Source organism: Drosophila sechellia, unplaced genomic scaffold (assembly GCF_004382195.2).
Source record: "Drosophila sechellia strain sech25 unplaced genomic scaffold, ASM438219v1 Y_42, whole genome shotgun sequence".
Lineage (NCBI taxonomy): Eukaryota > Metazoa > Arthropoda > Insecta > Diptera > Drosophilidae > Drosophila > Drosophila sechellia.
Window position 1 is genome coordinate 21249 of NW_022611420.1, and position 144179 is coordinate 165427.

The 144179-nt window shown below is 40.2% G+C and overlaps 3 protein-coding genes across 4 annotated transcripts; 1 reads left to right on the forward strand and 2 right to left on the reverse strand.

The window, feature by feature from the left end:
• Positions 1 to 5716: 5716 nt before the first annotated feature.
• Positions 5717 to 65462, forward strand: LOC116803488 (cold shock protein 1-like). 2 transcript variants are annotated; one of them, XM_032727182.1, is made up of 2 exons: positions 5717 to 6089; positions 65157 to 65462. In XM_032727182.1, the coding sequence occupies exons 1-2, from the start codon at positions 5724 to 5726 to the stop codon at positions 65166 to 65168; spliced, it is 378 nt and encodes a 125-aa protein (XP_032583073.1). In that variant the 5' UTR covers positions 5717 to 5723; the 3' UTR covers positions 65169 to 65462. The 2 variants fall into 2 exon arrangements, with proteins under 2 accessions (XP_032583073.1, XP_032583074.1); XM_032727183.1 differs by lacking the exon at positions 65157 to 65462 and adding an exon at positions 6149 to 6454.
• Positions 65463 to 117208: 51746 nt separating this feature from the next.
• Positions 117209 to 119070, reverse strand: LOC116803491. Its single transcript, XM_032727185.1, has 2 exons — positions 118446 to 119070; positions 117209 to 117279 (listed from the first exon to the last, which is right to left on the reverse strand). Exons 1-2 carry the CDS (start codon positions 119002 to 119004, stop codon positions 117215 to 117217), a joined length of 624 nt encoding a protein of 207 aa, XP_032583076.1. The 5' UTR covers positions 119005 to 119070; the 3' UTR covers positions 117209 to 117214.
• Positions 119071 to 123447: 4377 nt separating this feature from the next.
• Positions 123448 to 125232, reverse strand: LOC116803492. The gene is made up of 2 exons (XM_032727187.1): positions 124685 to 125232; positions 123448 to 123518 (listed from the first exon to the last, which is right to left on the reverse strand). Exons 1-2 carry the CDS (start codon positions 125175 to 125177, stop codon positions 123454 to 123456), a joined length of 558 nt encoding a protein of 185 aa, XP_032583078.1. The 5' UTR covers positions 125178 to 125232; the 3' UTR covers positions 123448 to 123453.
• Positions 125233 to 144179: the final 18947 nt, after the last annotated feature.

The following is a 144179-nucleotide window of genomic DNA, read 5'->3' on the forward strand; positions in this document are numbered from 1 at the left end:
GTTTTTGGTTTGTTGTGGAATGAATGCTTTGATTGAATTCTTTTGCGGCTCTAATAATTATTTCAGAATAGTCAGTGAGATTAAATTCTTCCTTTATACAGCGAGCTAATTCTGTTAATGTTGAATGTGCCCTTTCTACTTGTCCGTTCGAGTACTGTGTCTGGGGTCGGCGAAATGTAGAGTTAAACCACATCTTTGTGCAAAAGATTTAAATTGAGCAGAGGTGAAGCTCGGTTCATTATCAGTCATAATTACTTTGGCGTGGGGAAACTGTTGGAGTAATTCCATTACTTTATTCTCGATGTTTAGTTTATTTTGAATTTCTTTTACAACCAGGAATTTTGAATATGCGTCAATACAGGTTAAGAAAATAAGACTTGCGCGTAATAAATGTCGATGTGTAAATTCTCTCCTTCTTTAGTTGGAATAGGAGCTTCCCCAATAGGGATTTTAATAGGATGCCGGTTGTATTTATTTTCGTTGCAAATTGTACAATTTTTATATATTCCTTTAATTTGATATATAAATTTGGCCAATAAAATAATCTATTGATTTGTTTATAATTTTCGTCTAGTCCTCTGTGAGCACGACTATGTGTTTCTTCTATTATGATAGCCTTATCTTCATTATTTTCCACATCTTGTAGAAATATTTTAGTATAAAGAAATTTATTGGTAAAGTTATTTTTTAATGGTAATTGGATATGATAAAGATCTTCTAAAGTGCAATGAATTCCTACCGTTATGTTTGGTTTTAGATATTCCCTTAATATTTCTATTAAGTTTTCTGGCGTATCATATTCAATTATATGTCTTGTCTTATCAAAAACATTCAATGACTCATGTATTGTATACCTCCCCTTTGTTAATAACAGTTGTTGTTGAAACTGATTTAACGGTTTTCGGGTCTCTTGTATTACATTTTCAAAACTACTTTCGGCAGAATGCTGTGTATTTTGATCTGAGTTTGATTGTTCTAAGTCGCTGTTAGTAATATTATTTATTTTTATTCGAGATAATGCGTCGGCTACGACATTAGTTGTTCCGGGTTTATATATTATTTTCGGGGTGAAACTTTCTATAAAGGAGTACCATCTTTTCATTTCTACGTTCGGGTTTTTATCTGAGATTGTGAAAGATAAAGATTGATGGTCTGTTTGTATTTCTATACCAATTACACCATATAAGTAATTCCTGAGATTTTTAAGAGCCCAAACTATTGCCAACAATTCTTTTTTATTTGTGGCATAAAGTTGTTCGGTTTTATTTAAAGTTTTGGATATGAAAGTAATTGGTTTATTATCCTGTGATAAAACTGCTCCGATAGCTACATCTGATGCGTCTGTCGTTAAAGTGAATTTTTTGGTATAATCTGGTTGAACTAATTCCACTTGTGCTATTAAATTATCTTTAAGTTCTTTAAAAGCTTTAACAGCTGGGTCGTCTAACTGTATTGTAATTTTTGTGGACATTCTCCTAGAAATTTTTCCATTATCTCCTCCTAGGTATTTGGTTAAAGGTTTGGCAATTTTTGCATAATTTCGGACAAATTTACGGTAATAGCCGGTGAGGCCTAGAAAACTTCGAAGTTCTCTAATGTTTTGTGGAATCGGATACTTCATAATTGTGGAGATTTTCTCAGGATCTGTTTTAATTACATTGTGAGATACTATATAACCTAGAAATGCTGTTTCTAATTTAAAGAATTTAGATTTTTCTAGAGAAATTTTCATATTTGCTTGTTGTAAAATATTTATTATTTGAATTAAATCTGTGTAATGTTGTTCAATTGTATTAGAAAAGATTATTATATCATCCATATAAACATGACAAGTTTTTCCGACTTGTTCTCTCAATATGTCATCCATTGCTCTTTGAAATATTCTAGGGGCGTTTGTTAACCCAAATGGCATACGTAAGAACTCAAATTTTCCGTTATTTATAGAGAAAGCTGTTTTTTCAATATCTGAATTTTTCATTAAAATTTGGTGGAATCCTGATTCCAGATCAATTGTTGAGAAATATTTTGACTTCCCTAAGTTAGATAATATTACAGACGGATCTTGCATCGGGTATCTGTCAGGTATTGTACTTTCATTTAATTTTTTATAGTCAATAACTAATCGATGTTTTGGAGATCCATCTTCGTTTTGACCTTTTTTGGGCACTACTAAGACTGGTGAATTGTAGGGGCTCCTACTTGGTCTTATAATTTGTTCTTTTAGCATTCTATCGATTTCATTATTAACGAAATCTGAGACCGACATGGCATAAGGATATTGTTTGCTATATATTGCTCTGTCATTGACTGTATTTATTTCTCCTCGAATATCGGTACGAAAAGGAATTTGCGTATTTATTTTAGAATGCTCCTTTTCAATTTTATTCATAACTTTATTTTCAAATTCTTTTATTTGATTTGAAATTATATTCAGGTTATGAATTTTTTCTTTGTCGGAAAACTCAACGACTGCGTGCTCGGTATTTGTGGATTCCAAGCTATTTGATTTAAGACTGACGGAATTAACATCGTCGGCTTGTTCAGGATTTTTCAATCCCAAACTGATATATTGTTTATTAGCGGATAAATCTACGCTGGCGTGCTCAGGATTCATTGATCCCAAGCTATATAAACTGCCTTCAGCATTTACCGTTTCGGTTTTATAAATCTTTTGCTCATCTAAATATTTTTTAATTATATATTCTTTTAATGGAAGAATATTTTTTCCTCAATTAAACACAAATCGTTTTTATCCTCGTCAAAATATTGGAGTTTCTCTTTATTTCCCTTATACTCCATGATTCCTTTCTCGATATCTAATTTAGCTCCAATCTTTCTTAACAAATTGAATCCAATTAATAGATCAGATTCTAAACCCTCAATTTCATAGAATAAATGTTGTTCCCCAAATATATTTATCAAATGATAATATTTTATGATTGAATATCCATGAACTGTAGATAATCTTTTGTGTATTGATAATTCCCTTTTATTCTCATAAATACCCTTTTTTATATAGCACGCGGTGGCTCCTGTGTCTATTAATATTTTGAATTGTCTTTTAGTTTTTCTGTCTACCCTTGTTATATGGGGCATTCCTCTGTAAGGTGCTGATCTAAAAAATGGCTCTCGTTGATATTATTTATTCTCATTGTTTTTTGAGCTGGCTGGTTGACTGTTCCCGTTGATTCCCGTTTTATCGGGGGGTGTGTTTCGGACTGATTTACATGTCCTGCGCTTGTGTTATGTTTTTGCGCTGGGTATTGATTATAATTATTTCTTTGGAATTTATTATTAAAATTGTGTCGGTTATTATTATAATTCCACTGGTTGGTATTATTCCTTGGATGATTATAATTTTTAAACGGACGATTTTGAACCCTTATGGAGCCGTCTACTTCCATAGGTTCTGGTGGTGGTTGAACTTTGGAATTATTATTAAAATTCCAATTGTTATTCGCTCCGAAGTACCCGTTTTGCGACCAATTATTATTTGCCCTATTTGGTGTATTATTAATCTTTCTAGAAGCAAATCTAAGGTTGTTTCCTTGATTTTTGTTTTCACTCCTAAATCCATTATACCTATTTGCAAATTGAGCTCTAAAGTTGTTAGACTCTAATTCCTGACACTTTGCCAAAGCGTTTGGCAAGTCTGGTGGGTTAAGAAAGAAGAGTGTTTCTGAGATTGAACCGTTTAATCCAGAAATAAAAATTCTTAGAGCGTTGCTCCTAATTGTTTTATTTGTTTCCTTGGTTATAAGGCTGTCCTTTCCATAAGTCATTATAGTTTTATTTATAAGTAACGTCATTTTCTTATTTACTTCGTTGTAGAATTCGGTAATGGTCATGCGTCCCTGTCTTAAGATGCTTAATTCTGATTCGAGTATATGGATTGGTCTTTTATCGTTATAGATAAAATCCAATCTAGAAAGAATTGCTTGAAAGTTTAAAACGGTACCATGGTTGGTTAGAGCATCGTGTGCTGCTCCCATGATTTTATTACGTAAAATTGTTAAAGCGATAAAATATTGTTCACTTTCAATTTTATATAGACTCATTGCGGTTTCCGCCGCTTCTCTCCAGCCTACATATTGGGTTATTTCACCTGTGAACTTTGGTAAGGATTTAATTACCTCTAATGTAGTTTCGCATTTTATGGTTCGGTCAATTGTTTGGATCTTATAGTCTTCTACCTCATTTTTGTTAGCGGTTAACTGCTCTTCTAACCCTTCAAGTTTTCTGGTTACTTCACTCAACTGTACATTTATTAATCTGTTTATTAATTCCACTGTCAGATTGCTGGCGCTGGATATCCCGCCCGCAGAAAGAGTTGATACTGAACCTCCGGTTGCCATTGTTAAATTTAAATTATCAAAACTATTTATCAAATCTTCCAGATTGTTTCAATTAAATTGATACTGTAATATTTAATTTTAATGTAGTATTCTCTGTGTCTTAATCTTAATTTTTTTGAATTTTATTTAAAGACTTAGTGTTGTTTCTATCCGCTCACGATACTTTCCGTGGGAGTTCTTCCTTCAGCGTAGTTGGTGGAGGGTAGGGGTCTTCCTTCAATTGGTTGGTCTTAATAATTTTTTGTTGGAGTCTTCCTTCGATTGGGTCGTCTTGATTATAATTTATTGGGGTCTTCCTTCAATTTTTTATATAGCCTTTTTTTTAAATTTGTTAGAATTTCTTTGGGTTCGTGTTGAGTTCTGAATTTTTATTATTATGTTATGTTTATGTTATGTTTATTATTATTATGATCTTGTAATTTGTATTAAGTATTCAGTCCACCTTTTAATGTTAAATTCTTAATTGGATTATTGCATTTATTGATTTCCAATTAAGTTTTTTCACGATCACTTTCACATTAGTTAGGTGTCGTTGTATTGTTGTGCGCGAGTTCCGTTTTATTTTTAACTTATAATCGTTAATATTTATTTAGAACTTTTGAATACGCCGCCCCACGTTGTGCGCCAATTAAAATTGTTACTTTTTATTTATTTAAAAAAATAAATTTTATTTTTTATTATTTAACATTTATTTGGTGATAAACTTTTTCACTTATACTATTACGAGACACTTTATTGGTAGCTTATATTTAGCTTCGAGCTGTTGACGATCTCGTCCCGATTCAGACTCCCGACTCTTTCAGACTGATCTTCAAATTCTAAGTCCTGATCCAATCAACCTCGGCCAGAAGCTTTTCTTTCGGAAAATTACCGAACTTTCGATAAAAGCTTTATGCTGGAAATTTTCCACTGCATTGTGAAATTCAATTATGCTGATCGATGCAGTTTTTGATTGATACGCAATAAGTCGGCCGTGATTTGGTCTCCAAGCGGAAGCTGTGTTTACGTTAAGTTTGGGTTGCTTATGTTAGCGGGTAGCTGAGTGCTGGCAAGGGCAATGACAAAAACAAAGACAAAGGAAATGCCGACGAGATTTGAGAATTGAAATTTGTTTATAAACTGTGGAAGGGAGCTATGTTCATGGGTTGGATAACTTGCATGCACATGCTGCTAATTGCCAAACTAAAAGGAAACGCACAGCGCTGGCTGCACGCAAGTGCCAAACGCATCCTAGAATCGACCGACCAGCTGTGCGAACAGTTAATCTTTACATTCGAGGTCAAGATGTCAAAAGGGGAACTGAGGAACGCATTTCAAAAACGCGAATGGCATCCGGATGAGAAATTTGCTGTTTACGAGGACAAGGTGATGCTGGCCAACGACATCAACATCGATCTAGAGGAGCTCCTGGAAAACATCATTGAAGGAATCCCAGCGCCAGCGTTGCGCGACCAGGCGCGCATACAGTGTTTCTCCGAGCCGATGCAAATTCTGCGGGCTTTCTCGGAAGTCCGTCTGCCGAAGCACAAAACAGGGAGCAGTTCATCAAAGCGCCTTACTGGAGGAGGTGCAGCCAATAAGGACTTACGTTGTGCCAATTGCAACTCCAAAGGGCACTTCGCCAGGGAGTGTCTCAAGCCAAAGAGGGAGCCCGGATCCTGCTATGCCTGTGGGGCATTTGGACACTTCGTCGGACAATGCCCGGAGCGCAAGAGCGCCAATATCAACAATTATGTAATTATGACTTGTCAAGATTTTTTTTTACAATAGCTATAAAATCCCATTAACTACAGAATGCCTCATAGACACAGGAAGTCCAATATCATTTACAAAGTTAAGCAATGTATCCAAGGAAATTAATTTAGAATCCGCTTCAGAAACCTATTTCGGGCTGAATAAAAGCCAACTGACAATACATGGAAAAATCTTATGTTACATTATAAAAGAAAAAGTTAAATGTTATTTTTATTTGTACGTGGTCCCAGACGAGTCTATGAGTCATAATGTAGTTCTTGGACGAAATTTCATGGAAGCGTGCCAGTTGAAACTGGATCCAGACGCCTTGGGAAGGATAACGGTCAACCCAGTCGATAGTAAAAGATATAGAAAAGCAAATAGTAAAACAGTCAGTTATATTGTTAGTGAAACAGTTAGTGAAACAGTTAGTGAGACAGTTAGCGAAACAGTTAGTGAAACAGTTAGTGAAACAGTTAGTGAGACAGTTAGCAAAACAGTTAGTGAGACAGTTAACGAAGAGGTTGATGAAACAGTTAGTCAAATGGATAATGAAACAGTTAATAAGACAGTTAGTAAAACAGCCAACGAAGCGAGTAGTATAGTTAGTCAAACTGTTAACGAAGCAGGTAGCAAAACGGTCATCGAAACAGTTATGCCTTTAGCCAACTTCACGACGGATTCCGGACTTTATGCTGCGGTTGTGCCCAGTTATGAAGAAGCTGTTAGAGAGATTTGTAGCATTTATCACTTAGAGGATGAGCAAATGAACTTCATATGCGGCGAAAACAATAACCAAGCCTTAAACAGTCTGTTAAAGGAGATTATTAAACGCAACTACTTAAGCGTTAATAAGCCTACCGAGCCTTTAGTGAAATGCGAAATAAAACTTTGTTTAGAAACGTCAAAACCATTTAGCTGCGCCCCAAGAAGACTTGCCTACTCAGAAAAAGAAAAATTACAAAAACTATTAGATGACTATTTAAAAGAGGGAATTATTCAACCTAGTGAATCAGAATATGCTTCACCAATTGTTTTAGTCAAAAAGAAAACAGGAGACATACGGCTATGTATAGACTTTAGAAAACTGAACAAAGTTTTAATTAAAGACAATTATCCGATACCGCTTATCGATGAGTTTTTAGACAAGCTAGTCAATAAAAAGTTTTTTCGAAGCTTGATTTAAAAAACGGTTATTTTCATTTATTCGTTAATAAGGAATGAGTTAAATACACCTCATTTGTTACACCGTTAGGGCAATTCGAATTTCTCAGAATGCCAATGGGCCTAAAAACTGCATCGGGAGTGTTCCAAAGGTTTGTAAACAAAATTTTCGAGGATCTTATAAGGGATAACAAAGTAATTGTATACATGGACGACATCATGATTGCTAGCAAGAACTCGGAGGAGCATTTAGAAACCTTAAAGGAAGTATTTATCAGATTAGCTCAAAATAAATTGGAATTACGAATGGATAAATGTGAGTTCCTCCAGACAAGTATTAAATATTTAGGATTAATTATAAATGGTGAAGGCATTAGGGCTGATGACAAAGGAATAGATGCCATACAGCATTTTCCAGTTCCAGACAAAATACAAGCCGTTCAAAGTTTTCTGGGCTTATGTTCATACTTCCGTAGAGATATAAAAGATTTTTCAACATTAGCGAAACCTTTATATGACCTTTTGAGAAAAGATGAAAAATTTAAATTTGGAGAAAAGGAAATGAGCTGTTTCTGAACTCTTAAGGAAAAGCTGGTGCAGGCACCGGTCTTAGCAATTTATAATTTCAAAGACGAAATAGAACTGCACTGTGATGCAAGTGCTCTTGGTTTCGGTGCGGTGTTATGTCAAAAAAAGAGGATGGAAAATTACACCCAATATTTTATTTTTCAATGCGAACAACAGTCGCTGAGGCAAAATATCACAGTTTCGAATTGGAAACAATGGCAATTATTCACGCACTGCGAAGATTTAGAATATATTTGTATGGAAAACGCTTTAAAATTATAACTGATTGTAATTCTCTTACTTTGACGCTTAACAAGATTGAACTTAATCCGCGAATAGCTAGATGGCGTTAGAGCTCAAGAACTACGATTATGAGCTCATACATAGAGAGGGTAAAAGGATGCAGCATGTTGATGCTCTTAGTAGATGCACGAATATTTTGATAGTGGAATCAAATACGTTTGAAGACAATTTAGTAATCTGCCAAGGCAAGGATCAAAAAGTTCAAGAAATCAAGAAACTGCTGGAAAAAAATGAACATAAGTTGTTAGAAATGAGAAACGGAATAATTTATAGAAAATGTAACGACGGCAGACTTTTATTTTATGTTCCCACAGACATGGAAGATCATATTCTATATAAATATCACAATGAGATCGGACACATAGGTAGAGACAAAATGTTAGATGTTATTTCTAAATCTTATTGGTTTCCCAAAGGCAAAGTCAAATGTTTGAGCCATATAGAAAATTGTTTAAAATGTGTTGCGTTCTCCCCTAAGACAGGCAAGGAAGGATTTCTGCACTGCATTCCGAAGGGCAGCAAACCGTTTGAACTAGTACATATCGATCATTACGGCCCAGTCGACTCAGGCAGATCCAAAAAACATATTTTTGTTGTCATCGATGGTTTTACGAAGTTCGTACGTTTATACGCCACAAAGACCAGTAATACAAAGGAAGTCATTACAGCTCTGAAGGACTATTTTAGAGCATACAGCAAGCCTAAACGCATAATTTCAGATAGGGTTGTTGTTTTTTTACATCCAAGGAATTTGATGACTTTATGTTAGAGTTCGATGTTAAGCACATGAAGATTGCGACTGGTTCACCCCAAGCAAACGGACATGTTGAAAGAGTCAATAGAAGCCTAGGTCCAATGATAGCGAAACTGGTACAACCAGAGAAAGGCATATATTGGGACACAGTAATAGATAAAGTTGAGCACGTCTTAAATAATACACAGCACCGCAGCATCAAACAAACTCCAAGCAGAGTTCTTTTGGTTTCGAGCAAAGAGGAAAAATAGTAGACGAATTAAAAGAAAAACCAGAGGAATTAGAAAATACTGAAGAAGATAGGGATTTGGTAAAAATTAGAAATGAAGTTGAAAATAATCAAAAAAAGGCTCAAGCGTATAATAAAACACATTATCACAAGACCGCCAGACAGCCATCAGAATACAAAAAAGGAGATTATGTGATGGTTAAAAATTTCGACAGTACAGCAGGCATCTCTAGAAAATTGATTCCAAAGTGTAAAGGTCCATATGTGATATCTAAAGTATTAAGAAACGACAGATTCTTGTTAAAAGACGTAGAAGGTTTTCACATATCTCGTAACCCATACCAAGGTGTCTGGAGCATCCAAAATATTAAGCATTGGATAGGCAACCAGAAAAATAAACGAAGACACAATTAAACAATAATAATGTAATAACAGATTAATATAGTATGTACATATGTATAAATATATGCAATCAATGTAAACCATGATCAGGGGATCAGCTAGTCAGGACGGCCGAGTTGTGGTAGGATGAACACTCATAAGGCCCACTGTACCATGTAGTAGCATAGTCTTAGGTATGAAGCCCATAGTGGCAAAGAGAAACATACGATCATATCCCCGTTAGGAATAAGAATATTATTGTTATCTCGCTCTTATAAGCTAGCATTAAGAGATAAGAATGTATACCTAGCTCACTCACAAACGCATACACACTTCAGAGAGCATAAGTAAAGAGGAATATACGCGAGACGCGGCATTTGGTGGCGTGTGCTTAAAGGGAAAAGTTGAATAAAGGCATTGCGAAATTATTTAAAGGATGGAGTACATATATTCATTTTTCGGCGTCCACACTAAGTACTTCCATGTGTTCCTTAATTCCTTTGCTAGCTATATATATAATAACTTTATCCTGCCTTATCATATCCTCGAAAATTCTATTAATAAATCTCTGAAAGACCGCCGGTGCATTTTTCAGCCTCATTGGCATCCTTAAAAATTCAAACTGTCCTAAAGGCGTCATAAAAGATGTATATTTCATCGATTCTTTATTAACAAAAACATGAAAGTAGCCATGTTTAAGATCTAACTTCGAGAATATCGTTTTATTTACTAATCTATCCAACAAATCATCAATTAATGGTAAAGGATAATTATCTTTGACCATTGTTTTGTTAAGTTTTCTGTAATCAACACATAATCTTAGGTCTCCTGTTTTCTTTTTCACTAACACTATCGGAGATGCATACTCTGAATCACTCGGTTTAATAATTCCGTTTTTTAGATACTCATCTAAGATAATCTGCAGCTTTTCTTTTTCAGTATATGCTAATCTTCTAGGAGAACAACTAAACGGTTTCGGGTCATTTAATCTTAATTGTATTTCACACCGAATCTCCGGTTCATTCGGTCTTTCTTTATTAACATAACAGTTTTCTACCAACTCAATAAATTGGCATTTCATACTACCTTGTAGTACCTTTTACTACTACTAGGTACTACTAGTACCTTTTACTACTACCTTGACTAACACTATCGCTAACTGTTTTACTATTGTTGTACATATTTGTTTCTTCTGGTACTGGTAATTCAATAACATCTTTAGGTACTTTACTAATTTTTATTTCCCAGTCTTCAGTTGCTCTTTAATGACTTTCGTTATCTCGCTTGGTCGAAATTCTACAGGATCTTGTGGTGCTAAGTCAAATGCTGTTAAAGGCGGGAGAATAAATGAGTTACTAGCTGGATTTGTTTGAAATACTATTTTAAGATGATTAGCGAAGACTCTTGCTCTGCCCGTGTCACTGCGAGACTAGTTTCCGGTAGAGTTACGGAGAGGTACCTTAGTTGTGCATCCGCTTCTTCTTTCTTAAGGGATTTGGTAAGTCTGCGAGAAGTTGCTTTTAATTTACTCTTTGCGCCAGGTGATCTGTGCTCCTGCAACTCCCTTCGATGTCGTTGTTTTTCAAGCACAAGCGGTTTAATATCTCTACTTGTCTTGTTAAACTTTATACTGTATACATGGTTGCGTTTTGTGGAGTTGACGCTTTTGCTGCTGCGACAAGTATTGATTCTATATCACCAGCAAACTGATCAATGTCGTGCTAGAAAAGCCGGTATGGGAACAAACATATTTCCTATGGTCCTATTGCTTGTAAGCCTACACGGTCGCTCGATGTGTTGTAGTTGGTGCAAAAGATGAAAGAGCACCGGACAGTGATCAGATGAGAGTTCTGGAAGTGCCTCAGCTGTAATCATTGATTGGAATATCCTTTTTGTGATGGGAAAGTCAATCAAATCTGGAAGCTTCATGGGATCTGCTGGCCAGTATGTAGGCGCTCCCGGGGAAACATAGTTAAGTTTGTGTTGCGGTTTGATGAGCGTTGATTGTGAGTGCACCATTATGGCATTGGAGGTTTATAGAGGTACATTGTAAGCAGTCTTCTTGCCAATTACCAAGGAAGTGGTGCAATCGTATTAGTATGCCTGTGCATCAATGGGCCTTGCCATCCGGGAGATTCGTAAAGTAAAATTTATATCCTGGTCTTCTGCTCCTGCACTTCGCAGTCATCCAATAGTGCAAACCTATTTGAACTTGACTCATTGAAGGCGTTGGCGCGATTTATTTTCCGCTGATTACCAGCCTACTTGTGTTGTGGGCTTAGCTTTCGCTTTATTTGGATGTAGCGATCCAGCCCTGTTTGACCAAGTTTTTTGTTTTGTTTTGGTTCTTTTCCGCTTTCGCTTCAAGAGACAGTGTGAGTGCTCTTGCTTTCGTTGTTGTTGGTACAGCGAAATTGTACACCGCTCTCGGTATTGAGCATAGAATTATTGTTGATGTTGTTGCAGTTGTTGTTGCTATAGGTGCAGTTGCAGTTGCAGAACTTGAGACCGTTTGGAATGGGGAGAGCGTAAGAGAGACGCCCTCAGTTCGTTCGGGTTCACTTCGTTCAGTCACAAGCATTGGTGAGCAAGACCGCTATCGTTTGCATTCTGCAGGTGCTAGGTCATTGACCGGGTGGATGAATTGGCACACGCGTGCGTCAGACACGACGGTGAAGTGTGTATGCTTCCGCTGCAAAGAGAGTCGGCGCTCGTCTTGCTATTTTTGATAATTTAGAACAATCGATTTGATCGGTGTCTATTTTTTTTATTATTCCACACACAGAAAATTTTGTAGAATAGCAATTTAACATTGCCAATAGCGTCTCTTTCGCTTTCGAAATATTTATTTATTTTATGTTATTAACTATTTACTTCACTAAGTCAAGGTATTTTATACGGAGCTCGATGAAAACACCCATGTCTGTCAAAATTCGATCGATAATATTGTGAACATGAAAAATAAATGGGCGTTGCAGTTTTGTGCGGATTGTAGGCGTTAGAGTGGGCACGCTACAACAACAAACAACAACAACAAACTTGCGTCTTTGTCTCTAGAATCTGTGGTTTCTCCTGCTGTCGCTCTTCCTGCTGTTCTTGTATGGTGCTTCTCCTGTTGTCGCTATTCCTGCTACTCTGCTTTCATTCTGTTAGTCTACTTTTACTGCTTTCACGTTCTTGCTCTCGGACCCTGGTTCTCTTCCGTGATTGCAATGCTCTCTAACATATATATTTTGGGGTCTGGCGGCTGTGATATCCTCAATTCATTTGTTTATTGTTGCCAACTTTGGAGACCCAAATACGGTACGGTCTACGTCACCTCATCTGTGCGAGCATCATTCGTTATCTAAGTTCCCCCCTCTTGTGATTTCTATAGTTTATTCTCGCGCTTCCACCTTTGGCGCAGCGTTCTGATCGCTTTGCTATTAAGCCCCTCACTCGCTTTCGTAACCTATTTAGGCGTGGATCAATGACAAACTTCGCTAAAAGAAATAAAACATTACCGTTACATATAAATCGTATTTTCATTTCTCGAAATATCTAACTAAACTAGCTAAACATATAAACATGTATATATCGACATATCTCGACTTTTCAAAAGGTGATCTCCGCCAGTTGTTGCCACGCTCACTAATTAAAGCTGTCATGCTACTCCTACTCCTGTACCCGTTACTCGTACAGTAAAAGAGTATACCATATTCATTGGTTTTCCGGACGTATAAAATATGTATATTATTATCTGTATTTGATCTGTATTTGTATTTGATTTTGCCATTTTGCCTGTGTGTCCTTATGAACGCCTCGATTTCAGAAACTATTAAAGCTAGAGGGTTGAGATTAGATAACAGATTCCAGAGTAATAGACGCAGCGCTAGTTTGTTTCTAAACGTTGCCACACCCAATAACCGATCAAAACTGCCACGCCCACATTTTTGAAAAAATGTTTTGAAATTTGTTCCTTTTTTTATTAGTCTTTTAAATTTGTATCAGTTTCCAAAAAACTGTTTTCATATTTTTTCCCCAATAACTATATGCCAGAAATTGTGCACTTCCACTAGATAAGTAATGGTTATCTAATAACCGAGAAACTCAACTATAGCATTCTTTTTCTTTTTTGTTTTATTACTCCTTCTTGCTAACGGCTTCTTTTCATAGCTGTGTCATTGCACTATCCTATTAAGGTGATCACTAAATTAATAGGCAATTCCAATTAAACAAACGACAGAATGCGATCGAGAAGCGAAGCGATAATATTGGGCGAGAACGAGCGATAAAGCGAGTTGCGAGCTCAAACGATAAAGTAAGAGCAAAGAGTGAGAACAGTTTGCAACCTTCTTTATAGCTTCAACTTGCTCAGAGCATACGGTTGTCTTGTTGTATTCTGTTCTTTAATTTAATTTTTGACAAGGCATTACGGTGTTTAAAAAATTTGTCCAATTTCTCGTCAAACGACTACTAATATTATTCAAAATATAATCAAAAGTCGCGCATACTTAAAGAACTTTTCTGGGTGGCTTCGTAAGTCATTATATAATTATTGAATTCGAACAGGTTCTGTAGATCTCTAAATTTTCCGGGTAGCAGCAATATAAACTTTTATAATGCACATAACTATCTTGTGTGTTCATTATTTATTTGTTCTTTTTTTTTAGTAATGAAGTGGAACGACATCGGTCGAAAATTTTAGAAATAAACTTCTTTGTAGAAATGATGACCGATGCTATGACATCCTTACCACACGATGTAAGGGATGAGCTGATAGCCGAAGATTATGTATAGATATAAGATAGATATATAGATATAATTTGTTTATGCGGAACGATCTGTTTTATGTTTGCATTTGGATGGATTGCAATAATAAATTGACTTAAATGCTTTATTTCCTTCTTTCTTATTTTTGCCATATACTTCAATAAGATATTTTAACTCATATTCTGTTTTGCATCCACTATTTATTTACCTTAGTATAAATTATGACATATATATAGGTACAAGTTAACTTTACGGGTGTTTTTTTACTTTTCTGGTGGAAGTAACATGACGGAGGTGAGTATATGAGTTGGACAAGTTATTTAGTGTGGTAAGAATTTAAAGTTATGTATTTGCAGATATTTTTACAGTGGCGAGGTCTGGTAACATTATTGTATGGCAAGGTTTGTTTACATTTAGAAATTGCATAAAATGTATAATAAACATTTAAATTCAGACTTTGATTTTTTATTAAATTTTAAGGTGCCCCCGCCAGAAGGACGGAAGCACCGGTTGACTGGAGACCATTACAGGAGTTTGTAGTTTTTGCCGTTTTGAAATTTACGACTGATTCCATTGGAGTTGCATTGGCATTGATGGTCGTCAGAAAGTGGAAGTGGAGGCTTTTTTTGGACTATTGACGTGCTTTGTCATGTATATGGTGCTTCCGAAGGAGCTGAGGGTCATTGTTGGTGCGTATTAAAACTGCCAGATTTCTATGCATATAGCCCTGCTGGGCCTGCCTGTCTTATTTTATATAGCTTTCTTAGCTATATAAGAAAGCTATTGTGGCCAGATTGTGGCATCGGAAGTCGCCGTGCCACGATGCCGCCATTCATAGATGCGCAGAAGATGGCTGTATATATATGCGTTACTGCGGGAGAAAATAGAGAGATGGAGACGGCATCTAGACATAGTTGATTCATTGTCTTTCAAATCGCAAAATTGTCGATTTTATATTGCGCTTTGTATTGACGCTAAGATGGATCGTTTTTCACTTTGCTGGTTAAAGTAGGGAGACTGAATGAGTTCTGTTCCGCACAATTTATTTTGCCTTTGATTACATTGAGTGAAATAAGTAGGTATAAATATAGGTGCTCTATCTATCGTTTACTACCGCTCTTCCACATTTGGTTAAGCGTTTTGTTCGATTGGCAATTATGTTTTCACTTTCGCAACCTATTTATCGATGACAAACTCCGCTAAAAAAAATAAAACATATCGTTAGAAATCACTACATATAGTCTTCTCATTTCTCGAAATATTTAATAAAAAGCATGTTAGCTAAACGGCAAAAATATTGTGCGAAAAATTCCCAGAGGACGCATTGCGTATTTTCATCTCGGGACTTAAGCGCAACCTCACTGACGTGCTTTTCGTGGCAAAGCCGAAAGACATGCCGTCAGCTCTGGCTTTAGCGCAAGTGGAATCTAACCACGAAAGTAGTTTTGCAAAAAGTCAGTAAGACGAAATTCGCCAACCTACTGCAAAAGCGCAGGGTCGTCAACTTGACAAGTACGACCACCATGACCCACAACCTAATAATACCAAAAATCCGTATTTCAATAGGCAGCAAAATGTCAAAAATTACAAAAACAACCGCACACCAGAGCCTATGGAGGTCGATCCCTCATCTTATAAATTTCTGCAGCCGCCCCAGGAGAATGGGTACCAGAATAGAAGACCAGCCACCTCTGAGCGCACAGGCGCCGTGAGGAAACAGCAAAGAATTAACTTCATTTCGCAGAATGCGGAAGAAAAGACAAAAGCATATGTCTCCGCCGCCTCCAAAGCGGAATCGAAAATAGACGACGATGACGAGTAATGATTCTGACTACGTCAATTTTTTAGGGGAAAATCCCTGTTACCCGTCATCAGACGAAGAGTGAATTTCCTTCTAGACACCGGCGCGTGAAAAAATTTCATCCGACCTCGCAAATAGCTAAAGGGTAACCGCCCGGAGGACAATCCTTTCGAAGTTCACTCAATTCATCGCGCCACCACTGTATAAAAAAGGACTTTTACCCGTCATCAGACGAAGAGTAGCAGGGGTACCAATGAATTTCCTTCTAGACACCGGCGCGTCAAAAAATTTCTTCCGACCTCGCAAGAGCTAAAGGTATCCTCCCGGTGTACTTTCCTTTCGAAGTTCACTCAATTCATGGCGCCACCACTGCAACAAAAAATGCTTCGTCTCGATTTTTAATTTAAAAGCGACTTTTTTCATTCTACAAGATTTTACAGTATTTGACGGGATAATCGGGGCCGACCTGTTAACACAGGCCGGCGCATCACTTTGCCTCGCTTCCGCCCAACTCAAGTGGGGTAACGAGGTTGAGAAGATTTCATTCCATTAATGCATTGACGTCAACTTCACTAACGTGCACTGCGCAGATGAACCACCTTTGGCGAAGAAGGCATTTCTGAGAATGATCAAAAGCCGAAAAAACGCCTTCGCAGATCCCAACGAGGCCCTGCCATATAACACATCGGTAGTGGCCACGATAAGGACGACTAGCGAAGAGCCCATTTACGCAAAATTATACCCATACCCCATGGGGACAGCAGATTTCGTCAACAACGAGATACAAGACCTGCTTAAAAATGGTATTATTCAGAAGTCGGTGTCTCCTTATAACAACCCAATATGGGTGGTTGATAAAAAAAGGAACCGACGAGGCCGGCAATCAAAATAGACGATTAGTCATAGACTTTCGTAAGCTAAACGAAAGGACTATCCCGGACAAATACCCGATGCCAGATATCTCTATGATACTGGGCAACTTGGGCAAGGCCAAATTCTTTACGACACTGGACCTCAAGTCCGGGTATTGTAGAGGCGACTGAAGCAGTGGGTGAGAAAAATCTCGATGAATAATCGATAGGGCGGTCAGCTGTGACACACTAAAGTGAGGTCTTACTAGATGTAGCAAGAAGTAGCTAGAATATACCAGTCTGGATGCAACCCTTATTAGTTGCACCCGATAAGTTTGGTATAATTCGGTTATCGGAGAAAAAGAGTTGTTCAGCTGATCGTGGTTTCCGCCGAGCATCCAATACGTTCGCTTCACTGACCGGGTCCCACGATTTTACGAAGCCGCCACCGGCGGGCAGAAGGAGAGACGGCATCTGCGCCAGGCCGAGGAGTGGATCGCCTTTCCAGCAAGCCGGAGCGAAGGACCAGCCGCAGCAGCAGGACAGCGACCGCCCTAAGCCGGGGCCACCAGGAGGGATATTTAAACTAATAAAAATGCAGCCTAAGTAGACATTAAAGTGAGGTTAGAGTGAATGGAAAATTTTCTTTTTGCTTGATTGGCAGTCCAGAATGCCCGAAATTACATTAATTCAAAGTTAAATCGAGCAAAATTTCTAAATTTACAAAAAAATGCTGAAAGCCAGACCTAACCTTACTAGAGAGTATTAATTCAGCCTGATCGCCATCTTGAACATAAAGTGGCAGAAATTAAGATTTTTCCTATGTAGTTTAAGATTAACGTTAAGCTATAAGAATATGTACTCGAGTAGGAAACTCGGTCATACTGTTTAATAATTTTGTAGGATTTAAATTGAATTCTTATTAGCGATTAAAATTTCTATATAGTAAGTGATCTAACCTAAGCTAATTAAATTTTTTTTTTAGAAGACTTCCTTTTCGAGATGTGCTCCTGTAAAAATTTTCGAGTAGTGTTTTATAAAAGTGTAATCGCAGTCGTGTAATCCAAATTATGCCTCCTTATAGTGTTTGTGGAAAAAGCCACCTTTTCGTTTCAGCTCATCTGCGCCGGGAGATCGATCTTTCGCCGAGGAGTGAAAAGTTGAGTGAGTCTCATTGATAAAACTTTATTCTTATTGGAAATATTCGGTAGTAAACCGAATAAATTTTGCTAGAGGTCATCTTATATTGTATACACACTGCAAATAAAAAAAAGTAATAATAATGGAGTGGCGAGAGCAGCCATTTGAAATATAAAGAGAAAAAGAAAGAGAAAAATCTAACCGAATTTATTTGTGGCTCTCTCTCAAACAGAATTAAATTTTTTTTGTTAAAGATTCGTTATAAAGAAAACTAAAAAAAAAAATAAATAAAATTAATAATTCCCAGAATAAGATTAAAGACAGAACAAAAATTATTGAAAATTTAAATGAAATCTTTGTTCCTTTCTGAAAATATATTTAGCCACTAGTATTGTTAACTTTTAATTGTAATGATCGCGAACATCGAATTGAACTAACTTTTCTGATCTCGCAACTGAGAGAAAAACCTTGCTTTAGATTCCTATGAGTTACACTAGTCTTTCGAAGTTCACTCAATTCATGGCGCCACCACTGCAACAAAAAATGCTTCGTCTCGATTTTTAATTTAAAAGCGACTTTTTTCATTCTACAAGATTTTACAGTATTTGACGGGATAATCGGGGCCGACCTGTTAACACAGGCCGGCGCATCACTTTGCCTCGCTTCCGCCCAACTCAAGTGGGGTAACGAGGTTGAGAAGATTTCATTCCATTAATGCATTGACGTCAACTTCACTAACGTGCACTGCGCAGATGAACCACCTTTGGCGAAGAAGGCATTTCTGAGAATGATCAAAAGCCGAAAAAACGCCTTCGCAGATCCCAACGAGGCCCTGCCATATAACACATCGGTAGTGGCCACGATAAGGACGACTAGCGAAGAGCCCATTTACGCAAAATTATACCCATACCCCATGGGGACAGCAGATTTCGTCAACAACGAGATACAAGACCTGCTTAAAAATGGTATTATTCAGAAGTCGGTGTCTCCTTATAACAACCCAATATGGGTGGTTGATAAAAAAAGGAACCGACGAGGCCGGCAATCAAAATAGACGATTAGTCATAGACTTTCGTAAGCTAAACGAAAGGACTATCCCGGACAAATACCCGATGCCAGATATCTCTATGATACTGGGCAACTTGGGCAAGGCCAAATTCTTTACGACACTGGACCTCAAGTCCGGGTATTGTAGAGGCGACTGAAGCAGTGGGTGAGAAAAATCTCGATGAATAATCGATAGGGCGGTCAGCTGTGACACACTAAAGTGAGGTCTTACTAGATGTAGCAAGAAGTAGCTAGAATATACCAGTCTGCATGCAACCCTTATTAGTTGCACCCGATAAGTTTGGTATAATTCGGTTATCGGAGAAAAAGAGTTGTTCAGCTGATCGTGGTTTCCGCCGATGGCCTACGCCTCGACTAATGTTTCCGGTTTGCCTTCTTTTCAATCTGGACAGTCAACGCGTCAAGTTGCGAAAGTGCGTCGGAAAAATTTTAACTTGCGTTTATACGGAATCTTTTGTCGCGCGAAATATTGAAAATACGGCGTTCCTTCGCCTATAGTGGTGCGCGAAATAATCCCGGCGTGTGTTTCCCGGCGATATTCAGCCGAAGAGATCGGCGTTCGTCACGGCCATCCCACGGCCGCCTTGCCGCCAAATCCTAGCTTCGACTGGGACAAATTGCAGGTTAGTGAACTTTGGAATATTGGTGGACGGTAGTTTGATACAGGAATATAATCGCAGCCGAAATTGAAGCCCGGAGGGTTTTTGCTGGGCATCCAATACGTTCGCTTCACTGACCGGGTCCCACGATTTTACGAAGCCGCCACCGGCGGGCAGAAGGAGAGACGGCATCTGCGCCAGGCCGAGGAGTGGATCGCCTTTCCAGCAAGCCGGAGCGAAGGACCAGCCGCAGCAGCAGGACAGCGACCGCCCTAAGCCGGGCCACCAGGAGGGATATTTAAACTAATAAAAATGCAGCCTAAGTAGACATTAAAGTGAGGTTAGAGTGAATGGAAAATTTTCTTTTTGCTTGATTGGCAGTCCAGAATGCCCGAAATTACATTAATTCAAAGTTAAATCGAGCAAAATTTCTAAATTTACAAAAAAATGCTGAAAGCCAGACCTAACCTTACTAGAGAGTATTAATTCAGCCTGATCGCCATCTTGAACATAAAGTGGCAGAAATTAAGATTTTTCCTATGTAGTTTAAGATTAACGTTAAGCTATAAGAATATGTACTCGAGTAGGAAACTCGGTCATACTGTTTAATAATTTTCTAGGATTTAAATTGAATTCTTATTAGCGATTAAAATTTCTATATAGTAAGTGATCTAACCTAAGCTAATTAAATTTTTTTTTTAGAAGACTTCCTTTTCGAGATGTGCTCCTGTAAAAATTTTCGAGTAGTTTTTTATAAAAGTGTAATCGCAGTCGTGTAATCCAAATTATGCCTCCTTATAGTGTTTGTGGAAAAAGACACCTTTTCGTTTCAGCTCATCTGCGCCGGGAGATCGATCTTTCGCCGAGGAGTGAAAAGTTGAGTGAGTCTCATTGATAAAACTTTATTCTTATTGGAAATATTCGGTAGTAAACCGAATAAATTTTGCTAGAGGTCATCTTATATTGTATACACACTGCAAATAAAAAAAAGTAATAATAATGGAGTGGCGAGAGCAGCCATTTGAAATATAAAGAGAAAAAGAAAGAGAAAAATCTAACCGAATTTATTTGTGGCTCTCTCTCAAACAGAATTAAATTTTTTTTGTTAAAGATTCGTTATAAAGAAAACTAAAAAAAAAAATAAATAAAATTAATAATTCCCAGAATAAGATTAAAGACAGAACAAAAATTATTGAAAATTTAAATGAAATCTTTGTTCCTTTCTGAAAATATATTTAGCCACTAGTATTGTTAACTTTTAATTGTAATGATCGCGAACATCGAATTGAACTAACTTTTCTGATCTCGCAACTGAGAGAAAAACCTTGCTTTAGATTCCTATGAGTTACACTAGTCTTTCGAAGTTCACTCAATTCATGGCGCCACCACTGCAACAAAAAATGCTTCGTCTCGATTTTTAATTTAAAAGCGACTTTTTTCATTCTACAAGATTTTACAGTATTTGACGGGATAATCGGGGCCGACCTGTTAACACAGGCCGGCGCATCACTTTGCCTCGCTTCCGCCCAACTCAAGTGGGGTAACGAGGTTGAGAAGATTTCATTCCATTAATGCATTGACGTCAACTTCACTAACGTGCACTGCGCAGATGAACCACCTTTGGCGAAGAAGGCATTTCTGAGAATGATCAAAAGCCGAAAAAACGCCTTCGCAGATCCCAACGAGGCCCTGCCATATAACACATCGGTAGTGGCCACGATAAGGACGACTAGCGAAGAGCCCATTTACGCAAAATTATACCCATACCCCATGGGGACAGCAGATTTCGTCAACAACGAGATACAAGACCTGCTTAAAAATGGTATTATTCAGAAGTCGGTGTCTCCTTATAACAACCCAATATGGGTGGTTGATAAAAAAAGGAACCGACGAGGCCGGCAATCAAAATAGACGATTAGTCATAGACTTTCGTAAGCTAAACGAAAGGACTATCCCGGACAAATACCCGATGCCAGATATCTCTATGATACTGGGCAACTTGGGCAAGGCCAAATTCTTTACGACACTGGACCTCAAGTCCGGGTATTGTAGAGGCGACTGAAGCAGTGGGTGAGAAAAATCTCGATGAATAATCGATAGGGCGGTCAGCTGTGACACACTAAAGTGAGGTCTTACTAGATGTAGCAAGAAGTAGCTAGAATATACCAGTCTGCATGCAACCCTTATTAGTTGCACCCGATAAGTTTGGTATAATTCGGTTATCGGAGAAAAAGAGTTGTTCAGCTGATCGTGGTTTCCGCCGATGGCCTACGCCTCGACTAATGTTTCCGGTTTGCCTTCTTTTCAATCTGGACAGTCAACGCGTCAAGTTGCGAAAGTGCGTCGGAAAAATTTTAACTTGCGTTTATACGGAATCTTTTGTCGCGCGAAATATTGAAAATACGGCGTTCCTTCGCCTATAGTGGTGCGCGAAATAATCCCGGCGTGTGTTTCCCGGCGATATTCAGCCGAAGAGATCGGCGTCGGGCAATCACACAAACCATAAATTTGGTGGGACGAACGCACAAACTCTCTGAGCTAGCCGCTGCAATCAGTAGCGAGCGAAATAAAGAAAATCAGTTCGTTACATCAGAACACCCAACGTTACGCTCACCGATAGTGATGGTGAGGAAGAAGACAGGGCAATGGAGACTGTGCGTAGATTTCCGGCAGATAAACGCAAGGTCCGTGAAGGATGCGTATCCGATGCCGATGATAAATTACATCCTGGACCAGCTAAAAGAGGCGAAGTACATAAGCAGTCTAGACCTAAAGGATGGATACTGACAAATTCCGTTGGAAAAAGGGAGCCGGCAATATACGGCGTTTACGGTGCCGGGAAAGGGGCTGTTCCAATGGAAAGTGATGCCATTCGGACTGCACTCAGCGTCGGCAACGTTTCAACGGGCATTGGACCAAGTAATAGGGCCCGAGATGATGCCGCACGCGTTCGCATATCAGGACGACATCATAGTCATCGGACGGACGCTTTTTTTTTTTTGGAGTAACTAATTCTATTTATTAAGATTTCAAAAGGAATCGTTCAGTAATTCCTCTGAACTTAACCTAATGTGTGATAAAGATAAATGAGACCAAGTGGTATCTTAATTATAAAGTACAAAAGAAAATGTAATATGTTATGTTATCCTCCGTGTAAGGAGATCGCTGGGGTGTACCCTCTTCAGTCTTCGGAGAGAGATGGGATCAGCTAGGATAGTTGCTAGTCGGTTCGGGTGGGCCATAAGCCTGTCGGCATAACGGACGGACGCTGCAGGAACACATGCGCAACTTGAAGGAGGTGTTCAAGAGGCTACGAGCGGCGAAACTGAAAGTGAATGCGGATAAGTGCAAATTCTTTAGAAAGGAACTACAATACTTGGGTCACCGCGTGACGAATCAAGGTATTGGAACGGATCCTGAGAAGGTAGCGGCAATAGCGCAACTGAGGCCGCCAGGAAACGTGAAGGAGTTGAGGCAGTACTTGGGAGTCGCATCGTGGTACAGACGCTTCGTGCCCGATTTTGCGACGCTGGTGCAGCCATTGAATGCGCTCCTAAAGAAGCAGGCAAAATGGAAATGGGAAGACGCCCACCAAGCCGCATTCGAGGCCGTCAAGGCCAGACTGGTTGCCGATCCGATTCTGGCGTGCCCCGACTTCACGAAAACGTTTGTGTTGCAGACGGATGCCAGCGACTATGGGCTGGGTGCGATCCTTACACAGCATTCCGAGAGAGGCGAGCGAGGCGACTCCAGTAGAACGCTAAACACAGCGGAGAGGAACTACTCGGCAACGGAAAAGGAATGTTTAGCAATAGTATGGGCGGTCAGGAAGTTGAGACCGTACCTGGAGGGTTATCGCTTCAAGGTCATCACGGACCATATGGCTCTGAAATGGCTGAATAACATCGAGAGTCCGTCCGGCAGGATTGCGAGGTGGGCGTTAGAGCTGCAACAGTACGATTTCGAAATCGCGTACAGGAAGGGCCAGCTGAACATCGTCGCCGATGCGCTTTCGAGACAACCACTGCAGGAGACGAGCCGAAGAGTGAGCGTGGAGGACGACGAACAACCGAGAGAACAGCAGGGATGTAAATGGCTGGAGGAGATGCGGAGAAAAGTGGAGCAGCAGCCAGAAAAGTTTCCGGACTATCTGGAGGAAGATGGAAAGCTATACCGGCACATACCGCATCGGGCGGGCAACGAGGAGGTGGCGTCATGGAAGATGTGTGTACCGATCGGGCAGAGGCAGCGTGTCATGACCGAGAACCACGACATGCCAACTGCAGGACACTTGGGAAGCCGCAAGACGATTGCCAGGATTGCAGCCCGGTATCATTGGCCAGGAATGCATCGGGACATAAGGAAGTATGTACGAAACTGTGAGAGCTGCATGAAGTACAAGTCCAGCCAGCTACAGGCGGCCGGGAAGATGTTAACACAGGTGCCGGAAGAACCATGGGCAACCGTGTGCGCAGACTTCGTGGGCCCCCTGCCGCGATCGAAGCATGGGAATTCAATGCTGCTGGTCCTGGTGGATAGATTTTCAAAGTGGACCGAGATCGTCCCTATGAGAAGGGCAACAGCTGAGACGCTGCGAAAGGCCGTTCGAGATTGGATAGTGGCCAGATTCGGAGTGCCCAAAGTGATGATCACCGACAACGGCGTACAGTTCACGAGTAGGGCGTTCAGGAGGTTTCTGGAGGAGCTGGGGGTTCGACACCAGCTCACGGCTCCATATACCCCGCAAGAGAACCCTACGGAAAGAGCCAACAGGAACGTCAAAACAATGATCGCGCAATTCACAGGTGCCGATCAGAGGACATGGGACGAGTACTGGCCGGAGCTGCAACTGGCGGTCAACACAAGTGTGGCGGAGAGCACAGGGTACTCGCCGGCGTTCATAACGCAGGGAAGGGAGCCGAGGCTGCCCAACGCGTTGTTTGACGAGAAAACGACCGGGACCGGAAAGTGTATCCAGACACCGGGGGAAAATGCGGAAAAATTAAAGGAAATATTCGAACTGGTGCGGAGGAATATAGAGAAGGCGGCACAGGATCAGGCACGGCACTACAACCTCAGAAGACGGCCGTGGAAACCCAAGGTGCGGGAAACAGTATGGGCCAAAGAGCACCACCTGTCAAAGGCAGCCGAAGGTTTCGCGGCAAAATTAGCCCCAAGATTTGACGGGCCGTACACGATAAAGAAATTCACGTCACCAGTTATATGCGTCCTAGAACACAAGACGACTAAGAAAGAAAAGACCGCGCACATCAGCGATCTGAAGCCGGGAAGCGCGGACGCCGACGGGCCAGGAGATTTCGAGGAATAGTAAAAAAAAAAATTTTAATTTAAAAAAAAATAAAACAACAACAACAAAAAAAAGGGGAATAAAAAAAAAAAATTAATTTAAAAAAAAAATAAAACAACAACTAAAAAAAAGAGGAAAAAAAATTTAATTAAGAAAAAAAAAAACAAAAAAAAAGGAAGAGAAAAAAAAATTAATTAAAAAAAAAATATATATAAAACAACAAATAATAAAAAAAATAATAAGTGGAAATATATATAAGTAAAAATAAATAGAAAGTCAAATCGTGGGGAGGAAGGGGGGAAGACGATACAAGGTATCGAGTCGAAGTAGAAGTCAGCAACACACACGCACACGCCCGTCAGAGCGCGAGAGCGGGACAGGGAGTGTACGCGGCCAAGCTCCGTTGTCAGTACAGGAATAACGGAACGGAGTAACGGAATAAGGAGCAGACGCAGAGGGTACGCAGCCAAGCTCCGTTATCAGTACAGGAATAACGGAACGGAGTAACGGAATAAGGAGAAGACGCAGAGGGTACGCAGCCAAGCTCCGTTATCAGTACAGGAATAACGGAACGGCTCAGAAACCTCCAGAACGCCCGGCTTATCAGTACAGGAATAACGGAACGGAGTAACGGAAGCGCGGCTCGAGCTGGTCTATTCAATTTTAGATCATCATGGCAGCGCACGTAATTAACGCACGGGAAGGTGGAGAGGCCGGCGCCGGGGAACAGCCCGGAGCGATATGGAGTAGGGATTCCGATTCCTACCTCCAGCTCCTGGCGTCACCCCTGGTGTCGCGATCTCCATCCCCGGGGAGTGTGGAGGACCCGGAGGAAATCCCGGATATAGACCTCGAGGACGACCAGCCAGTGGCGGAGGAGGAGGTCGCGGCCGAGGTCGTCACCCTCTCCTCAGAGAGCGAAGACGACGGAGGCGAGACGGTCACGCCGGAAGTGTCCTCGGACGAGGACGAGACCACGCGGAAGGCCAGGGCGCGGATGGCTTACCGGAGTATCCGGCGGGCTACGCTGGGCCAGGGTCGGATACGCCTCGGAGTCACGCCGCCGACCGAGGACCCGGTGGAGATGAGGCGGTTCATGGAGGCACGAGCCGCCACCCTGCGGCGTCTCCAGCAAATGGTGGACGCACGGAGGGTCGCCGCCGCCGAGACCGCATGGCAGGAGCGTTTGGCTCGGCTGCAAGAGGAGGAGGAGGCGTTGTGGGCACCAACCACGGAGCAGCCGGAGCCCACGCGGCCGCCGTTGCCGTTGACGCCGCCGCCACGGCAGCCCGGGAGACGCAAACCCGGAAAAGGAGGAGTGGAGCTGGCCTGCGCCAGGTGAGGCGCCACCACCACCAAAGCTGCCGAGGCAGATGTCGTGCCCAGAGGCGCGGCAGCCGCCGCCCCGCCCATGCCCTTGCAGGCAGGCGTCGCTGGACGGGCAGAAGTGGAGAGAGGTGCCGACGGAGGACTGGCCGCCCCAGGTGGCCGAGGAGGCGGCTCGACAAGGAACCCGGAAGCGACGAGGGCACTGGGCCAAGTTGTTCGAGCTGGGCGGGCAGCGCTACCGCCTTAAGGTGCGGAGGGGCGGGGAAGTTAGAGTGACGGTCGCCGAATAAAGACGCCAGACGGCAGTGAAAACCGTATGTCGGGGTTTTTTTACAACACCGGCATGGTAACAAAAAAAAAAAAAACACAAAAGGAATTGTGGGGCGGGAGGGGAAGGCAGGAGAATTTGAATGTCAAACAGATGGAGCGGAATCGTCAGTGGCACCGGACGAAGGAACAGGAAAGCGGCCGATACAAAGGGACACCGGGGCGGAGGACCGCCGGGACCAACAGTTTTAAAATTCACCGAAGGAAGGGGGAGATGTGAGGAGTTGTAAAACTCCCCACAAATCTCCTGTAGGGGAGCGGCCTAGCAACAGTCGTGACGAAGGGCGAAGCGGAAAGACCGAGAGTTAACGGTACCGCAGTGGACCTTGGACTCCGCTGGCCAAGGGCGAAGAGGTCGAACGGTAACGGTGCGGGCACAAAGAGGACGCACCGTGAACTAACGGTACCGCTGTGGACCTTGGACTCCAGCGAGTCAAGGGCAGGCCGGTTAAACGGTAACGGGGCGGGCACAAAGAGGACGCACCGTGAATCAACGGTACAATACGTGGACCTTGTACCCAAGCGGGCCGTGCGCAAAAAGGGAAATAGCGGGATCCCTGCGGCCTATAAAGGGTAGGCGCGAGCACGAATGCGGGACAGTGAAGGAGACAGTGAGATCGCGTGCGGAAGGTGGCCGAGTGTCGGAGTATCAGTCGAAGGTATCGGAAGTGTGAACACGCGGGCGAACGCGAAGAAAAGGAGCAGTGCGAACATCGGGCGGCAAGAAGCCCGAAGGACTCAGAAGGACGAATCGCCACAAGCGAGTGGAGATTCTGGAAGCGAAGGACAAGGAGCCGACGTGCCATAAGGATCGTTGGAGTCAGTGGTTAGCACAGGTGGTTCCAGGACGAGCGTTGCCTCACCCGGGACGATACACCCGCGCCCCATAACATCCTAGATCCGTTCCGGCCGGCGGAAGGACCTTCGGAAGCTAAGGCAAAGAACCCGACGGGTCCGCAAGGGTCAGTGGAGTCAGTGGTCGGTACAGGTGGTTCCAGGACGAGCGTTGCCTCACCCGGGACGATACACCCTAACCCCATAACATCCTAAACCCAGACCGACCGGCGGGGGTTCTGCCAGAGGAGGCGACTGCGACGTAGCGGGTTCAAGGCGGACAGTGGAGTCAGTGGTCGGTACAGGTGGTTCCAGGACGAGCGTTGCCTCACCCGGGACGACACACCCGTGCCCCATAACATCCTAGTCCCGACCGGACCGACTCGTCGTCCACGTCAAGGAGCCAGCGGTACCAAGGAGGCGAGGCGGTACACCAGGAGCGCCGCAGGAAGTAGCGAGGTATCCACAACTCTCTAGAAGAATTATTCCCTGTATTAGAAATAGCACAATAAACGACTATACCCAGAACCTATTGCTTTTCCTGGGTCGGGCAATCACACAAATCATAAATTTGGTGGGACGAACGCACAAACTCTCTGAGCTAGCCGCTGCAATCAGTAGCGAGCGAAATAAAGAAAATCAGTTCGTTACAATAAATATTGTTATTAATTATTAAGCATTGATTGATTTTGAAAATATGAATTGCTAAAAAAAAACCTAAATACTGACTCGGCTGATGTCTCTCCTGACGTAGGGCACTAAAGGGGCCACTAGAGCCATGCTCTTAAGGAAAGTGGTCTAAGGTAGGGTAGGGCAATGCGCGAACACGATTCCACCAGTGCTTCGCAGGCGAAAAATTCTCAAACTTTCCTCCCTTTCTAGAACTGTCCGCTTCCGAAGGTATTAATTTGCTTCCTCCGATTATGTATTCTAGCTCCTTCATTTAGTTGTTGTTGCAAGCACGCTCAATTTCTTAATCTTATTAATTGTTGTCTGTAACGAAAGAGCTCTGTACAAGCAAGACCACCACACCCATTTCCATGAGCTAGAGCCGGCCTCTAAGGCGTGCGCCCGCAAGTACAGGTTCTCCAGTCTTTCACCATTTTTATTCGTTACACGTTACAGTTTAGTTAATATAATAATAAATAAGATAAAGTGGCGCCCAACGTGTGGGGCCTTAGTGAGTTTTTTTTAAATTCATTAAGACTCGCGAATTAATATCTTCAATCCTTTCTTTACATTTTCCGTCTCACTTCCAAAAATTTTTGTGTTTAGAATTGGTTGTGGAGTACACGTCAAGTCAATACTAATATTGCTGACTGGCCATAACTAAGACTGATCCCAAAAATTTTCCTAAGTGTAGTAAAAGGAAATGTGGATTTTTCTGAGGAAAACAGAGTAACAGTAACTTCGGTTAGGTTTCTGTCCCGGTTTTATATACTTCCTTGAGCTAACTAAACGCTATTCTAAAAAAAAAAAAAAAGATCATTAACGTAACATGACGGAAAATCTTTGCGTTACTCAAGAGAAATGCAAGATCCTCATATAGTTGACGATTTTCCTTTTTTTTACTATTCGTCTCAAATAAGATAGAGTTTCCTCTAGGCTGGACTATTCGTGCCAAGGAAGAGGCACGATCCAAGACTTCACTGATACACCTACTGGTGGTGTTGAAATTTAGTCTAACAAATGGGATATCTTATTTTAACGAAACTCTTTCTACGCCTTCGTGAGAATTTTGAGCCAAAATAATAGACAGCCCTACGAAAGGAGAACATCAAGCCAAGAGTTCAGTTTTATTATCTTTTCGCACCTTATCGTTGATATTTTTACGTATAAGTTTATTCTATTTTTGCTCGTCATTTTTGAACCTGTAATTTTTCGCAAGTATGAGGGGTTAGACCGATCACCAACTAGGAAATCTCCTAGTGTCTCAAACCCTGTTTGTAAATTATGTGCAGCCGAGATCAGCACACAAGATTTGTATGTGACAACCTGTCACCATGAATTTCACAGGGAGTGCATTGGCAATCATTTTAAAAAAAGTGAGATCTGTCCGAGGTGCAAACTAACCTGTAGGCCTCCAGCCGAAGCGTCCGAAAGGGTAGGGAGAGAAACTCGCAGTAAGACTAAAAATCTTCCAGCCGCACCAGTAGACGGGGGTCCTTCGACATCAGCCAGCGGTGCTAACGCAAATGAAGCTAGTTCAAGCGCTGTAAGTGCTAATGCAGCTTTGTTAGCCATGGAGCGTAGGCTTCTAGCAACGTTGTCCGAGAAGATGGCTGATTTAGTACAAAACGCTATCACCTCAAGCATGCAGCGAATAATGCCCACTCCGAGTCCGGCTGTAGTCGTTACAGCTAGTGAAATGTCCGCTGATCACCCAAATGCCTATGAGAGGCAGTATTTAGCATCGCCAAATCCAGTTCCTTCGCCACGAAGCGCTTCTTCCGATTTGTTTGATCGGCCAGATAAAGTCGTCCACATATTAAATGGTTGGAAAATAAAATATTCTGGTGTAGGAGTGTCAGTAGACAACTTTATATACAGAGTCGAAGCGCTTACAAGGCAGACGTTGAATGGAAATTTCAACTTGTTATGTAGGAACATAAGTGTATTGTTTGAAGGCAAGGCTAACGACTTCTTTTGGCGCTATCATAAAGCCAAAGGCGAAATTCTGTGGGAGAGGTTTTGCACAGCCCTACGACTGCAATTTCGACAGAGTCGCGACGATGGGGACTTAGAAGAACTGATCAGGAATACCAAACAAAAACCAAATGAAACTTTTGATAGTTTCTACGACACGGTATCCGAGTTAGTCGACCAGCTAGAACAGCCTTGGACAGCCAACAAACTTGTCCGCGTGCTAAGAAATAACCTTCGTCCTGAGATCCGCCACGAAATTCTAAACTTAGAGGTCCAAACGGTGTCAGAGTTGAGAGAGATTTGTAAGCGAAGGGAGGCATTCCTGGCTGACGTCAGAAGAGGCAGTAGCTACGCGAAAGATACTCCGTTTAAACGCGAGATCTCCGAGGTCTGTCACGAGAGTGAAGATGAGGTGAGGTCAACATACGAAGCTGAGAACGACATCGAAGCTTTTTCCCTAGTGTGTTGGAATTGCCGAGTCGAAGGACACCGATACCAAGAATGTATAGCCGAAAGACGAGTGTTTTGTTACGGGTGTGGTGCAGCAAACACCTACAAACCAAATTGTAGAAAATGTTCAAAAAACTTCAAGGTCGGCATGTCGAAGTTGCCAGTCAAACCGAAGACTTCGAATGCCGCAAGGAATCAGTCGACAATGACCGATCAGTAGAGAACACCGATAAAAGTGTGTCTCTACCCCTCCCTGACGTACCAATTAAACCGGCTATTAGACTGCTTCACAGCAAAATTTCGGAATTACGAAACGTCTGCATTTCGGATTCCAGAAAAACTCCTGCAATTCTTAAACGGAAATCTCGTAGTGCTCGACGCTTGAAATTGTTCTGGAAGAACGTAAAAAAATGTAGAGCCAGTTTGGATTACATCAGTTCTATTCCAACAGGATCTCGAGACCCTCGACCGTTCTTACCGATTCGCTTATTGAATCGCCTGGTCTACGGATTGTTGGATTCAGGCGCATCGATTAGTTGTATTGGAGGAGGGTTAGTGCAAGCTGCGATGGAAAACGAAAAGTTTAAGTCGTTAATAGGAGAAGCTGCGACAGCAGACGGGAATTCTCAACGTATAGTAGGACTGCTAAAAATAGAAGTGGAATACGGTGACATCAGAAAGCTTTTGAAGTTGTATGTCGTGCCATCGTTAAAACAGGATCTCTATTTGGGAATTGACTTTTGGAAACTATATGACCTCCTTCCTGCTAATTTGAAAATAGCTGAGATATTGTCGCCTGAGCCCAACCAGCAAACGGTGGTGGATCAGCACGAATTATGTGAAGGTGACCAAGCCAAGTTGGCCAATGTAATCAACTGTTTTCCTTCCTTTAGCCAGGAAGGGTTAGGTAAGACGAATTTGGTCTCTCATTCGATCGATGTGGGCACCGCTAGGCCTGTGAAGCAACGGCATTTCCCTGTCTCCCCCGCCGTCGAAAAAGCAATGTATGCGAAAATCGACCGGATGTTACGCTTAGGAGTGATAGAGGAATCTGAGAGTGCGTGGTCTTCGCCGATCGTGATGGTGACTAAACCAGGCAAAGTCAGAATTTGTCTTGACTGTCGCAAGGTTAATAGTTTTACGGAGAAGGATGCATATCCGTTACCCCAAATAAACGGGATACTGAGTCGTCTGCCGAGAGCCGAGTACATATCGAGCCTAGATCTGAAGGATGCATATTGGCAGGTCCCTTTGGATCCTAAGTCTCGGGACAAAACAGCTTTTACCGTCCCGGGTAGACCGTTATATCAGTTTAAAGTCATGCCGTTCGGGTTGTGTAACGCCACGAGCACCATGTCACGGTTGATGTACAAAGTAGTGCCGGCTCATTTGAGAAACGAGGTTTTTATCTATTTAGACGACCTACTGGTAGTATCTTCTTGCTTTGAGAGCCATTTGAATGTACTGAGGGAGTTAGCCCTGCAGATAAAGCGCGCGGGCTTAACGCTAAACGTTGCCAAAAGTCACTTTGTATGCGACGAGTACGCTATTTGGGCCACATTATCGGAGACGGTGGAATTCGCACAGACCCTGAAAAGGTGGCCGCGATTACCGATTTTCCATTGCCTAAAAGTTTGAAAGGCTTGCGCAGTTTCATGGGATTGTGCGGATGGTACAGGAAATTCGTCGCAAACTTCGCGACACTTTCTGCACCATTGACTGACTTGATGACCACGAAGCGGAAGTTTGCACTAACGAAGGAGGCTATTGAAGCATTCAGCAAGCTCAAGGAGTGTCTTAGCAAAGCTCCAGTCCTGTGTAGTCCGGATTTTGCAAAGCCGTTTGCCATACATTGCGACGCTAGCAAGTCTGGCGTGGGCGCCGTGCTGGTACAAGTGTCTGAAGAAGGTGACGAGCGTCCTATCGCTTTCGTTTCGAAGAAGCTGAACAAAGCACAACGAAATTATACCGTCACAGAGCAGGAGTGTTTGGCCGCAATAGTAGCTCTCAAAAACTTCAGAGCATATGTGGAAGGACTCCCTTTTAAAATAATAACCGACCATGCTTCGCTCAAGTGGCTAATGTCCAATCACGATTTAAATTCACGACTGGCGCGATGGGCATTAGCTTTGCAGAGATTCAAGTTCGAGATTGAACACCGTAAGGGTTCTTTAAATGTCGTCCCGGATACATTGTCTCGTGTAAACGAAGAGATTGTAGCCGCGGTGGACTTGCAAGAGGACTTAATTGTTGATTTCGATTCTGAATTTTTCCAGTCCGGTGACTACGTAAAGTTGGTAGAGACCGTAAAGGAAAATACCTCGAATTTTCCGGATCTCAAGGTGGAGAGCGGGTTTTTATATAGAAAAGCCGAGCACCTGACTGGAGAACGAATGCATGACGAATACGCCTGGAAACTTTGGGTCCCCAAAGAGTTAGTATCGAAGATTCTGGCTCGCGCGCACGATAGTTAGCTGCGCATGGTGGCATACACAAAACCTTGGAAAGAATACGGCGATATTACTTCTGGCCTGGTCTCGTTTCGGACGCGAGGGCGTGTGAGGTTTGTAAGAGTACAAAATCTCCAAATTTCACTCTCAGACCACCATTGGGAAAAGCGCCTGAGTCTCAGCGGTTCTTCCAGCGTTTGTTCATTGATTTTCTCGGACCGTATCCTAGGTCAAGGAGCGGCAACATAGGAATCTTTATTGTCCTGGATCATTTTTCGAAATACGTGTTCTTGAAACCCGTAAAGAAGATTGATTCCAGCGTCGTCATAAAGTACCTGGAAGACGAGTTGTTCATGACGTTCGGAGTGCCCGAAGTGATACTGTCTGACAATGGTTCCCAATTTCGAGCTAGGACGTTCCAGAAACTTATGGAGCAGTACGGCGTTAAGCACACGCTGACCGCTGTTCACTCGCCTCAGGCAAATGCTTCGGAGCGCGTGAACAGATCAGTAATTGCTGCAATCAGGGCCTATCTGCGTCTCGACCAGAAGGACTGGGACGAGTTTCTCAGCCGAATATGTTGTGCGTTGAGGTCGGCGGTGCATTCTAGCATTGGTACCAGTCCCTATTATATGGTATTTGGGCAGCACATGATTACGTCAGGGTCGACGTATTCGTTGATCAGACGCCTAAATAAATCTTCTGGACGATCGTTCCCTAAAGTTCGACCGGCACGAGTCTTTCGAGATAATGCGGAAGCAAGCTGTTGATCAGATGAGAAACAAGCATAACGAGAACGAGAAGCGGTATAATATCCGTTCTCGTGTGGTATCGTTTGTCGAAGGGCAAGAAGTTTATCGGCGGAATTTCAAGCCAAGCTGCTTCCAAACCGGTTACAACGCCAAGTTTGGACCGACGTTCGTAAAGTCTCGAGTTCGGAAGAAGATCGGCAACGCGTATTACGAGCTGGAGGATCTCCAAGGACGAGCTGTGGGTACCTATCATGCCAAGGACATTCGGCAGTAAGGTGCTTCCAGTCGGCCTCAGCCTAGTGTGTCTATGCGTACCCTAGTCTGAGTGTAGCGGGGGGGTTTTGTAGAGGCGACTGAAGCAGTGGGTGAGAAAAATCTCGATGAATAATCGATAGTGAGGTCTTACTAGATGTAGCAAGAAGTAGCTAGAATATACCAGACTGGATGCAACCCTTATTAGCTGCACCCGATAAGTTTGGTATAATTCGGTTATCGGAGAAAAAGAGTTGTTCAGCTGATCGTGGTTTCCGCCGATGGCCTACGCCTCGACTAATGTTTCTAATGCCTTCTTTTCGATCTGGACAGTCAACGCGTCAAGTTGCGAAAGTCCGTCGGAAAAATTTTAACTTGCGGTTATACGGAATTTTTTTTTTGTCGCGCGAAATATTGAAAATACGGCGTTTCTTCGCCTATAGTGGTGCGCGAAATAATCCCGGCGTGTGTTTCCCGGCGATATTCAGCCGAAGAGATCGGCGTTCGTCACGGCCATCCCACGGCCGCCTTGCCGCCAAATCCTAGCTTCGACTGGGACAAATTGCAGGTTAGTGAATTTCGGAATATTGGTGGACGGTAGTTTGATACAGGAATATAATCGCAGCCGAAATTGAAGCCCGGAGGGTTTTCGCTGGGCATCCAATACGTTCGCTTCACTGACCGGGTCCCACGATTTTACGAAGCCGCCACCGGCGGGCAGAAGGAGAGACGGCATCTGCGCCAGGCCGAGGAGTGGATCGCCTTTCCAGCAAGCCGGAGCGAAGGACCAGCCGCAGCAGCAGGACAGCGACCGCCCTAAGCCGGGGCCACCAGGAGGAATATTTAAACTAATAAAAATGCAGCCTAAGTAGACATTAAAGTGAGGTTAGAGTGAATGGAAAATTTTCTTTTTGCTTGATTGGCAGTCCAGAATGCCCGAAATTACATTAATTCAAAGTTAAATCGAGCAAAATTTCTAAATTTACAAAAAAATGCTGAAAGCCAGACCTAACCTTACTAGAGAGTATTAATTCAGCCTGATCGCCATCTTGAACATAAAGTGGCAGAAATTAAGATTTTTCCTATGTAGTTTAAGATTAACGTTAAGCTATAAGAATATGTACTCGAGTAGGAAACTCGGTCATACTGTTTAATAATTTTCTAGGATTTAAATTGAATTCTTATTAGCGATTAAAATTTCTATATACAAAGTGATCTAACCTAAGCTAATTAAATTTTTTTTTTAGAAGACTTCCTTTTCGAGAAGTGCTCCTTTAAAAATTTTCGAGTAGTGTTTTATAAAAGTGTAATCGCAGTCGTGTAATCCAAATTATGCCTCCTTATAGTGTTTGTGGAAAAAGCCATCTTTTCGTTTCAGCTCATCTGCGCCGGGAGATCGATCTTTCGCCGAGGAGTGAAAAGTTGAGTGAGTCTCATTGATAAAACTTTATTCTTATTGGAAATATTCGGTAGTAAACCGAATAAATTTTGCTAGAGGTCATCTTATATTGTATACACACTGCAAATAAAAAAAAAGTAATAATAATGGAGTGGCGAGAGCAGCCATTTGAAATATAAAGAGAAAAAGAAAGAGAAAAATCTAACCGAATTTATTTGTGGCTCTCTCTCAAACAGAATTAAATTTTTTTTGTTAAAGATTCGTTATAAAGAAAACTAAAAAAAAAAAATAAATAAAATTAATAATTCCCAGAATAAGATTAAAGAGAGAACAAAAATTATTGAAAATTTAAATGAAATCTTTGTTCCTTTCTGAAAATATATTTAGCCACTAGTATTGTTAACTTTTAATTGTAATGATCTCGAACATCGAATTGAACTAACTTTTCTGATCTCGCAACTGAGAGAAAAACCTTGCTTTAGATTCCTATGAGTTACACTAGTCTGTGTTTTTTTATTTACTTGGTTCCTTTAGTATGTACTTATTTTTAGATATAAATATTGTTATTAATTATTAAGCATTGATTGATTTTGAAAATATGAATTGCTAAAAAAAAACCTAAATACTGACTCGGCTGATGTCTCTCCTGACGTAGGGCACTAAAGGGGCCACTAGAGCCATGCTCTTAAGGAAAGTGGTCTAAGGTAGGGTAGGGCAATGCGCGAACACGATTCCACCAGTGCTTCGCAGGCGAAAAATTCTCAAACTTTCCTCCCTTTCTAGAACTGTCCGCTTCCGAAGGTATTAATTTGCTTCCTCCGATTATGTATTCTAGCTCCTTCATTTAGTTGTTGTTGCAAGCACGCTCAATTTCTTAATCTTATTAATTGTTGTCTGTAACGAAAGAGCTCTGTATAAGCAAGACCACCACACCCATTGCCATGAGCTAGAGCCGGCCTCTGAAGCGTGCGCCCGCAAGTACAGGTTCTCTAGTCTTTCACCATTTTTATTCGTTACACGTTACAGTATCGCCAAATCGTCTTAGCGGAAAATGACCGCGAAAAATTTCCTTCTCCGTAAACGGAGGGAAGTACGAATTCAAGGGGCTTCCCTTTCCCTTGAGAAATGCTTCCAGAATCTTCCAGAGAGCCATTGATGACATTCTCAGAGAGGAAATCGGCAAGACTTCCTATGTCTACGTCGATGATGTAATAATCTTCTCAGAAAATGACAATGCTCATATCAAGGACGTGGATTGGGTTTTAAAAACCATAGGCGATGCAAATATTAGAGTCCGAGTAAAAAAGTAAGTTTTTTTTTTAAAAAAAGGTGATGGCACCACTACCGACCCAGACAAGGTCAGAGCCAAAAAAGAGTTCCCCGAACCAAAAACTGTATTTGAGGTTAGATCATTCCTAGGTCTCGCGAGCTATTACATATGCTTTATTAAGGACCTTGCAGCCATAGCAAAGCCTATTTCGGACATCTTAAAGGACGAAAAACTGCGCAACCGAACCGAACCGTCCTATTACAATGACCTTGAGGACATAAAGGAAATGAACTACGCCACAAACGAAAGAGAATTATAAACCATCGTTTGGGCGTTGTCCAAACTGCGACACTATTTATATGCGGTGAAAGATATAACTATCTTCACTGACCATCAAACATTGGCATTCTCGGTATCCGATTCAAACCGTTACGCGAAAATTAAATGGTGGAAGGGTCGCATCTAGGAAACGGGTGCGAAGGGGGTATTTAAATCGGGAAAAGAAAATTTGGTTGCTTATGCCTTGTCTAGGCAGCAAATTAACGCCATAGAAGAACAGGACGCAAAATCATGTGCATGCAAAAACCGTGTTACAGACATTTTTGGGGTCGAGGAAAGGAGGGAAGTCATATTAGCAGAACACAATAGGGCCCAAGAAAATGTGAAACAGGTTCTCACAGAGTACTAATTCCCAAAAATGGCCAAACTGGCCAATGAAATTGTCCAAAACTGCAAGACATGCGCGAAAGCTAAATGTGATAGGCATCCGAAAAAACAAGAGATTGGCGAGTCACCGATTCCTTCTCATGTTGGAGAAATACTACACATAGACATTTTCTCAACGGACAAAAAATATTTTCTCACTTGCATTGACAAATTTTCGAAATTCGCCGTCGTACAGCATGTGCCGTCAAGATCAATTGAGGATTTGAAACCGGCCATGTTACAGGTCATGAATTTCTTCCCAAAGGCCAAGAAAATTTACTGCGACAACGAGCCATCGTTAAAATCGCACACGATCACGGCCATGCTAACCAAACATTTTGGCGTCAGCATCGCGAATGCGCCACCCCTTCACAGTGTCTTAAACGGGCAAGTGGAACGCTAGCCAGGTGCCTGAAAATTGACAAGGGCATAAATTATACTGCGGAGATAAGCTTGTTAGATACTGCCAGGTATAACAAATCAATCCATTCGGTCATCGATAAGAGGCCGGTCGACGCAATACAAGAATCCATAGACGACACACAAGAACGGATTGCTGAAACAATTAAGAGTGCCCAAGTCGCGCTAAGGTCTATAGAGAATGCATCTCGACAAAACAGAGAGAAGAAACAAGCAGCGTAAACGAGCTGTTTCCACAGTCTCACATGAGGAAGTTGCTAGAAGTGGATACCTCGCACCTTCGGGACACGCTGGATTCGTTAAGAGTCCACCACAGAATCGCAAGGAGTTTAGATTTTCTAGGCTCAATGGTAAAGGTGGTAGCGGGGACGCCGGACGCGGCGATCTAGAAAGAGATCTGCAATCCAATTAAATGAGATGATCGCCGAATTAAAACCAGCCGAGGACGTAATCCTGAAGGTGGAGTAGTTAACACAAGCCAACGGACTAGAACAGTTGTCTCAGTAGTGTATGAAACATAATATCAAAGTGCTGACCCAGCATTGGGCCGGAAGCCAGCCCGTGCGCAGCCGGCAAACACAGCATATTTGCGTGGCCGTTGCGAGTCTTTGTTAGCTTTAATAATCATTTTAAGTTCAGTTTGAATTTGCATTTACCAGAATAAAGAGCGGCAGCTCGTCAACTCCGAATAAGCGTCGTAAAACATATTTTTATTAATTACTCTGCCACAAGGCTGGCAGTTAAAAGAAGAAAGTTCCTCTCAACGTAAATAATAATCTCCTGCTCCACGGAGTAGCCAGCGAAGCCCTTCACCTCTGGAGGATTCCAGACGACAACAGCATCGCAAGACGGTGCGATCAATCTTTAAATAATTTATATTATTTAAGAACAGACTATCTTGCAGTGTCGACTTTTCAATCTCCGCCAGTTGTTGCCACGCTGTCATGCTACTCCTTGTACCCGTTTCTCGTACAGTAAAAGAGTATACCAGATTCATTGTATGTATATAACAGGTATAAAAAAGGTTTTCCGAACGTAAAAATATAAAAAACAAATTTTATTGATCTGGATCAGTATTCGATTCGATCATTTCGTCTGTCTGTCCTTATGAACGCCTTGATATCAGGAACTATTAAAATTATGAGAGTTGAGATTAGACATACAGATTCCAGAGTAGTGGACGCAGCGCTAGTTTGTTTCTAAACGTTGCCACACCACAAACCGCCCAAAACTGCCATGCCCACATTTTTGAAAAAATGTTTAGAAATTTGTTCCTTTTTTTTGTTCGTCTTGTAAATTTTTTTTTTGTTTTATTATTTAGAATTTGTGTTTATCTACTATTCTTGCAATGACAAGCTAGTTGCGAGCTCAAACGATAAAGCAAGAACAAAGCGAGAGAGGCAGTTTGAAACCAGCTTTATCGCTTCAACTCGCTCAGAGCGTATGATTGTTTTGTTGTATTCTGTGCTTTAATTAAATTTTTTCAAAGCAGTATGGGGTGTTTAAAATGTTTGTCAAATTCTTCGTCAAACGATTACTAATTTTATTTCAAATATATCAAAAAGTCGAAAAAGACATCGGCGCATAGTTAAAAACCCTTTCTGGGTGGTTTCATAAGTATTTATATGAATATATATATTTATATATTTTATTATTGAACTCGCCTTTTTTAATTTTTTTTTTTAACAGAAAGTTAATATATGCGCTGGACGCAAAAAATTCCTCATCTGAATCCATCACGTTCACATTAAAAACGAACAGATAGCATCTTCTCTCTTGGCTCATAGCTTCTCGCTTCGCTTCGCTTCTCGCGCGAGTTACCAGTATCTCCTTAGGGTGGTGTACTTCCGTATGGTATTTTTATTTAAGACAATCGCCCTTTTCTCTCCTGTGTCCCAAACTGATCAGAATTTACTTAATGCTTATGTGTCTAAACTGTGTCCGCGAAAATGATGTTGCGGGAGTTCCAGTTGTTCATCCGAACTGTCGCAATTGACATCCTGTCCAATTCTGAGTCGGCATTGCAACAAAGTGTAGTGATCACTTGAGATCGCTGGTCGATGAACTGATTATAGGTGGCTTGGCGGGTGGTACGGATTTGCGTATATACTGTATGGTCGATTCGGTAACCCTCCCCCCTGGAATGAAGCGAATCCCACATTGATGGAATGGTCGGAGCTCCGCCGAGGCGAAAATGATGCTCTTCTTTTGCAGGTCAGGATACAGGCTGCACATATGGTCAAAAATGCAAACAAAATGTACGTTGTGTAAAGGTGGGTTGTGGCTGAATTTTTAATAACAATTAGGTCATCTTGAGTGGATAGAGACCGTAGGTGGAGTTTATATAAGTTTATGTCTTCAAACGTGTTGTTAATATTGATCTTCTTTAATTACTCTATTGAGAGTTCTGTTTTCGGTTCGAATTCCATTAAGTTAAGCCGTTTATATTGACCGTGCAATTGTTAAATGTTAGTATCACTGACCCACTGATTGAGAAGTGTTTCTGACAAGAGGATCTAACGTTGGTTCCACGGTGTTAAATATAGATATGGCGTTTTTCCACTTCCTTGATGATTTATTGCAGCCTGATGTCTTTAATGTCGCATGTTGGCGTTTGACCGTGGAGTATTCCCTTGATGCAGTGGATGTCGATTAGGTTGGTTTGTGCTCGAGCACTTTCGCATATGTAATTCGTATGAACTTTCAGACACTTTTCGTCAAAGTACGTAACTTGGTCGTTTTGATTATATAAAATATAATTAGGTGTGATTAAGAATTTAGTTTGGTGTAGTGGCAGAGGGACCACGTGTGCTAATTGGAAAATTTATATCTTAAATATAGGAATTTTAACATGGAACGTTTTTTATGATTTATCAATATAAGTTTCTAAGGGTAGCAATCTACATAAATGTTCTTCGGATTCTATTAATATGTTCTGATTTCATATAAATTGATCTATGGATTCAATTTCTGTTTCTGATAATATAAATTTAGGTATTATATTGAGTTTAGTAAGCAAAATACTTTCCGCTATGTTATTTATATGGTGTTGTAAAATATCTATGTTGAAATTAATTCTAGTAATGTATTGGGGTAAGTGTGTTTCGTTGTGTTCGTCATTGAGTGTCTTATATATATTGTTATTGTAGTTTTTAATGAATTTGTTGATGATTGTTTGTTCTTGCTTATTATGTTTTGTGTAATATTTTCAAATCTTAAAGTAATTTCCTTGTTAAGAATATTTTGTTGAATAATTTTTTGTGTAATTTGATTTTTGTTTTCCTTAACAACGTTAAACCTATAATTTATTTGTTGGGCGTCTTAAGCGTCCATATTTCCTGTCACAACTTTTATTAAGCTGCCAAGACCGTTCACCAATCCTCTTTTTTCTCTCCTTGAGGGTATTAATGCTTTAATTTTGATTTTAAACTGGTCTACTTTTTCTTTTAAAACCGTCCATTATCTCTTGTGAAAATTCTATTTGTTTCAGGTTTTTTCATGTCGTTTCCAATTTTTCTGTATTTTTAAGGAGGTCTTTTATATTAATTTTGTGTAGTAAGTGCCTGTATGATTGTACCAGTCTTGCGTTTCCCAGGTCGATCTACGCGATCATGTCGTGTTCCTCCAACTGCTGAATCTTGATAAACTGCGCTGTTACTCAGTATAAGATGGAAAAATATAACTGTGGTTACTATTTGGTTCTTTTTATTTTTGATTTGTGGATTTTTTTATCCTTGTGTGATATAAACGTCAACCCGTTGTCTTTTTTAACGATATTTTTAGTGTGTTTGAACGTTAGTTTATTCGTTCTATTTTTCTTTCTAAAGACTGTTCTACCTATATTGATAGTTTCTGGTTGGTTCCTATTCTCATTGCTCTTAGCTATACGGTCCTTCTTTTTATCGTTCATGTTCTTTATAATGTTTGGGTAGATCGTGTTGCGAAAATCGTTCAGTTTTTGCAGGTAGTCGTGTTCGTTGTTTTGAGAGATGTTTTTATTTATAATGTGCGTTCTTCGGTGGAAAATCTCGAAGGGTGTGTATTTTGTTGTCGAGTTATTATAAGTTGTCAAAGTTTCAGAGAAGATGTCTTCGTGGTCACAAGAGAGTGTTTCTGTTTTTCTTTTGTTTAGTCTTATTCTGAATATTTCGGTTAGAAACGAATGGAGTCTTTCCACTGGGGAATTACTCGAAGTTTGTTGAAATGAAGTCATGTGCAATTCTATGCTATACTGAGCACAAAAGTCTTTAAAAAGTTTGTTGGCGAATTCCGGACCTTCATCGCAATTTAGTATTTTCGGAAGTCCGAATGTCGAAAGAAAATTTTGATTTCTCCGGTTGAAGTTTGGTTTGCTTTACTTAGCTTGTTGAATACCAGCTTTAGATCATTGACATGTTCCTGGAGTGTTGACGAAAAGATGTCATCGAGATAAATTAGGCAACATATACCGTTAAGGTCTGCTAGAATGTTGTCCATCACTCTTTGGAAGGTTGCTGGGGCGTGGTGAGGCCGACGGGCAACACCGGGAGCTTTCTTTTGCCAACTATCAATGGAAAGCTCATGCGCCAGGGAACTAAACGCAGGCGTTCTAGCGCATTGCGAGTCACAACCAAGCGACATACACCCGCTTACCCTCGTGGATGAGGGAATCATCATCATCAATGACCGGCCAGCTAGGGTCACGGTGGACAACGGAACAGAAGTCTATCTACGTGGCACGCATCTCATTACCTTCAACGATCGTGTCGTGATAAATGACACCACCTTTATAAATCACGACAAGGCCCAAATACGAGCTCCAGGGGTAGCTAGTTCCCCTTCATTGAATATCACCGCCAACAGAGATATTCTGAGTCTCCCCTATCTTCACCAGCTGAGTGAACGTAACTTGGAGTTCATACAAGAGTTCGGGAGAGAAATTGATACCAATCATTCACATCGCATAATATTTATCGCATCAGCGATTGGTTGCGCATTGATTTGTATTGGCATCACCTGTCTAGGGCTCATCGGAGCGCGGAGATCTGCAATCCAATTAAACGAGATGATCGCCGAATTAAAGCCAGCCGAGGATGGCCGTAATCTTGAAGGGGGAGTAGTTAAACGGACTAGAACAGTTGGCTCAGTAGTGTATGAAACATAATATCAAAGTTCTGACCCAGCATTGGGCCGGAAGCCCGTGCACAGCCGGCAAACACAGCATATTTGCGTGGCCGTTGGCAGTCTTTGTTAGATTTAATAATCATTTTAAGTTCAGGTTGAATTTGCATTTACCAGAATAAAGAGCGGCAGCTCGTCAACTCCGACTAAGCGTCGTAAAACATATTTTTATTAATTACTCTGCCACAAGGCTGGCAGTTAAAAGAAGAAAGTTCCTCTCAACGTAATTAATAATCTCCTGCTCCCCGGACTCGCCGGAGGATTCCAGACGACAACAGCATCGCAAGACGGTGCGATCAATCTTTAAATAATTTATATTATTTAAGAGCAGAATATCTTGCAGTGTCGACTTTTCATTCTCCGCCAGTTGTTGCCACTCTCACAATTTAAAGCTGTCATGCTACTCCTTGTACCCGTTACACGTACAGTAAAAGAGTATACCAGATTCATTGTATGTATATAACAGGTATAAAAAAGGTTTTCCGAACGTAAAAATATAAAAAACAAATTTTATTGATCTGGATCAGTATTCGATTCGATCATTTCGTCTGTCTGTCCTTATGAACGCCTCGATATCAGGAACTATTAAAATTAAGAGAGTTGAGATTAGACATACAGATTCCAGAGTAATGGACGCAGCGCTAGTTTGTTTCTAAACGTTGCCACACCACAAACCGCCCAAAACTGCCATGCCCACATTTTTGAAAAAATGTTTTGAAATTTGTTCCTTTTTTTTGTTAGTCCTGTAAATTTTTTATTTTGTTTTATTATTTAGAATTTGTGTTTATCTACTATTCTTGCAATGACAAGCGAGTTCCGAGCTCAAACGATAAAGCAAGAACAAGGCGACGATTAGGTTGGTTTGTGCTCGATGTATGTATATTCGGATGAATATACATATATTCATATGTAATTCGTATGAACTTTCAGACACTTTTCGTCAAAGTACGTACATTGGTCGTTTTGATTATATAAAATATAATTAGGTGTGATTAAGAATTTAGTTTGGTGTAGTGGCAGAGGGACCACGTGTGCTAATTGGAAAATTTGTATCTTAAATATAGGAATTTTAACATGGAACGTTTTTTATGATTTATCGATATAAGTTTCTAAGGGTAGCAATCTACATAAATGTTCTTCGGATTTTATTGTTATGTTCTGATTTGATATAAATTGATCTATGGATTCAATGTCTGTTTCTGATAATATAAATTTAGGTATTATATTGAGTTTAGTAAGCAAAATACTTTCCGCTATGTTATTTATATGGTTTTGTAAAATATCTATGTTGAAATTAATTCTAGTAATGTATTGGAGTAAGTGTGTTTCGTTGTGTTCGTCATTGAGTGTCTTATTTATATTGTTATTGTAGGTTTTAATGAATTTGTTGATGATTGTTTTCAAATCTTAAAGTAATTTCCTTGTTAAGAATATTTTGTTGAATAATTTTTTGTGTAATTTGATTTTTGTTTTCCTTAACAACGTTAAACCTATAATTTATTTGTTGGGCGTCTTAAGCGTCCATATTTCCTGTCACAACTTTTATTAAGCTGCCAAGACCGTTCACCAATCCTCTTTTTTCTCTCCTTGAGGGTATTAATGCTTTAATTTTGATTTTAAACTGGTCTACTTTTTCTTTTAAAACCGTCCATTATCTCTTGTGAAAATTCTATTTGTTTCAGGTTTTTTCATGTCGTTTCCAATTTTTCTGTATTTTTAAGGAGGTCTTTTATATTAATTTTGTGTAGTAAGTGCCTGTATGATTGTACCAGTCTTGCGTTTCCCAGGTCGATCTACGCGATCTTGTCGTGTTCCTCCAACTGCTGAATCTTGATAAACTGCGCTGTTACTCAGTATAAGATGGAAAAATCTAACTGTGGTTACTATTTGGTTCTTTTTTTATTTTTGATTTGTGGATTTTTTTATCCTTGTGTGATATAAACGTTAACCCGTTGTCTTTCTTAACGATATTTTTAGTGTGTTTTAACGTTAACCCGTTGTCTTTCTTAACGATATTTTTAGTGTGTTTTAACGTTAGTTTATTCCTTCTATTTTCCTTTCTAAAGACCTATATTGATAGTATCTGGTTGGTTCCTATTCTCATTGCTCTTAGCTATACGGTCCTTCTTTTTATCGTTCATGTTCTTTATAATGTTTGGGTAGATCGTGTTGCGAAAATCGTTCAGTTTTTGCAGGTAGTCGTGTTCTTTGTTTTGAGAGATGTTTTTATTTATAATGTGCGTTATTCGGTGGAAAATCTCGAAGGGTGTGTATTTTGTTGTCGAGTTATTATAAGTTGTCAAAGTTTCAGAGAAGATGTCTTCGTGGTCACAAGAGAGTGTTTCTGTTTTTCTTTTGTTTAGTCTTATTCTGAATATTTCGGTTAAAAAGGAATGGAGTCTTTCCACTGGGGAATTCCTGGAAGTTTGTTGAAATGAAGTCATGTGCAATTTTATGCTATACTGAGCACAAAAGTCTTTAAAAAGTTTTTTTGCGAATTCCGGACCTTCATCGCAATTTAGTTTTTTCGGAAGTCCGAATGTCGAAAGGAAATTTTGATTTCTACGGTTGAAGTTGTAGGTTTGCTTTACTTAGTTTGTTGAATACCAGCTTTAGATCATTGTCATGTTCCTGGAGTGTTGACGAAAAGATGTCATCGAGATAAATTAGGCAACATATACCGTTAAGGTCTGCTAGAATGTTGTCCATCACTCTTTGGAAGGTTGCTGGGGCGTGGTGAGGCCGTAGGGCAACACCGGGAGCTTTCTTTTGCCAACTATCAATGGAAAGCTCATGCGCCAGGGAACTAAACGCAGGCGTTCTAGCGCATTGCGAGTCACAACCAAGCGACATACACCCGCTTACCCTCATGGATGAGGGAATCATCATCATCAATGACCGGCCAGCTAGGGTCACGGTGGACAACGGAACAGAAGTCTATCTACGTGGCACGCATCTCATTACCTTCAACGATCGTGTCGTGATAAATGACACCACCTTTATAAATCACGACAAGGCCCAAATACGAGCTCCAGGGGTAGCTAGTTCCCCTTCATTGAATATCACCGCCAACAGAGATATTCTGAGTCTCCCCTATCTTCACCAGCTGAGTGAACGTAACTTGGAGTTCATACAAGAGTTCGGGAGAGAAATTGATACCAATCATTCACATCGCATAATATTTATCGCATCAGCGATTGGTTGCGCATTGATTTGTATTGGCATCACCTGTCTAGGGCTCATCGGAGCGCGGAGATCTGCAATCCAATTAAACGAGATGATCGCCGAATTAAAGCCAGCCGAGGATGGCCGTAATCTTGAAGGGGGAGTAGTTAAACGGACTAGAACAGTTGGCTCAGTAGTGTATGAAACATAATATCAAAGTTCTGACCCAGCATTGGGCCGGAAGCCCGTGCACAGCCGGCAAACACAGCATATTTGCGTGGCCGTTGGGAGTCTTTGTTAGATTTAATAATCATTTTAAGTTCAGGTTGAATTTGCATTTACCAGAATAAAGAGCGGCAGCTCGTCAACTCCGACTAAGCGTCGTAAAACATATTTTTATTAATTACTCTGCCACAAGGCTGGCAGTTAAAAGAAGAAAGTTCCTCTCAACGTAAATAATAATCTCCTGCTCCCCGGACTCCCCGGAGGATGCCAGACGACAACAGCATCGCAAGACGGTGCGATCAATCTTTAAATAATTTATATTATTTAAGAACAGAATATCTTGCAGTGTCGACTTTTCAATCTCCGCCAGTTGTTGCCACGCTGTCATGCTACTCCTTGTACCCGTTACTCGTACAGTAAAAGAGTATACCAGATTCATTGTATGTATATAACAGTTATATAAAAGGTTTTCCGAACGTAAAAATATAAAAACAAATATTATTGATCTGGATCAGTATTCGATTCGGCCATTTCGTCTGTCTGTCCTTATGAACGCCTTTATATCAGGAACTATTAAAATTAAGAGAGTTGAGATTAGACATAAAGATTCCAGAGTAATGGACGCAGCGCTAGTTTGTTTCTAAACGTTGCCACACCACAAACTGACATGCCCACATTTTTGAAAAAATGTTTTGAAATTTGTTCCTTTTTTTTGTTAGTCTTGTAAATTTTTTTTTTGTTTTGTTATTTAGAATTTGTGTTTATCTACTATTCTTGCAATGACAAGCGAGTTGCGAGCTCAAACGATAAAGCAAGAACAAAGCGAGAGAGGCAGTTTGAAACCAGCTTTATCGCTTCAACTCGCTCAGAGCGTACGATTGTTTTGTTGTATTCTGTGCTTTAATTAAATTTTTTTCAAAGCAGTATGGGGTGTTTAAAATGTTTGTCAAATTCTTCGTCAAACGATTACTAATTTTATTTCAAATATATCAAAAAGTCGAAAAAGACATCGGCGCATAGTTAAAAACCCTTTCTGGGTGGTTTCGTAAGTATTTATATGAATTATTCAACTCGCCTTTTTAAATTTTTTTTTTTTTAACAGAAAAAAAGTTAATAGATGCGCTGGACGCAAAAAATTCCTCATCTGAATCCATCACGTTCACATTAAAAACGAACAGATAGGTTCTTCTTTCTTGGCTCATAGCTTCTCGCTTCGCTTCGCTTCTCGCTCGAGTTACCAGTATCTCCTTAGGGTGGTGTACTTTCGTATGGTATTTTTATTTAAGACAATCGCCCTTTTCTCTCCTGTGTCCCAAACTGAACAGAATTTACTTAATGCTTATGTGTCTAAACTGTGTCCGCGAAAATGATGTTGCGGCAGTTCCAGTTGTTCATCCGAACTGTCGCAATTGACATCCTGTCCAATTCTGAGTCGGCATTGCAACAAAGTGTAGTGATCACTTGAGATCGCTGGTCGATGAACTGATTATAGGTGGCTTGGCGGGTGGTACGGATTTGCGTATATACTGTATGGTCGATTCGGTAACCCTCCCCCTGGAATGAAGCGAATCCCACATTGATGGAATGGTCGGAGCTCCGCCGAGGCGAAAATGATGCTCTTCTTTTGCAGGTCAGGATACAGGCTGCACATATGGTCAAAAATGCAAACAAAATGTACGTTGTGTAAAGGTGGGTTGTGGCTGAATTTTTAATAACAATTAGGTCATCTTGAGTGGATAGAGACCGTAGGTGGAGTTTATATAAGTTTATGTCTTCAAACGTGTTGTTAATATTGATCTTCTTTAATTACTCTATTGAGAGTTCTGTTTTCGGTTCGAATTCCATTAAGTTAAGCCGTTTATATTGACCGTGGAATTGTTAAATGTTAGTATCACTGACCCACTGATTGAGAAGTGTTTCTGACAAGAGGATCTAACGTTGGTTCCACGGTGTTAAATATGAAGATATGGCGTTTTTCCACTTCCTTGATGATTTATTGCAGCTCAACTTTCGGACACTTTTCGTCAAAGTACGTAACTTGGTCGTTTTGATTATATAAAATATAATTAGGTGTGAATAAGAATTTAGTTTGGTGTAGTGGCAGGGGAACCACGTGTGCTAATTGGAAAATTTCTATCTTAAATATAATAATTTTAACATGGAACGTTTTTTATGATTTATCGATATAAGTTTCTAAGGTTAGCAATCTACATAAATGTTCTTCGGATTCTATTGTTATGTTCTGATTTGATATAAATTGATCTATGGATTCAATTTCTGTTTCTGATAATATAAATTTAGGTATTATATTGAGTTTAGTAAGCAAAATACTTTCCGCTATGTTATTTATATGGTTTTGTAAAATATCTATGTTGAAATTAATTCTAGTAATGTATTGGAGTAAGTGTGTTTCGTTGTGTTCGTCATTGAGTGTCTTATATAAGTTAACACAATCACTAAACAGACGAAATATAGTCGTAAGCCTCAAGTGTTTTTCCTATTTATAGATCGAGTTTTACCTATAAGAAACTGTACCTTGTTATTAGTAGATTAACCTTTAGAGATAAGAACTCTTGCTATAATTAAGTCAGTCGATTTTGGGAGATTAGAAGCGTCGGTCATCGCCACGTACTTAAAATTCGCCTCATTAAGTGCGGACCGCACAAGCCCTATTATAATTAATAAACCTACACTAATAAATATATTGCAAATTTATTCAACAAACGGATATAAAAACTTACGATAACTGAATAATTATAAATAAATAACAAAAGGAGGATCCGGAGACAAAACCAGCGGCATTGGCTAATCAACTCTAACCTAAAAAATAAAAATTTCCTGATTACATAAAATATAATATTAATAATATTAAAATAATAAGTCATCTGATAATTGGTGGTCAAAAACCAATACAACCAGCGAAATGGAATTTGAAGCTCAGTTAAAAGCGATCGTAGAGAGTGCTGTTGCCGGTGCGCTCGCAGTCCAAAAACAATCATTTGAAAAGCAATTGCAGGAGATGAATGAGCGAATCGGGAAATTAACAGTGAACACCCCAAAGGTGGAAACTTATGTAGATGCTGAAATTAGACCAGGTGTTGTCTGTAACGAGCCTCTAGATATAGTTAAATCTCTGCCAGATTTTGAGGGCAAAAGTGAAACATATGTGTCATGGAAAAAAACGGCTCATGTCGCTTTTAAAGTTTTTAAATACTACGAGGGAAGTTCAACATTTTACCAAGCTCTTGGTATTATGCGAAATAAAATAAAAGGTCCAGCGAATACAGTATTGGCTTCTTTTAATACTCCGTTACATTTCAAAGCAATGATCAGCCGTCTTGATTTCACATATTCTGACAAATATATTCTACCTAATCGAACAAGAGCTATCTACGATGAAGTCGAGAAAAAACTGACCCTACTTACCAACAAGACAATAATGACATTTGATAGTGCCTTGGCGATGTCACTGAATGAAAAGTACAGGGCGGACGCGTTACGTGTATTTGTAACCGGAGCTAAGAAATCGTTCAGCGACATTCTTTTTGCAAAAGGTCCGAAAGATTTACCAACTGCTCTCGCTTTAGCGCAAGAGGTCGAGTCGAACTATGAGCGTTACCAATTCGCCCTTATTTATTCTAAAAATATTGGAGACAGGGGTCAGAAAACCGAACAAAAGCACAGCGATAAGGATAGAAATTCAATCATGCCCATGCAAACTAAAAACCCATATTTTAGCAAGCGCCAGGTGCATACTTATGATAACCAGGAAAGACAAGATCCAGTCCAGTTAACAAATCCTGATGTATCCATGCGATCTAGATGAACTGGAAATTTTGGACAAGTTCCATTTCCGACTCAGGGAAATATTTGGCCATCCCAACAACAAAATTCTTGGCAACAACAATATTCTTGACCATCTCAACAACAATACTCTTGGCCATCCCAACAACAAAATTCATTTCAAACACAAAATCAATTCGCATCGCAACCCCAACAGCAAAACACAAGTCAGGCTCAGGGACATGTTGGGTATGCGCAAGCATCAAAAAGACCAACGAGTGGCAGTGCAAGGTTTACAGGGCCAAAACAGCAGAGGATCAACCACTTACCTCATGAGAAAGGTCAATGTGAGGAAGACACAGACGGTTATCAAAAGGAGGCAAAAGCGGAGGTTGATGATTATGAGGACGAACTAGTAAAATACGATCATGTTCATTTTTTAGCCACAAATCCCTGCTACCGTACATAGAAAGAGAGATAGCAGGGAGAACCAAAAAACTTTTGATTGACACCGGGTCTTCGAAAAATTACATACAGCCCCTCCCTGAATTAAAAAACATAATGTACAAAATAAATTCACGGTTAAATCGCTTCATGGTTGCAACACCGTCAAACAGAAATGCTTTATTAAGCTATTTAACACATCTGTTCAATTCTTTATTCTTCCAAGTCTCTCTAGTTTTGGCGCAATAATAGGACTTGACCTTTTGAAACAGGGAAATGCAACGTTAGATTTTGAGAACAAAACGTTAAATATCAACAATGAAGTGGAATCTATTCAGTTTTTGAGATGTGACAGCGTAAATTTCACCAACATAGAGACTGTTGTGGTTCCAAATCAGATATCAAATAAATTCCACACAATGCTTCGAAACCGATTGGCCGTCTTTGCGGAAACGGAAGAAGCACTGCCGTATAATACCAACATTGTTGCCACAATACGTACTAAGGACGACCAACCCATTTACGCAAAACTATATCCGTACCCCATGGGCGTATCAGATTTTGTGAATAAGGAGACAAATGCTTTGTTAAAGGACGGAATTATCACTCCCTCGTCGTCACCTTACAACAATCCGGTTTGGGTAGTCGATAAAAAAGGTACAGATGAAAAGGGAAATACTAAGAAAAGGTTGGTTATAGATTTTAGAAAACTAAATTTAAAAACAATCGACGACAAGTACCCTATACCAAACGTAGTATCCATCTTGTCAAATTTGGGAAAGGCCAGGTTCTTTAAAACCCTTGACCTTAAATCGGGTTTTCACCAAATTCTGCTCGCAGAAAAGGAAAGAAAACTGCCTTTTCAGTAGGAAATGGAAAATACGAGTTTTGCCGTTTGCCGTTTGGCTTGAAAAATGCCCCAAGTATTTTTCAACGTGCGTAAACGACGTTGCTTGGGTACTAGACAGACTGTCTGAGGCAAACATGAGTGTTTCTAAAGAGAAATCGTTTTTCTTCAAGGAAAGCGTCGAGTATCTCGGATTTATGGTGTCAAGTGGAGGTATCACAACCAGTCCTAGCAAAGTAGAGGCTATTCAGAAATAGAATCAACCTACTAATCTGTTTAGTATTCGATCGTTTTTAGGGCTAGCAAGTTATTACCGCTGCTTTATTAAAGACTTCGCCTCTATTGCTAGACCACTCACTGACATTCTGAAGGGTGAAAACGGAAAAGTTTCCGCAAGTCAGTCTAAAAAGGTACCAATTTCTTTCGATGAAAGACAATGTTCTGCTTTTGAGAAGCTTAAAAATGTTCTTGTCTCCGAAAATGTAATGTTATTGTATCCCGATTATAGAAAAGCCTTTGACTTAACAACAGACGCTTCGGCTTTTGGCCTGGTGGCAGTCTTATCACAGGATGGCAAGCCTGTTACAATGATTTCGAGAACTTTACAGGATAGAGAACTTAATTTCGCAACAAATGAACGAGAACTTTTGGCCATCGTTTGGGCTTTAAAGTCTCTTAGGAACTATCTATATGGTGTCAAAAACTTAAACATTTTTACAGATCACCAACCGTTAACATACGCCGTGTCAGATAGGAATCCAAATGCAAAAATCAACAGATGGAAGGCGTTTATAGACGAACATAATGCTAAAATTTTCTATAAACCTGGCAAGGAGAACTATGTTTCCGATGCACTATCCAGGCAGGCTATTCATGTCCTAGAGGACGAACCCCGGTCAGACATTTCAACAATACATAGCGAAATTTCATTGACTTTTACAATCAAAACTATCGACAAGCCGGTTAACTGTTTTAGAAACCAAATTGTAATAGATGAGGGCACCGCAGACTCAACTCGAACTTTTGTTATTTTCGGAAGCAAGACAAGGCATCTAATACAATTTGTAGACAAAGAGACCTTAATCGGAAGAATTCGTGATGTGTTCCGACACACTATGAAAATGGTTAGCGACATTTGTAATCAAACTGAGCAACGGGAAATAGTGCTTTTGGAGCACAACAGAACGCATAGGGCAGCACATGAGAATGTAAAACAAATTCTTCAATACTACTTTTTCCCTAAGATGTCACAAATAGCCGCTACCTTTGTTGCTAACTGCTTGGTTTATCAAAAAGCCAAATACGACCGCCATCCGCAAAAGCCAATCCTCGGTAGAACACCTATTCCGTCACATGTAGGCGAGACATTGAATATTGATATATTTTCTACGGACAGGAAGTACTTTTTGACATGTATTGACCAACTTTCCAAATTCGCTATTGTGCACCCAATCGGCTCTCGAACGATAACTGATTTAGAACCTGCAATTATGCAAATAATGAATGAAAAAGACAATATTTTGTGACAATGAACCGTCCATAAATTCCGAGTCAATCAAGTCACTTTTGAAAAATCGTTTTAATGTTGACATACCGAACGCACCTCCACTTCATAGTACCTCAAACGGACAGGTTGAAAGGTTTCACAGCACGCTTTTAGAAATAGCTCGATGCCAGAAACTTGACAGTGGAATGAATGATACAGTCAACCTTATTCTTCAGGCAACAATAGAATACAATAAGACGGTGCACTTAGTCACCAATAGAAGACCGATCGACATTATTCATTCAACTCCTCCCGAATTGGCTAACGAGATAGTAGAAATGGTTAACAAAGCTCAGGAAAAACAGCTAAGAAGAGAAAATGTAACAAGGCGAGACAGAACCTTTGAGGTGGGAGAAACCGTCATGGTAAAACAAAACAATCGCTTGGGAAATAAACTAACCCCATGGTATAGGAAAGAACTAATCGAAGCAGACCTCGGGACAACGGTCCTCATAAGAGGGAGGGTCGTTCATAAAGATAATCTACGCTAGGTTTATTATTTCTTTTCCTTTTGTGACCATCGCCAAATTAGCAAAATACAAACGTGAAATCTGGACACTAGTAAAAGAGTTTGCAAAAGTTTTTCAATTAAATATTTGTCAAATCCTACTTATTTAATCATTAAACATTTTGTATTATTTCCGCTTCATCCTCTTTAAAAAAGTTTAAAAGTATGTGATGAAATGCTAGACCCGAATGATTTGAAAACTTAAAATATACGCAACCACAAATATTTCCTAAAACTACCATAGAAAATAAATGCATTACCAAAACGGCATAATAACAGTATAGCGCACTCACTCTAATTAGATTTCAAATTCCCGATAAAAAAAAAAAACACTAATGTTATCAATACCCTTTTCTGATTCTGTTCAACTAAATAGGAAAATCAATACTTGCAATCAATAAGCGTTTTACTTCATACTTTAATATCAAAAATATCTGAATGAACTTTATTATAAAATTATAATTGTTAAACTTAATTATTGTCAAAACTTTAGTATTAAAACTGTAACTACCTCTTAAGTAGATGTTCTCATAGAATAGTAGAAGAGGGAATTAAGATCTATCAACGTATTATCTGCTAAAGACGTAAAGATGCGGCAACTATTTCTGCGCCTGGGTACTGAAATGACGAACTGAATAATATCTGCCATCAGACGCCATCCAGAGTGCATTCAACAAATACGTTTTGATGGTCAACTAGTTCAACCAACATCAGCATCATCGTCGTCAACAAGTCGACGGTTACAATAAAGATTTTTTCCAAGTTCGCTACGATCATCTCCAGAACCTTATTGCGAACCCATGACATGGAGAATCAACAGTATTCACGAACTTCTCGGATCATCCAGATATGCAGAGCTGCCTTCCCTTCGATGGTTTAACGCAGTACCAAGCTGGCAGTATGGGAACTTATTGGCAATGAGTAAGCTGTAAGCACAACCAATGTTACCCGTAAGATCCGCTTTCAAATAGATTTGCCAATTGTAAAAAGTCTGTGGACAGCCTTCGCCTTCCTATGTCGTCACCAAACCTACCTTTAAACCTTTTCCTATTTATAGATCGAGCTTAACCTATAATAAACTGTACCTTGTTATTAGTAGATTAAGCTTTAGAGATAAGAACTCTTGATATACTTAAGTCAGTCGATTTTGGGAGATTAGAAGCGTCTGTCATCGCCACGTACTTAAAATTCGCCTCATTAAGTGCAGACCGCACAAGCCCTATTATAATTAATAAACCTACACTAATAAATATATTGAAAATTTATTCAACAAACGGATATAAAAACTTACGATAACTGAATAATTATAAATAAATAACAAAAGGAGGATCCGGAGACAAAACCAGCGGCATTGGCTAATCAACTCTAACCTAAAAAATAAAAATTTCCTGATTACATAAAATATAATATTAATAATATTAAAATAATAAGTCATCTGATAATTGGTGGTCAAAAACCAATACAACCCGCGAAATAGAATTTGAAGCTCAGTTAAAAGCGATCGTAGAGAGTGCTGTTGCCGGTGCGCTCGCAGTCCAAAAACAATCATTTGAAAAGCAATTGCAGGAGATGAATGAGCGAATCGGGAAATTAACAGTGAACACCCCAAAGGTGGAAACTTATGTAGATGCTGAAATTAGACCAGGTGTTGTCTGTAACGAGCCTCTAGATATAGTTAAATCTCTGCCAGATTTTGAGGGCAAAAGTGAAACATATGTGTCATGGAAAAAAACGGCTCATGTCGCTTTTAAAGTTTTTAAATACTACGAGGGAAGTTCAACATTTTACCAAGCTCTTGGTATTATCCGAAATAAAATAAAAGGTCCAGCGAATACAGTATTGGCTTCTTTTAATACTCCGTTACATTTCAAAGCAATGATCAGCCGTCTTGATTTCACATATTCTGACAAATATATTCTACCTAATCGAACAAGAGCTATCTACGATGAAGTCGAGAAAAAACTGACCCTACTTACCAACAAGACAATAATGACATTTGATAGTGCCTTGGCGATGTCACTGAATGAAAAGTACAGGGCGGACGCGTTACGTGTATTTGTAACCGGAGCTAAGAAATCGTTCAGCGACATTCTTTTTGCAAAAGGTCCGAAAGATTTACCAACTGCTCTCGCTTTAGCGCAAGAGGTCGAGTCGAACTATGAGCGTTACCAATTCGCCCTTATTTATTCTAAAAATATTGGAGACAGGGGTCAGAAAACCGAACAAAAGCACAGCGATAAGGATAGAAATTCAATCATGCCCATGCAAACTAAAAACCCATATTTTAGCAAGCGCCAGGTGCATACTTATGATAACCAGGAAAGACAAGATCCAGTCCAGTTAACAAATCCTGATGTATCCATGCGATCTAGATGAACTGGAAATTTTGGACAAGTTCCATTTCCGACTCAGGGAAATATTTGGCCATCCCAACAACAAAATTCTTGGCAACAACAATATTCTTGACCATCTCAACAACAATACTCTTGGCCATCCCAACAACAAAATTCATTTCAAACACAAAATCAATTCGCATCGCAACCCCAACAGCAAAACACAAGTCAGGCTCAGGGACATGTTGGGTATGCGAAAGCATCAAAAAGACCAACGAGTGGCAGTGCAAGGTTTACAGGGCCAAAACAGCAGAGGATCAACCACTTACCTCATGAGAAAGGTCAATGTGAGGAAGACACAGACGGTTATCAAAAGGAGGCAAAAGCGGAGGTTGATGATTATGAGGACGAACTAGTAAAATACGATCATGTTCATTTTTTAGCCACAAATCCCTGCTACCGTACATAGAAAGAGAGATAGCAGGGAGAACCAAAAAACTTTTGATTGACACCGGGGCTTCGAAAAATTACATACAGCCCCTCCCTGAATTAAAAAACATAATGTACAAAATAAATTCACGGTTAAATCGCTTCATGGTTGCAACACCGTCAAACAGAAATGCTTTATTAAGCTATTTAACACATCTGTTCAATTCTTTATTCTTCCAAGTCTCTCTAGTTTTGGCGCAATAATAGGACTTGACCTTTTGAAACAGGGAAATGCAACGTTAGATTTTGAGAACAAAACGTTAAATATCAACAATGAAGTGGAATCTATTCAGTTTTTGAGATGTGACAGCGTAAATTTCACCAACATAGAGACTGTTGTGGTTCCAAATCAGATATCAAATAAATTCCACACAATGCTTCGAAACCGATTGGCCGTCTTTGCGGAAACGGAAGAAGCACTGCCGTATAATACCAACATTGTTGCCACAATACGTACTAAGGACGACCAACCCATTTACGCAAAACTATATCCGTACCCCATGGGCGTATCAGATTTTGTGAATAAGGAGACAAATGCTTTGTTAAAGGACGGAATTATCACTCCCTCGTCGTCACCTTACAACAATCCGGTTTGGGTAGTCGATAAAAAAGGTACAGATGAAAAGGGAAATACTAAGAAAAGGTTGGTTATAGATTTTAGAAAACTAAATTTAAAAACAATCGACGACAAGTACCCTATACCAAACGTAGTATCCATCTTGTCAAATTTGGGAAAGGCCAGGTTCTTTAAAACCCTTGACCTTAAATCGGGTTTTCACCAAATTCTGCTCGCAGAAAAGGAAAGAAAACTGCCTTTTCAGTAGGAAATGGAAAATACGAGTTTTGCCGTTTGCCGTTTGGCTTGAAAAATGCCCCAAGTATTTTTCAACGTGCTTTTGATGATGTTCTTAGGGACCGTATAGGAAAGTCATGTTACGTTTACGTTGATGACGTAATAATATTTTCAAACGGAATTGAGGACCACGTAAACGACGTTGCTTGGGTACTAGACAGACTCTCTGAGGCAAACATGAGGGTTTCTAAAGAGAAATCGTTTTTCTTCAAGGAAAGCGTCGAGTATCTCGGATTTATGGTGTCAAGTGGAGGTATCACAACCAGTCCTAGCAAAGTAGAGGTTATTCAGAAATATAATCAACCTACTAATCTGTTTAGTGTTCGATCGTTTTTAGGGCTGGCAAGTTATTACCGCTGCTTTATTAAGGACTTCGCCTCTATTGCTAGACCACTCACTGACATTCTGAAGGGTGAAAACGGAAAGGTTTCCGCAAGCCAGTCTAAAAAGATACCAATTTCTTTCGATGAAAGGTAATGTTCTGCTTTGGAGAAGCTTAAAAATGTTCTTGTCTCCGAAAATGTAATGTTATTGTATCCCTATTATAGAAAAGCCTTTGACTTAACAACAGACGCTTCGGCTTTTGGCCTGGGGGCAGTCTTATCACAGGATGGCAAGCCTGTTACAATGATTTCGAGAACTTTACAGGATAGAGAACTTAATTTCGCAACAAATGAACGAGAACTTTTGGCCATCGTTTGGGCTTTAAAGTCTCTTAGGAACTATCTATATGGTGTCAAAAACTTAAACATTTTTACAGATCACCAACCGTTAACATACGCCGTGTCAGATAGGAATCCAAATGCAAAAATCAACAGATGGAAGGCGTTTATAGACGAACATAATGCTAAAATTTTCTATAAACCTGGCAAGGAGAACTATTTTTCCGATGCACTATCCAGGCAGGCTATTCATGTCCTAGAGGACGAACCCCGGTCAGACATTTCAACAATACATAGCGAAATTTCATTGACTTTTACAATCAAAACTATCGACAAGCCGGTTAACTGTTTTAGAAACCAAATTGTAATAGATGAGGGCACCGCAGACTCAACTCGAACTTTTGTTATTTTCGGAAGCAAGACAAGGCATCTAATACAATTTCTAGACAAAGAGACCTTAATCGGAAGAATTCGTGATGTGGTTAAGCCGGATGTAGTGAATGCGATACACTGCGAATTACCTGTACTAGCTTTCATTTAAAACAGTCTTGTAAATGAGTTTCCAGCAACGACCTTCCGACACACTATGAAAATGGTCAGCGACATTTTTAATCAAACTGAGCAACGGGAAATAGTGTCTTTGGACTACAACAGAGCGCATAGGGCAGCACAGGAGAATGTAAAACAAATTCTTCAATACTACTTTTTCCCTAAGATGTCACAAATAGCCGCTACCTTTGTTGCTAACTGCTTGGTTTGTCAAAAAGCCAAATACGACCGCCATCCGCAAAGGCAAATCCTCGGTAGAACACCTATTCCGTCACATGTAGGCGAGACATTGCATATTGATATTTTTTCTACGGACAGAAAGTACTTTTTGACATGTATTGACCAACTTTCCAAATTCGCTATTGTGCACCCAACCGGCTCTCGAACGATAACTGATTTAGAACCTGCAATTATGCAAATAATGAATGAAAAAGACAATATTTTGTGACAACGAACCGTCCATAAATTCCGAGTCAATCAAGTCACTTTTGAAAAATCGTTTTAATGTTGACATACCGAACGCACCTCCACTTCATAGTACCTCAAACGGACAGGTTGAAAGGTTTCACAGCACGCTTTTAGAAATAGCTCGATGCCTGAAACTTGACAGTGGAATGAATGATACAGTCAACCATATTCTTCAGGCAACAATAGAATACAATAAGACGGTGCACTTAGTCACCAATAGAAGACCGATCGACATTATTCATTCAACTCCTCCCGAATTGGCTAACGAGATAGTAGAAATGGTTAACAAAGCTCAGGAAAAACAGCTAAGAAGAGAAAATGTAACAAGACGAGACAGAACCTTTGAGGTGGGAGAAACCGTCATGGTAAAACAAAACAATCGCTTGGGAAATAAACTAACCCCATGGTATAGGAAAGAACTAATCGAAGCAGACCTCGGGACAACGGTCCTCATAAGAGGGAGGGTCGTTCATAAAGATAATCTACGCTAGGTTTATTTTTTCTTTTCCTTTTGTGACCATCGCCAAATTAGCAAAATACAAACGTGAAATCTGGACACTAGTAAAAGAGTTTGCAAAAGTTTTTCAATTAAATATTTGTCAAATCCTACTTATTTAATCATTAAACATTTTGTATTATTTCCGCTTCATCCTCTTTAGAAAAGTTTAAAAGTATGTGATGAAATGCTAGACCCGAATGATTTGAAAACTTAAAATATACGCAACCACAAATATTTCCTAAAACTACCATAGAAAATAAATGCATTACCAAAACGGCATAATAACAGTATAGCGCACTCACTCTAATTAGATTTCAAATTCCCGATAAAAAAAAAAAAACACTAATGTTATCAATACCCTTTTCTGATTTTGTTCAACTAAATAGGAAAATCAATACTTGCAATCAATAAGCGTTTTACTTCATACTTTAATATCAAAAATATCTGAATGAACTTTATTATAAAATTATAATTGTTATACTTAATTATTGTCAAAACTTTAGTATTAAAACTGTAACTACCTCTTAAGTAGATGAGAAGAGTAGAAGAGGGAATTAAGATCTATCAACGTATTATCTGCTAAAGACGTAAAGATGCGGCAACTATTTCTGTGCCTGGGTACTGAAATGACGAACTGAATAATATCTGCCATCAGACGCCATCCAGAGTGCATTCAACAAATACGTTTTGATGGTCAACTAGTTCAACCAACATCAGCATCATCGTCGTCAACAAGTCGACGGTTACAATTAAGATTTTTTCCAAGTTCGCTCCGATCATCTCCAGAACCTTGTTGCGAACCCATGACATGGAGAATCAACAGTATTTACGAACTTCTCGGATCATCCAGATATGCAGAGCTGCCTTCCCTTCGATGGTTTAACGCAGTACCAAGCTGGCAGTATGGGAACTTATTGGCAATGAGTAAGCTGTAAGCACAACCAATGTTACCCGTAAGATCCGCTTTCAAATAGATTTGCCAATTGTAAAACGTCTGTGGACAGCCTTCGCCTTCCTATGTCGTCACCAAACCTACCTTTAAACCTTTTCCTATTTATAGATCGAGCTTAACCTATAATAAACTGTACCTTGTTATTAGTAGACTAAGCTTTAGAGATAAAAACTCTTGATATACTTAAGTCAGTCGATTTTGGGAGATTAGAAGCGTCTGTCATCGCCACGTACTTAAAATTCGCCTCATTAAGTGCAGACCCCACAAGCCCTATAATAATTAATAAACCTACACTAATAAATATATTGAAAATTTATTCAACAATAATTTATATATTGTTATTGTAGTTTTTAATGAATTTGTTGATAATTGTTTGTTCTCGCTTTTTATGTGTTCTGTAATATTTTCAAATCTTAAAGTAATTTCCTTGTTAAGAGTATAATTTTGTTGAATAATTTTTTGTGTAATTTGATTTTCGTTTTCCTTAACAACGTTAAACCTAAAATTTATTTGTTGGGCGTCTTAAGCGTCCATATTTCCTGGCACAACTTTTATTAAGCTGCCAAGACCGTTCACCAATCCTCTTTTTTCTCTCCTTGAGTGTATTAATGCTTAATTTTGATTTTAAACTGGTCTACTTTTCTTTCAAACCGTCAATTATCTCTTGTGAAAATTCTATTTGTTTCAGGTCTTTTCATGTCGTTTCGAATTTTTCTGTAAGGGAGGTTAAGGAGGTCTTTTAGTCTGTATTCTATGCTTAACCAGATTTTTCAATGCGGTAAATTCCTCGACGTTTAAGTAGTCAGTCTGCAGTTGGGTAAGAATGTTGGTCTTGTCTTAGGTTATGTTGTCACTCACCTCAAAAATGGCATTTGTAATGGTGAGTCGAGATACTGATTTTCTTTGTCTTTTGAATTATTGATCACTTCCATGAAACTAAGGTTGTTCTTAGCCTGGTACAATCCTCCTGATATGAGGATTTCTTCTGTGTTGTTTCGCACTAAAAGGCGCCGTTAGCGTTGCGTTTGAGCGTCTCCTTCATATTTTAGGCTGTTTACTACATTTCTATTGGCCAGAGTGATTTTATATATTTTGACAATGATAAGCCTATTAAGAATCACCTGGTTATTTTTGTTAGTTAAGCTGAATTTATTTTTTCTTTCTAAGCCCTCTTATGTAATTAAAACAGGAACGCAGGATTTAGCCTCTTCAGTTTATTCGGTACTTTGCATTTCCAGCTTTAGCATTCGACTGACTCCCTCACCGTTAGCGATCTGCCTCTATGCTTGTTGCTACAGAGCCGATGTTGCGAAACAGAGAGAATGCCACCCGAAAGCGAACCATGACTTAATGTTTATACACTTAATGTTTATATACTATGTTGCTATACTAAACTTATGTACCTCTAGCCTACTACAATTCGAGCATCCTGCCATTTAAGATCACCTGATCTTGCTGGGAGATTCCGCTACACTTCTTTGTTTGGTATTATTCAGAGAAAATTCTACGTCTTCAATAACTGCATCACAATGCAATCCCTTTTCAATGTCTGTTAATTTAGCTATCATAGGCCCTACTATTCTATTGACTCTTTCTACCTGTCCATTGGCCTGGGGTGAACCTGTCGCTATCTTTATGTGTTTAATATTATACTCTTCCATACATTTTGCAAAATCTTCGGATGTAAAACAGGTCCCCCTATCTGATACTATAACTTTCGGCCTGCTATATGATCTAAAATAATCCTTTAAAGCTAGAATTACTTCCTTTGTGTTCGTTGTTTTTGTTGCGTATAACCTAACATATTTAGTGAATCCATCTATTATTACAAACAGATGTTTCTTTATTCTACCGTTATCTACCGGTCCATAATGATCGATATGTATTATCTCAAATGGCACGTTTCCCTTTGGGATGCTATGCAGCATTCCTTCTTCTTTTCCCGACTTCGGTGAAAATGCCACACATCTCAAACAATTTCCTATATGCCTAACAACTTTTTCTTTCATATTCGAAAACCAATAAGTCTTAACAATAGCATCTATAACCTTATCTCTCCCTAAGTGACCTAATTCATTGTGATATTTATATAAAATTGTTTCTTCCATTTCTTATGGTACACAAAAGAACAATCTTCCACCATTTGCCTTCCTATAAAGTACACCATTTCTCATTTCAAAAATTTTATCTTCCGTTTTCTCTAACTTTTTTCTAATATCTTTCAACTTTTCATCTTTTGCTTGACAAATAATTAAATTATCTTCAAAACTTTTAGTTTCTATCACTAATATGTTCGTATTTCTGCTCAATGCATCCATATGCTGCAAATGCTTTCCTGCTTTATGAACTAACTCAAAATCGTACTCTAATAGTTCTAATGCCCATCTTGCAATCCTAGGATTTAATTCTACTCTATTTAACGTTAGAGTTAATTCGTTGCAATCCGTAACAATTTTAAATCTCTTTCCCTGTACATAGATTCTAAATCTTCATAATGCATACAGGATGGCCAATGTTTCAAGTTCAAAACTATGATATTTGGCCTCATCCTTTGTTGTGGCTTTCGAGTAATAAAATATAGGGTGCCATTTCATATCCTCTTTCTTTTGCAATAATACTGCACCAAAGCCTTGTGCACTTGCATCTGTATGTAAATCTATTTCATCCTTATAACAATATAACCCTAACACTAGAGCTTCCACTAACTTTTTCTTACCATAAGTGTCTCAAAACATTCTAACTCTTTTTCTTCAAACGAAAATTCTTTGTCTTTCTTCAATAAGTCATATAAAGGTTTTGCAATCGTTGAAAAACCCTTAATGAATCTTCTAACATATGAACACAATCCTAAAAAGCTTCTAACATCATGCACCTTATCTGGTACTGGAAAATCTCTAATTGCTTCTATTCCCTTTTCATTTGCCTGTATTCCCTTACTTGTTATTAAAAATCCTAAATATTGTACACTCGATTGCCGAAACTCACATTTATCCATTCTCAGCTCTAATTTGTTCCTCGTCAACCTGTCTAAAACTTCCCTAATGTGGTAGGATGAACACTCATAAGGCCCACTGTACCATGTTTGTTCCTCGTCAACCTGTCAAAAACTTCCCTAATGTGGTAGGATGAACACTCATAAGGCCCACTGTACCATGTAGTAGCATAGTCTTAGGTATGAAGCCCATAGTGGCAAAGAGAAACATACGATCATATCCCCGTTAGGAATAAGAATATTATTGTTATCTCGCTCTTACTTATAAGCTAGCATTAAGAGATAAGAATGTATACCTAGCTCACTCACAAACGCATACACACTTCAGAGAGCATAAGTAAAGAGGAATATACGCGAGACGCGGCATTCGGTGGCGTGTGCTTAACGGGAAAAGTCGAATAAAGGCATTGCGAAATTATTTAAAGGATGGAGTATATATATTCACAACATCAGAAGTGGTCATTACCCACTATGCCTGACACTAAATGGAATCAATTCTCAGTGCTCCAACTAAAGAAGTGGTTGGAAGCTCTTGGACGCCAGACTTCCGGCACAAAAGCGGAACTAATAGTGCGTCTGCAGGCCATTTCCCCAGAAACGCGTGCCGATTCACCGCCAAATAACGGATCAGCAGCAGAAGAGGTAAAGGAATTGGATGGAGGTGCAGCCTGGCCAAAGCAGAGAGAGCCACAGGGTGGAGACACACGCACGATCCCGTTCGACGAGCAGTCATTGCAGTCAGAATCCCCGGAGAACCTCGATCTGGAGCAGCTATCGTTGGTGGATGCAGAGAGAGCCACTCTAAAAAAGCTTCGGGACGAGATAGAGGCAAACGTGGCTGTGCTGCAGAGGATCCAAGCGGATATCGACGACGCGAACAAGAGCAAGTCTGCTCATGCTCGCCAGATCAATGACGTCATCGAGAACAACAGCAGCGGAAACCACGGCAATATTAACATATGCGCTAACAGTACCGACGCCAATGTTAACAGCACCAAGGTGACTATCGCCGCCGATAACATCTATATGGGACATACCAGTGTTGGAAAAGAAACCGCTGGTAGTGTTTTTCAGCACGAGAGTCGAAATGTAAACAAGCTTCTGGAATCTCCTGCAACAACGCTTGCCTTGGCAAAAGAGGTAACGATGGAGTTTGACGGCAGCTTATGTGCGCGCAATTGGGTCACGCAGTTTCAGAACATCGGAAAGATTTACAATTTGGACGACGGATGCATGCACATGCTGCTAATTGCCAAACTAAAAGGAAACGCACAGCGCTGGCTGCACGCAAGCGCCACACGCATCCTAGAATCGACCGACCAGCTGCGCGAACAGTTAATCTTGACATTCGAGGTCAAGATGTCAAAAGGGGAACTGAGGAACGCATTTCAAAAACGCGAATGGCATCCGGATGAGAAATTTGCTGTTTACTTCGAGGACAAGGTGATGCTGGCCAACGACATCAACATCGATCTAGAGGAGCTCCTGGAAAACATCATTGAAGGAATCCCAGCGCCAGCGTTGCGCGACCAGGCGCGCATACAGTGTTTCTCCGAGCCGATGCAAATTCTGCGGGCTTTCTCGGAAGTCCGTCTGCCGAAGCACAAAACAGGGAGCAGTTCATCAAAGCGCCTTACTGGAGGAGGTGCAGCCAATAAGGACTTTCGTTGTGCCAATTGCAACTCCAAAGGGCACTTCGCCAGGGAGTGTCTCAAGCCAAAGAGGGAGCCCGGATCCTGATATGCCTGTGGGGCATTTGGACACTTCGTCGGACAATGCCCGGAGCGCAAGAGCGCTGAAGATTTTTTTTCACAATAGCTATAAAATCCCATTAACTACAGAATGCCTCATAGACACAGGGAGTCCAATATCATTTACAAAGTTAAGCAATGTATCCAAGGAAATTAATTTAGAATCCGCTTCAGAAACCTATTTCGGGCTGAATAAAAGCCAACTGACAATACATGGAAAAATCTTATGTTACATTATAAAAGAAAAAGTTAAATGTTATTTTTATTTGTACGTGGTCCCAGACGAGCCTATGAGTCATAATGTAGTTCTTGGACGAAATTTCATGGAAGCGTGCCAGTTGAAACTGGATCCAGACGCCTTGGGAAGGATAACGGTCAACCCAGTCGATAGTAAAAGATATAGAAAAGCAAATAGTAAAACAGTCAGTTATATTGTTAGTGAAACAGTTAGTGAAACAGTTAGTGAGACAGTTAGCGAAACAGTTGGTGAAACAGTTAGTGAAACAGTTAGTGAGACAGTTAGCAAAACAGTTAGTGAGACAGTTAACGAAGAGGTTGATGAAACAGTTAGTCAAATGGATAATGAAACAGTTAATAAGACAGTTAGTAAAACAGCCAACGAAGCGAGTAGTATAGTTAGTCAAACTGTTAACGAAGCAGGTAGCAAAACGGTCATCGAAACAGTTATGCCTTTAGCCAACTTCACGACGGATTCCGGACTTTATGCTGCGGTTGTGCCCAGTTATGAAGAAGCTGTTAGAGAGATTTGTAGCATTTATCACTTAGAGGATGAGCAAATGAACTTCATATGCGGCGAAAACAATAACCAAGCCTTAAACAGTCAGTTAAAGGAGATTATTAAACGCAACTACTTAAGCGTTAATAAGCCTACCGAGCCCTTAGTCAAATGCGAAATAAAACTTTGTTTAGAAACGTCAAAACCATTTAGCTGCGCCCCAAGAAGACTTGCCTACTCAGAAAAAGAAAAATTACAAAAACTATTAGATGACTATTTAAAAGAGGGAATTATTCAACCTAGTGAGTCAGAATATGCTTCACCAATTGTTTTAGTCAAAAAGAAAACAGGAGACATACGGCTATGTATAGACTTTAGAAAACTGAACAAAGTTTTAATTAAAGACAATTATCCGATACCGCTTATCGATGAGCTTTTAGACAAGCTAGTCAACAAAAAAGTTTTTTCGAAGCTTGATTTAAAAAACGGTTATTTTCATGTATTCGTTAATAAGGAATCAGTTAAATACACCTCATTTGTTACACCGTTATGGCAATTCGAATTTCTCAGAATGCCAATGGGCCTAAAAACTGAATCGGCGGTGTTCCAAAGGTTTGAAAACAAAATTTTCGAGGATCTTATAAGGGATAACAAAGTAATTGTATACATGGACGACATCATGATTGCTAGCAAGAACTCGGAGGAGCATTTAGAAACCTTAAAGGAAGTATTTATCAGATTAGCTCAAAATAAATTGGAATTAAATAAAATAGCATATTAACATATGGCAGCACTTTGTTGCTATGTTTATGTTTATGTTTATGCACGCAGTTAGGCCCAGAGCGGATGTAACATGATCGCCCACTCGAAGGCCACAATGTATAAGTGCATTGCCCACTTGAAGGCCAAAAAGTATAAGTGCATGGTCAGCATTCACACGCCGACCAAATGCTTATTACATACGTACATACATAGCTCGCTCTCCCGATAAGCCTAGATATATAAGATATACATAAGAACGCCGCTCCGCCGCTGGCGTACCCGGCAGCGCAGCTACGCGGATTAGCTTAAGTCCAAATATATTCAAAACTGTAAAATCATACACTCTGTAGACGTTGAGCTGGCAGAACCATTTCTGCCTACTCTAAAAACAAAAGAATAATTTGAAATATATATAAAGTCAGCCCGACGGCTGCATTCAACAAAAACGGACTTGTGTTCTGAATTGGAGTTCATCATTACAGTTCCTCCAGACAAGTATTAAATATTTAGGATTCATTATAAATGGTGAAGGCATTAGGGCTGATGACAAAGGAATAGATGCCATACAGCATTTTCCAGTTCCAGACAAAATACAAGCCGTTCAAAGTTTTCTGGGCTTATGTTCATACTTCCGTAGAGATATAAAAGATTTTTCAACATTAGCGAAACCTTTATATGACCTTTTGAGAAAAGATGAAAAATTTAAATTTGGAGAAAAGGAAATGAGCTGTTTCTGAACTCTTAAGGAAAAGCTGGTGCAGGCACCGGTCTTAGCAATTTATAATTTCAAAGACGAAATAGAACTGCACTGTGATGCAAGTGCTCTTGGTTTCGGTGCGGTGTTATGTCAAAAAAAGAGGATGGAAAATTACACCCAATATATTATTTTTCAATGCGAACAACAGTCGCTGAGGCAAAATATCACAGTTTCGAATTGGAAACAATGGCAATTATTCACGCACTGCGAAGATTTAGAATATATTTGTATGGAAAACGCTTTAAAATTATAACTGATTGTAATTCTCTTACTTTGACGCTTAACAAGATTGAACTTAATCCGCGAATAGCTAGATGGGCTCCAGAACTACGATTATGAGCTCATACATAGAGAGGGTAAAAGGATGCAGCATGTTGATGCTCTTAGTAGATGCACGAATATTTTGATAGTGGAATCAAATACGTTTGAAGACAATTTAGTAATCTGCCAAGGCAAGGATCAAAAAGTTCAAGAAATCAAGAAACTGCTGGAAAAAAATGAACATAAGTTGTTAGAAATGAGAAACGGAATAATTTATAGAAAATGTAACGACGGCAGACTTTTATTTTATGTTCCCACAGACATGGAAGATCATATTCTATATAAATATCACAATAAGATCGGACACATAGGTAGAGACAAAATGTTAGATGTTATTTCTAAATCTTATTGGTTTCCCAATGCCAAAGTCAAATGTTTGAGCCATATAGAAAATTGTTTAAAATGTGTTGCGTTCTCCCCTAAGACAGGCAAGGAAGGATTTCTGCACTGCATTCCGAAGGGCAGCAAACCGTTTGAACTAGTACATATCGATCATTACGGCCCAGTCGACTCAGGCAGATCCAAAAAACATATTTTTGTTGTCATCGATGGTTTTACGAAGTTCGTACGTTTATACGCCACAAAGACCAGTAATACAAAGGAAGTCATTACAGCTCTGAAGGACTATTTTAGAGCATACAGCAAGCCTAAACGCATAATTTCAGATAGGGTTGTTGTTTTTTTACATCCAAGGAATTTGATGACTTTATGTTAGAGTTCGATGTTAAGCACATGAAGATTGCGACTGGTTCACCCCAAGCAAACGGACATGTTGAAAGAGTCAATAGAAGCCTAGGTCCAATGATAGCGAAACTGGTACAACCAGAGAAAGGCATATATTGGGACACAGTAATAGATAAAGTTGAGCACGTCTTAAATAATACACAGCACCGCAGCATCAAACAAACTCCAAGCAGAGTTCTTTTGGTTTCGAGCAAAGAGGAAAAATAGTAGACGAATTAAAAGAAAAACCAGAGGAATTAGAAAATACTGAAGAAGATAGGGATTTGGTAAAAATTAGAAATGAAGTTGAAAATAATCAAAAAAAGGCTCAAGCGTATAATAAAACACATTATCACAAGACCGCCAGACAGCCATCAGAATACAAAAAAGGAGATTATGTGATGGTTAAAAATTTCGACAGTACAGCAGGCATCTCTAGAAAATTGATTCCAAAGTGTAAAGGTCCATATGTGATATCTAAAGTATTAAGAAACGACAGATTCTTTTTAAAAGACGTAGAAGGTTTTCACATATCCAAGGTGTCTGGAGCATCCAAAATATTAAGCATTGGATAGGCAACCAGAAAAATAAACGAAGACACAATTAAACAATAATAATATAATAACAGATTAATATAGTATGTACATATGTATAAATATATGCAATCAATGTAAACCATGATCAGGGGATCAGCTAGTCAGGACGGCCGAGTTGTGGTAGGATGAACACTCATAAGGCCCACTGTACCATGTAGTAGCATAGTCTTAGGTATGAAGCCCATAGTGGCAAAGAGAAACATACGATCATATCCCCGTTAGGAATAAGAATATTATTGTTATCTCGCTCTTACTTATAAGCTAGCATTAAGAGATAAGAATGTATACCTAGCTCACTCACAAACGCATACACACTTCAGAGAGCATAAGTAAAGAGGAATATACGCGAGACGCGGCATTTGGTGGCGTGTGCTTAAAGGGAAAAGTTGAATAAAGGCATTGCGAAATTATTTAAAGGATGGAGTACATATATTCATTTTTCGGCGTCCACACTAAGTACTTCCATGTGTTCCTTAATTCCTTTGCTAGCTATCATAATGTCATCCATATATATAATAACTTTATCCTGCCTTATCATATCCTCGAAAATTCTATTAATAAATCTCTGAAAGACCGCCGGTGCATTTTTCAGCCTCATTGGCATCCTTAAAAATTCAAACTGTCCTAAATGCGTCATAAAAGATGTATATTTCATCGATTCTTTATTAACAAAAACATGAAAGTAGCCATGTTTAAGATCTAACTTCGAGAATATCGTTTTATTTACTAATCTATCCAACAAATCATCAATTAATGGTAAAGGATAATTATCTTTGACCATTGTTTTGTTAAGTTTTCTGTAATCAACACATAATCTTAGGTCTCCTGTTTTCTTTTTCACTAACACTATCGGAGATGCATACTCTGAATCACTCGGTTTAATAATTCCGTTTTTTAGATAATCATCTAAGATAATCTGCAGCTTTTCTTTTTCAGTATATGCTAATCTTCTAGGAGAACAACTAAACGGTTTCGGATCATCTCCGGTTCATTCGGTCTTTCTTTATTAACATAACAGTTTTCTACCAACTCAATAAATTGGCATTTCATATTATGATCCACCTGATCACCTATTTTGTAATCAATTGAGTCATCTATTACATTAATTTCAAGCTTTTCAGCATTGACAGCTTTCTCTAATTTATTTTTAACCTTGTCACTAATCATTTGACTTTTACTACTACCTTGACTAACACTATCGCTAACTGTTTTACTATTGTTGTACATATTTGTTTCTTCTAACATTTTATCGCTTTTCTTGTTACATCGACTTCCAATTTTATCCACTGTAATCATTTTCAAGGTGTCCAGATTCAAGTATAAGTTGCATGCTTACTTTGACGCTTAACAAGATTGAACTTAATCCGCGAATAGCTAGATGGGCTCCAGAACTACGATTATGAGCTCATACATAGAGAGGGTAAAAGGATGCAGCATGTTGATGCTCTTAGTAGATGCACGAATATTTTGATAGTGGAATCAAATACGTTTGAAGACAATTTAGTAATCTGCCAAGGCAAGGATCAAAAAGTTCAAGAAATCAAGAAACTGCTGGAAAAAAATGAACATAAGTTGTTAGAAATGAGAAACGGAATAATTTATAGAAAATGTAACGACGGCAGACTTTTATTTTATGTTCCCACAGACATGGAAGATCATATTCTATATAAATATCACAATAAGATCGGACACATAGGTAGAGACAAAATGTTAGATGTTATTTCTAAATCTTATTGGTTTCCCAATGCCAAAGTCAAATGTTTGAGCCATATAGAAAATTGTTTAAAATGTGTTGCGTTCTCCCCTAAGACAGGCAAGGAAGGATTTCTGCACTGCATTCCGAAGGGCAGCAAACCGTTTGAACTAGTACATATCGATCATTACGGCCCAGTCGACTCAGGCAGATCCAAAAAACATATTTTTGTTGTCATCGATGGTTTTACGAAGTTCGTACGTTTATACGCCACAAAGACCAGTAATACAAAGGAAGTCATTACAGCTCTGAAGGACTATTTTAGAGCATACAGCAAGCCTAAACGCATAATTTCAGATAGGGTTGTTGTTTTTTTACATCCAAGGAATTTGATGACTTTATGTTAGAGTTCGATGTTAAGCACATGAAGATTGCGACTGGTTCACCCCAAGCAAACGGACATGTTGAAAGAGTCAATAGAAGCCTAGGTCCAATGATAGCGAAACTGGTACAACCAGAGAAAGGCATATATTGGGACACAGTAATAGATAAAGTTGAGCACGTCTTAAATAATACACAGCACCGCAGCATCAAACAAACTCCAAGCAGAGTTCTTTTGGTTTCGAGCAAAGAGGAAAAATAGTAGACGAATTAAAAGAAAAACCAGAGGAATTAGAAAATACTGAAGAAGATAGGGATTTGGTAAAAATTAGAAATGAAGTTGAAAATAATCAAAAAAAGGCTCAAGCGTATAATAAAACACATTATCACAAGACCGCCAGACAGCCATCAGAATACAAAAAAGGAGATTATGTGATGGTTAAAAATTTCGACAGTACAGCAGGCATCTCTAGAAAATTGATTCCAAAGTGTAAAGGTCCATATGTGATATCTAAAGTATTAAGAAACGACAGATTCTTTTTAAAAGACGTAGAAGGTTTTCACATATCCAAGGTGTCTGGAGCATCCAAAATATTAAGCATTGGATAGGCAACCAGAAAAATAAACGAAGACACAATTAAACAATAATAATATAATAACAGATTAATATAGTATGTACATATGTATAAATATATGCAATCAATGTAAACCATGATCAGGGGATCAGCTAGTCAGGACGGCCGAGTTGTGGTAGGATGAACACTCATAAGGCCCACTGTACCATGTAGTAGCATAGTCTTAGGTATGAAGCCCATAGTGGCAAAGAGAAACATACGATCATATCCCCGTTAGGAATAAGAATATTATTGTTATCTCGCTCTTACTTATAAGCTAGCATTAAGAGATAAGAATGTATACCTAGCTCACTCACAAACGCATACACACTTCAGAGAGCATAAGTAAAGAGGAATATACGCGAGACGCGGCATTTGGTGGCGTGTGCTTAAAGGGAAAAGTTGAATAAAGGCATTGCGAAATTATTTAAAGGATGGAGTACATATATTCATTTTTCGGCGTCCACACTAAGTACTTCCATGTGTTCCTTAATTCCTTTGCTAGCTATCATAATGTCATCCATATATATAATAACTTTATCCTGCCTTATCATATCCTCGAAAATTCTATTAATAAATCTCTGAAAGACCGCCGGTGCATTTTTCAGCCTCATTGGCATCCTTAAAAATTCAAACTGTCCTAAAGGCGTCATAAAAGATGTATATTTCATCGATTCTTTATTAACAAAAACATGAAAGTAGCCATGTTTAAGATCTAACTTCGAGAATATCGTTTTATTTACTAATCTATCCAACAAATCATCAATTAATGGTAAAGGATAATTATCTTTGACCATTGTTTTGTTAAGTTTTCTGTAATCAACACATAATCTTAGGTCTCCTGTTTTCTTTTTCACTAACACTATCGGAGATGCATACTCTGAATCACTCGGTTTAATAATTCCGTTTTTTAGATAATCATCTAAGATAATCTGCAGCTTTTCTTTTTCAGTATATGCTAATCTTCTAGGAGAACAACTAAACGGTTTCGGATCATCTCCGGTTCATTCGGTCTTTCTTTATTAACATAACAGTTTTCTACCAACTCAATAAATTGGCATTTCATATTATGATCCACCTGATCACCTATTTTGTAATCAATTGAGTCATCTATTACATTAATTTCAAGCTTTTCAGCATTGACAGCTTTCTCTAATTTATTTTTAACCTTGTCACTAATCATTTGACTTTTACTACTACCTTGACTAACACTATCGCTAACTGTTTTACTATTGTTGTACATATTTGTTTCTTCTAACATTTTATCGCTTTTCTTGTTACATCGACTTCCAATTTTATCCACTGTAATCATTTTCAAGGTGTCCAGATTCAAGTATAAGTTGCATGCTTCCATAAAGTCTCTTCCCAATACTACATCATGACTCATAAACTCCTTTGCCACTATTATTAAATTAAAGTTTATTTTATTCAAATTTTTCATAACGCAACACAATATTTTTCCATATGTTTTAAAGGAACTTTTGTTTAATCCGTAAAATGAACTTAAAACTGGTACTTCAATAACATCTTTAGGTACTTTACTAATTTTTATGAACGAAATGGGGCTTCCCGTGTCTATGAGGCATGCTGTAATAAATTTTGATTTAGAATTGTTCATAAAATTAATTTCAAAATATCTTACGTAATTGTTTTTATCCCAATTCTTGTTTTTCACGCACTTTGCTGCGAAGTGCCCCATCTCACCACAGGCATAGCATGACCCTTTTTCGCGCTTTGGCTTCCTGCTCTCTTTGGCCCAGTGTCCCTTCGAATTGCAATTCAAACAACGCAAGAGTGTGCTGTTATTATTGTTCACCGATGCCACCTTCTTGTCTGCTTCATCCATTTTCGGTAGTTTCACTTCCGCAAATGCCCGCTTTATGTGCTGGATATCTTCAAAGCATTGCATACGGGCTGGGTTACGTAGCATTTGATTCGGAATACCTTCAATGAGGAGCGCCACCAATTCTTCATCATCCATTTTTATTCCATGTGCAAGCATCACCTTATCGTCTGCATAAGCAACAAAGCTTTCGCCCGGTGTCCATTTTCGTTCCTCAAATTTTCGCCTTGCTTCTAACTTTGACTTCCTCTCACCAAACATTGATATAAGCTCAGCCGCCAACTGCTCTGTTGGTAGCAATACACGTTCTGGATCTGCATGCAACCACATGCATGCTTTTCCTTTTATATTACTGACGATCAAAATCTTTATATACGGTTCATGTATTCCATAAACGCTGGCTATATTTTTCACCTGTAGGATCCATTTGAGTGCACATGTATTCATTTACTGCATCGGTTGCCATACGCAATAATAAATCCATATTTTGCACAGCTTGTCCCACTCTATTTCGTTTATTCTCGCCAAATCCTTTGTTGCTTTTCTCACCGCTGCCATCTTTGTCGCCGTCTTCGCTGCCACCAACTTCGTTTTCGTCGCTATTCCCGTCGCCGCTGTTTTTGTTGCGGGCGCCGTCTGCACTGTTCACTGTCATGTTCGCCGTTACTTTTGTTATTGCGCACCGTGCTCTTCTCATCGCCGTCTTCGTTGCTATCTCCAGCTTCGCCGTCACTTTCGACGTCTTTATGCTCTCCGTCTTTTGCGTTATTTCTTTTTCCTTTTTGAACATAATTATTGCTGCTTCCGTAGAAATCTTCTTCCTCGCTTTCTAATAATAATTTCAATTGATTTCGCTTTTCGTTTGTTAAATTATTCAAACGCAAAATCAATTCTCTTTTTGTTCTTGTGGTCGGTTCTTTTACTTCACTCAACCACCCTTTTAACTGCGCCGTCGATGCATTGCTTATATTCATTTTTTTTTTCTTTGGCTCGTGATCGGCCCACTTCTGATATTGTAGGGGTACTATAAGCCCTCTTATGTAATTAAAACAGGAACGCAGGATTTAACCTCTTCAGTTTATTCGGTACTTTGCATTTCCAGCTTTAACATTCGACTGACTCCCTCTCCGTTAGCGATCTGCCTCTATGCTTGTTGCTACAGAGCCGATGTTGCGAAACAGAGAGAACGCCACCCGAAAGCGAAACATGACTTAATGTTTATACACTTAATGTTTATATATGCTATACTAAACTAAACTATGTTGCTATACTAAACTTATGTACCTCTAGCCTACTACATTAATTTTTTCAAAATCTCTGCTATCTGCGGATCCAGCCAGCCATTTGCAAGCACTACCTATTAGATCTATATGTCTTTTCTTTATACTCATGACTTTCAAGCTATTGATTAGGTTTTTAGAAAGATTGGAGTGGTCGGAAAGAGTCCTGTGGTTGTGGTTGCTGCGGCTGCTGCTGATTCTCCCCGAAATTAAACGCCCGGGATCGACTTCACAAAAACTTCGTACTTTATTCACGCACTTGTAAATTAAGACTACCTTAACACTAACAGTGGAAATACCGCAGGACCGCGGAGTGGTGAATACCTTGCGGGAAGGGAGGAGAGCGAGAGGAGAGAAGGAGAGCGCGAGCAGCGGTGCTTGCGAGCCGCGGAGGAGCTTCGAGTACAAGCATTGGCCGCTTACACTGCCGCTCAACTGTTTGCGCCCTTCTGGCGTGAACATTCTCCCCCCCTTGTTCGGGACCGGAGTGTCACCGAGCAGACCTCGTTGCCTCCCAGCCGGGCGATGGGCAGCCGGAACGCAGCCGCCAACGACCGGTCGATGCTGCTCACCGGCATGCATGGGTCGATCATGGCCCCGGTCTCGAAGGTCTTCGAGCCCGTGTCCAGCACGACGATGGCTGTAGGCAGAATGGGAACAGCCTTCTGCTGCCCCGTTGCCACCGCCGGAGACGCGACGGAGACCTTCGGACGCGGACGATTGTTGGCGACTGGGTCTGGTAGCGGAATGCGGGAAATCCGGACCGGACGAGGTGCAGCGGGATGGCGCTCTCTGCGCGTCGGAGCTGGTAGCGCTGCCGGGGACGGAGCGGGAAGGACCTCGTGCATGTGGAGTAGAGTGTGGTGGTCTCCTCCACACTTCTTGCATCCCTCTTGGCTTCGGCAGTCTCCTCCTGAGTGCTGATGGGCGAGGCAGTTCGAGCAGTACTTATTAATAAGTACCGCCCGAAGGCGCTTTTCAGCGCTCAGTTTGTGGAACCTCTTGCACTTCCGAAGAGGATGGATTCCAGAGCAGACTCGGCAGCGGTAGGATTTAATACCTCGAGTACGTCTGCTCTCCAACGACTGGGTGGCACGAGGACGAGGAGCCATTATTGGAGGAAGTGAGTAAGTCTGCCAATAAAAGAAATGAAGAAGCTTAGTATGAGCCGACTACTATTTGGGCCCCGGAATGGGGGAAGTGCCCTAATCCCTAGGAACGGAGGACTCTTTGTCCTACATCGGTAGCAGGATAACTTTGTGGACAGGGCGTTTTATGGTGCCGCGAGACGTACGGATCTCAACGACTCGAATGCGGTCGTCGGCTCCTGGAAAGGCAGAAACGATTCTGCCGAGCCGCCATTCGTTCGGTGGTAGATTGTCCTCCTTGACAACTACCATATCGTCGGCTTGGAGATTCCTGGTCGGAAATTGCCATTTGCTTCGTTTATGGAGTTCCTTAAGATACTCCTCTTTCCACCGTGCACTAAACTGCTGATGTTGTGCCTTGAGGTGTTGCCATCGATTTATTATCGACTTGGCTTCGCCCTTTATCTCGGGTTCCGCCGTGGAAAGCAACGGCCCTCCAATAAGGAAATGGCCTGGGGTGAGGGCCAACAAATCTGAGGGATCTTCGGACATAGGGGAGAGGGGTCTAGAGTTGAGGCAGGCCTCAATCTTAGCGAGAAGTGTCGCCAGCTCCTCAAATGTATATTTGCGGGCTGACGTCGATTTAAGGAACAGGGTTTTGAAGCTTTTCACCCCTGCTTCCCACAAACCCCCCATATGTGGAGCCCCTGGTGGGATGAATCGCCATACGAGTCCCTGATGGCTATATGCATCAGTCACGGACTCTTTGATGGCTTGGAGAAAGTCCCTGGAAATCAAAGTTGCCGCCCCCACAAAGGTCTTACCATTATCCGAATGGACCCGTTGAGGACAACCGCGCCTCGCTACGAAACGAGCAAAGGGCGCTAGAAATTTCTCGGTTGTTAGATCGGAAGTGGGTTCCAAATGGATAGCCTTCGTGGAAAAGCACACAAACACACAAACATATCCCTTCGTTATGAGACACGCTCTCCCTGTATAGTTTTTTATTTCGAACGGGCCGGCATAGTCGATACCCGTGTAGGTGAACGCCCTAGAGAAGGAGACTCTATCTGTCGGGAAATCGCCCATCAGCTGTGTTTGGAGTCTCTTCTTGTAAATCGTGCAAATCTTACAAGGATTGACCACAGCCTTCACCAGATTCTTGATTTTAGGAATCCAATACTTCGATCGGATCAGGCGTACGATCAATTGACTACCGCCATGAAGAGTAATCTGGTGAGTAAATTGGACGACAAGGCGCGACAGTCTACAGTTATAGGGGAGAATAATCGGATGACGTTCATCATATTGCAGGGTTTTGGAGGCAGTGAGACGGCCGCACGCCCTTAAAAGGCCGTGTTGGTCAATGAACGGGAACAAGTTCACCAAAGGACTTGACACTGGAAGAGGCCTTTTCTCGGTCAGATGCTGAAGCTCTTGGCCATATGCTCTGCGCTGCGCAATGGAGGTCAGAGTTCGTTCTGCCCCTCGGATCTCTTCACTTGTAGGGCGTGAATTGGGCAAGAACGAACCTTTGCGGCAGCGTTTAAGGAAGCGTTGAACATAGACCAGAACTCGCAGGGCCTTGTCCAATTTGGAGAAACGTTCGAGAAAGTCGATGGACGGGGCCTTGACAAAATGAACTTTGACCGCGCGCTGCTCTAGCTCGGTCACTGGAAGAGTTTCGCTTTGTGCTGGCCATAGCTCTCTTGGCCCTTGCAGCCACTCTGGTCCGTGCCACCAGAGATGGTTTTCTGCCAATTCATGTAGGGATACGCCTCGACTGGCTAGATCGGCGGAGTTTTGCTCTGAACGAACGTGTGCCCAACAGTCGACTAGCGTCGCCTGCGTGATCTTGGCAACTCTGTTGGCCACAAATGTGATCCAGTTGCACGCAGGCTTTCGTAGCCAGGCTAAGACGATTGTGGAATCTGTCCAGCAGCGGATATCTGAACTGGCGGAGGGCATGTGCGGAAGGATTGCTGTCACCATTTCGGTTAACAGCACGGCACCACAGAGCTCTAGCTGAGGAAGGGAGACGGTTTTTACCGGGGTCACTCGTGTTTTGGCTGTAAGCAGGCGAGTCAGGATCTTTTGCCCCATCTCGACGCGGATGTATATAGCCGCTCCATGAGACGCGTCACAGAAACCGTGGTGCTCTATGATTACCTCAGGCTGGTACCAGATCCATCTCGGAACGCGGATCTGGTTGAGGTCGGAATACTCGTCTAAAAACGATTGCCACCGCTGACACATTTCAGTGGGAAGCTTATCGTCCCAGCCTAAGTTTTGCAACCAAATCTCCTGCATGAACATTGGATCGATCCAGATCTGACGATACATTTTCGTAATGTCTGCACTGAAGACGTATTGAAAATAACGCCATTTTAGGACCTGGATCGTTAGATCGGATTGTAGGACTGGACCAGCATGAAGGATATCATTTAAGCTGGTCCCATTTGCCGACGGACTTGATGCGTTGAATACAACGCGAAGCTTTGTAGTGGTGCTTTCGGGCTTAACTACCGCGTGATGAGGAAGATGATATGAGGGAGAATTGTGAGTCGGCGGAACTTCTTTCATATGACCCAGATCCAGGTACTCCTGGATCACGCTGTCATATTGCTCTTTTAAGGGAAAGTCTCTTTTTAAACGATTTTCGTTTCTAAGAAACTGAGCTAGCGCAATGGACCTTGAATATCCTAAATCGGATCCGGTATTCTCGGGATCCCGGAACGGGAGCGTCACCACGTATCTCCCGCTTGCGTCTTTTGTTGTTGTTTGGAGGAAGTTCCTTTCACAATAGGAGTCCGACTCTTTTACCATCTTTACTGGTAGATCCTCCACCTCCCAGAACTTGCTGAGAAGCGTGTCGAGCGAATCAGGGTCGCCTATTTCGTGCACCTGGGTCGTGAAGGATGCGACCCGTTTCGGCTTACCCTTGGAAATCGGCCCCGTTAGCACCCACCCGAAAATAGTTTCTTGGCCCAGGAGCGAGCCGCAAATATTTTGTCGGGTGCCATCCATCATTATGGATAGTAGAATGTCAGCCCCGATCAGTACATCAATTTGAGAGCTCTCAAAAAAGGTAGGATCTGCCCAGCGGAGTGCGGGCAGGTCCTTCAAAGAATTCCGAGGGATCGGATAGGAGGGCAGTTTGCCTGAGAGCTCCGGAAGGACGTACGCTTCAGTGTCTAACTGTAGACCTGGCTTAGTAGGAGAGCGAATCCCGAAGTGACACAGCTTCGAGGATTTCGCGGAGACCGAATGATTTAACCCTGAGACTTGGGTCTGGGTGTTGCGGAATGGCAACTTGATGAGGTTGAACAGGCGTTCTGAAATGAACGTCGCCTCGGATCCCGAGTCGATTAAGGCTCGGGCTCGGTAGTTCGTCCCCAAATGGCACACGTCAATCATCGCTGTGCTCAGTAGGACGGCTGAAGTGCCGGACGCGAAAAAAGTTTGCACCGCTGAGGTGCTTGCCGATGCATTTCTGCTAGAGGGTCTCGGAAGTTGCTGTGTAGGGGGCGAGGTTGAGGAACTCGCATTTTCGGAATTTGGGGGGCTGCGATGCAGCAGCGTATGGTGCCTGCCCTTACATGTAAAGCAGCTGTGTGTGCTTGTGCAGTCACGTAGCTGGTGACCTCTGGCAAAACAATTCAGACATAGCTTCTTCTTTTTATATACCCGGAGCGCGAGTCAACAGACATTTGAAGAAAACGCGGGCACAATCTTACCGGATGGTTCTCCTTATAACATAAGTCACACCCTTTCTGTTTGGTGCTGACCTTTGTTTTGAAGGATTGAAGCCTTTTTGGAACTGCCTGAGTCGGTTTCATATCTTCGATGGCTTCCAATGTCCGATACCTTTCGCTCAGGAAGGCATTCATTTCTTCCCAAGCTGGGATCTCGGATTTGGTAGTTAGCGACTGTTCCCATAAGGACAGGGTCTGCTTGGGCAGTTTGCTCGCGCAAAGGAAAACCAAGAGACAATCCCAGTTTTCTGTGGATACCTGGGAATGCGCTAGTGCTGTTAAACACCCCTGAATCGTGGATTGTAGCTCTTTTAGAGCATGACCAGATTCTTGCTAAATTGAGCTCAAGTTAAAAATAAGCTTGAGCTGGCTGTTGACTAAAAGTCGCTTATTTTGTAACCGATCTCGCAGCGCCTCCCACGCCGAAACAAAACCATCATTCGTGAGCGGAGATTTCGCCACGATGGCTTTTGCTTCGCCACTTGTTTACGTAAGGAGATGGAATAGCTTCTCGACCGGAGTCAACCTGGGGTTGTTTACGTAAATTGCCGTGAATAGGTCCCGGAAAGTGGGCCATCGAAGGTAGTCGACATCGAAGACTTCCGTGTCGCAGGAGGTAAGCGGCAGCCGGACGAAATTAGCGGCTGAGAGGGTGCTTGCGCGACTTGAGGCGTTGCTCTGTCGATTGTTTCGCCGATTTGTGCTGCACAGTAGTCATATTTGGCCTGGAGAATAGGCACTGTGTCGAGGGATCCTTCTTGGGCCATTAGGTCAGAGCATGTTTCGTACTCTCTTTCCACTTTGTCACATAAGGCTCGCACCTGTTGCAGACGGACTTGTAACGTGTGTAGGGACGGAGAGGCTTGATCAGGAGTGTTGATCTTCGCTTCGAAAAGGCTTACGCGGTCGCTGACGGCGATGAATTTATGCAACGCTGCGTTTGCGGGCGTTGGCTGCTCAGAGGATGCCATTTTCCTTGTGGTAGAGCGTGTGACGCGGAGGAAATCAGTCCCGACAGCGGAGGGACTCTCGGATTTTCTCGATAGAGAAGACTCACTAGACGCTCGCGTCACTGGTCGGGAAATGACCAACCTAGGAGTTGTCTTCGAACTGGTCGATGGCAAAACCTTTGCTTTAGGAGTGGGAGTCGCGGTTTTGACCCTGGGACTAACGGACTTGGGTGCTGGCTTACCGCGAGTGGACAGCGGAGATTGCGGGTTGAACTTTTGTTCTTTTCCAGTTGCGGGTGTCTTTTTCTTGTCCCCTATAGGGGCATGCTCAGCTATGCCCTAAGAGAAGGAAGTCAAGAAGGCCTGCACGCCGCAAAAAAAATGTGGAATTGAAAAAAAGAACCAGACACAGAGGGCACCCAAATCTGAATGGACAAAGGATCCCGTCGGAATTCGGGAGAAAGTTGCAATTGGGATCTGGAGATTGGAGCACGAAAGAAACAAAAATCGCAATCTTTGTGAAATAAGGCCCAATAGATCTTCAATCAACTGGAAAAAAGCTTAAATGAAGCACAATATAGCTAAAATTCAGTGTGAAAAAAAATAGCTAGGAGGATTCACAAAAAACCAACAGCTAGAGTGAAGTCCACAAGAAGATATAGCTATATTGGTGGTCTAGAAAAACAATAGCTCAAATTTAAAAAAAACTATGAATTGCAATTTCTGGAAAAATAGCTTAAAAAAATAGCTACCAGCTGGAGTCTGGATAATAGCCAAGGATTTATAAAAAATCGCTACCGACTGGAAATCCCGAAAAAGCAAAAAAAAAATAGCTAATATATAGAAAATAGCTATAAAATAGCTAGCTAATAGCTAATTAATAATAGTAATAATAATAATAATAATAATAATTATTAAATAATCGATTCAGTATTTTTTCTCTTTTTTTTTTAAATTTTCTTTTTTTTTTTAATTTTGTCGTCGGACTTATGTATTTTATTTTATGTCTCGATTGTAGGGTATTCTCTCGTCGCTATGCGCCGGTTTCTGTCAGGGCAATGAAGAACAAATGTATGTCGCGACTGTGTGTATGTGAATATGTATGTATTATTTGGAGTTAAGACATAAAATTTGTTCTTAATATTATTTATTATTGTTCGGAAATTAATTTGGAAATTTACGGACAAACATTGATGGAAAATAAAACGCCTTTTCCGCGTCGGCACTTGGGAAACAGGCAATGTAAACTTTGGTACACTTTGGTTAAAGGGAATGCAGATAATCTGCGCAATGTATGTCGCTAATATGTGTAATGTATGTAAGTTAACAACGCATAACATAATCCATAGCAACTAAGTAGCTCTCCATATAGAATGCTGACGCGCCAGAATGGAGTTCAGCGCTCTGCGCAAAGAACGCCCGGCAACGGAAGGCTGGTTGCCTCACGCTGCAAGAAATGCTGAGTCGGCTTGCCGACTCGTCTCGATGACGCGATGCATTGCTGTTAGGGTAAACTTAGCTCCACATTTTGTAAACTCTTGAGTCTCAGTTTTGCACTACAATAAATCAGAACGTGCTCCGGCTAAAGCCGTAAAAATCAATTGTTTTAATTTCAAAGATTGCTACGCCACAAGGCTAGCCAATAAACCAAAGGGGCGAAGTCAAGCCCTCCAACCTAATCTTCAGTAGAAGACAGCGACGAAAGACGTCCTACCACCGCTGCAACCGTGAGAGAGGAACCTCTGGACATCGCGGGAATATACCATTTCATAATTGGCGCCCAACTGAAAATCGAACTTGACAACTAATTTAACAGGGTAGTTAAGTTAGAAATCATGTAAGTTTTACATTTGACTTCTTCGAAACACAAAGAAAGAATTCGTGACTGCCACGTAATAGTTGTGCTTGTGTAAATCAGTTTCAAAAGCATTGCATATTTTCGGCAGAGCTTTTTTTTTTTTTTTTTTTCAGTATTTGAACGATGATGTTTTTATTATTTGATCAACGCACTGTTACCCATGCGGCAACTTAATTTGATCTGCTTAAATTATTTTATTTTACAATATGTCTTGGTTACTTAAGACTAACAGATTTTTAATCCTAAAAATGATAGGGAGAATTATAATAGTTGATATAACATAATAATTACTATTTATTTGATTATTCTAATGAATTTTTAAAACTAAGACTTTCTAGGTCAAAACCAGGTCAGGGAGGTCATGAGGGTGGTGTCGCTTGAGTCTTCTTTTGACTCTAGTCCGAGGGTCAGCATTGACCACAGCTGCAGTTCCTAGCTTCCTTGCTAGGCTGTTGGGGTGTACATTAAGCCTTTCCATATATTTTTGGGCGATGTTCTGGAGCTTGTCTCCTATTTTGGGCACCTTGAGGTCGCGTTCGATGTCTCTTGTTCTCATATACCAAGGAGCCCCCGAAATTCTTCTTAAGGTCTTCGCCTGTAAGATCCGGATCTTATTAAGGTGACTCTTCGCAACAATGCCGTATACCTGCAGGCCGTAGAACAGGCAGGGGGCCAATATGGACTTGTATATATTGACCTTGCAGCCAAGCGACAGTTTGTTGCGTGGTGCAATGAGCCAAGACATCCGAGCAACCTTGGTCCTGAACGCTTGCTGAATATTTGTGATGTGCCTGCTGAAGGTGAGCTTCCTATCGAGGGTAATACCAAGGTATTTATAAGCCTGATGGTGTCTGATCAGTCTCCCATTCAGACTGACACCCGGACAGCTACCTGTTCGGTTGGAGAACGTCACATTGGCATACTTCTTAGCGTTGATGCGCACATTCCAGTTCTCAGCCCATTGCTGGAATGCATCCAGGTATTCCTGTAGACCAGAAGTGGCAGCCAGGATACTTTTACTTTTCGTGAGCACAGCAGTATCGTCAGCGTAGGTGGCTATGAGCACATCTTCTTCGTCTACCTCTGTGACTGGTGTGTGAGTAGGCATGTCCGAAGCAAAAACTGAGTATAGGGTTGGGCCAAGAACGCTTCCTTGAGGAACTCCAGCTGCAATTGGCTTGATTGACGATTTGTACCCATCAACAGAGACGTGGAATGTGCGTTCTTCCAGGAAACTTTTAACAACCAAATATAGCTGCGGCGGGAACAGCCTCTTCGCTTTGTACAGGAGCCCAGGGTGCCAGACTCTGTCAAATGCCTGTTGAATATCAAGAAAGGCACCTACTGCATACTCCTTGTTTTCCATAGCTTCCAGAGCAAAGTTCACTACTCTATGTAGTTGTTCAGGAGTACCGTGCTGCAACCGGAAGCCAAACTGAAATTTGGGAATCGCTTTGGTAACATCCTTGCAAGTGAGCAGCCTGTTTAGGATCAGCCTCTCCATAATTTTACCCAGAGATGGGAGTAAGCTGATGGGCCTGTACGAGTCAACGTCTGTCGGTGTTTTTCCAGTCTTATGGATCATAATTATGCTCGCCGATTTCCAAGCTTTCGGAAAGTAGCCAACATCAAGAACGCTGTTGAATATTAGAGAAGTCTAATGGTTCTATTATCAAGAAGATCTTCTCCAGGAGCTTTCTTAAGTGGCAGCTTGGCTATTAAATTCTTCACTTCTTCCAGTGTGACAGCACTCGGAGGCAGGCTCATTTGAAAGGGCGATTCCAAATATTCTTCAACCTGACGACAGAGACTTTCCGGTGCATAGTTATAGGGTGTAAAACGTTGCTCAAGGTTGTTAGCGAACACTTCAGTTTTTTCCAAGCTAGTGCGACACCAGCCACCAGACGGATTTTTGATTGCTGATTTTTGGGGTGGGCTGAGCTTTGAACCGTTTCGTGATACGCCACAGTGAGTAATTTGTGCTCGCGTCAGTACCCAAGTTATCCAAGAAGGTATCTATTTGGGCCTGCTTTCTTCGAGCAAGGGCCTTATGCAGGCAGTTGGCTAGTCTACTGTGGATCTGTTGCATGCGGGGATCACCTGTTCTAGCATATTCTTTTCGAACTCTTCGTTTTAGCCTGAGCAGTGCCAATATTCTGGGAGGAAGTTGAAGTGGTCTGGAGGCCTCTACTTCATGCCGATTTCTCGGTGCAGCAAGCTGAGCAGCCTCACTTAGTTTGCTCATGAAAAGGCTTGTGGCATTATCAACCACCGCCTCCAGAATTTGCATATTTACCCCACTCAGCTGTTCAAGATGAGTTTTGAATATGTTTATGTCAGCATTATGGGCAAGTAGTCGTACGCGTTGTGGTTTCTTTAACGGCGTAGCGTGCAATTCAGCCAGAATAGGAAGATGGTCCGACGAGAGTTCCTGGAGAGTTTGTACATCTAGCCTGCCCATACCGTACCCACAGGTTATAAAAAAATCAAGGGCTGATGGTGTTAACAAAGGGTTGTAAGAGTAGAAAGTGGGTTCGCCCGTAGCCAGAACTTGGTATTGCCCATGTGCAATGACTTCTTGCAACATTTTACCTCTAGGACAGGATCTTGGGTTCCCCCACCATGCATGTTTGGCATTGTAATCACCACCAGCAATAAATTTGTTGCCTAACGCAGCAAACATGGATTTGAAGTCATCTACTATCCATCTTTCTGCTGGAGGTAGATATACAGCAGCTACAGTGACGGTCCCAACCGATGTTTGCAGGTGCACGCTCGCTATCTGCCTGTCATTAGTAGAGATAGGTGTCAGAGGGCTGTGACAAAGTCTAGATTTTATGATGACTGCAGAGCCACCTCTACTGTTAGCACTGGGGTGGTGGGCGTGATACATAAGATACCCTGGGAGATAGATGCGCTGACCAACTCGCATGTGTGTTTCCGTGGTAAGCATTACGTCTATATCGTGCTCGCTGAGGAATATCCGAAGCTCCTCAGAGCCCCTTGTTAATCCGCGAGCGTTCCACAATCCGATTTTTAAGGTTGGTTGGGTCATTTAGGAATACGTGTAATTAGAACCTGAACCAGTTCTCTGAAAGCTTTATTAGCCTCTACAGTTTCTTGTATAAGCTTAAATAGTTGGTCTATTCTCGTATTGATGGCCCGAATGGAGTTGTCTAACGCCATAAATTTATTGTTAAGGCTATTGTCCGACGTTGGTATAACTTCAGCCTGCACAGTAGCACGAGCCCTAGATTGAGTCGTGTTGCGTCGAGCAATATCAGCATAAGAGATGTTGGTTCTTAATGCCTCAGCTGGTATGTAACCGCTTGAAGAACGTTGTGGAGGTTTGAGTGTGGCAATATTATTAGTCATCGGTAGCCTGGACCTTGGTTTTAGCTTCTTGGCTTTCTCTGCTCTGACAGGGCAGCTTTTGTCTGTCGAGACATGATCACCACCACAATTTATACACAGACATACGTCACTTATGCACAAAGCGGACCCGGTCATATGGGGACCACTACATTTACCACAAATAGGATCCTGGGCGCAATAGTTCTTAGAGTGTCCAAAAATTTGGCATCTTTGACATTGTAGCAGTTCTTTTCTACGTGTAGCGCGCTCAACAGTGACTCTGTATCTGCCAAGTCGAGTTATCTTAAGAGACTCTTTAACATTCGGGCCTTGTTTAAGATTAATATAAAATAAATTTTGTCTAGTTTTGAAGTTTTTTGTAGCTTCATTATCATCTTCGTTTACCTGAATGTTCTTCCAGTCAGACTTTCTGGGGCAATAGATATTAAGGACCTCATAGCCGTGATCACTAAATGCTTGTTCTATCTGCGAACTAGGAACATTAGCATGAATTCCTTTAAGCACTACTCTGTAGGGTTTTTCTTCTTTAAGTTGGTGATGCCAGAATTGACAATTTAACTTATTTAGTTCTTTTACAGCGGTGCGGAAAGCGTCAGAGTTGGCTGTATAGATTCTGGATACACCAAATCTAGAGGTGCGGATGTAGTAGTTTGAGGAGCCAATATTCAGATTAAGAGCCCGTTCCAAGGTGACCGGATCACTTACACTTGGTACGCATATGGCTGGGGGTTTGCTATATTTAGCGGATTGTCCATCACCATCTCGGGCAGCAGAGTCTTCAATGTCAGAATCAGCATCCGACACGTCTTGCTCAATATGACAGAGGTGTCGGCAGTCCATTGTCATAAGGCGTAGTTGGGCAAATGCTAGTGGTCACGGTTGTGCAATCGGTGTATGTAGGAGTACAGATCATGTTGGCCTGTACGTTAGAAATAGTGCAGGTAACACTTGCATTGGTGTTGCTGCTGATTGTCACCATTAAGCTGGAGACCGTAGATTGAGTTGGCATACCTTCCAGGTTAGGGGAGACATCTGCACAGCTGGCGCGGAGTTGGGAGCGTAATTCTCCTGGCTCAACACCTGCTACTTTCCTCATTTCCTCAAATTTATCGCACCCATTGCTAGGTCGCGATTGAGCAAATGAATTCTCCATTATATCAATTGTCTTTATACTTATGCCGTATAATGCAATTGATATTTACTAAACACGATAAGATTTACCGGTTTACTTGTAAGGTAAATTGTAACAAGCTCCCGCTTGCGCAGCGCACAGGGCGAGGGGCAAAAACAACACAGCTTAGAACTTGCCTTGTGCGGCTGCCACGTGGTGAGGGGCCCAATGGGCAGAGAATGCAAATTTTTCGCACCTTATCCACCGATCTTTGTTGATGTCCACATGCCGACTCTGCAAGGCAGAGTCCAAATTTTAGAATGTGTGCTGTTTTGCACAGCTACGAATGTAGGTTTGCGAATTAAATTTAAAGTGAAATTCACAGACAAAAACTATAAACAACCGCTCAGTGTGACCAGCTCAGCGAGTGACTGTACAGTGTGAAAAAAAAAAAAAAAAAAAAAACGATTGCATTCCGAGTATCGAAGTTTTATTGCATACTTTCAACAAATAAATAATTATACCATACTTTGGTATATTTTTTTTTTTTTCAGTATTTGAACGATGATGTTTTTATTATTTGATCAACGCACTGTTACCCATGCGGCAACTTAATTTGATCTGCTTAAATTATTTTATTTTACAATATGTCTTGGTTACTTAAGACTAATAGATTTTTAATCCTAAAAATGATAGGGAGAATTATAATAGTTGATATAACATAATAATTATTATTTATTTGATTATTCTAATGAATTTTTAAAACTAAGACTTTCTAGGTCAAAACCAGGTCAGGGAGGTCATGAGGGTGGTGTCGCTTGAGTCTTCTTTTGACTCTAGTCCGAGGGTCAGCATTGACCACAGCTGCAGTTCCTAGCTTCCTTGCTAGGCTGTTGGGGTGTACATTAAGCCTTTCCATATATTTTTGGGCGATGTTCTGGAGCTTGTCTCCTATTTTGGGCACCTTGGGGTCGCGTTCGATGTCTCTTGTTCTCATATACCAAGGAGCCCCCGAAATTCTTCTTAAGGTCTTCGCCTGTAAGATCCGGATCTTATTAAGGTGACTCTTCGCAGCAATGCCGTATACCTGCAGGCCGTAGAACAGGCAGGGGCCAATATGGACTTGTATATATTGACCTTGCAGCCAAGCGACAGTTTGTTGCGTGGTGCAATGAGCCAAGACATCCGAGCAACCTTGGTCCTGAACGCTTGCTGAATATTTGTGATGTGCCTGCTGAAGGTGAGCTTCCTATCGAGGGTAATACCAAGGTATTTATAAGCCTGATGGTGTCTGATCAGTCTCCCATTCAGACTGACACCCGGACAGCTACCTGTTCGGTTGGAGAACGTCACATTGGCACACTTCTTAGCGTTGATGCGCACATTCCAGTTCTCAGCCCATTGCTGGAATGCATCCAGGTATTCCTGTAGACCAGAAGTGGCAGCCAGGATACTTTTACTTTTCGTGAGCACAGCAGTATCGTCAGCGTAGGTGGCTATGAGCACATCTTCTTCGTCTACCTCTGTGACTGGTGTGTGAGTAGGCATGTCCGAAGCAAAAACTGAGTATAGGGTTGGGCCAAGAACGCTTCCTTGAGGAACTCCAGCTGCAATTGGCTTGATTGACGATTTGTACCCATCAACAGAGACGTGGAATGTGCGTTCTTCCAGGAAACTTTTAACAACCAAATATAGCTGCGGCGGGAACAGCCTCTTCGCTTTGTACAGGAGCCCAGGGTGCCAGACTCTGTCAAATGCCTGTTGAATATCAAGAAAGGCACCTACTGCATACTCCTTGTTTTCCATAGCTTCCAGAGCAAAGTTCACTACTCTATGTAGTTGTTCAGGAGTACCGTGCTGCAACCGGAAGCCAAACTGAAATTTGGGAATCGCTTTGGTAACATCCTTGCAAGTGAGCAGCCTGTTTAGGATCAGCCTCTCCATAATTTTACCCAGAGATGGGAGTAAGCTGATGGGCCTGTACGAGTCAACGTCTGTCGGTGTTTTTCCAGTCTTATGGATCATAATTATGCTCGCCGATTTCCAAGCTTTCGGAAAGTAGCCAACATCAAGAACGCTGTTGAATATTAGAGAAGTCTAATGGTTCTATTATCAAGAAGATCTTCTCCAGGAGCTTTCTTAAGTGGCAGCTTGGCTATTAAATTCTTCACTTCTTCCAGTGTGACAGCACTCGGAGGCAGGCTCATTTGAAAGGGCGATTCCAAATATTCTTCAACCTGACGACAGAGACTTTCCGGTGCATAGTTATAGGGTGTAAAACGTTGCTCAAGGTTGTTAGCGAACACTTCAGTTTTTTCCAAGCTAGTGCGACACCAGCCACCAGACGGATTTTTGATTGCTGATTTTTGGGGTGGGCTGAGCTTTGAACCGTTTCGTGATACGCCACAGTGAGTAATTTGTGCTCGCGTCAGTACCCAAGTTATCCAAGAAGGTATCTATTTGGGCCTGCTTTCTTCGAGCAAGGGCCTTATGCAGGCAGTTGGCTAGTCTACTGTGGATCTGTTGCATGCGGGGATCACCTGTTCTAGCATATTCTTTTCGAACTCTTCGTTTTAGCCTGAGCAGTGCCAATATTCTGGGAGGAAGTTGAAGTGGTCTGGAGGCCTCTACTTCATGCCGATTTCTCGGTGCAGCAAGCTGAGCAGCCTCACTTAGTTTGCTCATGAAAAGGCTTGTGGCATTATCAATGTCCACCGCCTCCAGAATTTGCATATTTACCTCACTCAGCTGTTCAAGATGAGTTTTGAATATGTTTATGTCAGCATTATGGGCAAGTAGTCGTACGCGTTGTGGTTTCTTTAACGGCGTAGCGTGCAATTCAGCCAGAATAGGAAGATGGTCCGACGAGAGTTCCTGGAGAGTTTGTACATCTAGCCTGCCCATACCGTACCCACAGGTTATAAAAAATCAAGGGCTGATGGTGTTAACAAAGGGTTGTAAGAGTAGAAAGTGGGTTCGCCCGTAGCCAGAACTTGGTATTGCCCATGTGCAATGACTTCTTGCAACATTTTACCTCTAGGACAGGATCTTGGGTTCCCCCACCATGCATGTTTGGCATTGTAATCACCACCAGCAATAAATTTGTTGCCTAACGCAGCAAACATGGATTTGAAGTCATCTACTATCCATCTTTCTGCTGGAGGTAGATATACAGCAGCTACAGTGACGGTCCCAACCGATGTTTGCAGGTGCACGCTCGCTATCTGCCTGTCATTAGTAGAGATAGGTGTCAGAGGGCTGTGACAAAGTCTAGATTTTATGATGACTGCAGAGCCACCTCTACTGTTACCTCTGGGGTGGTGGGCGTGATACATAAGATACCCTGGGAGATAGATGCGCTGACCAACTCGCATGTGTGTTTCCGTGGTAAGCATTACAATTATATCGTGCTCGCTGAGGAATATCCGAAGCTCCTCAGAGCCCCTTGTTAATCCGCGAGCGTTCCACAATCCGATTTTTAAGGTTGGTTGGGTCATTTAGGAATACGTGTAATTAGAACCTGAACCAGTTCTCTGAAAGCTTTATTAGCCTCTACAGTTTCTTGTATAAGCTTAAATAGTTGGTCTATTCTCGTATTGATGGCCCGAATGGAGTTGTCTAACGCCATAAATTTATTGTTAAGGCTATTGTCCGACGTTGGTATAACTTCAGCCTGCACAGTAGCACGAGCCCTAGATTGAGTCGTGTTGCGTCGAGCAATATCAGCATAAGAGATGTTGGTTCTTAATGCCTCAGCTGGTATGTAACCGCTTGAAGAACGTTGTGGAGGTTTGAGTGTGGCAATATTATTAGTCATCGGTAGCCTGGACCTTGGTTTTAGCTTCTTGGCTTTCTCTGCTCTGACAGGGCAGCTTTTGTCTGTCGAGACATGATCACCACCACAATTTATACACAGACATACGTCACTTATGCACAAAGCGGACCCGGTCATATGGGGACCACTACATTTACCACAAATAGGATCCTGGGCGCAATAGTTCTTAGAGTGTCCAAAAATTTGGCATCTTTGACATTGTAGCAGTTCTTTTCTACGTGTAGCGCGCTCAACAGTGACTCTGTATCTGCCAAGTCGAGTTATCTTAAGAGACTCTTTAACATTCGGGCCTTGTTTAAGATTAATATAAAACAAATTTTGTCTAGTTTTGAAGTTTTTTGTAGCTTCATTATCATCTTCGTTTACCTGAATGTTCTTCCAGTCAGACTTTCTGGGGCAATAGATATTAAGGACCTCATAGCCGTGATCACTAAATGCTTGTTCTATCTGCGAACTAGGAACATTAGCATGAATTCCTTTAAGCACTACTCTGTAGGGTATATTCAGATTAAGAGCCCGTTCCAAGGTGACCGGATCACTTACACTTAATACGCATATGGCTGGGGGTTTGCTATATTTAGCGGATTGTCCATCACCATCTCGGGCAGCAGAGTCTTCAATGTCAGAATCAGCATCCGACACGTCTTGCTCCATATTCTCCGCTTCAGCAGACAAAAGCGCGAAGCGATTGTTATTTAATGCTGCTGCAGTGGAGGTAGAGGCCTCCTCATTGAGTGGCATAGTGGCCTGCCTTTTAGTTTTACGGCTTGGAGAAGGGGTGAGGATAGATAATGGGGGCTGAGACACGCCTTTTCGTTTCCTGTTGACAGTACGATCATGTGCTTGAAAGGGGCATTTCGCTTTAGATGGCTTATTGGGCAGTGATGACAGAGGTGTCGGCAGTCCATTGTCATAAGGCGTAGTTGGGCAAATGCTAGTGGTCACGGTTGTGCAATCGGTGTATGTAGGAGTACAGATCATGTTGGCCTGTACGTTAGAAATAGTGCAGGTAACACTTGCATTGGTGTTGCTGCTGATTGTCACCATTAAGCTGGAGACCGTAGATTGAGTTGGCATACCTTCCAGGTTAGGGGAGACATCTGCACAGCTGGCGCGGAGTTGGGAGCGTAATTCTCCTGGCTCAACACCTGCTACTTTCCTCATTTCCTCAAATTTATCGCACCCATTGCTAGGTCGCGATTGAGCAAATGAATTCTCCATTATATCAATTGTCTTTATACTTATGCCGTATAATGCAATTGATATTTACTAAACACGATAAGATTTACCGGTTTACTTGTAAGGTAAATTGTAACAAGCTCCCGCTTGCGCAGCGCGCAGGGCGAGGGGCAAAAACAACACAGCTTAGAACTTGCCTTGTGCGGCTGCCACGTGGTGAGGGGCCCAATGGGCAGAGAATGCAAATTTTTCGCCCCTTATCCACCGTTTTTTGTTGATGTCCACATGCCGACTCTGCAAGGCAGAGTCCAAATTTTAGAATGTGTGCTGTTTTGCACAGCTACGAATGTAGGTTTGCGAATTAAATTTAAAGTGAAATTCACAGACAAAAACTATAAACAACCGCTCAGTGTGACCAGCTCAGCGAGCATAATTTTACTGAATACCTTTTCTTGCCACTCCACTTAGCCGATCAATTGGGCTCGGCAACAGTATATTTGTGATGTGCCAACCTACAATCAATGAATTGGGCACATAACTATAGAAGTATTAAGGTCGAATACGAAAGCGAGGATAGCTGGGACGAGGAGCAAGTAGGCCAGGCATTAGGTCAGACATTGGATAGGGCACCGGTACATAATACCATGGACCGCAGTCAGATTCAAGCCCTTATCGACAATGCCGTCAGACAGGCATTGTCGCAACAGCAATCCCACTTCCAAGTTCAACTAAATTCCCTAGCTGAGCGGGTACAGAGTTTGCAGGTGGAAGCACCGCAAATCATAACATATGAAAAAGTCTCTGTCAACCCCGAGATTAGGTGCGAAATTCCCCTTGACATAATAAAATCGGTACCAGAGTTCTCCGGTACCCAAGACGAGTGTGTGGCCTGGAGGCAATCGTCCATATACGCCTACGAGCTGTTTAAACCATACAATGGCAGCAGTGCACATTATCAGGCTGTTGCCATATTAAGGAACAAAATCCGTGGCGCAGCCGTGGCTCTGCTCGTATCCCATAATACGGTATTGAACTTCTATGCCATTTTGGCCAGATTAGACTGCACGTACTCAGACAAAACATCCTTACGCCTGTTGAGGCAAGGATTGGAAATGGTTAAGCAAGGAGACCTACCATTAATGCAATACTACGATGAAGTTGAGAAGAAGCTAACGCTTGTCACAAACAAAATCGTAATGACGCATGATCAAGAGGGTGCTGACCTGCTTAATGCTGAGGTCAGAGCCGACGCCCTGCATGCTTTTATTTCAGGGCTCAAAAAGTCCCTTAGAGCTGTGGTCTTCCCGGCGCATCCCAAAGACTTGCCATCTGCACTGGCTTTAGCTAGAGAAGCAGAGGCAAGCATAGAGAGAAGCATGTTTGCTAACTCCTACGCCAAGGCCGTAGAGGAGCGAGCGCATTCGACGGCAGACGGCAAGAGCCGTTTCCAGGGCAAATTAAATAAACAAGAACAGGGACAGGACAGAAATCCCCACTTCTTGAAACGACAGAAAACCAACAATGACACTCAGGCGCAAGCGCCCCAGCCTATGGAGGTCGATCCATCCTCCAGGTCCAGGCAGCGCGCTGAACATAATCAGAATCACCCTAATGTACCGAACGCGTTTAAGTGGAGAAATCCCTCAGAACGCTCGACAGGACAAGGACGACAACGGCTTAATAACGTTGTCCAAAAGGCCCCTAAGCAAAAAGAGACCCAAGAGGAGTATGAAAAGGCAGCAAGGACTGCAGTCGAGGAAATCGACAGCGAAAATGAGTACGCCCCCAGTGTCGACTCGTTAAATTTTTTAGGGGACGCTCCCGGTTGCCGTTCATTGAACGACGGCTGGCTGGGAGAACTTTAAAGATGCTAATCGACACCGGCGCGGCAAAAAACTACATTAGGCCCGTAAAGGAGCTAAAAAATGTGATGCCGGTCGCCAGCCCTTTCTCGGTGAGCTCAATACACGGCTCCACCGAAATCAAACACAAATGTTTGATGAAAGTCTTCAAGCACACCTCCCCATTTTTCCTTTTAGATTCTCTCAATGCGTTCGACGCTATCATAGGCTTGGACCTGTTAACACAGGCCGGGGTAAAGCTCAACCTTGCAGAGGACTCCCTAGAGTACCAGGGCATCGCTGAAAAGCTTCACTATTTCAGCTGCCCCAGTGTTAATTTCACTGATGTAAACGACATTGTTGTACCTGACTCCGTTAAAAAGGAGTTCAAGTACACAATAATAAGGAGGAAGAAAGCCTTCTCCACGACAAATGAAGCTCTTCCTTTTAACACCGCTGTCACTGCCACAATTCGGACAATTGATAATGAACCGGTGTACTCAAGAGCGTACCCAAATCTTATGGGTGTTTCCGACTTTGTGAACAACGAGGTCAAACAACTGCTGAAAGACGGCATCATCAGGCCCTCAAGGTCTCCCTATAACAGCCCGACCTGGGTTGTTGACAAAAAGGGGACCGACGCCTTCGGGAACCAAAACAAGAGGTTGGTCATTGACTTTAGGAAGCTAAATGAGCGAACTATTCCTGACCGGTACCCGATGCCTAGCATTCCCATGATTTTAGCGAATCTGGGCAAGGCAAAGTTCTTCACTACCCTTGACCTGAAGTCAGGGTATCATCAAATTTATCGCGGAACACGACCGCGAGAAGACATCGTTCTCGGTAAATGGCGGCAAATACGAGTTTTGCCGTCTGCCGTTCGGATTGAGAAATGCAAGCAGCATTTTTCAAAGAGCCCTAGACGATGTACTGAGAGAGCAAATCGGGAAAATATGTTACGTCTATGTGGATGATGTCATAATTTTCTCAGAAAACGAGTCCGACCATGTCCGCCACATCGACACTGTGCTGAAATGCTTGATCGAGGCGAAAATGAGGGTGAGCCAGGAAAAGACAAGATTCTTCAAAGACAGTGCTGAGTACCTCGGCTTCATAGTAAGCAAGGACGGGACTAAGTCCGACCCAGAAAAAGTAAAGGCCATTCAGGAATACCCTGAACCCAAAAGTGTCTACGGTGTTAGATCATTCCTTGGTTTGGCCAGTTACTACAGAGTCTTCATCAAAGACTTCGCAGCCATAGCTCGCCCGATAACTGACATCCTGAAAGGGGAAAACGGCTCGGTGAGTAGGCATATGTCTAAGAAGATTTGTGTGGAGTTTAACGAAACTCAACGCAACGCATTTCAAAGGCTTCGTAACATTTTGGCATCAGAGGATGTCATACTCAAATACCCCGACTTCCAAAAGCCCTTTGACCTCACCACAGATGCGTCAGCAAGTGGCATCGGTGCGGTCCTTTCGCAAGAAGGTAGGCCGATCACCATGATTTCCCGCACCCTGAGACAGGCTGAGCAAAATTATGCCACAAACGAGAGGGAATTGTTAGCCATTGTTTGGGCCTTAGGTAAGCTTCAAAACTTTCTGTACGGCTCTAGGGAAATCAACATATTCACCGACCACCAGCCTCTCACGTTCGCTGTTGCCGACAAAAAGACGAACGCTAAGATTAAGAGATGGAAATCCTATATAGACCAATACAATGCCAAGATTTTCTACAAACCTGGCAAGGAAAACTTCGTGGCAGACGCACTGTCCAGGCAAAATCTTAACGCCTTACAAGACGAACCCCAGTCAGACGATGCGACTATTCACAGTGAGCTGTCCCTGACCTACACGGTCGAAACCACAGATAAACCCTTAAATTGCTTTAGGAACCAGATCATTCTGGAACCAGCACGTTTCCCGCTTAAGAGAAGCCTGGTGCTGTTCCGAAGCAAAACTCGCCACTTGATCAGTTTCGCTGACAAGGGTGACCTGTTAAAAACTCTCAAAAAAGTTGTTAACCCTGACGTCGTGAATGCTATCCATTGCGACTTGCCTACACTGGCAAGCTTCCAACACGACCTCATCACCCACTTCCCAGCCACTCAATTCCGTCACTGCAAGAATGTCGTGTCGGATATAACTGATAAGAACGAACAGTACGAAATTGTCACTGCAGAGCACAACCGTGCACACAGAGCCGCGCAGGAAAATGTCAAACAAGTCCTTCGAGACTACTATTTTCCAAAAATGGGCAGCATGACAAAGGAAGTGGTTGCTAATTGCAGGGTATGTGCCCAAGCAAAGTACGACAGGCACCCGAAAAAGCAAGAGCTTGGGGAAACGCCCATACCCAGTCATGCTGGCGAAATGGTGCACATTGACATATTTTCAACAGACAGGAAGCTGTACTTGACGTGCATTGACAAATTCTCTAAGTTTGCAGTGGTGCAACCGATCGCATCTAGGACAATAGTGGACATCACTGGCCCCTATTGCAGATTGTTAACCTTTTTCCCACCATCAAAACAATCTATTGCGACAATGAGCCCGCTTTCAACTCAGAGACAATCACGTCAATGCTCAAAAACAACTACGGCATCGACATTGTGAACGCGCCTCCTCTGCACAGCGTGTCCAATGGCCAAGTTGAACGATTACACAGCACCTTGGCAGAAATAGCCAGATGCCTGAAGTTGGACAAAAAGACAAATGACACAGTAGAGCTAATCTTGAGAGCCATGGTGGAATACAACAGAACCGTGCACTCAGTTACTCGTGAGAGACCAATTGAGGTTCTTCACTCAGAGGCCCACGAGCGCTGCCTGGAAATCAAGGCAAGATTAGCAAAGGCTCAGCAAGACAGCATCGGAAGATGCAACCCTTCCCGGCAAAACCGTGTGTTTGAGGTAGGGGAACACGTGTTTGTAAAGAACAACAAGAGGTTAGGAAATAAGCTAATGCACGGAACAAAAAGTGCAAGCAGACCTGGGAACGTCTGTTCTTATTAAGGGGAGGGTGGTCCACAAGGACAACCTTAAGTAGGCACCGCCCTTGCAGTTAGTTAGTAGGTTACTTTAAGAAAGCCCGAGCACTACAGTCTCACCCTATATCTAAATTCCAGGTTTACCTTCACGACGCTCATTACACTGGCATTAGCGAATGCACGGATCACCGACTTTTCGCATGCCAACTACATCCCTGTCGTAGATGGTAACGTGCTGGTTTTTGAACAGCGTGACCTCTTAAAACATTCAAGCAACTTGTCCGAATTCGCTGTCATGATAGACGAGACAGCAAAATTATCCGAGTCCTTTCCCCAATCGCATATGCGTAAGCTACTAGAGGTCGATACGGACCACCTTAGAACTTTGATGTCCGTCCTTAAGGTCCATCATAGGATTGCCAGGAGATTTCCTAGGTACAGCTTTAAAGGTAGTGGCTGGCACTCCCGATGCCACGGACCTTCTAAAAATAAAGATTACTGAGGCGAAACTAGTTGAGTCTAATTCCCGGCAGATAACCATAAATTCCGAAACCCAGAAGCAGATTAACAAATTAACTGACACCATTAATAAGGTGATCCGTTCCCGTAAAAGCGACTTGGTTGACACTCCACACTTGTATGAAGCGTTATTGGCAAGAAATAGGATGCTGTCTACTGAAATTCAAAATTTAATTCTCACTATTACTTTGGCCAAATCAAACATTGTAAATCCCACGATTCTTGACCATGCCGACTTTAAGTCTCTTGTAGAACAAGACACCCCTATCATCAGCTTAATAGAAGCCTCCAAGATTAGAGTCCTCCAGTCCGAAGACAGTATTCATATTTTAATTGCCTATCCCAGAGTCAAGTTCAGTTGCAAGAAAGTCGCCGTTTACCCGGTATCCCACCAACACATCATCTTACGCCTCGACGAGGATACGTTGGCCGAATGCGAACATGACACCTTTGCGCTGACAGGATGCACTGACACCACACACTTCACGTTCTGCGAGCGGTCTCGGCGCGAAACTTGTGCGCGCTCACTCCACGCAGGGAACGCAGCCCAATGCCACACTCAACCCAGCCACTTGCAGGAAGTAACTCCCGTAGATGACGGCGTTGTGATTATCAACGAAGCTTCAGCTCGCGTCAGCACCGATGGCAGCCCAGAAGTACTCGTCGAGGGAACCCACCTGGTGACCTTCGAGAGATCGGCGACCATCAATGGCTCCGAGTTCGTGAACCTACGGAAAACATTAAGCAAGCAGCCAGGCATTGCGCGCTTCCCTTTGCTTAACATCGTCGGGCACGACCCCGTGCTCAGCATCCCTCTGCTACACAGGATGAACAACGAGAACCTGCTCTCTATCCAAAGCTTCAAGGATGATGTGGAATCTGAAGGTCCGCCTAAACTCTGGTTCGTAGCTGGTGTGGTCCTAAACATTGGCTTAATTGGCTCCTTCGCACTTTATCTGGCATTAAGGAGAAGACGAGCCTCCATGGAGATACAGCGTACCATCGACACTTTCAACATGACCGAGGACGGTCATAAACTTGAGGGGGGAGTAGTTAACAACGCATAACATAATCCATAGCAATTAAGTAGCTCTCCATATAGAATGCTGACGCGCCAGAATGGAGTTCAGCGCTCTGCGCAAAGAACGCCCGGCAACGGAAGGCTGGTTGCCTCACGCTGCAAGAAATGCTGAGTCGGCTTGCCGACTCGTCTCGATGGCGCGATGCATTGCTGTTAGGGTAAACTTAGCTCCACATTTTGTAAACTCTTCAGTCTCAGTTTTGCACTACAATAAATCAGAACGTGCTCCGGCTAAAGCCGTAAAAATCAATTGTTTTAATTTCAAAGATTGCTACGCCACAAGGCTAGTTAATAAACCAAAGGGGGCGAAGTCAAGCCCTCCAACCTAATCTTCAGTAGAAGACAGCGACGAAAGACGTCCTACCACCGCTGCAACCGTGAGAGAGGAACCTCTGGACATCGCGGGAATATACCATTTCATAATTTGTATGCGTATGTACAATTTTGAATTAATATTAGTTGACTTTGTCGTTTGTATATTTTAATGAGGCAAAAAAACAGCAGTTTAGCAGCGGACTATAATAGTGAATTTTGGACAGTGTATATATATATATATGTATATGCGCTTGGATACCAGCGGATCACCGTGAGACGAATTAGGGGGCCGGTATTGGCAAAGTGCTTGTTTATGCACTTAAAAAAAGTAATCACGGTGGCTCGGCGCATGTACTTATATATTTTCACTTTTCACTTAATACGGATGGACGGAAAGAATTAACGCCGTTGGAAAAACGAAAATGGCGACCACGGACGGAATAGGATTTAAAGCCGTACTTGATTTTTCCGCAAGGAGCGCTGGCAGGATCAGGATTTATCTCGAAGCTCGAAGGACCATGAATTGGAGTGGACGGAAGGATTCCTGTGGTTGTGGTTGCTGCGGCTGCTGCTGAAATTCTCCCCGAAATTAAAAACGCCCGGGATCGACTTCACAAAAACTTCGTACTTTATTCACGCACTTGTAAATTAAGACTACCTTAACACTAGCAGTGGAAATACCGCGGGACCGCGGAGTGGTGAATACCTTGCGGGAAGGGAGGAGAGCGAGAGGAGAGAAGGAGAGCGCGAGCAGCGGTGCTTGCGAGGAGCTTCGAGTACAAGCATTGGCCGCTTACACTGCCGCTCAACTGTTTGCGCCCTTCTGATAGTAATTTTTTATCTGATTCCTACTTTTATTATGGTGAGCTAGATCTTTTTCCTGTGTGAGCTTGATTTTGTCTGTAATTTTCTGTCTTTCTGTCTGTAGTAGTTTAGGGTCCAGAGATACTTTTCTATTGATCTATTGATTCTTTTCCCATTTAGATGCAATTAATTTTGTTCAAAATAAGGGATAGGTTGGTATAAGCTTGCTGGTAGAAATGTGCTGTTCTTTGATTTCCTTGCACCAGCGAGGTCATTTGGTAGTGTGCTGTCAAACATTTTAAGATAGCTGTACAATTTAGTGTCGTGTTGTAAGACTCCAGGACTGAGTCGGTATTGCTCATTATTAAGTAGGGCAGGCCTAATTAGATTGTTTGGGTTTGCCATGAATATTTATACAATATATTTCCTTAATATTTTCTCAAAGTGTTTCTCGTATAGGTTTTGTATGTTTTCAGAAAATGTTTTTCTGTATTTTCTCCTAAAGATTTTGTATGTTTTTAATTTTTGTTAGAAAATTTTATATTTTATATTTTTGTCCGCGGCAGGGCCCTTTTAACTTTGGGCGCCAGTTAAAGTAAACGTTTGTTTATTTTCACAAGAAGGTAATGGCTAGCAACAATGATCCTGAGATACAAATGTCTGGCAACAATGAGCCGGAATAATGTTTTGGAAACCAAATGGGGCGCAACAATGTAACTATGCAAGGTGGCGATGTTCAGAGACTGGAAAATGAGTTGAAAATATTGAAGCTGCAAAATGAGATCGACCAGTTAAAAAATCAACAACAACGAAGTGACGACACAGACTCAAGCATTTCTTTCGAAATTTGAAAGGAGATCGTTAAGGTATATGATGGCGGCATTAATTTCAATTTGTGGCTATCTCAACTTTTGAATGTCCAGAAAAATTTCAAGGTAGGTGACGATACGATGCGTGCGCTGATTCACTACAAAGTTAAGGGCGATGCTGAAATATGGCTGAATTCAAGCACAAGCGCTGCCATGGAGTCAGCGGATAAAATGTTAAGCCACCTGGAGAAAATGTTCGTAATGTCCAAAGAGTCAAAGTTGAGTATGCGGCAGACTGCGTCTGGATTAAAAGTGAGAAGTTCTCCAAGTACTACAACGAGAAGTGGCAGTTGGCAGACAATTTAGCACTGGTAGAAGATACATTTTTGGAATATGTTTTTGACGGCATACACGATGTCAATCTACGCAATCTGGCTAAGTCGCGTTCGTTCAAGACCGGTTTGGAGCTTTTGGAGGCATTCTGAAACGTTGAGTTGGGCTACGTTCCTAAGCCCAAGTTACCAGGCCCATAACCTATTGATCACTTACAGTGGATGGTTTATATAAGTTAAAGTAAACGTTTGTTTATTTTCACAAGAAGGTACTTAGGACCGGTGGTCCCTCTTTATTTTGACAAAAATCGGAACTAAATTTAAAGTACAAAATTGGGTTGTATTTATACCCCCAGCACCGTCGCTGCTTCTGCTAGCGTCAGTGCCCATTATAAGTATTACATTTTGTAGTTTTTGCGAATATTTTATTTTTATTATTTATTATTAAGTGGGTTTCTATGTGTACTGCGACCCAGTAGGATCTATTGTACTACCCCTTAATGACTAAAAAATCTCCCTGAAGTCCAATGCACTGTATAAAAACCAGAATTTTATTGGGGTTCAGGGCTGCAATTGTTTCCTTTGCAATTGTTTCCTTTCCTGATGGAAAGCGCCGTGCAGTCACATATAATATGTGCAGAGCTCTCCTCCTCCATGCAACAGAAGCGACAGAGTTCACTGTCTGCAATGTCAATCTTATGCAAATGACTGCGAAGTCGGCAGTGCCCCGTAAGAAGGCCAGTTTCAGCGCCACTCCTTATGAGTAAGTGAACTCTCAATAAGGATTTTCAGGTGATATAGGGCAGTATCAGTTGATCTGCCCGCCCTGTAGGCATGCTGCGTCCGTCCACTAGCTTTTCCAACGTTTTTAGCAAAAACAATGTCAAGCCGATGGGTCTGAACGACTTCGGATAAGTGATGTCTTTCTTTCCAGCTTTTGGAATGAAGACCGCTTTTGCTATACTCCAGGCAGTAGGTATTTGTCCTAAAGCTAGGCTGCTGATCAGTATTTTCCTGATCGGTATTGCGAGCTGATTTAGCGCTCTTTGTAGCAGGATTGGCTGGATGCCATCTGGACCAGGAGATTTGTAGGGCTGGAATGTACCAATTGCCCATCTTAATCTCTCCGTTGTTACTATTGGTTTTGCTTTGGCCCAATCAGTAGCACACGGTCTACTATGAGCCGTTACCCGGGTATTCCCATCCGTTTGAAGCGTGCTTCCCGGAAAGTGAGTTGCCAGTTGTTGCTCAAGTTTTTCCTTACTTCCTATAGTATAGGAGTTATCCTCCGTACGTAGTGCCTGATTTGATTCTGGCACTCCTTTGGAGATTGCTCTGTGAAGTCTTGCGCCTTCACATGTGTTTACTATTGCCTCACAGAAGGTTCTTGATCTCATGGTTATACATAGTAAGTTTATTCCGGTAGGCATCCCAGTTCCCTTCTCTTTTGCTTTGTTAAAGAGACGCCTGGTCGCTTTCTGTAACTTCTCCAATTGGTCGTTCCACCATGGAGCATCTTTTTCCCTCTCGGCTCGACTAAGGGAGCAGTTTTCTCTAAACGCGTTAGTAAGACACGAGTTAATATCTTCTACGGCGGCCTCCAGTTTTAGAGTGGTACGGAGTTTCCCGGTTACCCCAGAAGCTGGATTTCGCAGTATGGAGGCATTGAACCCTTCCCAGTTCGTATTTCTGGTATTGCGCCTACGCTCGCTACATTCTAGATTTAGCCCTATGTTAAAACGAATAGTTCTGTGATCTGAAATTGACTCCTCAGGAGATACGTTCCAGTCGCTTTTATGCGAAGCCACTGATCTGCTGGAAAGTGTAATGTCCAGAACCTCAGATCTTACCCTGGTAACAAATGTCGGAACATTGCCGACATTTAGGATTTCTAGATTGTTATTCAAGATAAATTCTAAGAGTGACTCACCTCTTTGATTTACGTCGCTGCTGTCCCATATCACGTGATGTGCATTATCAGTGCAGTGATTTCGGGCGGTGGGCACGCCTCGTCACCGATGCCTCCACAGTCTTCTTGGCTGCTCCCACATCTTCTACCACGATCGGTACACAGTCCCGCGTGAGAAATGCTGTAAATATATAATAATTAATACTTCTACATGTCAGGATACAAGGTCTAGGGATAGAGGCCCGTTGATCCCAAATTACCTTGGCGGTTTTCACGTACAGTCCTTTTATTCCCTGGTTATATCAGGGTTCCTGTACCAGGGCTAGCACAAGATGTTGTTTGGTGAACATCCTTGCCAGCACAGCTGAGGCCGCCTTGGCGCGATGGATGTTCACCTGAGCTATCCCTGTACTTCCGACCATTAGATGATCGGCTCCATCGTCGGCTTTGCTGATCTGGAGATACTCAGATCACCATTCACTGGTATCGCTTTTTCCTTACTCAGCAGGTCTAGTTCCATGCCTAGCTCCTTAGAGGATAACGGGGTCTGATCCCCCATCTCGATGATGGTCGCATCAAGATCCTCATCATCCGCCAGATCCTCGCTGGATTCGGAGAGCTTATTGGGCTTCCCCTTCTCCGCGGAGACTGGTGGATTTCGATGAGTCTCGACCTGTCTTGTGCCGGATTTGATCGCTTTGGCCTTCTTTAGACCACAAACTGAGATGTCTCCAAACCTGAAGCTCAGCTTGTGGTCACTAGAGATAATCTTGTCGCATGAGTTGTCATCAATGCCAAGGCTGAGGAGCGAGCCACCACCCTCATTCTTCCTTGATATGAGACTCCAGTTCTCAGTGTCCAAGTCATTCTGTTTCTTGATCAATTCCATGATCCACTTTGTTGTTTTGTCCCCTGTCCTGGGGCAGAAGATGGTGATGTTGTGTGACGATGGCAGGTCGTCGCCCATCCTTACCTCCAGGGAGACACCGCTCCACTTACTGAGGCTGGGGACTGATGATTGCAGCCACTCAGCAGTGGTTGCGTTGCGGCAGTCATCTATCAGGTGGCCCACCCTGAAGTGGACTCCTCCACTTCTCCCTTGATTGGAGAATCCCAAGCGAAGAGGACTATTTCCTCCAGTAGTGCGTCCTCGAGCTGTGAGAGGTTCTCACTGATGGGGATGACTTTGGGGTACCCCTCTGGTACGACCGCAACCTTAATGGCCCCAGTTACGGTCGCATATGATGGCTTGCGTACCTCAGTTGCCTTTGCAGCGTACCTCAGTTGCCTTTGCAGCCCTTGAGGTGCTTGGGCCATCGAAGGGAGCAGTCAGTGGCCTGCTCTTCTCCACCTTCTACCTCTTAGGCGTTTCCGTCGGAGGCGTCAGGGTGGTGTTTGCCCGCTTCGAAGCATAGTTGGGCTTTTGCTCTAGCGGATGCGGTGTCTTGGCCAGAGACAAAGCTTCTGCGGGTGACTTGCCGTGCTGAAGGTAACGAAGATACCACTTCGTTCTGGCCCCGCTCAGCCCCATACGGTTAGGGTCATCCCGGGCCCCAAGCTGACCAAGTTGCGGTAATGGGTATTTAACCCGTACCGCTTGGCCGGCTTGGACCACATTCGAGTGATTCGGTGTGACTGGCCGATACTTCCCTCCCGCAACTGGCAGTGCTTGTGCCGTTGGCGCACTCCGTTTAGGAGCATTTTTTGGTGTTACCACCGAAGTAGGCCGCTCTACGTCAAGGAGACGGTCCTCGTAATGTCTTGCGACATTTCCCGCAGTCAAGGCCTGCGGTATTTTAAAATTATTTGGTCTATTGCTCATAGTACCCACGAGTTGCAGAGAAATAAAAGGTCCGCCAGGGCAGAGATCAGCAGTACCCGGGTAAGGCTAACTAGACCGGGCGGACGCCACTTGCCCGGACTCTCCATTATCGACTGGGCTAGTTATTACACGGGCCCCCAGCCTGGCAGACTTTCGGCACGGGTCGAATGACACCTTAGTCCGGCGCGGAGGTGTGGAAATTTTTGAGAGTTACCAGCTCCAGCCCAACTACGATTAGCCAGCACTCTTAGCAGAGACATGACCTAACTAAGAGCCTGTTTCCAGCCGCCCACGCGTGGAGAGTGTAGTTGCACTTCCAGTAGTGTGTCACAATTACGGCGCGTATCACCGTTGGTGGCGCGTTCATCCCCTTGTGATACCTACTGGCGTGGCGGCCATATTTTATATTTACATCTAATTACATTTTTGGTTTCTATTTTGTTGACATATTGACCAATTTTTATTGGTTTAATTAGAATTTCTTCACATAGTTTGGTATCGATTACAGGGACTTTTACAATATAGATTAACATCGGTCCGTTACTTGCTATGTTTACTTCTGCTATGTGCATGGCTTCCTCAAAGTTTGTGTAAGGAAATTGATTCTGATCTAATATTCTTTTAACTTCATTGATCTCCTCGTCTCCTAGTATTTGGGGGTTGCTAATGTCTGATTTTGCCCTCTGTATGCACTGATTAAGATTAAGAATTTCTTCTTTAAGCATTTGAATTTAAAACATTAATGTGGTGCTAGTATCCCTTTGAGCGTCTCCTTTATATTTTAGGCTGTTTATTAAACTTCTATTGGTCAGAGTGATTTTATTTATTTTGTCAATGATTGTTGTTATTTAAAGCTGAATTTATTTTTTCTTGAATTATTTCAAAGTCTCTTCTATCTGGAGATCCATCCAGCCATTTCCAAGGACTACCTATTAGATAAATATGTCTTTTCTTTATACTGCTGACATTCAAGCTATTGATTAGGTTTTTAGAAATCCTGACTTCCTCTATTATGAAGGATAAAATTGGGTCGTAAGTTTTTAATTTCATTAAGGCTGTCTGGTTTATTTTATCAATTGTTTTTTCATATTACTCTATGTCAATAATATGGATTAATCGAAAGATCCCTGTTTGAACCTTGGCTAGTCCTGTTGTCAGTGTCACAATTTCAGAATTAGTGTAGTCCGTTATTTGTACGTCCGCACACAGTCAGAAGGGCTCCGTAAGTGACAGTGTTTAATTTCGAATTAGTTTTTTATAAATTATTCTCCCGCTTTCTGCTGGTACTGTAGTGTTTCTGTTTTCCTTGACAATTTCTTTTTTGTATCTGGGTGACAATTTGGTGGCTAATCTTTTATTGTTTTGTAGGAAAATTTCTTGTCGAGGATAGTAATTTTTTATCTGATTCCTACTTTTAATATGGTGAGCTAGATCTTTTTCCTGCGTGAGCTTGATTTTGTCCGTAATTTTCTGTCTTTCTTTCTGTAATGGTTTGGGGTCCAGAGATACTTTTCTGCCAAAGAATAAATCGGCCGGTTTCCTGTTTGTGGTTGAGTGTATTGAATAATTATATTTGACATCTGATCTCTCTATAAGGTCGTTTTATGAACTGTGTAATTTCTCGGCTTTTTGGCATCTAATAATTTCTGAAAGAGTTGAATGAAAGCGATCGATCTGACCGTTGGCTGAGCTGTTGTAGGGTGGTGCTTTATAGACCTTTATATTGAACTGGTCTTGCAGCATCCGCATTATGGGACCTGATCCAAGGGACTTTTCGTTACCTATTACCACTACTTCAGGAATACCAAAGTTTATTAATATTTCTTTCAGGGGTTGTTTTATGTCTTGGGTTGCCCGTGTAAGGGTACTATAAGCCCTCTTATGTAATTAAAACAGGAACGCTGGATTTAGCCTCTTTAGTTAATTCGGTACTTTACATTTCCAGCTTTAGCATTCGACTGACTCCCTCTCCATAAGCGATCTGCCTCTATGCTTGATGCTACAGAGCCGATGTTGCGAAACAGAGAGAATGCCACCCGAAAGCGAACCATGACTTAATGTTTATATACTATGTTGCTATACTAAACTTATATACCTCTAGCCTACTACAATTCGACCATCCTGACATTTAAGATCACCTGATCTTGTCGAAATTTTGAACTTATACTTATTACCTTGTTCTTAGTCGCTATTTACTTAAAATATTTTTTTTTTACTTTTCTTATCTTTAATTATACAAATTTACTTTCTACTCCCTATCCAATGTTTAATATTTTGACTACTCCAGACACCTTAGTATGGATTGCGCGCCAATTGAAAACCTTCAACATCTTTAATTAAAAACCTATCATTTTTCAATACCTTCTCTATTACATATGAACCCTTATGTTTAGGTATTAGCTTTCTAGCAACTCCTCCTGTACTATCGAAATACTTAACCATAATGTAATCTCCTACTTTGTACTGCGAACTTTCTTTTTTCTTATTATTATATCTTTTTTAATAATACCTCTGTGATTCCGATCCTTTTCTTCTAATTTCAGGTCTCTAATTTCACTAACATTATCTAAACGTTTCTAATCATAGGCCCTACTATTCTATTGACTCTTTCTACCTGTCCATTGGCCTGCGGTGAACCTGTCGCTACTTTTACAATATAGATTAACATCGGTCCGTTACTTGCTATGTTTACTTCTGCTATGTGCATGGCTTCCTCAAAGTTTGTGTAAGGAAATTGATTCTGATCTAATATTCTTTTAACTTCATTGATCTCCTCGTCTCCTAGTATTTGGGGGTTGCTAATGTCTGATTTTGCCCTCTGTATGCCCTGATTAAGATTAAGAATTTCTTCTTTAAGCATTTGAATTTAAAACATTAATGTGGTGCTAGTATCCCTTTGAGCGTCTCCTTTATATTTTAGGCTGTTTATTAAACTTCTATTGGTCAGAGTGATTTTATTTATTTTGTCAATGATTGTTGTTATTTAAAGCTGAATTTATTTTTTCTTGAATTATTTCAAAGTCTCTTCTATCTGGAGATCCATCCAGCCATTTCCAAGGACTACCTATTAGATAAATATGTCTTTTCTTTATACTGCTGACATTCAAGCTATTGATTAGGTTTTTAGAAATCCTGACTTCCTCTATTATGAAGGATAAAATTGGGTCGTAAGTTTTTAATTTCATTAAGGCTGTCTGGTTTATTTTATCAATTGTTTTTTCATATTACTCTATGTCAATAATATGGATTAATCGAAAGATCCCTGTTTGAACCTTGGCTAGTCCTGTTGTCAGTGTCACAATTTCAGAATTAGTGTAGTCCGTTATTTGTACGTCCGCACACAGTCAGAAGGGCTCCGTAAGTGACAGTGTTTAATTTCGAATTAGTTTTTTATAAATTATTCTCCCGCTTTCTGCTGGTACTGTAGTGTTTCTGTTTTCCTTGACAATTTCTTTTTTGTATCTGGGTGACAATTTGGTGGCTAATCTTTTATTGTTTTGTAGGAAAATTTCTTGTCGAGGATAGTAATTTTTTATCTGATTCCTACTTTTAATATGGTGAGCTAGATCTTTTTCCTGCGTGAGCTTGATTTTGTCCGTAATTTTCTGTCTTTCTTTCTGTAATGGTTTGGGGTCCAGAGATACTTTTCTGCCAAAGAATAAATCGGCCGGTTTCCTGTTTGTGGTTGAGTGTATTGAATAATTATATTTGACATCTGATCTCTCTATAAGGTCGTTTTATGAACTGTGTAATTTCTCGGCTTTTTGGCATCTAATAATTTCTGAAAGAGTTGAATGAAAGCGATCGATCTGACCGTTGGCTGAGCTGTTGTAGGGTGGTGCTTTATAGACCTTTATATTGAACTGGTCTTGCAGCATCCGCATTATGGGACCTGATCCAAGGGACTTTTCGTTACCTATTACCACTACTTCAGGAATACCAAAGTTTATTAATATTTCTTTCAGGGGTTGTTTTATGTCTTGGGTTGCCCGTGTAAGGGTACTATAAGCCCTCTTATGTAATTAAAACAGGAACGCTGGATTTAGCCTCTTTAGTTAATTCGGTACTTTACATTTCCAGCTTTAGCATTCGACTGACTCCCTCTCCATAAGCGATCTGCCTCTATGCTTGATGCTACAGAGCCGATGTTGCGAAACAGAGAGAATGCCACCCGAAAGCGAACCATGACTTAATGTTTATATACTATGTTGCTATACTAAACTTATATACCTCTAGCCTACTACAATTCGACCATCCTGACATTTAAGATCACCTGATCTTGTCGAAATTTTGAACTTATACTTATTACCTTGTTCTTAGTCGCTATTTACTTAAAATATTTTTTTTTTACTTTTCTTATCTTTAATTATACAAATTTACTTTCTACTCCCTATCCAATGTTTAATATTTTGACTACTCCAGACACCTTAGTATGGATTGCGCGCCAATTGAAAACCTTCAACATCTTTAATTAAAAACCTATCATTTTTCAATACCTTCTCTATTACATATGAACCCTTATGTTTAGGTATTAGCTTTCTAGCAACTCCTCCTGTACTATCGAAATACTTAACCATAATGTAATCTCCTACTTTGTACTGCGAACTTTCTTTTTTCTTATTATTATATCTTTTTTAATAATACCTCTGTGATTCCGATCCTTTTCTTCTAATTTCAGGTCTCTAATTTCACTAACATTATCTAAACGTTTCTAATCATAGGCCCTACTATTCTATTGACTCTTTCTACCTGTCCATTGGCCTGCGGTGAACCTGTCGCTATCATTTTGCAAAATCTTCGCATGTAAAACAGGTCCCCCTATCTGATACTATAACTTTCGGCTTGCTATATGATCCAAAATAATCCTTTAAAGCTAGAATTACTTCCTTTGTGTTCGTTGTTTTTGTTGCGTATAACCTAACATATTTAGTGAATCCATCTATTATTACAAACAGATGTTTCTTTATTCTACCGTTATCTACCGGTCCATAATGATCGATATGTATTATCTCAAACGGCAGGTTTCCCTTTGGGATGCTATGCAGCATTCCTTCTTCTTTTCCCGACTTCGGTGAAAATGCCAAACATCTCAAACAATTTCCTATATGCCTAACAACTTTTTCTTTCATATTCGAAAACCAATAAGTCTTAACAATAGCATCTCTCCCTAAGTGACCTAATTCATTGTGATATTTATATGACGGAGCGTAGATTTAATCCAAATTGTGAAGCGTGTCCCTGTAGTTTTCCTCTTATTGATTCTTGCCGCTGCGTGTGTGTGCTTTTCCTCGTTCTCTTCTCGATAGACACGCACGGCCACACACTATTAGGGCCACACTCGATCTCAATGTTATTGAAATCTCACAATCGATTACAACTCGTCCTATCGATAAGTCTCGTGAACAGTTGACCATCGATAGGGCGCCTATTTCAAAATATCATTCCCTTCTCCGACACGGTCATTCTGATAAATTACACGCCCTCGTGTATGAGCTTTCTCTAAACGCGTTAGTAAGACACGAGTTAATATCTTCTACGGCGGCCTCCAGTTTTAGAGTGGTACGGAGTTTCCCGGTTACCCCAGAAGCTGGATTTCGCAGTATGGAGGCATTGAACCCTTCCCAGTTCGTATTTCTGGTATTGCGCCTACGCTCGCTACATTCTAGATTTAGCCCTATGTTAAAACGAATAGTTCTGTGATTTGAAATTGACTCCTCAGGAGATACGTTCCAGTCGCTTTTATGCGAAGCCACTGATCTGCTGGAAAGTGTAATGTCCAGAACCTCAGATCTTACCCTGGTAACAAATGTCGGAACATTGCCGACATTTAGGATTTCTAGATTGTTATTCAAGATAAATTCTAAGAGTGACTCACCTCTTTGATTTACGTCGCTGCTGCCCCATATCACGTGATGTGCATTATCAGTGCAGTGATTTCGGGCGGTGGGCACGCCTCGTCACCGATGCCTCCACAGTCTTCTTGGCTGCTCCCACATCTTCTACCACGATCGGTACACAGTCCCGCGTGAGAAATGCTGTAAATATATAATAATTAATACTTCTACATGTCAGGATACAAGGTCTAGGGATAGAGGCCCGTTGATCCCAAATTACCTTGGCGGTTTTCACGTACAGTCCTTTTATTCCCTGGTTATATCAGGGTTCCTGTACCAGGGCTAGCACAAGATGTTGTTTGGTGAACATCCTTGCCAGCACAGCTGAGGCCGCCTTGGCGCGATGGATGTTCACCTGAGCTATCCCTGTACTTCCGACCATTAGATGATCGGCTCCATCGTCGGCTTTGCTGATCTGGAGATACTCAGATCACCATTCACTGGTATCGCTTTTTCCTTACTCAGCAGGTCTAGTTCCATGCCTAGCTCCTTAGAGGATAACGGGGTCTGATCCCCCATCTCGATGATGGTCGCATCAAGATCCTCATCATCCGCCAGATCCTCGCTGGATTCGGAGAGCTTATTGGGCTTCCCCTTCTCCGCGGAGACTTGTGGATTTCGATGAGTCTCGACCTGTCTTGTGCCGGATTTGATCGCTTTGGCCTTCTTTAGACCACAAACTGAGATGTCTCCAAACCTGAAGCTCAGCTTGTGGTCACTAGAGATAATCTTGTCGCATGAGTTGTCATCAATGCCAAGGCTGAGGAGCGAGCCACCACCCTCATTCTTCCTTGATATGAGACTCCAGTTCTCAGTGTCCAAGTCATTCTGTTTCTTGATCAATTCCATGATCCACTTTGTTGTTTTGTCCCCTGTCCTGGGGCAGAAGATGGTGATGTTGTGTGACGATGGCAGGTCGTCGCCCATCCTTACCTCCAGGGAGACACCGCTCCACTTACTGAGGCTGGGGACTGATGATTGCAGCCACTCAGCAGTGGTTGCGTTGCGGCAGTCATCTATCAGGTGGCCCACCCTGAAGTGGACTCCTCCACTTCTCCCTTGATTGGAGAATCCCAAGCGAAGAGGACTATTTCCTCCAGTAGTGCGTCCTCGAGCTGTGAGAGGTTCTCACTGATGGGATGACTTTGGGGTACCCCTCTGGTACGACCGCAACCTTAATGGCCCCAGTTACGGTCGCATATGATGGCTTGCGTACCTCAGTTGCCTTTGCAGCGTACCTCAGTTGCCTTTGCAGCCCTTGAGGTGCTTGGGCCATCGAAGGGAGCAGTCAGTGGCCTGCTCTTCTCCACCTTCTACCTCTTAGGCGTTTCCGTCGGAGGCGTCAGGGTGGTGTTTGCCCGCTTCGAAGCATAGTTGGGCTTTTGCTCTAGCGGATGCGGTGTCTTGGCCAGAGACAAAGCTTCTGCGGGTGACTTGCCGTGCTGAAGGTAACGAAGATACCACTTCGTTCTGGCCCCGCTCAGCCCCATACGGTTAGGGTCATCCCGGGCCCCAAGCTGACCAAGTTGCGGTAATGGGTATTTAACCCGTACCGCTTGGCCGGCTTGGACCACATTCGAGTGATTCGGTGTGACTGGCCGATACTTCCCTCCCGCAACTGGCAGTGCTTGTGCCGTTGGCGCACTCCGTTTAGGAGCATTTTTTGGTGTTACCACCGAAGTAGGCCGCTCTACGTCAAGGAGACGGTCCTCGTAATGTCTTGCGACATTTCCCGCAGTCAAGGCCTGCGGTATTTTAAAATTATTTGGTCTATTGCTCATAGTACCCACGAGTTGCAGAGAAATAAAAGGTCCGCCAGGGCAGAGATCAGCAGTACCCGGGTAAGGCTAACTAGACCGGGCGGACGCCACTTGCCCGGACTCTCCATTATCGACTGGGCTAGTTATTACACGGGCCCCCAGCCTGGCAGACTTTCGGCACGGGTCGAATGACACCTTAGTCCGGCGCGGAGGTGTGGAAATTTTTGAGAGTTACCAGCTCCAGCCCAACTACGATTAGCCAGCACTCTTAGCAGAGACATGACCTAACTAAGAGCCTGTTTCCAGCCGCCCACGCGTGGAGAGTGTAGTTGCACTTCCAGTAGTGTGTCACAATTACGGCGCGTATCACCGTTGGTGGCGCGTTCATCCCCTTGTGATACCTACTGGCGTGGCGGCCATATTTTATATTTACATCTAATTACATTTTTGGTTTCTATTTTGTTGACATATTGACCAATTTTTATTGGTTTAATTAGAATTTCTTCACATAGTTTGGTATCGATTACAGGGACTTTTACAATATAGATTAACATCGGTCCGTTACTTGCTATGTTTACTTCTGCTATGTGCATGGCTTCCTCAAAGTTTGTGTAAGGAAATTGATTCTGATCTAATATTCTTTTAACTTCATTGATCTCCTCGTCTCCTAGTATTTGGGGGTTGCTAATGTCTGATTTTGCCCTCTGTATGCCCTGATTAAGATTAAGAATTTCTTCTTTAAGCATTTGAATTTAAAACATTAATGTGGTGCTAGTATCCCTTTGAGCGTCTCCTTTATATTTTAGGCTGTTTATTAAACTTCTATTGGTCAGAGTGATTTTATTTATTTTGTCAATGATTGTTGTTATTTAAAGCTGAATTTATTTTTTCTTGAATTATTTCAAAGTCTCTTCTATCTGGAGATCCATCCAGCCATTTCCAAGGACTACCTATTAGATAAATATGTCTTTTCTTTATACTGCTGACATTCAAGCTATTGATTAGGTTTTTAGAAATCCTGACTTCCTCTATTATGAAGGATAAAATTGGGTCGTAAGTTTTTAATTTCATTAAGGCTGTCTGGTTTATTTTATCAATTGTTTTTTCATATTACTCTATGTCAATAATATGGATTAATCGAAAGATCCCTGTTTGAACCTTGGCTAGTCCTGTTGTCAGTGTCACAATTTCAGAATTAGTGTAGTCCGTTATTTGTACGTCCGCACACAGTCAGAAGGGCTCCGTAAGTGACAGTGTTTAATTTCGAATTAGTTTTTTATAAATTATTCTCCCGCTTTCTGCTGGTACTGTAGTGTTTCTGTTTTCCTTGACAATTTCTTTTTTGTATCTGGGTGACAATTTGGTGGCTAATCTTTTATTGTTTTGTAGGAAAATTTCTTGTCGAGGATAGTAATTTTTTATCTGATTCCTACTTTTAATATGGTGAGCTAGATCTTTTTCCTGCGTGAGCTTGATTTTGTCCGTAATTTTCTGTCTTTCTTTCTGTAATGGTTTGGGGTCCAGAGATACTTTTCTGCCAAAGAATAAATCGGCCGGTTTCCTGTTTGTGGTTGAGTGTATTGAATAATTATATTTGACATCTGATCTCTCTATAAGGTCGTTTTATGAACTGTGTAATTTCTCGGCTTTTTGGCATCTAATAATTTCTGAAAGAGTTGAATGAAAGCGTTCGATCTGACCGTTGGCTGAGCTGTTGTAGGGTGGTGCTTTATAGACCTTTATATTGAACTGGTCTTGCAGCATCCGCATTATGGGACCTGATCCAAGGGACTTTTCGTTACCTATTACCACTACTTCAGGAATACCAAAGTTTATTAATATTTCTTTCAGGGGTTGTTTTATGTCTTGGGTTGCCCGTGTAAGGGTACTATAAGCCCTCTTATGTAATTAAAACAGGAACGCTGGATTTAGCCTCTTTAGTTAATTCGGTACTTTACATTTCCAGCTTTAGCATTCGACTGACTCCCTCTCCATAAGCGATCTGCCTCTATGCTTGATGCTACAGAGCCGATGTTGCGAAACAGAGAGAATGCCACCCGAAAGCGAACCATGACTTAATGTTTATATACTATGTTGCTATACTAAACTTATATACCTCTAGCCTACTACAATTCGACCATCCTGACATTTAAGATCACCTGATCTTGTCGAAATTTTGAACTTATACTTATTACCTTGTTCTTAGTCGCTATTTACTTAAAATATTTTTTTTTTACTTTTCTTATCTTTAATTATACAAATTTACTTTCTACTCCCTATCCAATGTTTAATATTTTGACTACTCCAGACACCTTAGTATGGATTGCGCGCCAATTGAAAACCTTCAACATCTTTAATTAAAAACCTATCATTTTTCAATACCTTCTCTATTACATATGAACCCTTATGTTTAGGTATTAGCTTTCTAGCAACTCCTCCTGTACTATCGAAATACTTAACCATAATGTAATCTCCTACTTTGTACTGCGAACTTTCTTTTTTCTTATTATTATATCTTTTTTAATAATACCTCTGTGATTCCGATCCTTTTCTTCTAATTTCAGGTCTCTAATTTCACTAACATTATCTAAACGTTTCTAATCATAGGCCCTACTATTCTATTGACTCTTTCTACCTGTCCATTGGCCTGCGGTGAACCTGTCGCTATCATTTTGCAAAATCTTCGCATGTAAAACAGGTCCCCCTATCTGATACTATAACTTTCGGCTTGCTATATGATCCAAAATAATCCTTTAAAGCTAGAATTACTTCCTTTGTGTTCGTTGTTTTTGTTGCGTATAACCTAACATATTTAGTGAATCCATCTATTATTACAAACAGATGTTTCTTTATTCTACCGTTATCTACCGGTCCATAATGATCGATATGTATTATCTCAAACGGCAGGTTTCCCTTTGGGATGCTATGCAGCATTCCTTCTTCTTTTCCCGACTTCGGTGAAAATGCCAAACATCTCAAACAATTTCCTATATGCCTAACAACTTTTTCTTTCATATTCGAAAACCAATAAGTCTTAACAATAGCATCTCTCCCTAAGTGACCTAATTCATTGTGATATTTATATGACGGAGCGTAGATTTAATCCAAATTGTGAAGCGTGTCCCTGTAGTTTTCCTCTTATTGATTCTTGCCGCTGCGTGTGTGTGCTTTTCCTCGTTCTCTTCTCGATAGACACGCACGGCCACACACTATTAGGGCCACACTCGATCTCAATGTTATTGAAATCTCACAATCGATTACAACTCGTCCTATCGATAAGTCTCGTGAACAGTTGACCATCGATAGGGCGCCTATTTCAAAATATCATTCCCTTCTCCGACACGGTCATTCTGATAAATTACACGCCCTCGTGTATGAGCTACCCTCTGCAATAAATCAACCTTCAACCTTCAGTTGTACTCTTAATGTGACAATCTTATTCATTAACGACTTTGAATTTTTTTTAACTTAATCTTTAACATTCATTATTCATTTCTTAGAATTCTTCAATTTCTTGACTATTTCGTTCATTTAAGCAATTTCTTTTCAAATCAAAATTTTATTAATTTTCCTTCTTTCATCTCGTCTTTACTTATTCTATTTTCTCATTTTCTTTTCTCATTTTTGTCTCTTATTTTCTTCTCTCATTTTCTTTTCTCATTTTCGTCTCTTATTTTCTTCTCTCATTTTCTTTTCTCATTTTCGTCTCTTATTTTCTTCTCTCATTTTCGTCTCTTATTTTCTTCTCTCATTTTCTTTCTAACAACATTATCATTTTACCACTCAGGGTCAGGTACCGCCACGTAGCCATCGATAAACTGTGTACTTCCATACACCTTCGTCCAACTGTCTCTTTCAACAGTTTCCATTTCATATCTTTCAACAACTTCACTTACTGTCTCTTTCAACCGTTTCCATACCATTTCTTTCAACAACTTCTCTTACTGTCTCTTTCAACAGTTTACATATCATCTCTTTCATCAACATCACTACTGTCTCTTTCAACAGTTTCACCTGGCGGACTAACATCGATCTCCAGCTCGCTTGGCACCTGCCCATCTGGCAATCTTCTTAATCTCTCATGCGCATACTTATACCGCCTATTACTTTTTAAACTCTTTAAAGTATATCTGTCATTATCCAATACCTCAATAATCTCAAATGGTCCTCTATATTTAGCTTCTAACTTAGTCTGGTTTCTCTCACTATTATTTAGCAACACAAAATCTCCAACACTGAATTTTACTATCTTAGCTCTGCCTTTATCAAGTCTTTTCTTCTCATACTTTCTCCTGATCTTTCTATATTCTCTAAAGCTTGGGTTCTTATCTTAGTCAGATCTACTTCAGTTTCTGGTTTCTGTTTCTGGAACAAGGCCTAAAGGTCGAGCAACCTTTCCCATTAATAATTCTAATGGACTCGCTTTTGTTATCTTATTAGCAGTACAATTAATAGCTAATTGCACGTCACCCAATGCCTCTTGCCACGATCGAGAACTCATTTCAACAGCTGTTAATAATGGCCATTACCTCGGCTTGCTCCTGTTGCTATCAAATGTAATTTTATCTTTTGTGAAGAGCAAAATTCAACGAACTTAGCACCTGTAAAACTTCTTCCCTGATCAGCCACAATACGAATAGGGACTCCGAACAACGAAATTGCTGATTTTAACGCCATTACACAGCTTTCTGCACTTAATGTGAACGTGTGGTAGAGATAAACATACTTGGTAAATGCATCTATCTGTACAATAACATATTCTTTACGATCGCTTTTACCACTAAGCTTGCCTGATATGTCTATGTGAACAGTATGCCACGGAATGTTTACTTTGGGAATAGGATGTAATTCCATTTGTAATTTTCCAGAAGATGATTTGGACACTCGGCAGGTTATACAATTTTCAACAAATCTTCGAACGTATTTGACCATGCCCTCAAACCAATAGTAATGGTAAACCTTGTCAAGTGTTTTCTCCCAGCCCAGATGCATTATGGATTCATGTACTTGGTTAATAACTGACCATCTAAATCCACGAGGCACCACTGGCAAACATAGGGTCTTGCCATTTCTTTGTATGATTCTATACAAAACTCCAGCTCTCAAATCATATGTCTTAGCCAAATCGAATGGACATTCATCATTGTTCAGCTTGGCAACGATTTCTACGATATCTTTCTGTTGCTCTGCACAAATCCAATCCTCAGATACTTCAGTTAAGTCGATTCGCTTTTCAACAACTTTCGCATATTCAGGGGAATTTTCCGGAGGAAGTGGATTTCTGGAAAAGAAATATTGCGGGTCAAAGATAATCAAAACTGGTTTATTAGTAAGAATGTGAATAATTTTTCTACGAATTTCCTCATGTTCTATATTCCACTCAAATTTTTTTTTCTCTGAGGTGAGAAAATATAAAGGCTTCATTAGCTGTGAAAATCCTGGAACAAACTGACGAAAGTACGATGCTAACCCAATGAACTGTCTCAATGTTGTCACTGACCTAGGAGGTGGCAAGGCATTCAAAGATTCTACTTTGCGAGTATTTGGACTAATCTCACCTGCTCGTACTTCGAATCCTAAATATTGGACAGAAGTCCTCAGAAAGAAGCATTTTTCAACATTGAATGAAAATCCTGCCTTTGATAAAATATCCAAAACAATCTTTAACTTTTCGAGTGCCGTTTCCTTGGTTGGAGCTACAATCATTATGTCGTCCATATACACAATGACATACGAATAAGCGACCTCGCTTAATGCCTTTATAACTGCTCTTTGAAAGACTGATGGCGCATTCTTAAGTCCAAATGGCATCGACAGGAACTCATATTGGCCGTCAGGGGTGACAAATGCCGTGTACTCGACAGAGTTCGGATGCATAGGAACCTGATAATAGCCACTTGCCATGTCCAAGCAGGTAAAGAACTTTGCACCACGCAACCTGGCTATCTGATCAGATATTAAAGGCAACGGAAACTTGTCAGCTACTGTATTCGAATTCAATTCTCTATAATCCACACAAAGCCTAGCTGATCCATTCTTCTTCTTCACCAATAGAACAGGGCTCGCAAAAGGGGAGCTACTCGGTCTGATAACTTTGCAATTTAATAATTCTTGAACTTTGTTTCGAACCACATCTCTCTCACTGGGGCTCAATCTATATGGTCTTCTCTGTACCGTTTTTGTCTCATCAATCAATCGAATTTTCATTTCTCCCGAATTTACGCGAGTCTGAGGCGTTCCCTGTATAAAAGAATCTGAGTAGGATTTCAACAATGTTGTTATCGATTTGAATTGTACTGCAAACATTTGCATTTCCAATACCTTTCAGGCTTACTACGTTATTTATTATTTTACCGCTTATGTTTTTAGCAAAACTCTCTTTAATCAAAGAGCACTCTGCTCCAGAGTCAAAGATAATTGGAAAGTTCTCACCTCGTAGCAGCATACTTGTCTTTGGTTCATCCACCACGCACAGCTCAGCTCTCTTCTCGTTCCGAAATCCAGCTCCACCACTTGCCATATTTTTGGGGCATTGTGAAGCTATATGACCTTGCTCCTGGCAGCGATAGCAAGTTATACTGCCTTTAGAATGCTGCTGAAATGATTGGCTTCCTCGGTGATCCTGTCTCGACATGCCAGCGCTCTGCTTCCTGTTTCGGCAGTCAATCATCTTGTGCCCCATTTTACCACAAAGATGGCACTTCAAGGGCGCGAACTTAGCTCGCTTTCCTCCAGATTCCTTATTTCCAGAATGATGTGTGCGCCTGTCAAAAGCGAAGACCTGCAACTCAGCCTGTAGGTCGCGTCTATTCTTGATCTCGGCAGTGTAGGCAATTCTTTGTAATCGGCGATAAAAGTTGGCCAAATGTCCCAAAACCACTGACACAGCAATCCTCTCGGTATCCAAGCCCTTCCATTTGCAAACGAGTGACGTCACCATGCGACTAGCATATATGGCAAGGCATTCACGGTTGCCTGGGCGACTGTTCAGTAACTGTAAAAACATGGCGTCTGGCGTCTCTGCATTTGCATAGCGTTGTTGGAATAACTGCTTAAATTCCAACCATGTCACACCAGCATATAGCACACTTCTGACAGCCATTGGGACGCACTTCCTTCCAGCGATTTTGTTAAGCCCAATATTAATGCACTGCCTTCCAGAGGTTTTTCAGCCACAATAATATCAACCGTAGAGCACCATTGAGTAGCGTCGGCGCCTGGAATGCTGCGTGTGTGTGCTTTTCCTCGTTCTCTTCTCGATAGACACGCACGGCCACACACTATCAGGGCCACACTCGATCTCAATGTTATTGAAATCTCACAATCGATTACAACTCGTCCTATCGATAAGTCTCGTGAACAGTTGATTATCGATAGGGCGCCTATTTCAAAATATCATTCCCTTCTCCGACATATATAAAATTTTTTCTTCCATTTCTTCTGGTACACAAAACAACAATCTTCCACCATTTGCCTTCCTATAAAGTACACCATTTCTAATTTCAAATATTTTATCTTCCGTTTTCTCTAACTTTTCCTAATATCTTTCAACTTTTCATCTTTTGCTTGACAAATAATTAAATTATCTTCAAAACTATTAGTTTCTATCACTAATATGTTCGTATTTCTGCTATTTATTCGTATTTCTATTTCGTACTCTAATAGTTCTAATGCCCACCTTGCAATCCTAGGATTTAATTCTACTCTATTTAACGTTAGAGTTAATGCAACAATTTTAAATCTCTTTCCCTGTACATAGATTCTAAATCTTCTTAATGCATACAGGATGGCCAATGTTTCAAGTTCAAAACTATGATATTTGGCCTCATCCTTTGTTGTGGCTTTCGAGTAATAAAATATAGGGTGACATTTCATATCCTCTTTCTTTTGCAATAACACTGCACCAAAGCCTTGTGCACTTGCATCTGTATGTAACTCTATTTCATCCTTATAACAATAAACCCCTAACACTGGAGCTTCCACTAACTTTTTCTTAAGTGTCTCAAAACATTCTAACTCTTTTTTTCAAACGAAAATTCTTTGTCTTTCTTCAATTGCAATCGTTGAAAAACCCTTAATGAATCTTCTAAAATATGAACACAATCCTAAAAAGCTTCTGACATCATACACCTTATCTGATACTGGAAAATCTCTAATTGCTTCTATTCCCTTGTCATTGGCCTGTATTCCCTTACTTGTTATTAAAAATCCTAAATATTGTACACTCGATTGCAGAAACTCACATTTATTCATTCTCAGCCCTAATTTGTTCCTCGTCAACCTGTCAAAAACTTCCCTAAGTACTTCCATATGTTCCTTAATTCCTTTGCTAGCTATCGTAATGTCATCCATATAGTAAAAGTGTTGTTTTATTTTTGAGTCGAACTAATGTCCCGTCAGTTGACTAAGGACAACGCCAAGAAATAAAAAAATAGTTTTTAGGAGAAATAGTTTCACGACTTTATTCTTTGGATCTCAGCTTAAGACTAAAAATCAAATGCAAATTGGATTGAGGAGAAGCCTCAGTATTTGAACAATATTTGTATTTCGGGAGAGCCTCGCTCTTGTGTTCTTAAGATTAGGAAGTGTTGAAAGAGGGCAGTCAAATCTGCTTAGGTCAGGCTTTGAACAATATTTGTATTTCGGGAGAGCCTCGCTCTTGGGTTCTTAAGATTAGGAAGTGTTGAAAGAGGGCAGTCAAATCTGCTTAGGTCAGGCTTTAGGGTGTTTACAAGAACGGCTGCGCTGCCAAAGATAAACGAATGCTGCGCAGCTGAGATACATTATGGAAAATTACTAGAGTGCATTACTGTTTTCTTTGAAATAATAGAAGTGGCTGGTTTGGACCACCCAAATACGTCACTCCCCTTCCCTTAAAGAGAAGCCTATACTTGGGCTGGGATTGATGGATATATTGTGGGAAATGGAGTTTCTTCTATTTCTGTTTGTTGTGGTGTGTTTTGATTTTGATTTTTACTTATTTTAAGTTTTGCATACAGCATCATAAATGGTTTAAATGATACATATCTTAAATATAAGTACAACAAAATTAGTGCAATTATTACAATGATCATTCGTATGTAAAGTGTAATATTGTTCTCTGAAATCATCTCAACAATGTCGTTGTGTTTTACAATTTTTATTTTTGTTATATTAAGTGGTGTGTATAGTGGTGTCAAATCTATTTCTGGTTTTAACAGATTTTCACTTAAAATTATACTATTGATTTCTATTTTGCATTGCGTTCCTCTTATCATTTTGTTTCCTTCTATTTTTATTTTATTAATTGAATTTTGGCAATTTTGGTTAAGAATTGTTTGGGTTAAGTTCCAGGTTACAATTGTGTTTGATTCTATGTATTTTATTATTTCGTTCGTGTGTACTGGCTTAAAATTACAAATTGGATTTAAGTGTTTAATAATATTGGTGACACATTCATTTTTTACTTCTTTATTTTCGGTATTATATACTTTATTTTCTTTTTCAAAATATGATTGCATGTCTGTGTAATCTAGCTGATAGCCGTTGGAGTCTGGGTAAGGGACTATTTTAATTGTGTTTATTAGTGAAAGGTAAATGGGTATGTGGGATATGATTAATACTTGGTTATCATTGTAGTTAATCCAAGTGGATGTTTTAATGTTTAAAATGTTTTGGCTGTTCACATTTTCAAGTTTGTCGTAGTTTAGTAATTTGGGGTTAAACAGTCCAAGTCTGGAAAGCTGCATAGCCATTTCCAAATCTTCTACGTATTCCGTAAACTGCATTAGTTCGAACAAAAGACTGTCAATGATGGTGTGGTTATTTTCATAATTTTGTATCTTTCGCATTCCGTCGTTTATCAATCGTATGGCGTCGTTGAGTTCATGTAATTTTACTGAGTTATGGGCGTTGATTGTCTCTTATTTTCTTCTCTCATTTTCGTCTCTTATTTTCTTCTCTCATTTTCTTTCTAACAACATTATCATTTTACCACTCAGGGTCAGGTACCGCCACGTAGCCATCGATAAACTGTGTACTTCCATACACCTTCCGCCAACTGTCTCTTTCAACAGTTTCCATTTCATATCTTTCAACAACTTCACTTACTGTCTCTTTCAACCGTTTCCATACCATTTCCTTCAACAACTTCTCTTACTGTCTCTTTCAACAGTTTACATATCATCTCTTTCATCAACATCACTACTGTCTCTTTCAACAGTTTACATTTCATCTCTTTCATCAACATCACTACTGTCTCTTTCAACAGTTTCACCTGGCGGACTAACATCGATCTCCAGCTCGCTTGGCACCTGCCCATCTGGCAATCTTCTTAATCTCTCATGCGCATACTTATACCGCCTATTACTTTTCAAACTCTTTAAAGTATATCTGTCATTATCCAATACCTCAATAATCTCAAATGGTCCTCTATATTTAGCTTCTAACTTAGTCTGGTTTCTCTCACTATTATTTAGCAACACAAAATCTCCAACACTGAATTTTACTATCTTAGCTCTGCCTTTATCAAGTCTTTTCTTCTCATACTTTCCTGATCTTTCTATATTCTCTAAAGCTTGGGTTCTTATCTTAGTCAGATCTATTTCAGTTTCTGGTTTCTGTTTCTGGAACAAGGCCTAAAGGTCGAGCAACCTTTCCCATTAATAATTCTAATGGACTCGCTTTTGTTATCTTATTAGCAGTACAATTAATAGCTAATTGCACGTCACCCAATGCCTCTTGCCACGATCGAGAACTCATTTCAACAGCTGTTAATAATGGCCATTACCTCGGCTTGCTCCTGTTGCTATCAAATGTAATTTTATCTTTTGTGAAGAGCAAAATTCAACGAACTTAGCACCTGTAAAACTTCTTCCCTGATCAGCCACAATACGAATAGGGACTCCGAACAACGAAATTGCTGATTTTAACGCCATTACACAGCTTTCTGCACTTAATGTGAACGTGTGGTAGAGATAAACATACTTGGTAAATGCATCTATCTCTACAATAACATATTCTTTACGATCGCTTTTACCACTAAGCTTGCCTGATATGTCTATGTGAACAGTATGCCACGGAATGTTTACTTTGGGAATAGGATGTAATTCCATTTGTAATTTTCCAGAAGATGATTTGGACACTCGGCAGGTTATACAATTTTCAACAAATCTTCGAACGTATTTGACCATGCCCTCAAACCAATAGTAATCGTAAACCTTGTCAAGTTTTTTCTCCCAGCCCAGATGCATTATGGATTCATGTACTTGGTTAATAACTGACCATCTAAATCCACGAGGCACCACTGGCAAACATAGGGTCTTGCCATTTCTTTGTATGATTCTATACAAAACTCCAGCTCTCAAATCATATGTCTTAGCCAAATCGAATGGACATTCATCATTGTTCAGCTTGGCAACGATTTCTACGATATCTTTCTGTTGCTCTGCACAAATCCAATCCTCAGATACTTCAGTTAAGTCGATTCGCTTTTCAACAACTTTCGCATATTCAGGGGAATTTTCCGGAGGAAGTGGATTTCTGGAAAAGAAATATTGCGGGTCAAAGATAATCAAAACTGGTTTATTAGTAAGAATGTGAATAATTTTTCTACGAATTTCCTCATGTTCTATATTCCACTCAAATTTTTTTTTCTCTGAGGTGAGAAAATATAAAGGCTTCATTAGCTGTGAAAATCCTGGAACAAACTGACGAAAGTACGATGCTAACCCAATGAACTGTCTCAATGTTGTCACTGACCTAGGAGGTGGCAAGGCATTCAAAGATTCTACTTTGCGAGTATTTGGACTAATCTCACCTGCTCGTACTTCGAATCCTAAATATTGGACAGAAGTCCTCAGAAAGAAGCATTTTTCAACATTGAATGAAAATCCTGCCTTTGATAAAATATCCAAAACAATCTTTAACCTTTCGAGTGCCGTTTCCTTGGTTGGAGCTACAATCATTATGTCGTCCATATACACAATGACATACGAATAAGCGACCTCGCTTAATGCCTTTATAACTGCTCTTTGAAAGACTGATGGCGCATTCTTAAGTCCAAATGGCATCGACAGGAACTCATATTGGCCGTCAGGGGTGACAAATGCCGTGTACTCGACAGAGTTCGGATGCATAGGAACCTGATAATAGCCACTTGCCATGTCCAAGCAGGTAAAGAACTTTGCACCACGCAACCTGGCTATCTGATCAGATATTAAAGGCAACGGAAACTTGTCAGCTACTGTATTCGAATTCAATTCTCTATAATCCACACAAAGCCTAGCTGATCCATACTTTTTCTTCACCAATAGAACAGAGCTCGCAAAAGGGGAGCTACTCGGTCTGATAACTTTGCAATCTAATAATTCTTGAACTTTGTTTCGAACCACATCTCTCTCACTGGGGCTCAATCTATATGGTCTTCTCTGTACCGTTTTTGTCTCATCAATCAATCGAATTTTCATTTCTCCCGAATTTACGCGAGTCTGAGGCGTTCCCTGTATAAAAGAATCTGAGTAGGATTTCAACAATGTTGTTATCGATTTGAATTGTACTGCAAACATTTGCATTTCCAATACCTTTCAGGCTTACTACGTTATTTATTATTTTACCGCTTATGTTTTTAGCAAAACTCTCTTTAATCAAAGAGCACTCTGCTCCAGAGTCAAAGATTATTGGAAAGTTCTCACCTCGTAGCAGCATACTTGTCTTTGGTTCATCCACCACGCACAGCTCAGCTCTCTTCTCGTTCCGAAATCCAGCTCCACCACTTGCCATATTTTTGGGGCATTGTGAAGCTATATGACCTTGCTCCTGGCAGCGATAGCAAGTTATACTGCCTTTAGAATGCTGCTGAAATGATTGGCTTCCTCGGTGATCCTGTCTCGACATGCCAGCGCTCTGCTTCCTGTTTCGGCAGTCAATCATCTTGTGCCCCATTTTACCACAAAGATGGCACTTCAAGGGCGCGAACTTAGCTCGCTTTCCTCCAGATTCCTTATTTCCAGAATGATGTGTGCGCCTGTCAAAAGCGAAGACCTGCAACTCAGCCTGTAGGTCGCGTCTATTCTTGATCTCGGCAGTGTAGGCAATTCTTTGTAATCGGCGATAAAAGTTGGCCAAATGTCCCAAAACCACTGACACAGCAATCCTCTCGGTATCCAAGCCCTTCCATTTGCAAACGAGTGACGTCACCATGCGACTAGCATATATGGCAAGGCATTCACGGTTGCCTGGGCGACTGTTCAGTAACTGTAAAAACATGGAGTCTGGCGTCTCTGCATTTGCATAGCGTTGTTGGAATAACTGCTTAAATTCCAACCATGTCACACCAGCATAGCACACTTCTGACAGCCATTGGGACGCACTTCCTTCCAGCGATTTTGTTAAGCCCAATATTAATGCACTGCCTTCCAGAGGTTTTTCAGCCACAATAATATCAACCGTAGAGCACCATTGAGTAGCGTCGGCGCCTGGAATGTTGCGTGTGTGTGCTTTTCCTCGTTCTCTTCTCGATAGACACGCACGGCCACACACTATCAGGGCCACACTCGATCTCAATGTTATTGAAATCTCACAATCGATTAGAACTCGTCCTATCGATAAGTCTCGTGAACAGTTGACCATCGATAGGGCGCCTATTTCAAAATATCATTCCCTTCTCCGACATATATAAAATTTTTTCTTCCATTTCTTCTGGTACACAAAACAACAATCTTCCACCATTTGCCTTCCTATAAAGTACACCATTTCTCATTTCAAATATTTTATCTTCCGTTTTCTCTAACTTTTGCCTAATATCTTTCAACTTTTCATCTTTTGCTGGACAAATAATTAAATTATCTTCAAAACTATTAGTTTCTATCACTAATATGTTCGTATTTCTGCTATTTATTCGTAATTCTATTTCGTACTCTAATAGTTCTAATGCCCTCCTTGCAATCCTAGGATTTAATTCTACTCTATTTAACGTTAGAGTTAATGCAACAATTTTAAATCTCTTTCCCTGTATATAGATTCTAAATCTTCTGAATGCATACAGGATGGCCAATGTTTCAAGTTCAAAACTATGATATTTGGCCTCATCCTTTGTTGTGGCTTTCGAGTAGTAAAATATAGGGTGACATTTCATATCCTCTTTCTTTTGCAATAACACTGCACCAAAGCCTTGTGCACTTGCATCTGTATGTAACTCTATTTCATCCTTATAACAATAAACCCCTAACACTGGAGCTTCCACTAACTTTTTCTTAAGTGTCTCAAAACATTCTAACTCTTTTTTTTCAAACGAAAATTCTTTGTCTTTCTTCAATAAGTCATATAAAGGTTTTGCAATCGTTGAAAACCCCTTAATGAATCTTCTAAAATATGAACACAATCCTAAAAAGCTTCTGACATCATGCACCTTATCTGGTACTGGAAAATCTCTAATTGCTTCTATTCCCTTGTCATTGGCCTGTATTCCCTTACTTGTTATTAAAAATCCTAAATATTGTACACTCGATTGCAGAAACTCACATTTATCCATTCTCAGCTCTAATTTGTTCCTCGTCAACCTGTCAAAAACTTCCCTAAGTGCTTCCATATGTTCCTTAATTCCTTTGCTAGCTATCGTAATGTCATCCATATAGTAAAAGTGTTGTTTTATTTTTGAGTCGAACTAATGTCCCGTCAGTTGACTAAGGACAACGCCAAGAAATAAAAAAATAGTTTTTAGGAGAAATAGTTTCACGACTTTATTCTTTGGATCTCAGCTTAAGACTAAAAATCAAATGCAAATTGGATTGAGGAGAAGCCTCAGTATTTGAACAATATTTGTATTTCGGGAGAGCCTCGCTCTTGTGTTCTTACGATTAGGAAGTGTTGAAAGAGGGCAGTCAAATCTGCTTAGGTCAGGCTTTGAACAATATTTGTATTTCGGGAGAGCCTCGCTCTTGGGTTCTTAAGATTAGGAAGTGTTGAAAGAGGGCAGTCAAATCTGCTTAGGTCAGGCTTTAGGATGTTTACAAGAACGGCTGCGCTGCCAAAGATAAACGAATGCTGCGCAGCTGAGATACATTATGGAAAATTACTAGAGTGCATTACTGTTCTTTTTGAACTAATAGAAGTGGCTGGTTTGGACCACCCAAATACGTCACTCCCCTTCCCTTAAAGAGAAGCCTATACTTGGGCTGGGATTGATGGATATATTGTGGGAAATGGAGTTTCTTCTATTTCTGTTTGTTGTGGTGTGTTTTGATTTTGATTTTTTCTTATTTTAAGTTTTGCATACAGCATCATAAATGGTTTAAATGATACATATCTTAAATATAAGTACAACAAAATTAGTGCAATTATTACAATGATCATTCGTATGTAAAGTGTAATATTGTTCTCTGAAATCATCTCAACAATGTCGTTGTGTTTTACAATTTTTATTTTTGTTATATTAAGTGGTGTGTATAGTGGTGTCAAATCTATTTCTGGTTTTAACAGATTTTCACTTAAAATTATACTATTGATTTCTATTTTGCATTGCGTTCCTCTTATCATTTTGTTTCCTTCTATTTTTATTTTATTAATTGAATTTTGGCAATTTTGGTTAAGAATTGTTTGGGTTAAGTTCCAGGTTACAATTGTGTTTGATTCTATGTATTTTATTATTTCGTTCGTGTGTACTGGCTTAAAATTACAAATTGGATTTAAGTGTTTAATAATATTGGTGACACATTCATTTTTTACTTCTTTATTTTCGGTATTATATACTTTATTTTCTTTTTCAAAATATGATTGCATGTCTGTGTAATCTAGCTGATAGCCGTTGGAGTCTGGGTAAGGGACTATTTTAATTGTGTTTATTAGTGAAAGGTAAATGGGTATGTGGGATATGATTAATACTTGGTTATCATTGTAGTTAATCCAAGTGGATGTTTTAATGTTTAAAATGTTTTGGCTGTTCACATTTTCAAGTTTGTCGTAGTTTAGTAATTTGGGGTTAAACAGTCCAAGTCTGGAAAGCTGCATAGCCATTTCCAAATCTTCTACGTATTCCGTAAACTGCATTAGTTCGAACAAAAGACTGTCAATGATGGTGTGGTTATTTTCATAATTTTGTATCTTTCGCATTCCGTCGTTTATCAATCGTATGGCGTCGTTGAGTTCATGTAATTTTACTGAGTTATGGGCGGTGATTTCAAGTTTTTTCTGTATTTCGACTCGATCATTTTCATATAGTGTTCCAAATAGGTATTTAAAACCTGAACCCCCAATGTTAATAAGACCCCGTTTGTTTCTATGTTTCTCTTTTTATTTTATTGTATAAAAATTTGATCTGGGGTGCATGGTAATCGGTTCGTAGTCTTTGCTCAAAATAGTCAACCACGATGTCTATTTCAGTTAAATTGATTTTTAAGGAATGATGTTCAAAGGAGGATGGTATCTGGACTGGCTTATCAGAAAAAAGGAGATATAAGTGGTTGGTGTCAATATTATTAATTTGAATTTATTGTCCATGAACAGCTGTGATCAGTATAAACAATAGTGTTATCGGGTACCAGGTGCCTGTGAAATTGAGAGTTTATTATTTTTTTTTTTTGTTTTTTGAAATGTGTTTTGTAGTAGTGCGTAACTCTATTTCTATTAGTGATTTTGTAATGGTCAGGGTCTGTCTGTTCTACATTTTTGGTTGGTTTAAATGGGTTTTCTAATTTGCCTGAAGTGGACCTTTTCTGTAATTAGTGTCAATATTAAATTCCTGTCTGTCTTCATTTATTTTGTCTATTTTCTTTTCTTTAATTTTTTGAGTGTCTAATATTGGATGCCCAGCGTATAAAAAAATTTGAGCAGGTGTCTGTCCAGTAGTGTCATGTTTAATTTTATGGTTGTATGTGTAGAGGATTGTTTCTATCTTGCTTAATTTCACTTCTTCATCATCAGATGAATTGATTATACGAATTCTTTCATTTATTGTTTTATGTAATCTTTCGACGTCTGCTACCCCGTTTTTTGCTTTATTGAGCTGTAATTCGACTTCTTCTTCTTCAAGCCATCGCTTCAAAGCTCTCTGTCTGCCTTTAGTAATTTGTGTTTACCTAGTTGATTAAAAATGCGCATTAATCCGTTTCTGCATTCTATCCAATCCTTAGTTTAAATTTGCTCAAGTGTAGCGAATTTAGAATAAATATCAATGCAACTGATGTAATGTCTTCCCTCAGATGAATAAATATCTACTACAAATTTTTCTCGGCAATGTTCCGGGTTGGGTGTGATTTTTAAAGGCATTTTGGTGTTTCTATGTTCTGTTTTGGCCAAATTGCATATGTTGCATTCGTTTATTATATTCTGAATTAATAGTTGGCTATTTGGAAAGAGGTGATTTTCTTTAAATAATATTGTCATTTTCTGTATACCAGGGTGTAAAAGTTTTTCATGTGATTGAAGTATGATTTCTTTGAATTCGGCGTATGAACCAACGTTCTTTAATAGGAAAAGACTGCGAATTACTTTTGTGTAGGTGGTATTAACAATTTCTATGTGTGCTCTTTGAATAATTTCAAAATCTACATCGCTCTCAATATAAATGGTAATGTTTCTATGGATAAAGTGATCGACTAAAATTTGTTTGGCCTTTTCAAGTGTCATTACATAATATTGAATTGTGGTAATGGAGTTACCGAATATTTTTGAAATCTCTACTTTATTTTTATCGGATTTAATAAAGATTTAAATTTTAAATTTTAAATTTAAATTGGTATTCGCTTAATCTAACTCTCCATCTTTCTAACTTAGCATTCGGTTCCTTTAAGTTATGAAGCCATCTAAGAGGTTGATGGTCACTGGCAATGATAAATTGTCGCCCTAGTAAATAATGTCTAAAAGTTTTTGTGGCCCAAACTATGTCGAGTAATTCTTTTTCGATAGCACTGTAATTTAATTCGTGATCGTTAAGTGTTCTACTAATAAAAGATATAGGATGACCATTTTTAGAAAGGACAGCCCCGAGGGCCAAGTTACTTGCACCTGTGGTTAAAACCAATTTCTTTTCAAAATCAGGTAATTGTAAAATTGGGTCACGAATTATCAAAGCCTTAAGTTTTTCGAATGCCTCTATGTACTCAAGTTTTTGTGTATCTATCTTTGCTCCTTTTTTTAAGCAGCTGGTCATGGGTTTTGCTATGTCTGCGTAATTTGGAATAAATTTGCGATAATAACCTGTTAATCCAAGGAAAGCTCTTAACTCTTTTACTTTTGTCGGAATTGGGTATGAAACTATGGCATTAACTTTAATAGGATTTGGTTTAATACCATCAGGGGTAACTATGTGACAAAGAAAGTTAGCTTCCTTTTTTAAGAACTCACATTTGTCTAGTTGCAATTTTAAATTTGCATCTGCAAGCTTTGAAAAAACTAATTGTATTGAATTTAAATGTTCTGTAAGGAAAAAATTATAATATCATCCAGATACACCAAACAGTGTTTGGTAAGCAACGGTCGAAGGATATTATTCATGCACCTTTGAAAAGTAGCGGGTGCATTCCTAAGGCCAAATGGCATTCGAAGGTATTCGTAATGACCGTGGAGAATGCAGTTTTAGAAATTGATTCTTCGTCCATTTCTATTTGATGAAATCCCTTTGCCATATCGATCGTTGTAAAATATTGGCATTTACCCAGTTTGCCAAGAATTTCGTCCATATTTGGAATTGGATATCTGTCAGGTATGGTTATTTCATTTAGCTTTCTATAATCAATTACTACCCTGTACTTATTTATGCCAGAAGCATCCGGTTTTTTTGGTACGACCCAAGTAGGACTATTGTATGGCGAATTACTTTCCCTAATTAATCCCTGATTCAGCATTTCCTGTACTTGGTTTTCTACTTCGATTTCGTGTGTTTGCGCAAGTGGGTATTGTTTCGAATAAATCGGGGAGTTATGTGTTGTATTTAGTACGTGTTTAATTGTATTTGTAAATGTTAATTTGTCTCCCTCCTTATATTCAAGATTTCTAAATTTATTTAATAAGCCTTTTAACTTAAAAGTTTCCTCCTGATTTAGGTGATCTAATCGAAACTGTGAAAAATCTAATTTTTTTATTGATTCCTGATCTGAGCTTGCAATTGATTCTGGTGTCCTTTGGATATACAAATTTTGGTTTCTTTCGGATTCTGAAGTAATTAATTTGTATGTTTGATCAAAAAGGGTAACTGTATCATTTATGTAATTAATAATAACAATTTTCTGCCAATTAGCATATCGTAATTATTAGAAAATCTGTGCACATAAAATGGTTCGGTTTTTTTGAAAATACTATTTCTGGGTAACATAATCAAGTCGTTCAAGGTAATAGGGCCATTTGATGTTAAAACTTCACATCTACTATTTTGAATGGGAACCAAAATATATTTTCATTGATCATATTAATTGTTGATCCTGTGTCTAGAAGGCATTTGTATGAGCACCCTTTGTATACTATATTTATGTATTCGTGTTGTCCGGGGCTGTTAACCGAAAATTTTCGTTTAGTTCAGAATTATTTTGGGTTTGTTTGTTATTAATTTGTAAAGATTGGACTTGTTGTTGCCCTTCATTAATGAAGCCATGATTTTGATACGGATTGTATGGATTTTGGTTATAATACTGTTGCTCGTAATAATTAGGTTGGACTTTGTTGGAATATACTATTCAACCTACAAAAATAACGTTAAACAACACTACTTTATATTTGAATGGTATATATGGTATACTTTATGAATGGCCACACTTTTTATTTGTTTCTCCCTTCTCTTTCTCTTTTGCTGAGAGTGGGTCGTGGTGCTGGTGTTGCAGTTGAAAATAACTTAAAATATAAAACATAAAACTCAAACACAAACTTGACTATTTATTTATTTATTAAGAAAGGAAATATAAATTATAAACTACAACAGGTTATGGGCCCAGTCCATGCCTAATAAACAATTAAATTGTGAATTAAAGATTGTGAAAATAAATTGCGAAATAGCATTTTTTCACATTCTTGTGAAATTAATTCCTTCTCAGAATTTGAGTGAAAAATGGACAAGGCTAAACGTAATATTAAGCCGTTTGATGGCGAGAAGTACGCGATTTGGAAATTTAGAATTAGGGCTCTTTTAGCCGAGCAAGATGTGCTTAAAGTAGTTGATGGTTTAATGCCTAACGAGGTAGATGACTCCTGGAAAAAGGCAGAGCGTTGTGCAAAAAGTACAATAATAGAGTACCTAAGCGACTCGTTTTTAAATTTCGCAACAAGCGACATTACGGCGCGTCAGATTCCTGAGAATTTGGACGCCGTTTATGAACGAAAAAGTTTGGCGTCGCAACTGGCGCTGCGAAAACGCTTGCTTTCTCTGAAGCTATCGAGTGAGATGTCACTATTAAGCCATTTTCATATTCTTGACGAACTTATAAGTGAATTGTTGGCAGCTGGTGCAAAAATAGAAGAGATGGATAAAATTTCTCATCTACTGATCACATTGCCTTCGTGTTACGATGGAATTATTACAGCGATAGAGACATTATCTGAAGAAAATTTGACATTGGCGTTTGTGAAAAATAGATTGCTGGATCAAGAAATTAAAATTAAAAATGACCACAACGATACAAGCAAGAAAGTTATGAACGCGATCGTGCACAACAAAAATAACACTTATAAAAATAATTTGTTTAAAAATCGGGTAACTAAACCAAAGAAAATATTCAAGGGAAATTCAAAGTATAAAGTCAAGTGTCACCACTGTGGCAGAGAAGGCCACATTAAAAAAGACTGCTTCCATTATAAAAGAATATTAAATAATAAAAATAAAGAAAATGAAAAACAAGTTCAAACTGCAACATCACACGGCATTGCGTTTATGGTAAAAGAAGTGAATAATACTTCAGTGATGGATAACTGCGGGTTTGTCCTTGATTCTGGTGCTAGTGACCATCTTATAAATGATGAGTCGCTGTATACCGACAGTGTGGAGGTTGTGCCTCCACTTAAGATTGCAGTGGCCAAGCAAGGCGAATTTATTTATGCCACTAAGCGTGGTATTGTCCGACTACGGAATGACCATGAGATTACACTGGAGGATGTACTCTTTTGTAAGGAAGCTGCTGGTAATTTGATGTCCGTAAAGCGTCTCCAAGAGGCAGGAATGTCGATCGAATTTGACAAAAGCGGTGTAACCATTTCGAAAAATGGGTTAATGGTTGTAAAAAATTCAGGTATGTTAAACAATGTACCTGTGATCAATTTTCAAGCATATTCTATAAATGCTAAGCATAAAAATAATTTTCGTTTATGGCATGAGAGGTTTGGCCATATAAGCGATGGCAAATTATTAGAAATAAAACGAAAGAATATGTTTAGTGATCAAAGTCTTCTAAACAACTTAGAGTTATCATGTGAAATTTGTGAACCCTGTTTAAATGGTAAACAGGCAAGACTTCCTTTTAAACAATTGAAACATAAGACCCATATTAAAAGATCACTTTTTGTAGTACACTCAGATGTCTGTGGGCCTATTACTCCAGTTACTTTAGATGATAAAAATTATTTTGTGATCTTTGTTGATCAGTTTACACATTATTGTGTAACTTATTTAATTAAATATAAATCTGATGTGTTTAGCATGTTTCAAGATTTTGTAGCCAAGAGTGAAGCTCATTTTAATTTAAAGGTTGTGTATTTATACATTGACAATGGTAGAGAATACTTGTCAAATGAGATGAGACAATTTTGTGTTAAGAAAGGAATTTCTTATCACTTAACAGTGCCACATACACCTCAGTTAAATGGTGTTTCTGAGAGAATGATAAGAACCATTACGGAAAAAGCTCGAACCATGGTTAGTGGTGCAAAACTAGATAAAAGCTTTTGGGGCGAAGCAGTATTAACTGCTACTTATTTAATCAACAGAATTCCTAGCAGAGCACTAGTTGATAGTTCAAAGACCCCATATGAGATGTGGCACAATAAGAAGCCATACTTAAAACATTTGAGAGTGTTTGGTGCAACTGTTTATGTTCATATTAAAAACAAACAAGGAAAGTTTGATGATAAATCATTTAAAAGTATTTTTGTGGGCTATGAACCCAATGGTTTTAAGTTGTGGGATGCTGTAAATGAAAAATTTATTGTCGCAAGAGATGTTGTTGTCGATGAAACCAATATGGTTAATTATAGAGCTGTTAAATTTGAAACAGTGTTCCTGAAAGATAGTAAGGAAAGTGAAAATAAAAATTTTCCGAATGACAGTAGGAAAATAATACAAACAGAATTCCCGAATGAGAGTAAGGAATGCGACAACATACAATTCCTGAAAGATAGTAAGGAAAGTGAAAATAAAAATTTTCCGAATGACAGTAGGAAAATAATACAAACAGAATTCCCGAATGAGAGTAAGGAATGCGACAACATACAATTCCTGAAAGATAGTAAGGAAAGTAATAAATATTTTCTGAATGAGAGTAAGAAAAGAAAGCGAGATGATCACCTGAATGAAAGTAAGGGATCAGGCAACCCGAATGAGAGTAGGGAAAGTGAAACAGCAGAGCACTTAAAAGAAATTGGAATTGATAATCCAACTAAAAATAATGGCATAGAAATTATTAATAGAAGAAGTGAGAGATTAAAGACTAAGCCTCAGATATCCTATAATGAAGAGGATAATAGTCTAAATAAAGTTGTTCCAAATGCTCACACTATATTTAACGATGTCCCAAATTCATTTGATGAAATTCAATATAGGGATGATAAATCTTCTTGGGAAGAAGCCATCAATACAGAGTTAAATGCTCATAAAATTAATAATACTTGGACAATTACAAAAAGGCCTGAAAACAAAAATATTGTAGATAGCAGATGGGTATTTTCTGTTAAATATAATAAACTTGGAAATCCAATTAGATAAAAAACTAGATTGGTTGCACGAGGATTCACTCAAAAATACCAAATAGACTATGAAGAGACATTTGCTCCTGTAGCTAGAATTTCAAGTTTCCGATTTATATTGTCATTAGCAATACAGTATAACTTGAAAGTCCATCAAATGGATGTAAAAACAGCTTTCTTAAATGGCACGTTAAAAGAGGAAATTTATATGAGACTTCCTCAAGGTATATCGTGTAATAGTGACAATGTGTGTAAATTGAATAAGGCAATTTACGGACTCAAGCAAGCGGCTAGATGCTAGTTTGAAGTATTTGAGCAAGCATTGAAAGAGTGTGAGTTTGTAAACTCTTCAGTTGATCGCTGTATATATATTTTAGACAAAGGTAACATCAATGAAAACATATATGTATTATTATATGTAGATGATGTGGTTATAGCTACAGGAGATATGACAAGAATGAATAACTTCAAAAGGTATTTAATGGAAAAGTTTAGGATGACTGACCTAAATGAAATAAAACATTTTATTGGAATTAGGATAGAAATGCATGAAGATAAAATCTATTTAAGCCAATCTGCATATGTTAAAAAAATTTTAAGTAAATTTAACATGGAAAATTGTAATGCAGTTAGTACTCCTTAACCTAGTAAAATAAATTATGAATTACTTAATTCAGATGAAGACTGCAATACCCCATGCCGTAACCTCATAGGATGTTTAATGTACATAATGCTTTGTACACGCCCAGATTTAACTACTGCAGTAAATATCTTGAGCAGATATAGTAGCAAAAATAACTCCGAGTTATGGCAGAACTTAAAAAGAGTTCTTAGATATTTGAAGGGCACTATCGATATGAAATTGATTTTTAAAAAAGAACTTGGCATTTGAAAATAAAATTATTGGTTATGTGGATTCTGATTGGGGTGGTAGTGAAATTGATAGAAAAAGTACAACAGGGTATTTATTCAAAATGTTTGATTTTAATCTCATTTGTTGGAATACAAAGAGACAGAACTCAGTAGCAGCCTCATCAACTGAAGCTGAGTATATGGCCCTATTTGAAGCCGTGAGAGAAGCTCTATGGCTTAAATTTTATTAACCAGTATTAACATTAAACTAGAAAACCCCATTAAAATTTACGAAGACAATCAAGGCTGTACTAGCATAGCAAAAAACCCCTCATGTCATAAACGAGCTAAACATATTGATATTAAATATCATTTTGCCAGAGAGCAAGTTCAGAATAATGTGATTTGTCTTGAGTATATTCCTACAGAGAATCAACTGGCTGACATATTTACAAAACCGTTGCCTGCTGCGAGATTTGTGGAGTTACGAGACAAATTGGGTTTGCTGCAAGACGACCAATCGAATGCTGAATGAAATTTTTATATATATTTTTCAAATTTAAATTCCTTTAAACATATTTTGTTACAATGATCTGATCGGGTTTTTCTGCGTTTTCCCCGTATCCTCGCAGCAAATGCTGGATCAGTTAACACTTCCCAGAATGCACACCACCCACATTTGATAGTTACTAATGAATATTATTGTTATGTTTTTAATTATAGACGTTATTTTTGAGGGGGCGTGTTGGAATATACTATTCAACCTACAAAAATAACGTTAAACAACACTACTTTATATTTGAATGGTATATATGGTATACTTTATGAATGGCCACACTTTTTATTTGTTTCTCCCTTCTCTTTCTCTTTTGCTGAGAGTGGGTTTTGGTGCTGGTGTTGCAGTTGAAAATAACTTAAAATATAAAACATAAAACTCAAACACAAACTTGACTATTTATTTATTTATTAAGAAAGGAAATATAAATTATAAACTACAACAGACTTGTTCGTATTCATGCGCGTCTTGGAATCTAATTTCGTCAATAGACATTTTAGTTTGTTCACTGTCCGATGGTCTTAGTCGTTTAGTAATCGGGAAGTTAGTATTTTTATATGTAGAGGGTTGTTGTAGTCGAGGGTATGTATTTCCACTAAAATGCGTTTTTTGGGGATTTTGGGCTTTGTTGGGATATTGTTGGAAAGGATTTTTTTGAATAATGGGTTGTGTGTTTATGTATTGGTTGGGTCTGAAATAATTAGGTGCGTGCCACATGGGTGGGTTGTTAGTCATCTGCTGTGTATAGCTAGGTCTAAATGGTTGAATGTATTGATTAAAATTAGGTTGGAAGGGAATATTGTGAGTAACTTGGTCGATATTGAGTTTGAACATTTGTATTGAATTTTTGTGCTTTCGAATTCTGATTAGAATTTGAATTTTTATTACGATATTCTGGGTTTTTATAAAATTCAAAATTAATGTGTTCTTCATAAATTCCCTCATTTTGTGCAATAGTATTTAAGGATCTTAAGTCTGTAATATCGTGATGGGCTAAAATAGTGAATAATTGTATTGGTAGTTTCCTTATCAGTATCTTAATAGAGTCTTTAATAGCCTGAATATAAATAAGAAAATACGATTGGTTACCTTCCAGGTGTAGTTTCGAAATTAGTAATTGACGTCGTCTTTCCGCTTCTTGCCAGAATGCTCATAGGTTTCCTCTGTATGGTGTCTCCCTGAAGTTCTCCAGAAGTTTGTAGTTTGGTGTTTGAGTTTTAAATTCCGCGATGAGTCTTGCTTTAAGGGTAGACCAATCTTCGATGTTCGGTAGTCCCAAAGATCGTGTTACCTGTCCGTCCAAGTTCCTTTCGATGGATCCCAGTAGAATCCTCTGCTGTCGGACATCATTTGTTTGGTAGAGCGAAATTACGTAATCCACTCTGCTGACAAAGGTGTGAAGAGTTTCTGGATCACCCTTGAATGGCATAATGTCTTTAAGCTGCCGACGGGCTTCGGCAAGGTTGTTGTCGTCAGCGCAACGATTTCGGGTGCGGCAATAATTGGTTGTGACATTTTTATTGTAAAAGTTTTAAATTTTGTGATTCATTATTATTATTATATTAGTATTATTTTTAAGCTTTCTAGTTTCACTTTTTTTTTATTTTTTGTAAATTTTTGTGTTGTATTATTAAAATTCTTTATTGTTATTTTTTTTTATTTTTATATGCTGGTTTTAAAACTTAGTTGCCTTTGGACTTAATGTTTTTGTTTCGTATTTCACTTCCACTTATTATTGGATAACCGAATTGGAATTATAATCCAAGTTGAAGAGTTTTCACGAATTTATTTTGGGAGATGTTTCGAGCACTGGACTATAAAAATTTAACTTATTTTCGACTCGAAGGTTCTTTTTTTTCGGATACTTTTGTATCCTACCGACTGCGCCAGTAAAATTGTTGTTTTATTTTTGAGTCGAACTTATGTCCCGTCAGTTGACTAAGGACAACGCCAAGAAATAAAAAAATAGTTTTTAGGAGAAATAGTTTCACGACTTTATTCTTTGGATCTCAGCTTAAGACTAAAAATCAAATGCAAATTGGATTGAGGAGAAGCCTCAGTATTTGAACAATATTTGTATTTCGGGAGAGCCTCGCTCTTGTGTTCTTACGATTAGGAAGTGTTGAAAGAGGGCAGTCAAATCTGCTTAGGTCAGGCTTTGAACAATATTTGTATTTCGGGAGAGCCTCGCTCTTGGGTTCTTAAGATTAGGAAGTGTTGAAAGAGGGCAGTCAAATCTGCTTAGGTCAGGCTTTAGGATGTTTACAAGAACGGCTGCGCTGCCAAAGATAAACGAATGCTGCGCAGCTGAGATACATTATGGAAAATTACTAGAGTGCATTACTGTTTTCTTTGAAATAATAGAAGTGGCTGGTTTGGACCACCCAAATACGTCACTCCCCTTCCCTTAAAGAGAAGCCTATACTTGGGCTGGGATTGATGGATATATTGTGGGAAATGGAGTTTCTTCTATTTCTGTTTGTTGTGGTGTGTTTTGATTTTGATTTTTACTTATTTTAAGTTTTGCATACAGCATCATAAATGGTTTAAATGATACATATCTTAAATATAAGTACAACAAAATTAGTGCAATTATTACAATGATCATTCGTATGTAAAGTGTAATATTGTTCTGTGAAATCATCTCAACAATGTCGTTGTGTTTTACAATTTTTATTTTTGTTATATTAAGTGGTGTGTATAGTGGTGTCAAATCTATTTCTGGTTTTAACAGATTTTAACTTAAAATTATACTATTGATTTCTATTTTGCATTGCGTTCCTCTTATCATTTTGTTTCCTTCTATTTTTATTTTATTAATTGAATTTTGGCAATTTTGGTTAAGAATGGTTTGGGTTAAGTTCCAGGTTACAATTGTGTTTGGTTCTATGTATTTTATTATTTCGTTCGTGTGTACTGGCTTAAAATTACAAATTGGATTTAAGTGTTTAATAATATTGGTGACACATTCATTTTTTACTTCTTTATTTTCGGTATTATAAACTTTATTTTCTTTTTCAAAATTGCATGTCTGTGTAATCTAGCTGATAGCCGTTGGAGTCTGGGTAAGGGACTATTTTAATTGTGTTTATTAGTGAAAGGTAAATGGGTATGTGGGATATGATTAATACTTGGTTATCATTGTAGTTAATCCAAGTGGATGTTTTAATGTTTAAAATGTTTTGGCTGTTCACATTTTCAAGTTTGTCGTAGTTTAGTAATTTGGGGTTAAACAGTCCAAGTCTGGAAAGCTGCATAGCCATTTCCAAATCTTCTACGTATTCCGTAAACTGCATTAGTTCGAACAAAAGACTGTCAATGATGGTGTGGTTATTTTCATAATTTTGTATCTTTCGCATTCCGTCGTTTATCAATCGTATGGCGTCGTTGAGTTCATGTAATTTTACTGAGTTATGGGCGTTGATTTCAAGTTTTTTCTGTATTTCGACTCGATCATTTTCATATAGTGTTCCAAATAGGTATTTAAAACCTGAACCCCCAATGTTAATAAGACCCCGTTTGTTTCTATGTTTCTCTTTTTATTTTATTGTATAAAAATTTGATCTGGGGTGCATGGTAATCGGTTCGTAGTCTTTGCTCAAAATAGTCAACCACGATGTCTATTTCAGTTAAATTGATTTTTAAGGAATGATGTTCAAAGGAGGATGGTATCTGGACTGGCTTATCAGAAGAAAGGAGATATAAGTGGTTGGTGTCAATATTATTAATTTGAATTTGTTGTCCATGAACAGCTGTGATCAGTATAAACAATCTCCAACGCGGTCCAGGATTGGCTGCACGCAATCGAAAAATGGACTGCCAAATGGAATGTGGCCATTAACTCCTCAAAGTCAGCCTGTGTAACTTTTTCCCTGCGACCAGGAACCTGCACAGATCTGACCTTCAATGGAAGCCCTATCACCAATGCTAGATCGCACTGCTACCTAGGAGTTCATCTAGATCGGAGACTGACCTGGGGGGCCCACATCACGTCGGTCAAATCAAAGTCACTGGCGAAGCTAAAAAAGCTCGACTGGCTCTTCCACTCAAGCAAACTTCAAATGAGCTCTAAGGCTCTTTTAATCAAAGCCATTCTCGCTCCAACGTGGAGTTATGCCATCCAGGTGTGGGGAACTGCCGCCAAATCCCAGCTTAATAGGCTCCGTGTGGTCCAGTCAAGAGCTGCACGTCACGCATCTGGGCTCCCCTGGTACGTGACGAACATAGTCATCGAAAGAGATCTGAAAGTTACCCTTCTTGGGGATCAGATTAATTTCCACAGCAGCCGTTATGCCGACAGGCTTATGGCCCACCCGAACCGACTAGCAACTATCCTAGCTGATCCCATCTCTCTCCGAAGACTGAAGAGGGTACACCCCAGCGATCTCCTTACACGGAGGATAACATAACATATTACATTTTCTTTTGTACTTTATAATTAAGATACCACTTGGTCTCATTTATCTTTATCACACATTAGGTTAAGTTCAGAGGAATTACTGAACGATTCCTTTTGAAATCTTAATAAATAGAATTAGTTACCCCAAAAAAAAAAAAAAAAAAAAAAAAAAGTATAAACAATAGTGTTATCGGGTACCAGGTGCCTGTGAAATTGAGAGTTTATTATTTTTTTTTTTTGTTTTTTGAAATGTGTTTTGTAGTAGTGCGTAACTCTATTTCTATTAGTGATTTTGTAATGGTCAGGGTCTGTCTGTTCTACATTTTGGTTGGTTTAAATGGGTTTTCTAATTTGCCTGAAGTGGACCTTTTCTGTAATTAGTGTCAATATTAAATTCCTGTCTGTCTTCATTTATTTTGTCTATTTTCTTTTCTTTAATTTTTTGAGTGTCTAATATTGGATGCCCAGCGTATAAAAAAATTTGAGCAGGTGTCTGTCCAGTAGTGTCATGTTTAATTTTATGGTTGTATGTGTAGAGGATTGTTTCTATCTTGCTTAATTTCACTTCTTCATCATCAGATGAATTGATTATACGAATTCTTTCATTTATTGTTTTGTGTAATCTTTCGACGTCTGCTGCCCCGTTTTTTGCTTTATTGAGCTGTAATTCGACTTCTTCTTCTTCAAGCCATCGCTTCAAAGCTCTCTGTCTGCCTTTAGTAATTTGTGTTTACCTAGTTGATTAAAAATGCGCATTAATCCCTTTCTGCATTCTATCCAATCCTTAGTTTAAATTTGCTCAAGTGTAGCGAATTTAGAATAAATATCAATGCAACTGATGTAATGTCTTCCCTCAGATGAATAAATATCTACTACAAATTTTTCTCGGCAATGTTCCGGGTTGGGTGTGATTTTTAAAGGCATTTTGGTGTTTCTATGTTCTGTTTTGGCCAAATTGCATATGTTGCATTCGTTTATTATATTCTGAATTAATAGTTGGCTATTTGGAAAGAGGTGATTTTCTTTAAATAATATTGTCATTTTCTGTATACCAGGGTGTAAAAGTTTTTCATGTGATTGAAGTATGATTTCTTTGAATTCGGCGTATGAACCAACGTTCTTTAATAGGAAAAGACTGCGAATTACTTTTGTGTAGGTGGTATTAACAATTTCTATGTGTGCTCTTTGAATAATTTCAAAATCTACATCGCTCTCAATATAAATGGTAATGTTTCTATGGATAAAGTGATCGACTAAAATTTGTTTGGCCTTTTCAAGTGTCATTACATAATATTGAATTGTGGTAATGGAGTTACCGAATATTTTTGAAATCTCTACTTTATTTTTATCGGATTTAATAAAGATTTAAATTTTAAATTTTAAATTTAAATTGGTATTCGCTTAATCTAACTCTCCATCTTTCTAACTTAGCATTCGGTTCCTTTAAGTTATGAAGCCATCTAAGAGGTTGATGGTCACTGGCAATGATAAATTGTCGCCCTAGTAAATAATGTCTAAAAGTTTTTGTGGCCCAAACTATGTCGAGTAATTCTTTTTCGATAGCACTGTAATTTAATTCGTGATCGTTAAGTGTTCTACTAATAAAAGATATAGGATGACCATTTTTAGAAAGGACAGCCCCGAGGGCCAAGTTACTTGCACCTGTGGTTAAAACCAATTTCTTTTCAAAATCAGGTAATTGTAAAATTGGGTCACGAATTATCAAAGCCTTAAGTTTTTCGAATGCCTCTATGTACTCAAGTTTTTGTGTATCTATCTTTGCTCCTTTTTTTAAGCAGCTGGTCATGGGTTTTGCTATGTCTGCGTAATTTGGAATAAATTTGCGATAATAACCTGTTAATCCAAGGAAAGCTCTTAACTCTTTTACTTTTGTCGGAATTGGGTATGAAACTATGGCATTAACTTTAATAGGATTTGGTTTAATACCATCAGGGGTAACTATGTGACAAAGAAAGTTAGCTTCCTTTTTTAAGAACTCACATTTGTCTAGTTGCAATTTTAAATTTGCATCTGCAAGCTTTGAAAAAACTAATTGTATTGAATTTAAATGTTCTGTAAGGAAAAAATTATAATATCATCCAGATACACCAAACAGTGTTTGGTAAGCAACGGTCGAAGGATATTATTCATGCACCTTTGAAAAGTAGCGGGTGCATTCCTAAGGCCAAATGGCATTCGAAGGTATTCGTAATGACCGTGGAGAATGCAGTTTTAGAAATTGATTCTTCGTCCATTTCTATTTGATGAAATCCCTTTGCCATATCGATCGTTGTAAAATATTGGCATTTACCCAGTTTGCCAAGAATTTCGTCCATATTTGGAATTGGATATCTGTCAGGTATGGTTATTTCATTTAGCTTTCTATAATCAATTACTACCCTGTACTTATTTATGCCAGAAGCATCCGGTTTTTTTGGTACGACCCAAGTAGGACTATTGTATGGCGAATTACTTTCCCTAATTAATCCCTGATTCAGCATTTCCTGTACTTGGTTTTCTACTTCGATTTCGTGTGTTTGCGCAAGTGGGTATTGTTTCGAATAAATCGGGGAGTTATGTGTTGTATTTAGTACGTGTTTAATTGTATTTGTAAATGTTAATTTGTCTCCCTCCTTATATTCAAGATTTCTAAATTTATTTAATAAGCCTTTTAACTTAAAAGTTTCCTCCTGATTTAGGTGATCTAATCGAAACTGTGAAAAATCTAATTTTTTTATTGATTCCTGATCTGAGCTTGCAATTGATTCTGGTGTCCTTTGGATATACAAATTTTGGTTTCTTTCGGATTCTGAAGTAATTAATTTGTATGTTTGATCAAAAAGGGTAACTGTATCATTTATGTAATTAATAATAACAATTTTCTGCCAATTAGCATATCGTAATTATTAGAAAATCTGTGCACATAAAATGGTTCGGTTTTTTTGAAAATACTATTTCTGGGTAACATAATCAAGTCGTTCAAGGTAATAGGGCCATTTGATGTTAAAACTTCACATCTACTATTTTGAATGGGAAGACAAAATATATTTTCATTGATCATATTAATTGTTGATCCTGTGTCTAGAAGGCATTTGTATGAGCACCCTTTGTATACTATATTTATGTATTCGTGTTGTCCGGGGCTGTTAACCGAAAATTTTCGTTTAGTTCAGAATTATTTTGGGTTTGTTTGTTATTAATTTGTAAAGATTGGACTTGTTGTTGCCCTTCATTAATGAAGCCATGATTTTGATACGGATTGTATGGATTTTGGTTATAATACTGTTGCTCGTAATAATTAGGTTGGACTTTGTTGGAATATACTATTCAACCTACAAAAATAACGTTAAACAACACTACTTTATATTTGAATGGTATATATGGTATACTTTATGAATGGCCACACTTTTTATTTGTTTCTCCCTTCTCTTTCTCTTTTGCTGAGAGTGGGTCGTGGTGCTGGTGTTGCAGTTGAAAATAACTTAAAATATAAAACATAAAACTCAAACACAAACTTGAC

Excerpts from the sequence above, each read along its gene's own strand:
- LOC116803488 (XM_032727182.1), top strand. The coding sequence starts at position 5,724 with ATGCTGGCCAACGACATCAACATCGATCTAGAGGAGCTCCTGGAAAAC.
- LOC116803491 (XM_032727185.1), bottom strand. The coding sequence starts at position 119,004 with ATGTTTTTACAGTTACTGAACAGTCGCCCAGGCAACCGTGAATGCCTT. Across the intron at positions 117,280-118,445 it reads GGTGGATGAACCAAAGACAA|AAATCCACTTCCTCCGGAAA; the intron begins GTATGCTGCTAC and ends TTTCTTTTCCAG.
- LOC116803492 (XM_032727187.1), bottom strand. The coding sequence starts at position 125,177 with ATGGTGACGTCACTCGTTTGCAAATGGAAGGGCTTGGATACCGAGAGG. Across the intron at positions 123,519-124,684 it reads GGTGGATGAACCAAAGACAA|AAATCCACTTCCTCCGGAAA; the intron begins GTATGCTGCTAC and ends TTTCTTTTCCAG.